This window comes from Martes martes (assembly GCF_963455335.1).
Source record: "Martes martes genome assembly, chromosome: 16".
NCBI classification, from domain to species: domain Eukaryota; kingdom Metazoa; phylum Chordata; class Mammalia; order Carnivora; family Mustelidae; genus Martes; species Martes martes.
Genome location: NC_137904.1, coordinates 20,525,237 through 20,665,518, shown reverse-complemented (window position 1 = coordinate 20,665,518; position 140,282 = coordinate 20,525,237). Strand labels below are relative to the sequence as shown.

Below are 140,282 nucleotides of genomic sequence, written 5' to 3'. Positions count from 1 at the left end.
GTATTTCTTTTCCTTTTTGTGATAAAAGAATAGGGCACAGGGTGCCTGGGTGGCTCAGTTGGTTAAGCTGCTGCTTTTGGCTCAGGTCATGATCCTGGGGTCCTGAAATCGAGTCCCACATTGGGCTCCCTGCTCCACAGGGAGTCTGCTTCTCCCTCTGACCTTCTTCCCTCTCATGCTCTCTCTTACTCGCTCTCTCTCTTGAAATAAATAAATAAAATCTTTTAAAAAAGAAAAAAGGAAAGAAAGAGGCGAGGCAATAAATGTGTCCATGATTGCCAACTGTTTAATTCATCAAACCAACTTGATACTTCAGATCTTCAAAGCTGTGGCCTGAAAGTTGTGTAGGTTAAGAGATGTACTTCTCAGTGGCAGTACTGAACTGTCTTTATCTGTAAATTTTAAAGTTTGATTGTATAAATTATCAGTCCCTTCTAAAAGGCATCTAATCCAGGATGTTGAATGGGATTATTGCCATTTTATTTCATTTTATTTATTTATTTATTTGACAAAGAGAGAGAGAGAAAGAGAGAGAGAGAGAAAGAAAGTGTGCACAAGCAGGGGAAGGGGCAGGCAGAGGGAGAGGGAGAAGCAGGCTCTCCGGAGAGTGGGGCTTGATCCCAGGACCCTGGGATCATGACCCAAGCTGAAGGCAGACGCTTAACCAACTGAGCCACCCAGATGCTCTGGATTATCGCCATTTTATATGATATTTTTGTAAAATGTAGCTTAGTCATAATCTCACACTGAAGATTTTGCATCACTTTTACTGTTTTTATTCTTTTAAGAATTAGAAGCCAAAAGAATTTATGCCTTAATGTGTCATTATATAACATTCCTTAAAAGAACTGTAAACACTGGTGTTCATTTGACATTTTTAAAAATATTTTTATTTATTTATTTATTTATTTGACAAACAGGGATCAAAAGTAGGCAGAGAGGCAGGCAGAGAGGGAGGGGGAAGCAGGCTCCTCGCTAAGCAGAGAGCCTGACGCGGGGCTCGATCCCCGGACCCCAGGACCACGACCCGAGCCGAAGGCAGAGGCTTCAACACACCGAGCCACCCAGGCACCCCTTCATTTGACATTTTAACTTGAAAGTCATATGCTGGGTTGCTTGAGTGGCTCAATTGGTTAAGCATCTGCCTTCAGCTCAGGTCATGATCTCAGGGTCCTGGGATCAAGTCTCACATTGGGCTCCTTGCCCAGCAGGGAGCCTGCTTTTCCCTCTGCCTGCTGCTCCCCCGATTGTGCACACTCTCTCTCTGACAAATAAATAAATGAAATCTTAAAAATAAATAAATAAATAGTCTTTGGAAGTGATATGCTGCAAGATAATGTATTTAACAATATCTGCTGGCAAACAGTCAATAAGTAGTTTACATCTGTTAAAAATATAGTGAAAGTTTTATTTTTTCCTGACCAATTGGGAGCCCTTTCATTTCTTTTTCTTTTTCTTGTTTGATTTCTATGGCTAGGACTTCCAGTACTATGTTGAATAAAAAAGCAGAAGCATTTTTGGTATAGCATCTGGAGCTATAAACAGATGTAAAAAATCATGGTGCAAAAAAAAAAAAAAAAAAAAAATCATGGTGCACAGGGCGCTGGCTGGCTCAGTCCATAGGACTTGTGACTTTTGATCTCAGGGTCATGAGTTCGAGCCCCATGTTGGGTGGAGAGATTACTTAAAAAAAAAATCATGGTGACGTATTGAGGTGCCCCTCATAGTTTGGTACTGCTCTTCTCACAGCTGCTGTGTTAATGAGTACTTCCTGCTCCATTGAAAATTCCTTAAAACAATCACCAGGTCATTAAATCACACCCTTACTTAGGACTCTCCCAACTTTATTGAAAATTTCCTTTAATGGAAACAAGACCTCACTTGACCTGTCTTGAGTACAGTATCCATACATGGTAGTGCACTAAAGACTACAAGAAGGAAATAGGGCATAAAAAAATACGATGAGTCATTGCCTCCAGGAGCTGGCAGTTTAGTGTTTTTGTGTGTTGTTAAGTTGTCATTGTGTTTTTATTTGTAAAAATAAGCTAATTATTTTATTTTAAATCTTATGAATTTGTTTAAATTTTTAAAATATATGTATTACCTTTACAATATAGATGTACATATGAAGATACACATGAAAAATTCTCACAATGTGTGATTAAGTATAAAAGCCAAGAAATAAAATCACATGTTCAGTATTACTGCATTGTTAAAAATACAATTATACTTAGAAAACAATAAAAAATTCATTAAAAGAAAGTTAAAATCAGGGACGCCTGGGTGGCTCAGTTGGTTAAGCGGCTGCCTTCGGCTCAGGTCATGATCCCAGCGTCCTGGGATCGAGTCCCACATCGGGCTCCTTGCTCAGCAGGGAGCCTGCTTCTCCCTCTGCCTCTGCCTGCCTCTCTGTCTGCCTGTGCTCACTCTCTCTGACAAATAAATAATAAAATAAAATCTTTAAAAAAAAAAAAAAAAGAAAGTTAAAATCAGGGTTTTAAAGATTTATTTATCTGTCAGAGACAGAGAGAGCATAAGCAGGGGAAGCAGCAGGCAGAGGGAGAAGCAGGCTGCCCACTGAGCAGGGAGCCCAAGGCTGGACTGGATCCCAGGAACCTGGGATCATGACCTGAGCTGAAGGTAGCTGCCCAACTGCCTGAGCCACCCAGGTGCCCCTCAAGATCCATTTTTATTTTGATCGAGTTGCCCTGAATTTATAGATTGATTAGGGGAAAATTGGGAGTCTTTTAAAAAATAAATCTTCCCATTTAGGAACACATTTCTCTAATTTTCTTCAAGTCTCTTTGGTATGATCTCAATTATTTTGTATAGTTACATTTCTAGAGATCTTTTTTTTTTTTTTAGATTTTTATTTATTTATTTTACAGGCAGAGATCACAAGTAGGCAGAGAGGCAGGCAGAGAGAGAGAGAGGAGGAAGCAGGCTCCCCGTGGAGCAGAGAGCCCGATGTGGGGCTCAATCCCAGGACCCCAGGATCATGACCCGAGCTGAAGACAGAGGCTTTAACCCACTGAGCCACCCAGGTGCCCCAGATTTCTAGAGATCTTATGTATTTCCAGTTAATTTTGTTTCCAAGTACTTAGGAGGCTATTGACATTATAAATGGGGTTTCCTTCTGCTTTTTGTTTCTGATCTTCATTGCTAATATATATGAGAATTAAGGATTTTTGAATAGTTACCTTACATCCATCTGCCTCGTTGGACTTTATTCTTACAGTTTTCTACTTATTTATTTATTTATTTGAGAGAAAGAAAGAGAGCACAGTGTGGGGTGGGGGGGCAGAGGGAGAGGGAGAGAGAATCTCCAGCAGACTCCCCACTGAGCGCGGTCCCAATGAGGGACTGTATCTCAAAACCCTGAGATCATGACCTGAGCCAAAATCGAGAGTCAGTCACTTAACCAACTGAGCAACCCAGGGGCTCCAATTCTAATAGTTTTTCAGTTAACTGGCTTGGCTTTCCAGAATGTACTGCTGAAGATTTTGTCTCTACCTTTATTATATATATATATATATATATATATATATATATATATATATATCTCCTATTTACTTCTCATTTCTCCATGTCTATGGAGCTTCAGAGAAATACTGAATAAGAGATCAAAATAGGCCTTTATTGTTAAATTCCACATTTTAATGGAAATGTCTAACATTTCCCCATTAAGAGTAATATTTTCTGAGAAATAGTTGTTGTTTTTGTTTTGTTTTTTCTTGAACTCACGACCCTGAGATCAAGACCTGAGTTGAGATCAAGAGTATGTAACTTAACCGACTGAGCCAGCCAGAAGACCTTGAAAGAGAAGGAGCAGCCTCTCCACCAGTGAGAAAGTTGAGTTGTACCACATCCAGTTCTGCTAGAGCTTTGCTGAAAGGAACAGGAGCATGAACCAAGGCAAGATGGTTGTGGGCACCGCCATGTTCATCATGGACTTCACCGCTTTCATTCTGATTTGGGGGAAGTACTAGGTGTGCCCGCACACCTTTGAAGAGGAGTGGGTGGCCAAGCACATCAAGAGGAAGCTCGTCCTGAAGGTCAGCCCGATGCGGGGCTTCTCAGCCGAGCAGGATGACAACAACAATGAGTGGAAGAAACAGGAGCCCACCACTCACCCATCTGAGCCTCACCTCATTCTGCCACCTCTACGCAGCTCAGCATCTTCATCGGAAACCATTATGTGGCAGCACCAGTGCTAATAAATGAGCTGTGTACGTGGAAAAGCAAAATGAGTTTAAAAAATTGAGTGTTGGGGCACCTGGCTGGCTTAGTCAGTAGAGTCTGTGGCTCTTGAGCTTGGGGTTGTGAGTTCGAGCCTCACGTTGGGTATAGAGATTAAGGAATACTTTTTTTAAGGGTGTTGACTTTTTACTGGATGCTTTTTGGGCTCTATTTTTATGAATTATTTTTCTTTAATGAGTAAATATGGTTAATTATATTAATAGAACTTCTAATATGGACTCATATTTATATGGTGGGGGATAACATCTCCTTAGTCATATATATATATATATATATATATATATATATATATATATCAGTCTGCCAGTAACTAGCTTGCTTGGGGACCCCTGTGTAAATTTGTTGGGAGGGTTCTGAAGGGCTTCCCCCCTTGGTAGGTTATAGGCAAGTGGGTTCAGCCCAGCAAGTTACTGTCTTGCCATTTGACCCACAGGAAAATACCCACATTTATATTGTGCCAAAAGATGGGAGTACAGATGGCTCCCCTGGCCCCTCTTCTCCATCCCACCATCTCTCTTCAGTCCTCCTGTCAAGCGCCAAGGAGAGGCTTGGGCACATGAGCAATCCACCACATCCACTTCCTTCTACTTCTGTGGCTGATTCCAAACAAGATTCTGCTATTCTGCAAATCACTAGTAAAACCCATCACTTCCAGGGGCACCTGGGTGGCTCAGTCCGTTAACTGTCTGCCTTCGACTCAGGTCATGATCCCAGGGTCCTGGGATAGAGCCCCGTATCAGGCTCCCTGCTCAGTAGGGAGTCTGCTTCTCCCTCTGCTCCTCTCCCTGCTCTTTCTCTTTCTCCCTAACTTTCCCTCTCAAATAAATAAAATCTTAAAACAAAAAACAAAAACCAACAAACCATCAAACCATCAATTACAAACCTCTCAAGTTTTGGTGACTTAGGAAGAAGGGAAGATTATCTAATAAGTAGCTTGAGGACAATACTAAATTAGAGAGATGTTAGGTCTACGCTTTATGCTACTTGCCAGTTAGTTTTCAAATTTAATGAAGTAAAGTGGGCACCTGGGTGGCTCAGTCCTTAAGCATCTGCCTTCAGCTCGCATCATGATCCCAGGGTCCTGGGATTGAGCCCCACATGGAGCCCCACATTGGGACTTCTCCCTCTCCCTTTGTGTACTTCTCCCTCCACTTGTGCTCTCTGTCAAATAATTAAATAAAATATATATAAAAAAAAGAATCTACTTACAGAAATATCAGTATAAAATAAGATCAAAGAACTTCCAATCTCTGGAAGAAGGTTTTTTAGCCTTGAAAGTAAGACTTGACTATTTGAATAAATAGTAAATCCTGGCACAGGTAGTTACGTATCCAACTCTAGGTTTTAGCTCAGACTGTGATTTCAGGGTTATGGGATCAAACCCTGCATGGGGCTCATTGCTCAACATGGAGCTGGCTTAGGAGACCATCTTTCCCTCTCCCTCTGGCCCTCCACCCAAAGCTTAAACTCTCTCTCTCCCTCTTAAATAAATAAATCTTTAAATAGTAAACCCAAAGTATAAATAAATAAATAATTTAAAAATTTAAAAAATAAGCAGTAAATCCAATAAGTAAAATAAGAAAAGGGTATAACCAAAAAAAAAAAAAAGGTATAACCTGCTAATTTATACATGAGAAAATTCAAAGGGTAAGTAAATGGAAATCTATTCGTTCTCACTGGTAGTAAAAATATACAAATAAAGTACCTGAGATATACTTTTTGAAAAATTAATTTTTAAATTAAAATTAAAAAAAATTTTTAACTATGGTAAGGGTGTCTGGTTGGCTCAGATGGTTGGGCATCTGCCTTCAGCTCAGGTCATGGTCCCAGGGTCCTGGGATAGAGCCCCTCATCGGGCTCTCTGCTCAGTGGGGAGCCTGCCTCTCCTTCTCCCTCTACTATTCTGCTTGTCCTCTCTCACTCTGTCAAATAGATAAATAAAATCTTAAAAAAAATTTTTAACTATGGTAAAATACACAACAAATTTATCATCTTTACCTTTTTTGTTTTTAGAACTTTAATTTTTTATTAAAAATTTTTATTGTAGTTGAGCCATCTTAACCATTTTTTAAGATTTGATTTTATTTGTTTTTAAATTTTTAATTAATTAATTTATTTGAGAGAGAAAGAGCATTTGTGAGAGTAGGTAGAAGGGCAGAGAGGGAGGGAGATGGACAAGCAGATTCTACACTGAGTGTGAAGCCCAATGAGGGGTTCGTCTTCATGACCCTGAGATATGACCTGAGATGAAGTCAAGAGTCAGACATCTACGGGGCGCCTGGGTGGCTCAGTGGGTTAAAGCCTCTGCCTTCGGCTCAGGTCATGATCCCAGGGTCCTGGGATTGAGCCCCGCATCGGGCTCTCTGCTCAGCAGGGAGCCTGCTTCCTCTTCTCTGTCTGCCTCTCTGCCTACTTGTGACCTCTGTCAAATAAATAAATAAAATCTTTAAAAAAAAATGGCTCTTTAAAAAAAAAAGATTCAGACATCTAACCAACTGAGCCACTCAGGCAACCCTAAGTTTGTTTTTTTTTGTTTGTTTTTTTGTTTTTTTTTTTAAGGAATCTCTACACCTAATGTGGGGCTCGAACTCACAACCCCAAGATCAAGAGTCACATGTTCTATGGACTGAGCCAGCTAGGTGTCCCAAGATGTACTTTGAAATTTACTAAATTATCATTTTTTTGTGTAATGATGAAAAGAAAAAACAGAATGGTGGTTTATGCTTTCCAGGTTACTCTGTTGGCAGTACAGACAATGGATAAACATCCTTTGGAAAGCAAAATATTCAAATGTGATAGCCATGACCCAGTAATCCTACTCCTGGAAATCGTTGCTAAAAATAATTCAGTTGAACCAAAGGCTGTATTCATGAAGATACTTGTAATGTTTTCCTATCACTACTGTAAGAAATTACAACAGATTTTGTGACTTAAAGCAACACAAACATATTATCTTATAGTTCTGGGGGATAAAGAAGTCCTAAATCCAGGTGTCATCAGGGCTGTGTTCCTTCTGGTGCCTCTACCAGTAAATCTATGTCCTTGACATTTTCAACTTCTAGAGTCATCTTTCCTTATTGGGCTTATTGCCCCTTCTTCCATCTTTAAGGCACCTCATTGGAACCTCTGGTTCCATTGTCATATTTCCTTTTCTTACTCTGACTTGTCCTTTATCCCTCTTACAAAGACACTTGTGACTGCATTGGAACTACCAGGTAATCCAGAATAATCTCCCTATGTCAAGATCCTTATTCACAACTGCAAAAATCCCTTGTGCCATGTAAAGTAACATATTCACAGGTTCTAGGGATTAAGATGTGGACATCGTTGGGGGACCATTACTTTGTATTGCACAGTATCACTAACAGACTTTGTTAATATAACCACAATATCATTATTACCCCCAAGATTAACATTTATTCATTCACTCATTTTTTTAAAGATTTTATTTACTTATTTGAGAGAGAGAAAGAGAGAACACAAGCAGGGGCAAGGGCCTGGAGGAGGGGGAAAGCAGGCTTCTTGCTGAGCCCAAAGCAAGGCTCAATCCCAGAACCCTGGGATCTTGACCTGAGCCAAACTAGAAGCTTAACCAACTGAGCCACCCAGGTGCCCCTCATTCATTCCTTTTTAAATATTTTTTAAAGTGATCTGTACACCCAATGTGGGGGTTGAACTCACCACCCTGAGGTCAAGAGTCAAACACCCTACTGACAGAGCCAGCCAGGTGCCCCACATTCATTCATTCGTTTATATAGATTTATTTATTTGAGAGAGAAAGAGAGAGCATGAGCAGGGGAAGGGGCAGAGGGAGAGAGAGAATCTCAAGCAGACTCCCTGCTGAGTGCAGAGCCCGACATGGGACTCAGTCCCACGACCCTGAGATCATGACCTGAGCCGAAAGCAAGAGATGGACACTCAACTGACTGAGCCACCTAAGTGCCCCTATTTTCTAATATCATCTAATATTCAGCCCATGTTCAATTTCCCATGGTTGTTTCAAATGGGTTTTTCTCCCCAGTTGGTTTACCTGAATCAGGATAGAAACTAAATTCACAAAATATATCACTTGATAGAGCTTTTAAGTCTCTTTTTATCCATAGCAGTTCTCCCTTCCTGTCCCTTTTCTTTTTCTTACCATTTATTTGAGAAGAAAGTGGGCCATTTGTCTTGTAGAATATCTCACATCCTGGATTTGTTTCTTCACTTCCTTATGGTGTTATTTGACTTGTTCCTGTATTCCTCACATTTCCTGTAAACTGATAGCTGAATCAGAGTCAGGTTCAACTTTTTTTTTTTTATTTGAATGCCTCAGAGGTGGTACTTGCTGTGAGCTTCCTATTGTATCCATCAGAGACACACAATGTCTTGTTCACTTTTAGTGTGGCTAACACTGACAAAAGACAAATAATAATTTTATTATACTCAGAACAATGTTTTTATTTTATTTTTATTTTTATAAGATTTTATTTATTTGACAGAGAGAGATCACAAGTAGACAGAGAGGCGGGCAGAGCCAGAGAGGGAAGCAGGCTCCCCGCTGAGCAGACAGCCCCATGTGGGACTCGATCCCAGGACCCTGAGATCACGACCCGAGCCAAAGGCAGCGGTTTAACCCACTGAGCCACCCAGGCGCCCCCAGAACAATGTTTTTTAAAATTTTTCTGTACATTGAAATACAATTATGCAATATACAATGTTATATTCGTTTCAGGTATACAACATAGTGATTTGGCAAGACATCGTTCATTGCTCACCACAGTAAGTGTGGTCACCATCTGTCATCATACAGTGTTATCACATTATTTACTATTTACTATATACCCTATGCTGTGCTTTTCATTATCATGACTTACTTCTTTTATTACTGGAAATTTGTATCTCTTAGTCCCCTTCACCTATTTTGTCCCTACCTATCTCCGTTGGCAACTACCAGTTTGTTTTCTGGATTTAAGAGTCTGGTTTTTGGGGCACCTGGGTGGCTCAGTCATTAAGCGTCTGCCTTCAGCTCAGGTCATGATCTCAGGGTCTTGGGATTGAGCCCAGCATCCCTGCTTAGCAGGAAGCCTGCTTCTCCCTCTCTTACTCTCCTGCTTGTATCCCCTCTCTCGCTTTGTCTCTGTCAAATAAATAATTAAAATCTTAAAAAGACAACAACCAATTCTTTTTTTAAAAAGTCTGGTTTCTTAATTTGTTTCTTAGATTTCATATATGAGTAAAGTCATATGCTATTTGTCTTTCTCTGTCTGACTTATTTCCCTTAGCATAATACTCTTTAGGTCCATCCATGTTACAAATGGGAAGATTTCATTCTTTTATGGCTGGGTAATATTCCACTATATATATATTTACATATACATCTTCTTTATCCATTCATCTATTTTTTTGAAAGACTATTTACATATTTGACAGAAAGAGCGCACAAGTAGGCAGAGAGGCAGGCAAAGAGAGAGGGGAAAGCAGGCTCCCCGCCGAGCAGAGAGCCTGACGCGGGGCTTGATCCCAGGACCCCAAGACCATGACCTGAGCTGAAGGTAGAGGCTTATCCCACTGAGCTACCCAGGCGCCTATTCATCTATTTTATTAGAAGATTTCTATTCATCTATCCATTCATCTATTTTAAAAGATTTTATTTCTTTGACAGAGAGAGAGAGAGCACAAGCAGGGGGAGCAAGCGAGGGAGAAGTAGGGTCCCCCCTGAGCAGGGAGCCCAACGTGGGGCTCGATCCCAGAACCATGACCTGAGCCACAGGCTGACGCTTAATCGACTGAGCCACCCAGGCGCCCCTACCCATTCATCTATTGATGAACACTTGGATTGTTTCCGTATCTTGGCTGTTGTAAACAATGCTGCAATAAACAGAGGCGTATATATCTTTTCAAATTAGTGTTTTCATTTTGGGGGTAATTAGTAATGGAATTTCTGGATCATATGGTAGTTCTATTTTTTATTTTTTTGAGGAAACTCCATACTGTATTCCACAGTGTATACTGTATATACACAGTATATACAGTATACTGTATTCCACATTCCCACCAAGAGTGCACGAGGGTTCCCTTCTTTCACATCTTCACCAACACTTATTTCTTTTTTTTCTTAATTTCTTATTTATTTTTTAAGTAATCTCTACACCCAACGTGGGGCTCGTTACCTCAACTCACAATCCCAAGATCAAGAATCTCGTGCTCTACCAACTGAGCCAGTCAGGCGCCCCGACGTTTGTTATTTCTTGCCGAGACAAATATTTTTATTATTTTTTAAAAATTTTTTTTAAAGATTGTATTTATTTATTTGACAGACAGAGATCACAAGTAGGCAGAGAGGCAGGCAGAGAGAGAGGGAGGAAGCAGGCTCCCTGCTGAGCAGAGAGCCTGATGCGGGGCTCGATCCCAAGACCCTGAGATCATGACCTGAGCTGAAGGCAGAGGCTTTAACCCACTGAGCCACCCAGGTGCCCCTATTATTTATTTTTTTTGAAGACAAATATTTTTAAATAACTTTATTGAGAGAGATATAATTTAAACACCATAAATCCACCTGTTTTAAGTCTAAAACTCAATGAATTTTAGTATATTTACAGTTATACACCCATTAGCACCATCTAATTTTAGAACATTCCCCTCACACTAAAATGAAACTTTGAGCCCATTTACAGTCAGTCCCCATTCCTACTCCCAGCCCAGGCAGCCATTAATCTATTTTCTGTCTCATAGATTTGCTTTTTACAGAAACAAATCATGTTTTGTGTGCTCCACTGTTTTGGTCTCTCTGTTAACTCTCAGCTGGTTTCTCCTCTGGATTCAGGCATATAACTGCACTATCTTTTCTCATTTTCCTTGCTCCCATTTCTCTCAATCCCTCACTCATTTATGTTGATCAGTTTTTAAGAACAGTGACTCTAGTTTTATGCTAAATTTTCTTGCTTTGTGCATCTTGGGCCATCTTGCATTCCCCAGCACGCAGTTCTCCGCTCCCATAGATTATCAGGGCCCTGCCAGCCCAAAGGGAACTGCCGTGAGCTTTATAAAATAGGTGCCCCTCCAACACAGTCTTAGAGGCTGGCGGTTTAGCAAGCAAAACGGGGCTCTGTTTGGATTTAAAACTATGCCCCCTGCAGGCAGGTAAAGCCAGGAACCAGGCCTGAGTCTTGGCTAGCAGAACACAGGCTGGATTTCAACTCCACTCCTCCATGTCCTAGGGGTCCTTGAGAAGGGCATAATAACCTGCATATCCACGTGCAGCAGCAGAGTAGTAAGACTAGACATTCGATTCTCCTTTATGGTAGTAAATAGAGGTTTACTCTTAGTCATTAACAAATATTTGCTGAGTGTTTTCCATGTGGTAATCATGGGAGGTGCTGCAGATAAAAGTGAATAAACGGGACACAACTCTCGAGCTGAAGAAGCTTGCTCTCAGTCTTTTCATTCTCAGTCATCTCTTCCCATGTGCCTTTCTTCTCAAACAGTCCCCAAGTCCCCACTCCAAACACCTACTTTGGCAGATGCTGAAAATCATGCTTGGGGCGCCAGGCTGGCTCGGTGGGTAGAGTATGCGACTCTTCGTCTCTGGGTCATGAGTTCAAGCCCCATGTTGGGTGCAGAAATTACTTTAAAAAATAAAATAAATTAAAAATCATGCTTGCACATGCAAAATATTCAAGTTATAAAATAAAGAAAAACTATAGGGTGTCTGGCTGGCTCAGTCTTGTAGAACGTGCGACTCTTGATCTCAGGGTCATGAGTTCGAACCCCATCTTGCACTTGGAACCTACTTAAAAAAAATAAAAAAGAAAAACTATAAATATTGGGGTATTGACTTGTTTAGTGATGATGCTTCCTACTAATTTGTGCTTCAACATTTTAGTCAAATAGTTTATTTTACGGGGTATCTTCTGTAGATTGCAAAAATTGCCAAAATCCTCACTCCTCCTATATCTGCTCCCCTTTGCAATATGACTTTATAGCTCATTCGATCAAGAGGTGGAGGCTGTTTCCTCAGTCCTTGAATCCTGGCTGGCCATGAGACTCACTTTGATCAATAGAATGCAGTGGAATTGACATTGTGTCAGCTCTCTCTCTTTTTTTTTAAGATTTATTTGACAGAGAGAGCGATCACAAGTAGGCAGAGGCAGGCAGAGAGAGAGGGGGGAAGCAGGCTCCCCACTGAGCAGAGAACCCGATGCGGGGCTCGATTCCAGGACACTGAGATCATGACCAGAGCCGTAGGCAGAGGCTTAACCCACTGAGCCACCCAGGTGCCCCAACATTGTGTCAACTCTAATGCCAGGCCTTAAGAGGCTCTGTGTGATTCTGCCTGTTTTGGAACTCTGTCAATAGCCATGAAAACCAGTCCAGGCTACCCTGCTGGAGGATGAGAGATCACATGAAGCAGAGATAAACTGTGTCAGCTGAAGGCCATCCAAGACCAGTCAGCCCACGATCAGAAGCTAGGTAGACCAGGGTGCCTGGGTGGCTCAGTTGGTTAAGCAACTGCCTTTGGTTTAGGTCATGATCCTAGAGTACCAGGATTGAGTCCCACATCAGCCTCCCAGCTCCACAGGGAGTCGGCTTCTCCCTCTGACCTTCTCCTCTCTCATGCTTTCTCTCTCTCTCAAATAAATGAATAAAATCTTTAAAAAAGCAGGTTTGGGGGCACCTGGGTGGCTTGGGGGGTTAAGCCTCTGCCTTCAGCTTGGGTCATGGTCTCAGGGTCCTGGGATCGAGCCCCGAATTGGGCTCTCTGCTCAGCAGGAAGCCTGCTTCTCCCTCTTTCTGTCTGCCTGCCTCTCTGCCTGCTTGTGATCTCTGTCTATCAAATAAATAAATAAATAGGGGCACCTGGGTGGCTCAGTGGGTTAAAGCCTCTGCCTTCAGTTCGGGTCATGATCCCAGGGTCCTGGGATCGAGCCCCACATCGGGCTCTCTGCTCAGCGGGGAGCCTGCTTCCTCCTCTCTCTCTCTGCCTGCCTCTCTGCCTACTTGTGATCTCTGTCTGTCAAATAAATAAATAAATAAATCTTTTTTTAAAAAAAAAATAAATAAATAAAAATCTAAAAAAAAAAAAAAAGTAATCTCTATACCCAACATGGGACTCAAACTCACGACCTGGCCATCAAGTCACATACTCTTCCAACTGAGCCAGCCAGGTGCCCCGACACAGTAACTTTCTTGTGTCCCTAGGGTTATTACTACCCACATCTCTCACTTGGCTTTTGATGATCTCTAGCCTATCTTCTGTTTTTCTTTTTTTCTTTTGTCAAAAATATATACCCTGGGTATCTCCTGTATGTTCAAGCAGAGCTGGGTATTGGTGAGCAATCTTGGTCTGGTGACAGGCATGCACAGGTAATTTCAGTTCAGTGTGATGTTACAACGGTAAGCACATACAGCGAACAGAGAACATGAGACAGACACCTCACCCAATTAGTGTCAGATTAAGACTGGTAATTGAAGGTGAGAGAGAAGGTGAGTCAGATAGAGGCACAAGTAGGTGGGTCAGGTAAAGAAAGGTCAAGAAATTCAGGGTGGCTAGAGCCCAGAGTCCAGGAGGGAGAGCAAAGGGAGCTGAGGCTGGAGAGAGAAGCAGGAAGTGGAACAGACAAGGGCTCTCTATCCCTTTGCAAAGAGTTTAGGTATCCTCTTGCCTATCCAATTCAATTCCTTTGTATTAGAGTAGGTTAACTGCTGCGACTATTTGACCTTAAAACATATAATGGGTTTTTAAAAAAAAGATTTTTAACATTTATTTAAAACATTTTTAAAGATTTTAAGTAATCACTACTCCCAACATGGGCAACATGGGGCTCAGACTTACGACCCTGAGATTAAGAGTCAAGTGCTCCACCCACTGAGCCATCCAGGTGCCCCAAATAACAGTTGAACAGAAGTTTACGTCTTGCTACCTAGCTGGTAACTAAGCTGGAGATGCGTCAGGTGGGTGAAGTCTCTGCCCCGGTGTCAGCTCCATTCCAGCCTGATGGAAACAGAGAACATGGAGGAGCCCCTATGGGAGGTTTCTATAAGTCAGGCCAGAAAGGGATGCAGGCACTTCTACACACAATCCCTTTGCTGAACTCAGTCACATGGTTGTATATAACAGCAAGGGAGCCTAGTTAATGCAGTCAGGCCGTGTGCACAGAAGAGAATATGGATTTGAATGAGTAATCTCTGCCATACCCCTTATGAGGTCTATCACTGGGTCCCCCAGGGGTCAAGATTCTGGATCAACAACCTTTGCTTTAGAAGAACAGGCCACTCTCCCCCCTCCCACAAGCATACAACATCCTGATTGCTACTGAAAATGTGACTAAAGATGATCACATTCTTTCCTTTTTTTCCAGGTATGACAGTACTCATGATAGCCAAAAGTGGTACCTACCAAATAGATCTCACCAAAAGGAACAGAAGTCTGCTCTGTTGTTTCAGTTCTAGCTGCTAGCCTGCCAAGTTGGTGCTTTATCTTTCCATTATGATGAAATTTACCACAAATCATCCCAAGCAACAATGTTCTCCCCCAGTTCTTGCTTATGAAAATGTCGGTTGTCATGACAACAAGACTGCCCTTGATCATATGGCAGAGCTTGCTAAGAAACAAGAAGCAACTCACTGGTTCAAACATAAACCTAATCCCACAGGCATGCCTAACATGGGAAATGAGAAACTGGGGCAATTTTTTATTCAAAAGAAAAAGTGAAAGCAGAGGAAGAACTTGATTCTACTGGGAGAAAAGATGTGGCCAAAGAATTTAAATAAACCACTTCCTCTTGTTACATTCTTTTTTGGGGATGGGCTGGCTTTCTCCTTCTTTCTTGTTACATTACAAGGCTCCTAAAAGGATTTAGGCCCCAAACTCAGGCCAATTTTCTCTTTACTTCCAACCCTTTACTGTAATTTACAGAAAGAATTCACAAAGACCTTGCCCCTGTTAGGGCATTCTTGACTTGCTGCCTCTGAGTTATTGAGACCCAAATGGCAAGATAAGAAGTAATTACTTTGATTAGTGTTCAGGATATATTAAGCTACTTACATTACAATTGGCATTTTAGGACAAAATAATTTGGACGTAATCCTGACATTGCTGGTAATGGAATTCGGTCTTTTTTAAAGTATTGCCAAAGAAGTCTGTGTGGCTCAGTAGGTTAAGCGTCTGCCTTCAGGTCAGGTCATGATCCCAGGACCCTGGGACCTAGCCCCACATCGGGGTCCCTGCTTGGCAGGGAGCCTGCTTCTCCCTCCCCTCTGCCTGCCACTTTGCCTGCTTCTGCACTCTCTCTCTAATAAATAACTAAAATCTTTGAAAAAAGAAAAAAAAAAACTATTCCCTAAACTAGAAATTGAAAATAAGATACAACTAGTGAAGAATCCTCATGCACTGTCGGTGGGAATGTAAATTGGTGCAGCCACTGTGGAAAACTTTATGGAAGATCCTCAGAGAGTTAAAGTGGCACTACCCTATGATCTAGTAATTACACTACTGGGTATTTACTCAAAGAATAAAAAAACACTAATTTGAAAAGATATATGCACCCCTAGGTTTACTGCAGCATTGCTTACAGTAGCCAAACTACGGAAGTAGCCCAAGCAAGTATCTATCGACTGATGAATGAATAAAGATGTGAGATACAGTGTGTGCACACACCCACACACTGGAATATTATTCAGTCATTAAAAAAAATGAAATCAGGGCGCCTGGGTGGCTCAGTGGGTTAAAGCCTCTGCCTTCGGCTCAGGTCATGATCCCAGGGACCTGGGATCGGGCCCCACATCGGGCTTTTCTGCTCAGCATGGAGCCTGCTTCCTCCTCTCTCTGCCTGCCTCTCTGCCTACTTGTGATCTCTGTCAAATAAATAAATAAAATATTTAAAAATAAATAAATAAAATAAAATAAAATCACTTGAAAAAAGAGGGGACGCCCGGTTGGCTCACTGGGTTAACCGTTCGACTCTTCTTTTTTCTTTTTTTTAAAGATTTTTCTTTATTTATTCAACAGACAGAGATTACAAGTAGACAGAGAGGCAGGCAGAGAGAGGGGGAAGCAGGCTCCCCGCTGAGCAGAGAGCCCGATGTAGAACTCGATCCCAGGACCCTGAGATCATGACCTGAGCCAAAAGCAGAGGCTTAACCCACTGAGCCACCCAGGCACCCCTCTTTCTTTTTTTGTTTTTTTCCGTTCAACTCTTGGTTTTGAATCAGGTCATGATCTCACAGTCGTGAGACTGAACCCGGCATCGGGTTTATGCACTCAGTGCGGAGTCTGCTTCAGATTCTCCCTTTCACTCTCCTCCTCTCCGATCCCATGCTCGCTCACTCTCTCTCCAAAAAAAAAAAAAAAAAAAAAAAGTCTGGATGCTTAAAAAAAAGAAAGAAATCTTGCCATTCCCAACAACATGGATGGAACTGGAGAGTATAATGCTAGGTAAAATAAGCCAGTTAGATAAAGACAAATATCGTATGATTTCAATCCTATGTGGAATTTCAGAAACAAAATAAATGAACAAGGGAAAAAAGAGGCAAACCAAAAAACAGACTCTTAACTAAAAGAACAAACTGAGAGTGGAGAGATGGGTAAAATGGGTAAGGGGGTGGGGTTAAGAATGTGCTTTTTTTTTTAAAAGTAATTTCTATACTCAATGTGGGGCTTGAACTTACAATCCTGAGATCCAGAATCACATGCTCTCCAGACTGAGACAGCCAGGCACCCCAAGAGTGCACTTGTCTTGATGAGCACTGAATAACATATAGAACTGTTGGACACTATATCATACACCTGAAACTCACACAGCACTGTTTACACTGCAGTTAAAATTAAAAAGATACAACCAGTGAAAAATCTTCATTTATGAATATAGGTCCCCTCTAAGTAAGTGATCCAGTCACCTCTCCTATGCAAAAGGAAAGGAACATGGCTATAGAGAAGGACCCAAACCCTTGAGACTAGGCTTTGACAAGCATTTCATGTTTCTGCAACAGAAGGACATTCCTAAACAGATTTTACTCTCATATTAAAATGAACCTACAGTCTTGGAGCATACACAAGACCAGGAAAACCAGAGACAGCAGCTGAGAGGTAATCATCTGGGTCCCTGTTCCCCAGGACTACAAAATCTGAAGGAAACATTCTTCATTCAATAAATGTGTACTGTCTGCTGTGAGCCAGGCTCTGTGCTGGGCTCTTAAGATAGAATGAACAAATCACATGTAGCTCCTGCCCTGCTGGAGCAGATTTACAGTCTAACAGAGATGGAATGAAATTACCACAGAAATATATAATCACAGTATGAGATGAGCACCATGAAGGTAAATGATGTGACTGATATGAGATTGAGGGATTCAGGAAGACATCTCTGAGGAAGTGACATTTAAGCTGGAACCAAGACGGTAAATCAAAGTTGGGGAGAGGGAGGTCCTAGAATGGGCAGGGGCTTTTTCATCTGAGCTTACTTGCTCCCCTCCTTTAGTAACCACTGTGCCCAACATGGGGCTTGAACTCACGACCCTAAGATCAAGAGTTGCATGCAGAACCAGCCAGGTGCCCCTCATCTGAAAAGCTACAAGGAAAGCCTGCCGGGAGCAGAGAAAAAGAAAGGCTGAGGAAAAGGTGAGCACTTCCATGTAGGCCATTCTATGGAATGCAGATTGTATTTTATGATTAAGAGGAACCACTTAAAGGATTTTTTAAGCAAGGGAATGCCATGATCAAGTCTGCCAAGGAAGACCATCCTGGTTGCTCTCTAATGTACAGATAAGGGAAAGTGAATGGCCAGGAAGGAAGTTGTCACAGTGGTCCACACAAAAGAGGGCTGCTTGGGTCACTGTAAAAGAGGCACAAAGGGAGTATTTTGAAGGCAGAGCTGACAGAATTTGGTAATGGTGGGGATGTAAGGGAGAGACCCATCTGTAAGTGGGCAAGCAACTGAAACACTGAACAGAATAATCAAAGCTATTTGCTGTCGTGTAGTAGGCAAGAGGGGTTGTAACCCGAATCACTTTCTCACTGGCACTTGCTAAGCCATGAGCCCATCCAGATAGAGGAAGGGGTGCCTTTTCCAAGTGGTTACTCACAAAAAGCTGCTGCCCACCAAGCTGTGTGTCTGGAGACCTGGACAGAACACTTACTATCAGAGTCACCAGGGGCCCCCATGGGGGTTACAAGATGTGGCTTTTGTCCTGGTACTCCTAGAATATAAGATTCACGAGGGCAAGGATCTATTCTGTAGAAGCTACCACTCTTAGAACTGCATAACCTGGTCAAACTAGTCACAGAAGCACCCAGCCAACCATAAATAGCCGCAATATATGGGGTCAATTTCTCCCTTTGGTGAGAACAGATGAATACTTATTAAAATACTTCATATTTAGAATAGCCCCTTTCTCTGGCAGTAGAGGTACCCTTGGGTTCATGTGATACTCTCTCAAAACAAAGAATTTCAAAATGATGAGTAAGGGCAAGATGGCTGTCACCTATGGTAGGTGATCTTTAGACCCTGTAGCAACACCAGCCAAGGCAGCCAAGACTTTGTTAGGGCTTCCAACTGTTAAGGACTCATAGGAACCCTGCAGTCAGGGCAAGAGAGAGGTAACACTGAGCATGAAAACCTGCACAAGTAGCACAGCAACTCCAGGAAGCTCGATCCTGCATCATGGAGAATACTAGGGCAGCCCAAAGGTATCCAACAAACAGTATTATACCCTTATATAGTACCAAATTCATTTTCACTCAGACTTTCCTGGCTTAAGAGAGGAGAAGCCCATCTTACATCTCAACTCAGGGTTCTACTTTCCTAGTTTCTTTGCAGGTACTCAGAACCTTGGAGAAGCCCACCTGGGTCACAAGCTTGAAATGAAGCTAGAAACTCCGTAAAAATTTCCCAAGTAAACAGAGGCTTTGAACAAATCAATCTCCACATGTCTGATACACAACTATTCTTCCTCCCATTCCCAGAAAGCTCAATGTCCAAAGTCTTCCCCATTTGAAGTGGGAAGACAGAAAAAATCTGTCCAAGTCAGTTTACCTTTGACCACTTAGTCAATATGCTAGAGCTCTTTTTTAGGATTAATGCAGATCTCAAATCTAAGAAAATCAGGACAACCACAGAAATACTGGGAGTGTCCCCTTGACTAAAAGCCAGTCTGAGTGCTCATTTTTGTTTGCTTACATCCTCTATTCCTAGAGGACCCTCAAGCATGGCTCTTTTTATGAATTTCATTTTTTATTTAAAGATTTTATTTATTTGAGAAAGAGAGAGAACAAGCAGTGGGAAGGAGCAGAGGGGGATAAAGAGGGAGAAAGAGAAACAGAAAGAAGCAGATCCCCTGCTGAGCAGGAAGCTCGATGTAGGGCTCTATCCCAGGACCCTGAGACCATGACCTAAGCCAAAGGCAGACACAAAGGACTGACCCTCCCAGGTGCCCCACTTTTTTTTTTTTTTCAAGATTTATTTATTTGAGGGGGTGACAGAGGGAGAGGGAAAGAATCTCAAGCAGACTCCTCACTGAGTGCTGAGCCTGATGTGGGGCTCAATCCCACAACTCCAAGATCATGACCCAAGCCAAAACTACGAGTCAGATGCTCAGCTGACTGAGCCACCCAGGTGCCCCTGAACCTCACTTTTTTTTTTTTTAAAGATTTTATTTATTTGACAGAGAAAGAGATCACAAGTAGACAGGCGGGGTGGGGGGCGGAGAAGCAGGCTCCCCACTGAGCAGAGAGCCTGATGCGGGGCTCAATCCCAGGACCCTGAGATTATGACCTGAGCCGAAGGCAGAGGTTTAACACACTGAGCCACTCAGGTGCCCCTGAACCTCACTTCTTGATGGTTAGTTCTCGTTTGCCCTCCACCCATTTCTTTTTATCTTCAGGGTATGCAAGGCAATAGAGGTCCAAATACTTAGCCTCCTCCTGCCAAACTTAAGAGGCCTATTTTCACGTTTTCTTCTATGGAGGGGGCTTCTCTCTTCATATCTGTAAGAGGAATAGAATTTAATCTGAAAATCAGAGTCATAAATACAAGAGTCAGTACGATTATTCAAAGTTATGTGAAGGAACCCCAACACTCAACATATTAAAACAAGATTTTAACACTTTATTTTCATCAATAAAAAGTTGAAACATACTTAAATCACCTTGCTGTTAAGCTTGTGTATGCCAAAGTTGGCTCTATTTGGAGGAGATTCCTTTAACTCTGGGTTGACAATCTGCTATGTCTACAGCAGTAATGAGATGTTTTATTTTGGGGCCAAAGCAGAATACTGTATAAGTAACTGACAAAGCTTATTCTTTTCATTTCATTTTTTAAAAGTAATTATCTATGCCCAAGGTGGGGTTTGAATTCAAGACCCCACGGTCAAGAATTGCATGGTTTGACTGAGCCAGCCAGGGTCCCCTATCCTTTTCATTTTAAAACTTCACCACCCGTAGGACACAAACTAGAATATAATGTCAACCTTTTAGGTACATATAGTGTCACAATGTGTGTGTCTCTACATGCTTTGAGAAACGATGGGAAGAACATAATGTTTAAACTTTTATTTACTAAATTATCTATTCTGAAAATGTGCTACTTATATAAAAAAAGGAGAAATTACACTGTATTATCAACAATGACATTCTGAAAACCTATTATATAACATCTAAATTTCTCACTTGCTTTATAAAGCCCCCTACCATATCCTTATTTTCTTTACACCCACATATAACTATTTCTGGACAAATCTGATGTTCTGAGTCCACATTATTCCAGCTTTTTGATCATTACAAAATCATTCTTACATTCATCTCAAATCAATTTACTTCACGATTTCTGGAGACCCTTCAAAATATCACCAAAGATTAACCTCATCTTTAAGGAGTACCTACAGATTATGTATAATTGCTTCTTTATCTGATTATATGATTGTTTGCAGGCTGTTGAATGCACACACCTCTTAATCCCTAAGCATAAAAGATTTAGCTCTTTTGTGAAAAATATTCAAAGATTACTTTCTTCAAAAGATCACCAAGCCAAACATTTGGCCATATTTTTATTTACTACATATACTATAAACATATACAATACATGCTACAAAAAAACTTTTTTTTTTAAATTTAACTGTCAAGAAAGTGTATAGTGTTATAATACAATGGCACATGTTCATATTTTATTTCAAATTGGTCTGCTTACCATCCATTTCATTCCATTAATAGTGAAATGTTACTTAAGGATAATTAAAAATTATCTATTTGCATTATTAACAATAAACAATTCCAACAAATTAATAAGAATTAACCATGGCAAATATTAGTATCCAAAAACTGGGGTTTTGCAGAAGTGATTATATAAAATATAGCAGCCAATTACAGTTTACTTTGCTCTGTGACAATGTACATATGCACTTGAATAGGATTCCAGCATTTGCTTTTGGAAGATAATTAGAAGTCCTTTGATCTTAAGGTCCAACAACGGCCACACCCAGCCAAATCCAACCCAACAGTTCATATAATGGCTTCGGACAACTGATCATTGAAAAATTCTTATGATTTGGGTAGAGTTGAAGTTCCACTAATATTACATATGATAAAAAGAGACATTACAAGCCAATATCAAAGTCAAAGGCAAAAGAAAATACAAACATTCAAATCAGTTTATGATGAAATTTTTCTACAAGTACTTTAGATGTCATACTTTCAGGAAAACGGGATTTTTAATGTGTATTTGGATTTGGATTTTACAGTATCTATGCCCTATCTGAAAATTTAAGAGTAGTCAGAGAGAATTAAGTCTAGTATTGCAAATCTTTTCATTTAATATTGAGCACCCACTATGTGCATTGCACTGTGCTAACTTTTAAAAGTTGAATATTAATGTCTTTATCAAGCATTACCTTAGTGTGAGGTAAAAATACATTAAATTAGCGTCAACTCATTAGTTTGCTTGTGGTATGTAATCCTGTGTCAGCTGGCTTCCCTGTGCCATATAAAGAGCTTTTGCATACCCCTCATTCACTCATACAAACACCTGCACACCGACTATGCCAAGCATTGTGCTGGTCACTGGGATACCATGATTTGGTATATGTTCAAAGAATGCATATTAATCATTAACCTATGTAAAAACAATTAGAAAGATACATTACTTTTCTAAAATGAGGCCCAAAGCAAAATATAAGGTGTTTCCATGGGTCATATCACACCAGAGACCAGTGAGTGCCTTCCTAGACTGGGAACGAACTCTGAAGGTTTCACACTGTAGTCTAAATAGCCTAGATCATTTCTGGTCTCAGAAGTCTGTTCTTGGGAGCACCTGACCCCACATACACCATTCCATACTTAAAAGGATTTGTAAACTGAACTGGAACACAATGAAAAAGAGCCAAAAATGAAGGCAGTTGATAATGAAATGCACTTCAAGCACTATTCTGGCCATGTAAAATGAATAATACGTAAGTAATTCATGATTGGTTCAAATGTTTTTCAAAGCACTAACCCTACCCCAAACTCATGTAAATTTAAATTGACTTTTATTTTATACAAGTTGTATATAAAGCAAAGGGCAGAATTTGGCCCTACAACCATCTATGGAATAGTCTAAGTGATTGGTCCTTCCACTCTAAGCAAGTAGAAGCTAAGAATTTCAGAGTCCTCTAACAGGATACTGGCACTTGGGAGAAATGGCCCTGCTGGATCCCATTAGCCAGGAGTCTGTTTAGTTGTGGTAGCAGTGTGAACCTACTATGACCCCTTGAGGGAAGGTGGAAAGCTGGGAGTTTGGGTGTCCACTCAGTGAATCCAATACTGGCTTAAAGCTATGCACTGAATAAAGTGCTCTGCACATCTGCTTGTCATCTGGAAGGGAAAGAAACACTTTTCTTGAGAATGAACCTATTGGTAGGTTTGGGGGAAAAGAATGACAAGGATTTAAAGAATCCCAAGAAAAAGTACGAAGCATTGACTAGAAAGGAAGACAAATGCCTCTAGTAGTGTCCTCAGAAATCTCAGGATTTGAACTGTCAGAATGAGTCATACAGTGGTCATGTTCTATAAATGAAAAAGCAATCCCACTGGGTACTTACTATTCACCTGATACAAGATTACTTCATGGGGGTGGAAGGGAACAGTCTATTGCCATTCGATAGCATCATTTCAAAATGAAAACAAAACCACTGAATAAGTCAGGGTAAGCAGCGTGCAATATTCCTCTCCTGTCCATCAGTTTTCCACAGGCTGATTTGCACTACCTGAGGGAAAGGAGGCAAAATATCCATCCCTTCTGATACACTCAGGCATGGCTGCTACCACCTAAAATTGCCAATTCAGAAGTTAACACACGAGCCCTCCAGTTTCGTACCCTGAAATGGTAAATGAGACTAGAGATGTAGTTCAGTCTAAAAAAGATCACAGGTAACAGAATGCTTATATAAACTAGACTGCTTTGACATCTGTAAGAAAATTATATAGATGACAATCGGAAAAAAAAAAAAAAAAAGATTGTTCCCATCTGTCAGCAAAACTGTTAGTTGAGCTATACTCAGCTGAAGTCCTCATCAGGATTCTGTTGATCCAGCAGACGGACATGTGTGAATGGGAAGTGACCTCGTTTGCCATTACACTCCCCTTCCCACTGACCACTCACATTAATCTTCGTAACCTTTACCAGCTCACCGACCTGCAGGAGGAGAATAAGGAAAGCACTTTATTTCCAGTTATGAATGCAAGCTGAAAAACTCCATTCTCTGGTTAGGCATACCCTGCCCACGTGATTGCTCTAGGGCTGACATTACAGAAATGGCTATTTGTTGCCTCCCAAGCCCCAGCCACCAGACTGATTACTTGTGGTTAGTGCAGGCATAAGGAAGAAGGGATTTCAACAGTGCAGAACGGAAAGTACAGAAAATAGAAATGATCCTAGAAAATGACACTTTTTTGGAAATGTTAATCATCTCTGGATGAGGAATCCCAACTAGAATGACCCAGTATTCCTTTTCTTGGTACCCACTACCCTTAGGTTCCTGCTTGCCCCACAGCCTGTGGCCCAGGAGAAGAGGTCCCCTACCCTCACTGACATAGGACAGCAGCACAATCCCCCAACCACCCGTGTACATGTATCACTGCCTGCTACTGCTTGCAGACAGAAGGTAATCATGGAATGCAACTTCACTTGGTTTCAGAAAATGAAGTGTTCTTTTCACCTTCCTACCAAGGCAAAGCTTTTCCCACCTGGGCAGGTACAGGCTAAAACTCCAAAACCCCCCACCTTCTTCATCAAACTCTACTTGGCAGGCCACTGTCTGCCAGCTACCCACCCCCACCCTTCCATGTACTAACAGACCTCGTTGCTTCCTCAATGCCACTTGGTACATATTCATTAACAGTAAGGAGACATCATGTTTTTGCTTATATATGAAAAGCTTTTCTTTACAACATCCAACTATAAAGTTTTGACAATCTAGGATATACCTCTATTTTATAAACTTAAGACAAAATCAGTCTGATGAATGTATACATCTTATGGCAAAATACTGAACAATGGTGAGATAAGTGGTGAGATACTGGACTAAAGAACTTTATCCTTTGATCATCAACATCTGAGTTCTGAGGCTACAAGAGCTTTTTTTTTTTTTTTTAAATATTTATTTATTTATTTGATAGAGACACTGCGAGAGAGGTAACACAAGCAAGGGGAGTGGGAGAGGGAGAAGCAGTGAGCCCAATGTGGGGCTCGATCCCAGGACCCTGGGATCATGACCTGAGCTGAAGACAGACACATAACGACTGAGCCACCCAGGCGCCCCTACAAGAGCTTTCTAAGCATAATTACTCATTTGGTTTCATTAAGTTAGTAACTACTACTTACTGAACTTGCACTAAGGACTGTAAAGGATTTTTTTTTTTTTTTAAAGTAGGCTCCATGCCCAACGTGTGGCTAGAACTCAAGAGACCAAGTATTGCATGCTCTACTGATTGAGCCGGTAAGGTACCCCTACTGTACAGAATATTTTATATAAATTATTTTGTAGTCATTATAATATCCTTGTAAGACACGAATTTTTTCATTTTATAGATGAAAAAACCGAGGTTCAGAGAAATTACAGACATACCTGAGGTCACACAGCCACTAGCAGGGCTGGAATTTGAGCTCAGAAGTATCAGCTCCAAAGCCAATTTATAATTTATGCTCTATCATAGCAAGAACTTTCAACTACTGGCCAAAGTTTACTCCAGTCTAGGACCAGAGCCTTCTGTAAAAACTAGCTTGATATAACTCAGAGGACAAACAGCTTGCCTACTGACCTGTCTGTAATTTCCTAAGGAACTATCTGAAAACCACAGAAGCCTAAGGTGGTTGTGGGTGTCACAGGAGAAAAGGAAGAGAGAAACTGGAGAATATCTGACATAAAAGGGATAAGAAGAGTGAGAAAAGGCAGCAGCTCAGTCTGCTGATGTTGTGAAGATTAAGGCTGACATGGTAAGGGGAGAAGAAAGGATGATACTGCATTCCCATCCAGTCCCTACAGGCTGCTAGCTCCAGGGTTCTTTATTATCAGCAATCCTCTAATTCAAAGTTCCTGAAACCTAAGCAAGTCAACCATGACAAGTCAAGATCTTCCCAGTCTTTTGGGGAGAGGAAGACCAGGACCTCAAAGCAAAAATATCCTAGCTAGTAAAAACAATCTGAAAGTTCGTCTTATACCCCCAATTCTCGTTCTCAGACTTATTTTTTTTTCTTTTTTTAAGTAAACTCTATGCCCAATGTGGGGCTCAAACTCACAACCCCCAGCACAAGTGTTATGCTCTACCAACGTACCGGGCCAGTCAGGCACCCCATGAGTTCTGACTTTATCTTACCAGCTCCTTTTTTTTTTTTTTTTTAAAGATTTTGTTTATTTATTTGACTAAGAGAGAGCGATCTCAAGTAACAGAGAGGCAGGCAGAGAGAGATGGGGAAGCACACTCCCTGCTGAGCAGAGAGCCCAATGTGGGGCTCGATCCCAGGACCCTGAGACCATGACCTGAGCTGAAGGCAGAGGCTTAACCCACTGAGCCACCCAGGCGCCCCCTTTTAAAAAAAACTCTTTCAGTGTTGTACCAGGAACAACATCGACCTGATAACATGACTACTCTGTAATGCATTTTCCTTGTTTCTAACCTGTCAACTATCCTTGACTGTCTCCCCACACCCACACCCCCCACACTCCCTACACCCCCTACACCCCACACACCCCAGCTGGAATTAATGTCACCACGCTGCTAGCCCCTTCCTATGTTAAGGTCAATTACATGAAGTGCAGTACTTCTTTTCCCCATTTTAGTATTTATTTGTATTTTGTTTTTTAAAAAATACTTATTTGTGCTAATATTTATATTTTTACATATTTATCTGAGAGAGAGAGTGAGAGCGAGCGAGCAAGAGAGTGCCCAAAGGGGAGAGGCAGAAGGGGAAGGAGAGGGAAAGAATCTCAAGCAGATTCCTTGCTGAGCACGGAGCACGAAGCAGAGCTTGATCTCAAAACCCTGAGACCATGACTTGAGCTGAAACCAAAAGTCAGACACTTAACCAACTGAGCCACGCAGGCGTCCCTGTACTTTCCATTAAAACACTTACATCACAGGGCGCCTGGGTGGCTCAGTGGGTTAAGCCTCTGCCTTTGGCTCAGGTCATGATCTCAGGGTCCTGGGATCGAGCCCTGCATTGGGCTGTCTGCTCAGCGGGGAGCCTGCTTCCCCCTCTCTCTCTGCCTGCCTCTCTGCCTACTTGTGATCTCTGTCTGTAAATAAATAAATAAAATCTTTAAAAAATAAAAAAACTGAAAAGAGGAAAAAAAATTTGTTGTATTTTACCTAGATTTTCTAGGTGATTTTTAGAAGCTGAGTATTCAGGGGGCACCTGGGTGGCTTAGTCAGTTAAGCGTCCAACTCTTGATTTCAGATCAGGTCATGATATCAGAGTCGTGGGACTGACCCCATGTGTGGCTCCAAGCTCAGCAGGGAGTCTACTGGAGATTCTCTCCTTCTCCCTCTACCCCTCCCCCTGCTCACATGTATGCACATGGGCTCTCTCTAAAATAAATAAATAAATCTTAAAAAAAAAAAAAAAAAAGAAAAGAGAAAGATGGTTCTTTAGGATATATCCTTAAGCCCACCATTCTACTTGATACCAAAATCGGGTAAAGGTTTAAACACTTCTTTTCTCTCAATGCTATATTGTCTTTATTCTTAAGCATTTAAAATGCTATCTCAAATTGCATCCTAGAGAGCTCTAAGAAGTGAGGAGTAGGCTGAAATGTGGACGAGATTAGCCTCTTGCTGTTACCAGCACCACAGAACCACACAAGGCTTCTCCACAAGCAGGATGGAACCTACTGATTTGCCTTCAGACTTTTGTTCTTTCCAAGTTCAAAGGGAGAAACAACAGGGGTTCCTACACTGCAAGATGTCACTGGCGGGGAGGGGGTGATTTTGTACAGATTAGACCTTTGGATAACATCAGAGCCATCTCTAATGTACATGGTCTCTTGGTTCTACTCTACAGAGGCTCAGGAAAACCACACCGTATTCTGAAATCCAAAATCTTTTCTTACAGTTGATTAGGTTCTTGGCAGAGAGGCCCAAACATCAGGGGGTGAAAACAAAGGCTATGCCATAACTCTGAAATGATTCTAACTTTTTAAAAATTCTGATTTTTAAATGGATAGAAGAGAAAAGTTGTAAGCTGTCAACTGGGCTAATTAACCTATCCAAAGTGGCCTTAAAGTACAAATACTTCGAGGAAGACCTTATTAAAATTAAAGAACCCTTTGTATCCTTTGGAGTCTTTCTCTTGAAATACTCAAAAGCACATGGGGACTCATGGAGTCAAGAAAAGACAAATCCCAGGGGCACCTGGGTGGCTCAGTGGGTTAAAGCCTCTGCCTTTGGCTCAGGTCATGATCCCAGGGTCCTGGGATCAAGCCCCATGTCGTGCTCTCTGCTCAGTGGGGAGCCTGCTTCCTCCTCTCTTTCTGCCTGCCTTTCTGCCTACTTGTGATCGCTATCTGTCAAATGAATAAATAAAATCTATTTAAAAAAAATAAAGGGGGGAGTACGCCTGGGTGGCTCAGTTGGTTAAGCCGCTGCCTTCGGCTCAGGTCATGATCCCAGGGTCCTGGGATCAAGTCCCACATCGGGCTCCTTGCTCAGCAGGGAGCCTGCTTCTCTCGCTGCCTCTGCCTGCCTCTCTGCCTGCTTGTGTGTACTCTCTCTCTGACAAATAAATAAAATCTTAAAAAAAAAAAAAGGAAAAGAAAAGACAAATCCCAAAGGCAACATGACTATCCTTGGATCACATGAGGCCTAAGTGCTTCCACGGTTTGGAAGAATAAATGGCCGTCAAGCCTGGCAGGTACTAGTTGGGGAAGTGCAGGAGGGGACAGGGCAGTCTGAAAACACGGTACTACACTCAGGGCAATTCTTTCTCCAAGTCAGAAACAAAGCGAGAATTCACACCCCTCCTCCAGGTAGGCAACAACCCAGTAACACAGAATTCCCAAGGCCAGACCAGGGTGGGTGAAGGGGGACATATATGGGTTTGAAGCTTGGCAAACTATTTCAAAGATGAAGAATGAAAAATGGAATATCTGCCCCAGAAATGCTATAACCTCAAGTTACAAACAAATGTACCGTAGTGAGTGTAATAGTAGTAACTGTAATTCTAACACTATGGATTTCAAAATTCAAGTTATAGATGGAAAAAAACCCTAATTTGTCTATCAATGAACAAGAAAGACCTTATTAAGGATTTGAAGCACAAGGCAGTTAAACTTTCTTTTTATGAGGCAGACCCTACTACCACCTTGTAAAGAAGAGACAGTGAGGACCCTTTCACTGAGGTACTATGATATTATCCTGTCATTTTCTCACTTCCTGATCCTGTATTACATCCTTAGGAGGAAGTCTGCAAGTCAATCATGGCATCATCTCTAAAGAGGACTGAATGTTGGTACTTCCATTTTTTCACTCCTAGGGAACTTGATGAAAACAGGTTTCTTCCCTAGCTCTGAGTAGTTCCCAGAATAAATCACAATCTTGGTACATAGGTAATCAAATCTACAATTGGTTCAGGAGCCAAAGATTACTCAATTGATATTCACCAGTAAGGTTCCATGATGGTGAGAATGAAATTGGAACCCAAACAGCATTCATTTTTGGCAGTCATTAAACAGGAGACATTAGGGATCTGTGTGACCTCCTTTGCTGGTGTAACCCCAGGTGACTACCCTCTAGTTTCTGTCCCTACCATCTAAGAGTTGCCAGTGTTCCTCTGATCCTGACTTGCTGCAGGATTCCAATGAGCTCAGGACAGGAAACATAAACAAATTCATAAAAAAAGAGCAAGGAAAAACACACAGAGAGAGATGGAATACAGAGACCTTACCCTGAAACATTTTCAAACACACCAAGAACACATTTAGTTAATATTTCAAGATTTGGCTGAAGGAGAATAAAAGTTAAGAAGATGACAGCAATCTAAAACAGAGGGTCAACAAACTATGGCCCATGAGCCAAATCCAGCTGGCTGTCTGTTTTTGTAAATAGTTTTATTAGAACACAACAAGCTCATTTGTTGTTTTGTCTATGTCTGTTTTGTTATAATGACAGTTGAGTGGTTGTGACAAAAACTGTATGGCCTGTAAAGTCCTTTACTGAAAAAGTTTGCAGATCCGTGATGTAAGGAATAGGTAATATTTAGGGTGCATCTATAGCCTTTCAAATGAATGGAAATAAATGAGAACAATTCAGCTTTAATGACTTACTTGCCTCAGAAATAGACTGAAACAAGCATGGGCTGTATTGGTAGAAAGTGGCAGGTCTTTGAGATTTACCTGGTAGGCTTCCAGGTGAAGAGAAAAAGCATCCCAGTAAATCTTGGAAAATAGGTCTCAACCTAGTTCTAGTCCAGGTAAGAAAAGATCTTCGCTAGCTCAATAGTTAATAATGCCTAAAACTAAGTTCCCTATCCACTTGGTGCAAGTTGGGGAGATAACTACATATACTAGGTACATTTCCAGCTAAACTAACACAATGAACCTGACTCAAAGTTCCCAAACTGCAGTGTCAGAGGCATTGCAGCAAATTCAGATGATGCCATGAAATCTTTAAAATTTTGAGGGAAACAGTAATACTTGACATATATCATGCCATGTGAACCATTAGCTCCAGGCAGCTGACAATTTCTACATGAGATTTCTACATGGCGTCCCAAGTTATTAGGATATAAATATTTAATTTGTTTATCTGTATACCTATCTACCTAATCAGTGCAAATGTTAACTATTTCTTTTGGCCTAGGACACTGTGAAATATTACTGAGACAATAAAGGTGTTATGAATCAAGAAAGTTTGGAACCTCTGGACTATACTCCTGTGTTGATAGCAAGTTCCCCAAAAGCAGAGAATTCCAAACAAATGCTTAAAAATCATCCGTGAAGGGGTGCCTGGGTGGCTCAGTTGGTTAAGTGGCTGCCTTCGGCTCAGGTCATGATTCCAGGATCCTGGGATTGAGCCCCACTTTGGGTTCCCTGTTCAGCAGAGAGCCTGCTTCTCTCTCTCCCTCTGCCTGCTGCTCTGTTTACTTGGGCTCTCTATCTCTGTCAAATAAATAAATAAAAATCTTTAAAAAAAATTATCTGTGAAAATATCAGAAGGCCGGGTGCCTGGGTGGCTCAGTGGGTTAAAGCCTCTGCCTTCAGCTCAGGTCATGATCCCAGGGTCCTGGGATCGAGCCCCGCATTGGGCTCTCTCTCTCTCGGCAGGGAGCCTGCTTCCTCCTCTCTCTCTGCCTGCCTCTCTGCCTATTTGTGATCTCTGTCAAATAAATGGATAAAATCTTAAAAAAAAAAAAAAAAAAAAAGATACCAGAAGGCCTGCCTTTAACTAGAGTCTAGGTCAGTTTACCTCCAAGGTACTTTCCAATTGAGATTCCATGAGCTGAAATAAAGGTAATGTCCAAGGATGGAAAAGCAGACATCTCTCTCAATGAATGATACAGAAATCTTTAGCTACAATTCCAGAAAAAGACAAATTGACACAGGAAGAACTTGCCACTTGTGTTCTTATACTTTCCAATCTCATTTTTTTTTTCCTAACAAAGGGAAAAGTGCGGTCTTTACTCCAAATTCCTATGCATAGGTCAAAAGGCCTAACCAACTTGGGATTTATAAAGTACCACATGAGAAGATACAGAGTTGATGTAGCCGCTAATGCATATAATCAGGGACCTAAAGCACTTTACAACCTTTCCCATCTGTGTTGAGGAACAGATTCAAGCCTAAGAACACCTGAGAAGCTCCATGATGACTCTAAAGTCTTATCGTCTCTCAAAGGCAAAATGCCAGGTTGAATCAAAGAATGTAAGTTATCTGATTAGTGCATTTAAAAGTAATGTAATTGTTCTGGACAGTCTACAGAGGCATTAAAAAAGTTTAACACCTGCAGTTCACAAGATTCGTACTATTCCAGCTCCTAAGGAGCCATTAAACAAAAAATGAAAGTTGCCTCTGCACTATTCTAGTGTTATTTCCAGTATCTCTTATTCAAAACATTCAGCATATCTGCATGTTTAAAATCTTGGGAACTCCAGAATGGAACAGATGGTATCTGATTTAGTTACACTCCCCCGGAAATGACTGACTGACCCATAGAACTATAGTGGGCAGAGGAATACCCCTCCTTTGGTTAGCTGGAATCAATCCCTACTTTTTACAGCCTTCATCTCTACTACAGAAATCTGATGGGTAGACAAAAAGGAAATATCTAATAACTTATTTTCTACTGGGGGACTGTGGTTACAGCAAATGTACCAATGCAGAAAAATTTCATCTTTAAGGTGAGGGCAGGTGGTTCTTGAACCCCGTTTTTTAAGATTTTTAAAGTACAGAAATCCTTTCTTCAAACAAAATCTTAGAGAGATCCAAATACGTAATACAGTTAAAAACAGAACTGCTTTGGTTGAAGCAAGAGAGGGAACACAGAGCCTTGCCCCTTTGGTGTCCCCCTTCTCCTGAGGGATACCGAGAAGCAGTCTGAAGACTGCTGGTCTAACACAGTATCTCTAGAGCCCTACCCAATTCTAAAATGCAATGATTCTAATTTATCAACTTCAAGTTAAGTGTAAAATTCCACTAAAATGTAGTGTAAAATGTAGACTAGTGGAACTAGGTCATTCATAACCATGAATGTTTTGTTTAACCAGAACGGTAAGACCAGACCACCATAGCCTCCTACTCTTATCTCCCAGTGTCACCTCAATAGGGCATCAGCTCTTATAAAAACCCAGAGATAGGGAAGAAGAGCTATAGACAACTGTGTACTGTACAGCTATACTGTACTGACTGCACAACTGTCCTCGCGCACAGTCCAACTGCAGATATGCTGCCAGTGAAGCCACACAAAACCTATACCGAGAAGGGCAGCAGCATGGTTATAAAACAGTAAGAGTCACAGATTGAACCGAGCATGGTAGAAAAGGCACCACAGTGGATTTGGGTTCATCCTATCTCTACCTCCAAATAGGCTGAACGATCCAATCTGTCTAACATCAGTTCTTTTTACATAATAAATAAAGATATCGAAGGTCCTTTCCTGCTCTAAAATTCTACGATGCTAAACTGACTCGTTTTTAAGTACGTAAGGTATTATAAAGCATATATACTTTGGGGTATATGTTTTAACCTGAAGGAGGCCATCTTTAGCAATCAACATATGTGGCTCAAAACCAGTATCTAAACAAAAAACAAAACTTATTGAAATCACCTATTTATTTCACAAGATTTACGTTTTACAGCAGAAGAGCAGCTCAACTATTTCTGAGCACTGCAGCCTCTAATCAAGGCAGGCATCATTAAAAAAAACAGTTCTCTCTGGGCGCCCAGGTGGCTCGGTTGGTTAAATGGCTGCCTTCAGCTGGGGTTGTGATCCCAGGGCTCTGGGATCGAGTCCCACATGGGGCTCCTTGCTCAGCGGGGAGCCAGCTTCTCCCTCTGTCCGTGCTCTCTCTCTCAAATAAATTAAAAAAAATTAAAAAAAACAAAACAAAACAGGGGCGCCTGGATGGCTCAGTGGGTTAAGCCTCTGCCTTTGGCTCGGGTCATGATCTCAGGGTCCTGGGACTGAGCCCCACGTCGGACTCTCTGCTCCGTGGGGATCCTGCTTCCCCTTCTCTCTCTGCCTGCCTCTCTGCCTACTTGTGATTTCTCTATAAAATAAATAAACTCTTAAAAACAAAACAAAACAAAACAAAACAGCTCTCTTTAAGAAAGAAATGCAGGGCAGCCAGGTGGCTCAGTTGGTTAAGTGTGGCCTTCGACTCAAACTGTGATCCCAAGTCCTGGGCTTGAGTCCTGCATGGGGCTCCCTGGTCCATAGGGAGCCTGTTTCTCCCTGTCTCTGTCTCTCATGAATAAATAAAATATTTTTTTCTTTTTTTAAAGATTTTATTTATTTATTTGACAGAGAGACAGATAGCGAGAGAGGGAACACAAGCAGGGGGAGTGAGAGAGGAAGAAGCAGGCTTCCCGCCAAGCAGGGAGCCTGATGTGGGTGGGGCTCGATCCCGACCCGAGCCGAAGGCAGATGATTAACGACTGAGCCACCCAGGAGCCCCTAACTAACTAAAATCTTAAAAAAAAAAAAAAAGAAAAAGAAAGAAAGAAAGAAAATGCAGGGGCACCCAGCTGTCTCAGTTGGTAGACCATGTAACTCTTGGTCTTGGGGTTGGGTTAATTTAACCCCACACTGGATATAGCGATTACTTAAAAATAAAATCTTAGGGACTCCTGGGTGGCTCAGTTGGTTAAGCATTGGACTTTGGCTCAGGTCATGATCTTGGGGTCCTGGGATGGAGCCCTGAGTTGCGACCCTCACTTAGCAGGGAGTCTGCTTGTCCCTCTCCCTCTGCCCCTCCCCGTGCTCATGCTCCCCCACCTCTCTCAAATAAAATCCTTAAAAAAAAAAAAAAAAAAAAAAAAAAAGAAGGGGCACCTGGGTGGCTCAACTGCTTGTGTCCAACTCTTGATCTAAGCTCAGGTTTCGATCTAGGGTCGTGAGTTCAAGCCCCACATTGAGCTTACTTAGGAAAAATAAAAAAATAAAAAGGGAGGGCACCTGGGTGGCTCCATCGGTTAGCATCCAACTTTTGATTTAGGCTCAGGTCATGATCTCAGGGTCCTGGGAATGAGCCCTTACTTAGCTTACTTAGGAAAAATAAAAAAATAAAAAGGGAGGGCACCTGGGTGGCTCCATCGGTTAGCATCCAACTTTTGATTTAGGCTCAGGTCATGATCTCAGGGTCCTGGGAATGAGCCCTTACTTAGCTTACTTAGGAAAAATAAAAAAATAAAAAGGGAGGGCACCTGCGTGGCTCCATCGGTTAGCATCCAACTTTTGATTTAGGCTCAGGTCATGATCTGAGGGTCCTGGGAATGAGCCCTACATTAGGCACGGGGTTTAGCAGAGTCTGCTTCTCTCTCTCTCCCCTCATGCTCATGTACATGAGCTCTCTAATAAACAGATGTATCTTTGGAGTGCCTGGGTGGTTCAGCCGGTTAAGGGTCTGCCCTCAGCTCAGGTCATGATCCCAGCATCCTGGGATCAACTCCTGCATCAGGCTCCCTGCTCAGTGGGAAGTCTGCTTCTTCTTTCCCTTGCTCAAGTGCTCTCTCTCTCTCTCTCCTTCTTTCTACAATAATAAATAAAATCTTTAATAAATAAATAAATAAATAAAGTGAATAATATAATAAATATATAACAATAAAATAATATATAATATATAAATATATAATTAAATATATAATATATAATATATAATAATAATAAAATAAATAAATAAATAAAATATTTTAATAAATAAAATCTTTAAAATCTTTAAAAAAAAAAGATGATCTTTTAATAAAGGAAGAAGGAAAGAAGGAAGGAGAGAGGGAAGGGAATGCAAATGGAAACAAAATTAATGTCATGACTATTCTTTCCTGGCTGTTAGCTGGCTTGTTTCATGACTGCTAGTTTTCATACTCCAGCCCAGTGCTAACAAGGTCTACAAAAAATGTCAGGAGTCCCATCTGCCATATGCACAGCACCATGTTGGATGTTGACATCATCTGAACGTAAATGAAAACACAAGGCAAGAAACTTGTTTTCATTATCCTGCAAACTCAAAGTGGTGGAAATAATGGTGTGACCCATAATTTCATTTCTTATCAAAGCAGAGACATGATACTTTTAAGTTACAATGCAATCTCAAAAAACAAGCACTATAAAAATACATTTTTCAGTCAAACCTCTAAGACTCAACTAGCCTTCTTTGCAGCCACTATCCAGAATGTAAAAGAAAATTTTCAAATCCAGTAATACCAGAGACTGGCTCAAATGAATCCCAGTTTATTCTGTAGGCTAACACTTCTACTTAGGCAGAAGGCAGCTTTACTCCCACTGTGTGAACCTGACCCAAAGGAAATAGCACTTAGAGATTTCAGTTTATAAAAATACACTTTTGCTCCTTCTCTGCTAGTCTGAGCTCACGTAACTTCAGCCTGTACTTATGAAAGTTAGCTACTTACTTACATTCAAGTTCTATCAGTAGGTTCTGAAAGATGGCATGCCACTTTTGTACAAGCTTTTACTCTGAACCACTAGCTCTGTGTATCTCAGGGAGGGAGGGAGGGAGGGAGGAGAGAAGAGACAAAGCTGTGAATGTTAAAGAGAGGAATAAAGGAATAGACCCAACGCCACAGCTGACCAGAGGAGACAGACTACCAAGCATAACTATTCGCCATAAAAGGCAGGAATTTACTCCTCAGGAGGAACCAGCTTCCTTGCTATAAAATGCACCAAACAACAAAAACCAAGTAAACCTGCTGTTCCTTGGAGTGCAGTTTTGGGTATGGATCTCTTCTCATCTGTTCTATGCTTTACTGTTCCTCCTGAATTCTTACTTTATAAACAAAAGCAATCAATGGTAAGAACTCTATGCCCCCTAAAGAAGAAACATGTTTTTTGTGGGAAAATTCCATTTAAGTGCTTTGACAGAGCCCACCTTATTTTAGACATTGATAAACAGAAAGAAAGAATCAGAGTAGAAGGTAGATGAGAAAAAAATATTTTAGGTTAATTCCTGTGAATTCAGGTAGTGTTATCAAAGAAATCAAAGTATGTTTAGTAGATCAATCAGAACATTCAGTTATACAATTTTAAGCTTACTTATTCCAAAATAGGTTTTCTACAAAAAAAGAGAAAACCTAACATTAATGCCAAAATCAGTACTTAATGGTTCAACATCTACAACATCACAATGCTGGTGTTTGTATTCAGCATTCCTACAAAGCTCTAAGAGGTGTGAAAGGGAGACCCTGTAGCAGATCTCTTCTTTCTACATTTTGCACATTATGTACCTCCAAAGCCAAGGCTGTCTTGTCGTAGGCATTAGGGACTCGCTTCTGGATTACCCTGGCATAAATGGGCCCATTCTGGAGGTTAGGGAGCGGAGTGTTGACGCTGGGTTGGGCATAGGGCCCAGGCTCCGGCCCACCCAGTGGCTGTGGGTGGGAACCCTCCTGGTTACCTCCAATCAGAGCCGATACTGAGGCGGAGGCAGGTCTATACTTCTCGACGTAAGGGACTGGAATCATCCCCCTCTTGCCTTCGCTGTCCTCTGCATTCCACCACTGCTCTTCAGGCTTATCCCGGATTCTCAGGATGTCTCCTTTCTTAAAGGGAAGATCTTCTTCATCATTCCCATTAAAGTCAAAGAGGGCTCGCACATACTCTGCCTCCTCCTGCCTGAGAATCACTCCACTACCCTGCCTGGATCTGGAAACTGGTTCTATCAATGTTGTAGTGTCCAAATAATGTATTTTGTAGAATTCCAGTAAAGCAGGCAATGAATCAAACTCTTGATCTCCTATTCGGAGTCTGGAGGGGCTCACCCCTGGAAAAAAACAGAGCAGGCTATTATTTAAAGATGTATTACAAAGGAGATGAAATGCAGATTTTAACCATTTCCTAAACACATTTAGTCAATACTTAATCAGAAAAAAAGTCTAGAAAAGATAACCCCTCTCCTTATGGTAAACTGAAAACCATACTCTATAGTTAAAACATACCCTAAAAAGATGCCCATCACCACCTGCAGCAGAGATGGAACAGAAGGCCTTAACAGACCAGGCCAGTCAGGGCATGCTTTCATACTGGATCAAAGACAAAGCAACATGGAGACTTTTTTGTTCATTCTCCCAAAATGTTCTGTGCTATCCCATTTACAGAGTAGCATAAGGTTCAAGGTTTTGTTGTAATCTTCTTTTCAACCTCAGGAAATATAGCAACTCTCCTTTTTCATAGGTCCCAGCAGCTTTTCCAAGAAGAGGTGGGGAGAACTTGCCATCTATCTACACCAGGCTCATATATTCCTTCTCTTCACATCTAGAATGTACAATTTCTAACAACAAAAAAAAAAGGTGTTTTTGTTGCTTTTTTTTCTTTTAAAGTGAGTTCTATGCCCAATGTGGGGCTTAAACTCACAACCCTGAGATCAAGGGTTCCATGCTCTAGTAACTAAGCCAGCCAGGCACCCTCAATTTCATTTCCAACAGCCACCAAAACAAACAAACAAACAAAAAACCTTAATTAGGAAAAAGAACCAAGGAGTCTAAAAAGAGAAACCAGGAAGCTAACTGCTTAACGATCAATTCCTAAGGTCTGCACTGAAATAAAACATGTAAACCACGTTGCTCCCTCAGGTCATGAAAAACAGTAAATAAGGATGCCTGAAAAAATAAAGTGTTAAAATTCTCAACCTCGGGGCGCCTGGGTGGCTCAGTGGGTTAAAGCCTCTGCCTTCGGCTCAGGTCATGATCCCAAGGTGCTGGGATCAAGCCCCACATCGGGCTCTCTGCTCAGCAGGGAGCCTGCTTCCCTTCCTCTCTCTCTGCCTACTTGTGATCTCTGTCAAATAAATAAAATCTTAAAAACAAAACAAAACAAAAAAAAACCCTCAACCTCTGGGGGCACCTGGCTGGCTCAGTCAGCAGAGCATGCAACTCTTGATCTTGGCATTGTAAGTTCCAGCCCTACGTTAGGTGTAGAGATTACTTAAAATCTTTAAAAAAATAAAAATAAAAATAAAATTCTCAACCTCTTATGACACGCTAGGGTCCAAAAGAAAAGACACTAGGAATCCTTAAAATTCACATAATGCAAAGGTGTGTACGGCCCTAGATACACAGGGCATGCTTCCGAATGTGTTCCCTCAGGGGGGTATAGCTCAGGCATTGAGCATCTGACTGCAGGATATATTTCCTCTCTATCCCAAGATTCTAGAACTGAAAGATAATAAATTAACATGTATCAGTTCAAATGAAAAAGTTTCTAGTGAAGAATACACCTTTTTGGTTTTTTTGAAGATTTTTATTTATTTATTTCACAGAGAGATCACAAGTAGGCAGAGAGGCAGGGCAGAGAGGTGGAGGGGGTGGGGGGGAGCAGGCTCCCTGCTGAGCAGAGGGCCCAATGTGGGGCTCGATCCCAGGACCCTGAGATCATGACCTGAGCTGAAGGCAGAGGCTTAACCCACTGAGCCACCTGGGCCCCCCAGGAATATACCCTTTAACTTACACTCTGCTAAGCACCAAAATATCAAATCATCTTTACTGGATTTTTTTACCTTGTGGTTTCCTGGTAAAGTAATAAAATAAAATAAATAGAAAACTGGTTTTTGCAGAGCTTGTTTTTTTGTTTTGTTTTTTTAATCAGCCTTAACCCACAATTCAGTATTAAGTTATTATCTCCCAAATTTGAATGTGTGTGTGTGTATACAAGTATGTCATAAATATATACAAGAGTTTTATATTTAGGTAATATAAATTTTTTATCTTGCCTTTTTTTCTTATAAAATAAAAAGATTTTATTTTTATATAACAAAAAATTTCTCATCTCTTCATGAACATGACTTTTTTTTTTTAAAGAGAGATTACAAGTAGGCAGAGAGAGGGGGAAGCAGGCTCTCTGCTGAGCAGAGAGCCTGATGCAGGGCTTGATCCCAGGACTCTGAGATCATGACCTGAGCCAAAGGCAGAGGCTTAACCCACTGAGCCACCCAGGTGCCCCATGAACATGACTTTTAATAGCTATAAAGTATTCCTAACTTTTCACTAGTGAAAATGATATTATGAGCATTTTTGTTCTTATCTATTAACAAGGTATTTTTTAATTTCATTAGAATAAATTCCTTGAAATGCACCTGCTGGATCAAAGGGTAAGAACATTAAGGTTTACGTTGCCAAACTGCCCTCCAAAAGGTCTGTATGATTTTCCACTGCCACCACTGATTTATGAGTTCCCACTTTCTCCATATCCTAGCCAGGACAGCATTTTAAAAAGCATTGCAAAGGACATCTGGGCAGCTAGTTGGTTAAGCATCTGCCTTTGGCTCAGGTCATAAACCCAGGGTCCTGGGATCGAGTCCCATATCGGGCTCCTTCTTTAGTGGGGAGCCTACTTCTCCCTCTGCCAGCCATCCCCACTGCTTGTTCTCTGACAAATTTTTTTTTTTAAGATTTTATTTATTCATTTGACAGAGAGAGATCACAAGCAGGCAGAGAGGCAGGCAGAGAGAGAAAGGGAAGAAGGCTGCCTGCTGAGCAGAGCCCGATGCGGGTCTCGATCCCAGGACCCTGAGACCACAACCTGAGCCGAAGGCAGCAGCTTAACCCACTGAGCCACCCAGGCACCCTGACAAATTCTTAAAAAAAAAAAAAGAAAGAAAAGAAAAATCACTGACAATTTGTGATGCCTGTGTGGCTCACTCCATTAAGTGTATGCCTTCAGCTCAGGTCATGATCTCAGGGTCCTAGGATCTGATCCAACATCCGGCTCCCTGCTCATCAGGGAGTCTGTTTCTCCCTCTCCCTCCGCCCTTCCCCCGGCTCATAGGCTCTTTCTCATTGACTATTTATTTTTAAGATTTTATGTATTTGAGAGTCAGAGATAGCGACAGAGAGCATAAGCAGGAAGGAGAGAGAGAAGCAGGCTCCCCGCTGAGCAGGGACCCTGATGCGGGACTTGATCCCAGAACCCTGGGATCATGACCTAAGCCAAAGGCAGACACATAACTGAGCCACCCAGGTGCCCCTCAATGATAATTTAACGAGAAATGCTATCTCTTTTTAAATATCTTTTGATTGTTTGGTGTATTTCAAGGTTACTATTTGTACTTCTTTTGAGAGGGTTACTTGTTCAAGTCCTCTGTTAAGGGAAAATGCCCAATTTATGTTCTTCACTCCAAGAACACTGGTCCACTATCTAAAAGCCATAGTAACAGGGCTCAGGTCATGATCTCAGGGTCATGGGATTGAGCCCCAAGTCGGGCTCCACGCTCAATGGAGAGTCAGCTTGAGATTCTCTCCCTTTTTCTTTCCCCACCCCCGCTTGCTGTCTCTCTCTCTCTCTCTCTCTCTCTCTCAAATAAACAAATAAATCTTTAAAAGCCACAGTGAGGGCCGTTTGGGTGGCTCAGTGGGTTAAACCTCTGCCTTCGGCTCAGGTCATGATCTCAGGGTCTTGGGATCAAGCCCCACACCGGGCTCTCTGCTCAGCAGGGAGCCTGCTTTGCACACCCCCCCCCCCCGCCTGCCTCTCTGCCTACTTGTGATCTCTGTCAAATAAATAAATAAAATCTTAAAAAAAAAAAAAACAAAATAAATGAAAGCCTGTGATTAATGTGGTGAAATAGAAATATTGTGATAGCCCAAGATGGATGTCTAAATCAATTTGCACTCTAAAAGAAGTGAGACCCAATTATTTTGCTCAGTATTAGAAATCACTTCTTCCAGAATGACCAGAAAAAGTACCTTTGAAATCCAGTGGTGGAAAGAAGTGAAAAGATAAACTACAGAAGTTAACCAGAAGTCCTCAATACAGAATGAGTACTGATAAGATGCCTTCGCAAATGAAAGCACGAGACACCAAGACACAATTTAAAGGACAGTTGCACATTTCTTGTATCACACAAGTCCATCTGTGGAATTCATGGCTGTAAGCTAACAAGTTAATAGCCCACACTCAGTGGGGCTGGCTCCCCACTCAAGATGCTGAAATAGAGGGGTGCCTGGGTGGCTCAGTCATTAGGCATCTGCCTTCGGCTCGGATCATGATCCCAGGGTGCTGCGATCAAGCCCTGGGCTCTCCGCTCAGCGGGAAGCCTGCTTCTGCCTCTCCCACTCCCTCTGCTTGTGTTCCCTCTCTCACTGTCAAATAAATAAATAAAATCTCTTTAAAAAAAATGCTTAAATAGATGCCCAGACCCAGGACTACATATCTACAGCAAACACTCATCAGGTACCTGCAGGACACAATCCCAGTAGTTCCAAGAGCTGAACTGGAGAACTTTGGTTAGGAATATACCAGAGCATGGTGGTGCTATACTCTGGAGTTTGCCTTCCCTCAAATGGACCACTGAAGGGGGATTGTTCCCATTCAAGTCTGGTAGGCAATGAGATACATGGTCATTCTACTTATTACCACTAGGTTAATTCAGTGATCCTTTAGGCCTGCTGAACTATGTGAAGGACTGGGTCAATGTGAGCTCCAAGGAGACCTACTGAACACTGTCTGGTCCAGAAAGCCTCCAGGGTAGAGTGTTAGGGAGAACCCTCACACCAGCAGAGTACCCATGGCTTAGAAAATGGTCCTAATGACACAAAGGGAGAAAAGCTCCCTTGCTAGAGTTTACCCAACTACATGCCAAGGTGCAAAAGCCAAAATGGTTTTCACTAGTTGCCTTTTTGGGACAGTGGTTGGAAGACAGTACTCAGTAAATGTTAGATATTATTCTTAATGAACAAAATTCTGAAGTGAGGGAAGGAAAGTAAATATAAGTCTGTTCCCAGTTTTAAGAAGCTCACAGCACAGCTGTGGATATAAAGGTACACACAGTGTGGTTGGTAAGCAAGGAATGAAGCAGGAGGTCTTAGGAAGACATTATTTCCCCCTTGACTTTCACTTTCAACTGGAGATGTAGTCTTACAAAAAACCAGTAGCAACAACAAACTGTGTTCTTAGATACAACGAAATCACCATGAAAGAACAGCCCTGACCATACCTGAACATTTCCAAGGCATTCTTTTCACTCTAAAAAGGAAGGTAACCACTCCCTGTCATCCATTGTTACGGTTCCTCCATTACTGTACTAGCTGAAGTAAAATGTGTTTTGTGTTTGATTTTTTGGGGGGAGGGGGGTGATAGTTTAGAAGAACAAGTAAGAGCACAAAGCCAAGACCCTTGTAAAGATCAATATGAAAATTACGAAAAGAAAAAATGGCAGCTCCTCTGCCATAAATATAAAGGTAGGATGTTGGTTCAATTCATTTCTTGCTCAAATGCTGCATGGTGTGAACTGGACCCACAATGACTTCTCTTCTTTGGCTTAGCCTGGCAATCCCAGCAGTTAGAGAAATACAAGCAAAACACCAAGGAAAATCTTTGATACTCTTAAAAAAAAAAAAGATTTATTTTTAAGTAATCTCTACACCCAATGCAGAACTTGAACTCACAACCCCAAGATCAAGAGTTGTATGCTCTATCCACTGAGTCAGCCAGGCACTCCTTTGATATTCTTTACCCACAAATTTTTTTCTATTTTACTGACACTATAATAATTCCACCAGAGGAGTGCCTGTTTCTCTGTACTGCTGAAGCAGTCAAATACATGGACCATCAACCAAACTCCAGAAGGAAAGCGGGGAGAAAAGAATGTAAGTCTCAGATAAGCCCAAACCTCATCACAGCTATGTGTTCCAGCTCCTTTTCCCTACTTCATCGCCTTCCAACCACAAACAGCCAAGGGCAGGAAATAGAAGGACAGGAAAGGAAGGAGATATAGTCAGTCAGTCTAGAGAAATGAACCAAAGACCAGGTTCTCATTGCTGGGACTTGGAAAACCTCACTGACTTGTTTTACATAAACCTGTGCTGGTATTCTGAACATAAGTTATGAACAAACACATTAAGAAATCAACATCAGTGCAAGCACTTCCTATCTTTTGGTTTCTGTACATGCTCAACTCATTACTTCTAAGCATTTTAGCCCTCAGGTTACATCAATTTTTACAACACCATTCCCTGAAGGTTTTATGAAGAACACCCAAGAGCTCCATGGGCTTCAACAGGCCAGGTCACTTCTGGCATGGGTACCACCACAGCAGCTCCATCATCGGCCTCTCCCTGAATTCGAAGCACTTCCGTTTTCCCTTCCTCTTTCCTAAATTCCACTCCTTTCCTCCTCTTCTGCCTATGGTATTTATAGAAAATGCTTTAACACACCCCACCACCTGTCCAATACAAAGGGCTAAAAAGGCTGCTGACTTTCATCTGAGAAGGTCTCCTTAAGAGGTATCAAATATCTGGCCTCCTAAGCAAACAGAACTTTCTAAAAATGGTGGGTATCAGCATGGTATTTCACAGATTCAAACTGACTGGGTTTAATGAATTCTGGTTCTGCCATTACTAGCTATATGATCTCTTATTTAAAACTTCTCCTGGTGTCAAACACCTATGTAGTAAAAGCTCCTAAAAGCAGTTGGTACACTGTATCCTGCCCAAACCTCTTAATTCCTTTAGAAATTTTCGAATAATCCCCAAATCCAAAGTCCACTGCATTGTTTCCCAGAGAAGATTCTACAGAATCTGAGGAGACATCTCAAAATGTCTTGTGGTCAAATACCTGCCTCTCTTGGGAGGGTCATAATTTCACATGAGCACAGTAAATGGCTGAGAAGTCCTGCAATAAATAAACCTACTTCCTTTTACCGCGGCATCCTTTTTTGGATGTAAACCTAAAAGTAATTCACTGAAGAACTTCTCCAGAACCACTGGATGGAGGGATACTCTGTAACTGATGAGTAAAACATGCGGACCAGGTTTGAGAACCGCAAAAATGAGGTAAACAAATGAAACGCAGATGGTGGAGGTACAAAAGCAGTAGGTAATGAACAGTCCCACAAGATCTCTAGAGAATGGCTTGGTCCAGCACCACCTTGAAGAGGCAGCGTAAACAATAACCACCCCAACTTTTGCTCCTCCCTGCCCCCAAATGAGGCAAGCTCTTATGCTTCCCTCACCCCCTAGAACAATAGGTAGAAGGCTCCGGGTTAAGCAGGTAACACCAGGTGCCATCATATTTCCATGTCACGGATCCAAGGTCCTTTCACACTTCTTGATGCACTCCATCACGCTCCACCCCAGCACTCACTCCCTTACACATGCTGTCATATTACCAGTGCTCACCAACCCACATCATGCCTGCCTGTGAGCCTCTCAATGCTGAGAAGTCTTCCACTTTACTTCAACTCCTGTTCTCCCAACCTCATACTTATGTTCATAAGACTAATACAGCTAATGCTTATCAAGTACTTACTATATGTTAGCCCCATTCCTAAGCATTTAATACACTAACTCATTTAATCCTCAAAAGAAGCCTATGTGGTCAATATCACTATTTCCTTTCTTTTACAGATGGGGAAATTGAGGCAGAGGCAAGTTAAAGAATGTGCCCAAAGTTACATAAGTAGTAAGTGGCCAGGAAGAATGTCTCAAACCCAAGCTCCAGAGCTCAGACTTAAAACTACTCTCCCAGCTCACTCTTATTCAATTTTGTCAACTGTCTACTGGCTAAGGTCTAGTAATACCTCATTGCTCCAAGAAACATGTGAATCAATGATTGCAAAGCCTTCCCCAGAGGCCCACCTTGAAGTCCAACCTGACAGGGTATGTCCAGTAGACTTGACCAAACCCTGCCTTATGGCCCTGAGGCACACCAGGGTGCTCCCAGATTATGGCAGCCTGTGGAAGCTGAACAACTAAGTTAAAAATATACTCACCAGAAAAGCTTAAAAATACCTAATCCATCCTACTCATATTCCTCTAAAGGAATAAGCCATTCCATACAAAAATATTATGTCTACAAAATACGCTATATAGTCCTAAGTAAAAAGCTCGTTTTTTTCATGTTCAATCTGGCAAATGAGAACTGTAAAAGCCTCATCATTAGACTTTTAGATAACAGACAAGTATTGTCCAAATATTAAAGTTAGTTTCTTCTTGTCATTCTTTCATCTTTAAACAGAACCTAGGACCCCATGACAAAAACAAAAGTGTTGAATCTTCTATGTGCATTGTTCAGATCTCAAAAGGAAAGAAAAAGAAGTACAGCGTAAGTGTCAGCTCTCTAGTCAGAATTCTGAGGTTCAAAATCTGGCTCAGTCATTTACCAGCTGTGTGACCTTGGGCAAGTTACTGAATCTCTGACTCTCAGTTTCCTCACCTATAAAATGAAAATATTTTAATTAATAGAGATCACAGTACTTCTCACCAGATTGTTATGGGCAGAAAATGAGATAAAGCACAGAAAGTACTCAGCAAAGTACTTGGCATAGAATAACCAGTCGATAAATGTTAGCTATTAATATTCTACATGCTTTTCTAAAATTTAAGAAATTTCTCTGTGTGGTTTCAAAAGAAAAAGAGCTTGATGGGAGAGGATGGGGAACAAAGATTAAGTAATCTTTATTATAAGGACAGCAACTCAATCAATTGCTGTGTGTGGAAAACTGGGCACATTACCAGAAATAAGAATTACCACAATGCCCACGAACTTTCTACACCCCATCCACAAACTCTGGCAATCTTCACCTTCTCTTTTGGGCCAAGGATCTGAACTCATATCTGTTATGAAAAGGTGGAGCTCGGTATCAAGGTAAGCGCAGAGATATAAAGTTCTAACACCAAGGTGTGGAGAAAGCTCAAACTAGCAAACCCGCCTGCTGCCATCTCCAAATTTTACAAAATGTATACACAAAAGGTTGAAAATTGGGGGAAAGGTCAAAAATTGAGTTTCAGTGACCGTTTGCCATCATATTACTGCATTGTAATGTAAAACCCCAGACACCAAGAAGGTGGTAAAAAGTCGAATTTAGGGGTGTTTGGGTGGCTCAGTCCTTAAGCGTTTGCCTTTGGCTCAGGTCATGATCCCAGGTCCTGCGATCCTGCTGGACATTAGGCTCCCTGCTCAGCGGGAAGTCTGCTCCTCCCTCTCCTTCTATCTGCTGCTCTGCCTACTTGTGCTCTCTCTCTCTCCCATCAAATAAACAAATAATTCTTAAGGAAAAAAAATACATTAAAAAAAGGTAGAATTTACCTGGTTTAGGGCAAAGTTATGTTACATCAATATTCTTGTCTCACGTTATGCTATTAAACTAACCAGACTGAGAAGACCTAGGATAATTTGTGGACTTAAAGACTCCATACTCTTTTTTTTAATAACTGGTATTTGTTAGCAACAAAGAGACTGACTATCCCACCTCCCCATTTCTGGCCAGAGTGAATAAATCTAAATTGGGACTATCCCAAAAGGGAAAGAGACTGGCCTGGAGCTAGGCTCAGCTAGTCAGAAGAAAACTGCTTCAACTTGGGAACAATGAGAAAGACTAAGACTCTTGATGCTGTTACACAGGTGATGGTAAGATGACAACCTCAGAATTACTCTGTACTTCACAAACCTCAGGCACTAAGTGCATAAATCTCCTTAACATTCTCCAAACAACTCTCAAGACAGTCACATCTCAGTGATCCTTGGTAAGAAAGACCTAGCTCACAGCCCCAACTTACTGAGCAAGAAGAGGCCCTGACATAGCACTGACAATGTTCAAGTCCAATGAAACTGAAGTTCCATTCACTTTCAAGGAAGGGACTGTTTCCACTAGCTTATTTCCTGGGGGAAAAAAAATCTGCCCTCCACAAAATACCCTGAAAACTAGAACCCCCTCATTGTAGAAACTGTCTCTGGACTTTAAGATCTCTTGGACACCATCAGCTGGACATCAACTTGTTCTGGGCTGATCACAGAGGGCTTACTCCTATCCCCAAGACACTTAGCTCACCACCTTCGTCCTCTGCGGGGGAAGAGGACAGTAAAAGTATTTTGGAAAAATGCCCAAGAAAGGAAAAAGCTGACCGGTTTCCTGAGGGTGTCTCCATCCCTCCGGGCTAGTATGTGGTGACTTCCTACCAAAGGCCAGCAGGGGAGAATAGCTCTCCAAACCAAGCCCGGCTCTCTAGCACTACAGGAAATGTTTCAAGTCTAAAAAGCCACTTGTAGGATTATCGAATTCATTCTGGGAACCGCTGCCAAGTGATGCCCCCGCAGTGCCAACATCCCCCTCAGCTCTTTGTCCCCACGTTGCCCGGCCCTGCCCTTGTGCCTGGCCCGGGCGCTAGCCCCACCCTGGGGCCGAAGCAGTTCCCCTTCCCCTGGGCTGTCCTCCCAAGTCACACCCAGAGGCCTGGGTCAGCGGCGACTCCTTCCCCCCCCCCCCACCCGCTCGTGGTGTGAACGACCCCAAGCACCAGGCTCCCCCCTGCCATGGTCACTCCAGCCCTCTGCCCACGTCCCTCGTGGAGGTCAGCTCTCGAAGAGGAGCCGGCTAGGCTGGGGAGTTCCGTGGCCCTCACCCCGCCCGGGGCCTCCCGTCCCGTCCGTCCTCACCGGGCGGAGGCTGGGCGGGCGACGGTGGCACAGACGGGCGCGGGCCGCTGCTGTTGATGATGTAGTGGGAGACGCGCGAGTTCTCGGAGACGCTGAGCACATAGTCCCCGGGGCTGGTGCTCGAGTCCCGCACCAGAAACACCCCGTGCCGCTGGCCCTGCAACAGCGCCACCGCCTCCTGCCGGCTCAACCGCCCCCAGTACCAGCTACTCCTCTCCTCCGAGTCAAAGTTGCCCGCCATGGCCGACTCCGTGCCTACACGCTGGGCCGCCGCCGCCACGCGCGCCCCTCCTGCCCCGGCGCCCGCCGCCCAGCGGACCGGCTCCGGTCTCAGCCTCACAGCAGTGTCCGAAATGGCGGCGGCGGCCGCGGGCCTTCCCCACCGGAAATGACGCTCACCTTGCCCCCGCGAGGATGCCGGGAAGGGGACCGCAACCCGCCATTAGGAGAAGGGCAAAGGACGCCTCGAGCGCTCACTGCGCACGCGTTCTCACGTGCGTCGCCGCCTGGTAGGGATCGGAACTGCACCGGATGGAGAGGCGAAGTCTGGGGCAAGGGGATGGGGGCTTAGGCAGCAGTCGGTCGGTGGTTTGTATTTGCGCTTTTAGCCACGCGGCCCGTCGCTGCACCAGGTTTCAAGTTCCCGGAAGGCCCAAGATTTCTAGGCAGCGACTCCGAGTACAGAAGATGGATGTGGCCCCAGGGCCTGGGCTTCTGGGGACATCGGTCTTTTTCTGGTGGTTCCTCCAGCTTCTCTGTAGACTGGCAAAAGTTTTTTGTTTGCACTGATTCATTCAGCAAACAGTTGACACCACATTTGCCGAGTGGGTGCAAAGGTGATCAAGGCTGGGCTCTGACATCACAGAATTTACAGACCAGTGGGAGGAACCAGGAAGCAATGACAAAGGAATGCTGACTGCTATGATAGGGACCCAATAAGGGGCTCTAGGAACACAGAGCAGGGCCCCCAATCCAGTCAGTAAAGGGATTCGATATGGATGTGGCTTGAACTGAATGTTGAAATGGCAAGTGGGGAAAGAGCATTCAAGACAAAAGGAGCCTAATGTGCTAAGCCAGGTAGAAGTATAGAGTTCTCTCCATTGAGTCTCTCAGGTCATTTGTCCAGATTCTTCTAAACCTTAGCTGTGGCTACACGTATCCTCTGCTCTCCCTGCTATCATGATCTCCATCTCTATTCTATATCTACAGCTGTATTCCTGTGAACAGCTTGCTCACTGGTTCTCTGTAGTGCATTGCACACATCTGCCAGTGTGGGCTTTCTAAATTACAACTCTAAGTCTGTTTCTACCCTGTGCACAACTTTTAACCGTCTCCAGATGTTAAAATTCCCAGTTTAGTTCACAGCATAAAATGGGGCCACAGTCTCCTCTTAGCTGCTCCCACATGAACCGTGTGTTTCTTCTTTATGGAAAACTTTTCCGGATCTCAGACTCAAATGTCTCCCCTTTTTGACCAACCATCACTTCCTCTCTGCATCCACAGGACTGTGTCCATATTATTTCCATCACAGTTCCTACCCATTGTCCTATAATCTTTCATTTTACAGGTCTGTGTTCCACGATAGAGCTTCTCAAAGGCCAAGGATCTAGGGTAGGAGGCACTACATAAATCTTTTATGAGGATGGCTAACATTTATTCAGGGAATACTACCTGCCAGGCATAGCACTAGCTGCCTTTATATGGATCATCTCATTGAATCCTCTTAACAACCTTATAGGTTGTATTTTACAGCTATCCCCGTTTTACAGGTGAAGCTCAGAGAGGTTAAGTTATTGATCCAGAGACACACAGCTGCTGAGTGGGGGGGCTGGCATTCAAATCCTGGAAGGAACAGAATGCTGTGGTCACTGCATTATATCCTCAGACTTCTGGAATAGGCATGGAGGGGGACAGGAGGTTGGGGGAGGATGGTAGAAATAGACATCAAGAAAAAATATATATCAGTCAGCCCTGGGTTTTGATCTTACATGAATAATATGCCTCTTTCGGATCTACTTCACACATCCCTGGGCCTGCTCTGGGAAGGGAAGGGGAGCAAAGGCACCTTCCCCGCTGTGACTCAATTGTGACCCTGGCTTAGTCACAGCCTGTTACCACAAGCCAGGAGCAGAAGCCACCCCAGTGTGAATTCTGGCCTTTTGGCTAAGAGAAGTGCCTGTTCTTCCCTTCTCCAGGTTGGAGGAGCTTTGAGGTAGGGCCTCACTCAGAGACTGCTTATGGGTTCTGATTTAAAACGTACTTTAAAAGAAGAAAAGGGAGGGGCGCCTGGGTGGCTCAGTGGGTTAAAGCCTCTGCCTTTGGTTCAGGTCATGATCCCAGGGTCCTGGGATCGAGCCCCACATCAGGCTCTCTGCTCAGCAGGGAGCCTGCTTCCCCCTCTCTCTGTCTCGGCCTGCCTCTCTGCCTCTATGTCTGTCAAATAAATAAATAAAATCTTTAAAAAAAAAAAAAAAGAAGAAGAAAAGGGAAAGAAAAAGAGGAAAGAAGGAAAAGAAGGGAGGGAGGAAACATCATAAATAAGCTGGATAATAAGAAGGAGATTGGCAAGGAGGGGAGACCTAGACCCAAGGGATATTCATGGGTGTTGTTTCTTGGAGCATAGAGAGAACAACATGGTAAGAACAGGAGTGGTCTAGGGGCAAAGAGAAGACAAACCCGTCCTGCCCCTCCCTCCTTTGTCTTCTCTTCTCCCCTTCATACCTTCAGGATTTGCAGCTATAATGGTGGCTTTTGCCCCCTGATAAACTTGTGATCAACCCTACAAAGAATGTGACCTTCCTGGGGTGCCTGGATGGTTCAGCTAGTTCAGAGTTTTTTTCTTTTTTTAATTTTATTTATTTATTTATTTATTTATTTATTTATTTATTTGACAGAGAGAGAGAGAGAGCCAGAGAGCACAAGCAGGGGACTGACAGAGGGAGAAGAAGCAGGCTCCCTGCTGAGTGGGGGGCCAAACGTGGGACTTGATTCCAGCGCCCTGAGATCATGACCCTACCTGAAGGCAGATGCTTAACTGACTGAGCCACCTGGGTGCCCCAAGTGTCTAACTCTTGATCTCAGCTCAGGTCTTGATGATCTCAGGGTCGTTAATTCAAGTCCTGAATTGGGCTCCACACTGGGCGTGGAGCCTACTTTTTTTTTCTTTTTTTCTTTTTTAAACATTTTATTTATTTATTTGTCACAGAGAGATATCACAAGTAGGCAGAGAAGCAGGCAGAGAGAGAGGGGGAAGCAGGCTCCCTGCTGAGCAGAGAGCCCGATGTGGGGCTTAATCCCAGGACCCTGAGATCATGACCTGAGCCAAAGGCTGAGGCTTAACCCACTGAGTCATTCAGGCGCCCCCTACTTTCCTCTTTCTTTTTCTTTTTCTTTCTTTCTTTCTTTCTTTTTTTTTTTTTTTTAAGATTTTACTTATGTATTTGACAGCGAGAAGGGGAACACAAGCAGGGGGAGCAGGAGAGCCCGATGCAGGACTCAATTATAGGACCCTGGGATCAAGACCTGAGCCGAAGGCAGACACTTAACGACTGAGCCACCCAGGCACCTGACAGAGAGCCTACTTTAAAACAAAACAAAACAAAAACTGTGCAGAGGCAGACACTAGGGGAAAGCTCTGGAGAAATGACTCCAAGAAGGGTCTTGGGGAGGAGAGCATGCTGGGAACCAAGGCAGGAGGCTGGACCTTCCCAGAAAAGTCAGCAAGATGTTCCCCAGGGGTGACATGCTATAGGACTGCTGAGAATGGGTTGTCTGCTTTGCTGTGAGGTATATGCCGTTCACTGCCTCATCCTTTAGGAACACTGCCCACACAGACACCCTTGTGGGAAGGCACCCAAGAGAAAGTGTCAGCTTCCTCACCTCTGTCCTCTCGGAGCTGAGAAAGTCAAGAGCATGTGAAGAAGGTTAAGATGCATGTGAGCCCCCACCTCCCCCAGCTCACCCCTCTCTGGCTCCGCTGATTCTTCTTCCTCGTCTTCTGACAAGCCTCCATAGTTTGCGCTTGCCCTTCCCCCTGCGGGCTCCCCATGGTCACTCCCCCACACCTACTTTATATCTCTGTCCCTGTGGCCCCCTCAGGGAAACCTTCCCTTGCCCGTGCCTTTGGAACTGTAAACTGCACACCCACCTCTCCGCCTCCCCCTTCTCTGCTTTATTTTCCTCCCATCACCTCTAGAACATAAGCTCCATTTTCCTTCCATCACCTCTAGAACATAAGCTCCATAAAAGCAGGGATTTGATGGGTTTTGTTCTTGCAATATCCCAAGTGCCTGGCAGAGAGCCTGGCACACGATAGACAGTAAGGAAATCCCAGTGGAACAAAGGAATGGAGAGTCTGGGGAGGGGTGGGGCCAGGAGGCTCTCCTCCAGAGCCTGAATTAGCCTCCTATGATTGGCAGGTATCTCCCCAGGGGGCCCTGGACTTCCTGCAAGATGTGAGCTGGGGGTGCAAACCATTCTCCATTACCTCTCGAAGGACAGGAGTCCACAGGTCCATGTGGGGTATGTCTGTGACGTCACTGGCAACACATTCTAATTGGCCAGAGAAAGGAGTGTTGGCCAGTCGTAGAGCTGGTAATTGCACTCAGCACAATGCTTATCTTATCTGTCGGCTTCTCCTAGCCACTGTTGCTACTGATAGAGAAGACAAATTATCGTGGTGCTTTTATTTTTCTGTAATTGGTTGCCTGGGGTTGGGGGGGTCGGGGGGAGTGTCAAATCTAGTTGTGTGCACAGGACTGCGTCAAGACCAAGAGAGTCACACATTCATCAGAAACTTCTGCCCCAGATGCTGAATCTAAACGCCTCCGCAGGTATCTTGACCCCAAATTAAATTTCTTCTGTACTTTAACGCCCTCACAGAGGGGCACCTGGGTGGCTCCATTGGTTGAGCGGCTCCCTTCAGCTCAGGTCATGATTTCAGGGTCCTGGGATCGAGTCCCCACATCAGGTTCCCTCCTTAACGGGGAGCCTGCTTCTTCCTCACCCTCTGCCTGCCCCTCTGCCTGCTTGTGCTCTCTTTGTCAAATAAATAAATAAAAATCTTTAGGGGTGCCTAGGTGGCTCAGTGGGTTAAAGCCTCTGCCTTCGCCTCAGGTCATGATCTCAGGGTCCTGGGATCGAGCCCCACATCGGGCTTTCTCTGCTCAGCGGGGAGCCTGCTTCCTCCCCTCTCTCTGCCTGCCTCTCTGCCTACCTGTTGATCTTTGTTGTCTGTCAAATAAATAAATAAAATCTTTAAAAAAAATAAAAATCTTTAAAAACTAAACTAAACTAAAAATAAAGCCTTCACTTGCCATTCCTTCTGCTCACAACGCCTCTCCCACTTGGGAAATCTCTTAGCCATCTGCCGAGGGGTTCCGTGGAGGTAGTCTGCAACACTCATTCCCTTTCTTCCGGAGGCAACACTGCTGATCTTTCAGGAAACCCTCGGCTCCCCACTCTTGGGCCACGAGGCAGGTGTGGTTCGTGCTGTTTCTGCCCTGGGGGTGGGCTCAGGCACAGGACCTGGGCCTGGCAGGCACGTATCAGAAGATGCTCTTCTCCCTAACTACAATGACTGAGTCAGGGGAGAGCACTTCCTTCAAGCTGATCCACTGTGAGTCGGTGCTGAGACTTTCGGCTGACTGGGAAAGATGCTTTTTCTCTGCCTCCTACACCAACGCAGCAGAATGAACGGCCACAGCTGCTGGTGGCTGTGGCTGCCTTGCCATGAGCAGAGAGCTTGCCTGACAGTGGAGCCCTCCGAGCGAGGCTGAGCCAAGAGATGGTTCCGGACACGTTTCCTGACAGTGTCATTCGGGTGCCTAGAAGCAGCCCTACCCTGGGACTGTTGGGTCGCTGATGCTAATGAAGGCTTTTCTGCCCAAGCCAATTTAGGAGATAGTTGCCACTTGCAATAGCATTTGGAGCCCGTCCTTTGGGACCCGTGCCCCAAGTCATCTTCTCTGTGAAGGGTTTGCGACCCTTCTCCCTGACTTGAGCCAGTCACTAGTTGGCATGCCCCGTGGGGATGGTACTTCCCACACCGGACTGTGTCTGTCCGCCGGGCTGGGCTGAGGACCACCAGGCAGCAGCTGGATGTCTTCCCCTGGGCCAGGCTGAGCAGGCCTGCTGGAGATCGTCAATGGGGGAGCAAGTCCAGGGGAGGCTCAGTCGTTAAGCATCTGCCTTCAGCTCAGGTCATGATCCCAGGATCCTGGGATTGAGTCCCACATGGGGCTCCCTGCTCAGTGGGGAGTCTGCTTCTCCCTCTCCCTCTGCCCCTCCCCCATTTTATGCTCTCCCCCCCACACACACTCATGCTTGTTCTCCTCCAATAAATAAATAAAATCTTTTTTTAAAAAAGTAAGTAAGAAAGTCCACCTTGCAGCTACTGGATACTTCTGCTTTCCCTCAGGGAAGGAGCCCTGCCTTCTTCCTTCTGTGGACAAGGCAAACATTCTAATCCCAACCTAATTCTAATACAGGACCACTGGCTACCTTTCAGGGGTTCTCTCCCTCTCCTAACATTCATGAGCAGACCAGCGCTGGCAAACACATATTGCTTTATTTAGTGTTTCTCTGGATTGCAGAAGTGTCAGCAGTGGGCTGAGACCTGCCCCCAGGAGGGCAGAGGCAGTTGGGCAGCTCTCAGGCCCTCTGGGGAGGTGGGGGGAAGCAGCAGAAAGAGGTGATGCCTCCACAGCTCCTCCCAAAGCCAGCCTCCTCCCCGGGCTCCCAGGATGGGGAGGGGGTCGGGGCCAGGAAAGGCCCGATATCCTTGAACTGGGGCCAAAGTATATAGACAAGGTGTTTGTCATCCTAAGGCATAGACTGAGGCAGGAGTGCTTCTCCCACCTGTTGGCCCCCAAGGGTGATTGCTGGTTAGGGAGCCCCATGCACCCTTAAGATACGAGCCTGTCCCTGGGAGAGGCAGTGAGGTGTGCTGAAGACAGGGCTGCAGTCCCATTTTGCCCCAACCTACTAGATGAGGGGCAAGTCACTTCTTCTTGTGGGCCTCTGTCTCCTGCTCTGTCCCACCAGGAAGCTAGACTGCATGATCTCTGTGTCTGGCAAATTCTGTGGTCTAAAACTCCTTCCCCCCACTCCAGGACATCCTCAGGCTGGAGTGAGGATTCTGAAAGGGTATTTTAAGGCAGGAAGGGGGGGGCAGGCAAAAGTGGTCTCAGCCCCCAGCGGGATGTCGGAGTGGGCGGCAAAGGGTACAGGTGGGCAGACAGGTGGACTGACAGAAAGGTGCCAAGGGAATGAGGAGAAGAGGGTGGCCTGGGCAGGAAAGAGGGCACCGGGGTCCAGACCACCCAACCTCTTGGCTACATTCCCTGCCCTGCTAGAGTCAGGGAAAACACATCCAGTGTGTCTTGGGGATGGGCAAATGGCTTTTTTAAAAAATAGTTTCTTATAAAGCATCAAAAAATCTCAGAGAAAACCTCAGCAAAAGTTCCCTTCTCTCAAATATTTGGCATCGGCCTTGGGGCTGGCATGGCTGCCTCTGGCCCCGGCTTTCCTATTGCTGTGGCCCGGCCTGGCCCACATCTGGGGCAGCTCCCTGGCCCCCGCTGCTCCCTCAAGAGAGGGCTGAGCAAAAGGCAGGAATTTGTAGGTGGGTTTTGAGGTGTCCCTGGGTCCCTGTCTAGAAGCTCGAGTCTTTGGTAAGTGGGAAGGGGAGGGGAGAGAAGCAAAGCATTGGGAAGTGGAAAGGGGTCCAGTGGCGCCTTCATCACCGAGAGTTCAGCCGTGGGGCCACCTATGGGCGCAGAGAGGGATGCTCAAGTAGTGAGTAGGAAGCAGACAGAGGAGCTCTGGGTACATACGTACAGTGGTGGTCTGAGGGGTAGATGCCTGGTGACCTCAGTCCTGGAGACTGATCCTACTTGCATAGGACTCCCCATCTTGCCTAAGTGGGCCTTGACTCCAGCAACCCCTGAACACCCCTAGGCCTTCCCCACATCCCCACGCTGCCATCTTTGTAACCATCGGCACTGTAGGGGCTCAAAGGGTCCTGTTCTCTGGGCCTCAATGTGCAATAGGATGAGAGAGGTAGTTTGGTGCCCCCCACCCCAGGGACAGAGACCTGTGGATGGGGTGCCCAGGCTCTGCCAAGCTGCCAAGAAAGCGTGGCCACTCGAAGCTCACCCTAGCCCTGGGGCTACTGGTAGGGAGGCAGGCTGTCACCTGCTGGTGCCACTCACCACAGCCAGGTGCCCGTTCTTGGCCTTGGTGATGAGAAGTTCCGAGCCAGGCGTGAAGTCAATGGTGCCATCCCTGCCGGGGCCCCCGGCGAAGGTGATGCTGGAAGGAAGGGGATGTGTGAGGGCCGCCTGCAGGCGCACCCGTGGCCCCTTCCCCACCCCCAACCGCCTCACCTGCCCTGGTTGATGTTGATGTTGTTCACACGGTCGGCGCTGATTGCAGTCTTGGTCAGTGTCTCAATCACGTGGTCACTCTGCAGCACCACATCCCCCTGGGAGGCCGGGCGGGGTCAGAAGAGGGGTCGGGCTGCCCAGAGTTAAGGCACACATTGCTGCCCTGCCTCCTGGGCCCCAAAGACGTACCTTTTGCTTGTTGTCCTCCCGCTGCACGTGCAGCACGAAGAGACTGTCACTCAGGCTGCTGACGGAGATCCCTGAGGGGGAGGGCAGAGGTTAGGGGTTAAAGGTCAAGGGTCAGAGCTCCGGCCCTCCCTGAGCCACCCCGGGCTCCAACTCACCGGTCAGGTTGGCATAGTCAATCCTCTGCTTGACTTTGGCATCCTCAACAATGACCACGGCACTGGGTGTCAGCAGCAGCTGCCGGGAGCGGGCTTTGTAGCCCTTGCGGTCATACTTCACTACTGGGACGGCATACTGTGGGCGGTGGGCAGGGGGGAGTCAGGGGAGGGGCTGAGGGGGGGCTCCAGGGCCACTTGCTATTCTCTGTCCAGGGCCTAAGCATCCCCACCTCCCCACCACAGGCCTCAGGCTGCAGAACCGGAGTCTCACCTGGATGGGCTCAGAGCCGAGGGCCTGCAGCACTTTGGGGCTGATCTCGTCCGCACCTGCAACCCGGATAGGGGGGCAGGAAGTAAGAGGAGGGGAGAGGGGACCAAGCCGGATGGTGCTGGAGGGTCAGAGCACTGGAAGTCAGGGGCTCACCAAGCCGCGTGCTGATGAAGAGCCTGGGGACACTCTGGGGGTAATTGTCCTTCTTGCCCCTGAAGATCTCACTAGCCACGGCTTTCTGCTGCAGCTGAGAAGGGGAGAGGCAGGGGGAGGTATTAGAAGGGATGGGAAGCCTCATGGGGGCCGGAAGGGGCAGGCCAGCCTCAGGAACTGAGCAAGCCTCTTGCCCTCTCTCGGGCCCCAGCACCAGAGGCCAAGCCCTGCCGCCCACACTCCTGTTGACCCCTCGTGTGCTTTGCCCCCATCCCCAATGACAAGGCAGAGGGCTTCCCAGAAGGGCATGACAGCACTGTCAGGGGCCAGGCTCGACTTTGGGGCTAAGTGTCCATCACACCAGGCTCCTGGGCCCCCAACATTCAGCCCTAGCTTAGCATCTTGAAGCTGGCCGATTGCAAAACTAGCACAGGTCATCTAGGCGACAGGGTCCTTTAACATGACCCCACACTGAATTGCCAAATACAGGGCACAGCGGTCACCGATGTCCATCTCTGGTACCACAGCAGGCATTACCACTGATCAGACTGAACCCGCAGTCTTTTCAACCCAGGGCTCTGGGGAGCCCCTACCAGTCCAGTGGCGTTGGCCGAGAAAACCAATCTTATCTGCCACCCGAAATCCATTCCAACCTTGGTTTCATACACAAGGCCAAACAGGGCCCAGGACCCATCTGAGGCCATGCTGCCCCCCCGGGGCTAAAGTGCTCCTTCCCAGCCAGCACTCTCCGAGGGGTGCCCACAGCCTCCCTGACCCCCTGGCCGGTCCACGCCCCACTCCCTGCCCTGCGCACCTGGTGCTTCCACTCGGGGCTGATACTCCGGCAGTACTTCCACACCATGTTCTTCATGCACAGCTCCCGTAGGAGCTCCGAGGCCTGAGGGGCACAAATGAGGTCAGGGCAACTGGACGCTCTGGCTTCCTTCCCTCTGAAGACACCTGGTGGACGCCTGCTATGGGGGCCATTGCCGAAGCGACACCCCCACTACCTGGACAACCCTTGCATTCCTGAGTCCTTTCTCTGGAAAGAGCTCGTTCTCCATGGCCCAGCTCCAGTTCCCCTCCCCTGGGGAGTCCTCCAGATCCTTCTCTGGCCACAAGATTATTGGGGTGCCCCCACCCCCCGCTGAGCACCTTCGTGGTCCCAAGGTCAGTGGGGAAGGCCACCGACCTCACGCAGGGCAGACGGTGGCGTGGGCCAGGAAGTGTCCAAGACATTCCGGGGCAGATGCCGCCGCAGGTTGAGCAAAAAAGAGGTGCGCACGTGGTCCAAGAAGAAGGCATTCTCTGGGCAACGGGGTGCATGGCGCAGGATGAACCCGTGGATAAGCCTGGGGGTGGGGGCCCCAAAGGGACAGTGGTGAGAAGCCTGGAGACCTCTGCCCCCTCCCTGCTCTGCATCACCCCCTGGGCCTGCCCCCAAGCTCACCGCCTGATCGTCTGTGCGGCCCACTTTCTCTTGGCTGCCTTCCTCCGGCCCAGCGTTCCCCGCCACCAGGACTGAATGCAGATGGCTGTGGAGACCACAGGACGGCTGACCCTGACCTCCTTGGCTCAGTGGCCCACCCTAGCCCCAGACCCTGCCCCTCCTGCAGACCCTTGGGTCCCCCCGAACCTGATCGCTTCACCCGCAGGAATTTCTGTCGCCAGTGAAAGCCCCTCCAGGTGGCCTGGATCTTCGTGGCTGTGGTTGGGAAAGAAAGTCCATTGGCCAGAGCCCTAGGGCACCAGCTGGGGTCTTGGGTTGCCTGAGCTCACCGAGGGGCATGAATGAGGGAGTGGGCCAAAGAGCGACAGATCAAAAGGAGAGATACGCAAGGAGAGAATGTGAAGGAGAGAAGGAGGGGGCAAAGGAATGAGTACTGCTGAGTCTGCATCCTGGGGCAGGGCTGGAGCTGGTGAGGAGGAGGGGAGCTGAATGTGGATGAGGCAGGGCCCCAATGCAGCAAATACTCTCCTGTTCCCTAGAACAGACCCCACTGGGACAGGAATGGTGGGGCCTCTCTCTCACCCAGGCTCTGCCGCCGGACTTCCAGGGCGTCCTCTGTGGCAAACAGGGTCTTGGGGAAGCGGATGAAGATCTTGGTCCTGAGAGGCAGCAGAGATCAGCCCCTGCCTGCCACCCCCGGGTCCCCCAAACACTGGGGACAGGCAGGCACCACTCACCTGCCCATCTTGTACTCCTCTGGCTTGTAGCCCAGGTGCCTGACCAGCACAGCCACCCCGTCCTGGGGCCGTCCTGCCCATGTGGGCCATGTCTCTGGGCACAGTGACTTGTATCTGGGGACAGGAGGGGCAGAGAGATGCACCCAGTGCAACCGCCCTCCAATCAGTGCCCTCCTCTGGGGGCCCAAGCCAGCTTTCCCCAGCACCTGCTGGATACTCCCACCACAGCCATGGAAAGCCGGGGAGTTCGCTCTGTCACCACGCCCATTTAAAAGAGGAAGGAACTGAGGCCACAGGACTAGAAAGTGTCAGCAATGGAATTCACACCTGACTGACTCCCCGGTCCCTAGCTCAGATGAACCACAATGCTCCTGTATCCTTTCTGAGCTGATTAGAAACCCCGTCCTCTTCATAGGTTTCCCCATCTCCTCTGGTAAGAAGCATGTGGATGCCTGCCTGTGGATCCCCAACCAGGTGCTCTGTGAGAGCAAGGCTGGAAGGAGTCGGGGTGGGAGGAAGGGAGCTGATGTTCTGTCCACCTAGTTTGATAGCAGGCCTGCAGAAGGGAGGGGCCCCTGACATGCGTCCCACAGCGGCTCAGAAGCTCAGTGTCCTAGTCTCCAAAATGGGGCTGACGATCCCTGTCCCACTCTCAGGATCTAGAAAGCTCCTAGCCTCCTATCCCCTTTCCCACACGCTGAGCCAGGCCATGCCCCTACCTCTGCAGAAAAGCTTCGTATTTGCGGCGATAGGCAAAGCCGGCTCTGCGCACGCGCAGGTTCTCCATCAACCCTAGGTACTTCACCTGGTGCCGGATCAGCACTTCGTCAAAGCGGCCTGGGGGAGGGGTGACAGGGTGGTCAGCGGACCCTCACAGATGGATGGCCCATCGCCTCTGCAGGGGAGACCCAGCCCTTGGTCTCAGGGGTGGGCGGGCATACCGGGCTGTTTGGCGTCATTAGGCTTGATGCAGCGGACGTAGGCAGGCTCCTTGGACTTGAGGATCTCCACCAGCTGCAGGAGGCTCATCTTGAACTGGGTGGCAACCTGGCCCGCCAAGGTGAAGGGGAGGTTGGCCAAGGCCGTGGACCCCTGCAGCTGCCCCTCACTGGGCAAACCGCTGAACCGTGCAGAGGCCCCTTCCTGGAGCACAGCAGTGCCAATTCCCACAACCACCCTGTGCCCTGCTTCTTTCTTCCTTCTCCCTCCCCTCCATCCCAGTAGAGAAAGGGGCCAGACTGGGCTAGAGACTTCAACCTGGGAACCTCACTCCCATCTAAAAACCCTGCTCATGGGGCGCCTGGGTGGCTCAGTGGGTTAAAGCCTCTGCCTTTGGCTCTGGTCATGATCCCAGGGTCCTGGAATCAAGCCCCGCATCAGGCTCTCTGCTCGGCAGGGAGCCTGCTTCCTCCTCTCTCTCTGCCTGCCTCTCTGCCTACTTGTGATCTCTGTCTGTCAAATAAATAAATAAAATCTTTTTAAAAAAATAAAAATAAAACCCCTGCTCAGTGGGCACCTGGCTGGCTCAGTTGGTGGAGCACAGGACTCTTGATCTCAGGGTTGTGGGTTCGAGCCCCAAGTTGGGTATAGAGATTACTTAAAATTTAAAAAAAATCTTTAAAAAAATCATTAAAAACCCTGCTCAGGTCTCCCCACAACCCCAATTCTACATTTCCCTTTGATGCCTGCTCTTGCTCTTTCTAGAATTTCACACATTCCTTAACAAAGCACCCTGCTCCTAGGCAGCCAACCTTTATCTCTACACACTGCTCAGCAGGACCTCCCAGGGTCTCAGGACTGTGAGAGCAGCAGACCTCTCAAGAGATCTGCAATCCCACTAATGACAGAGGTGTATGCCTCGGGGTTCCAGAAGCATCGAGAAGGGGCAACTAATCCAGTCTGCGGAACAGGGGACATCAGAAAGGCCTGTCTAGACATGACCCTTGGGCTGAGATTTAAAGGATAAATAGGAAATAGCCAGAAGGAAGAGAGGACAAAAAGGTATTCGGGCAGAGGGACAACCTGCGCAAATGTTCGATGAACCCAGGGAGCTAAAAGCAGTGCAAGGACCCAGGTGGGGAGTCAACCAGATAGGATTAGAGAGGCAGGCAGAGGCAGTATCATGACAGGGATGGAGAGTCACATTAGGGAGACTGACTTATCCTGAAGGAAAAACAGGGAGCCAGTGAGGAATCTGGAGTGAGGGAAGAGTAGGCACAGATCTGCATTCTGGACTATCTCTAAGGGCATATGTGGAATGTGGGTGGCAAGGGCAGCTAGGAAGCCAGGAGGGCAGGGAGTATGGTAGCTGGCTCAGGGGTTAAGGGGAGGGGCCGAGAAGGAGTTGAGGAGTACTCAGGCAGCAGAAACTGCCAAGAGCCAGCAGCGATCTAGATGAGGGAGATGGAGGTGACTAAAGAGTCACAGAGGTTGCCCAGGTATCTGGCATGTGGCACTGGGTGGAGGGTGATCCTTGTCTTGAGTTAGGGACACAGAAGGAACAGGCCCATGGCACTGTGCTATCAAGGGCCCATTTTAGACCAGTGGAGTCCAGCTTGCCAGGGAGCCACTGGAGATCAGGACATAACATGAACCCGCAGCCACTGGAGAGGCCCGAACAGTGGTGCCTGTGTCCTCCCACCGCGGGAGGATGTGGGGTACACAGCAGAGAGCAGAAGCCTAGGGGTCAGACGCCGGCCACCCACGGTCTCCACACCTTCCCTGCTGGCATGTCTCGGCCTGCAAGCTTCCACGGCTTCCACCTCCGACACAGCATCTGGGCCCTCCTCCTGCCATACCCCACAGCCACACCTCTGCCCCAGGCTCACTGCAGCTCTCCCAGCATCTCGCACCATGGGCCACACCTGCCCTTCCCAGCCACTTTCCTTGATGATGTCACTCTCCTGTCTCCTAGTTTTCTGGGACTCTGTTAGTCTGTGCTGGGCCCCTTGCTGCCTACAGTGCCCACCCACAGGTCCCTCTGACAAGCACCTACTCTGTCCCAAGTTATCTCAGATGCGTCCTCTTCTAGGAAGCCTTCCCTGACCGCCAATCCACACCGCCCCCACTGCCCCTCCACCAGGCAATTTGTTGTTCCCTATTCTAAGTTTCCAAAGCGCCCTGTGTATATTGCTATGAAAGCACCTATTCATCTTGGCATCCTAAGTGCCTCGTAACATCTGATCCAAACGTCTGCTGAGTGGGTGGATGGACACCAGTGCCCATGCACAGACAAATTCCCGCAAGGACTCAGGTGTGCCCATGTGGGTCGATGCTTAGGGCCAGGCACGCTCAAAGCAGCACACATAGACGCGCCCCCGGGCAGCCGCCGAGACACAGACAGAGGTGTACCGGTGAACACGCAGTGCCCGTGCACACCGCCAGCACATCCACACATCCACAAACACATGTGTATACACACACACGTGCCCCTCAGGTCCCACAGCCTCCACACCGTCTCTGGCCGCTTCTTGTCGCTGAGCTCACTCCGGTCGAAGCATTGGCTCATGATGGGATTTTCAGAGCTGCACATGGTCTGTGAGGGCAGAGCGTGGTGGGGGGGGGGGTGGGCGGTGGTCACTGTCAGGCCGTGGGGCAGGCAGGACAGATTCCTGGGGTGGGGTCAGTCGTGCCCGGACCCCAATCCCTCTCCCCGGTCTTCCTCACCTCCTTCAGGTTCCGGAAGAGAAGGTCATTGTTTTTATCCAGAAACCCTGGGAGAGGGGAGCAGACACAAAATGAGGGAGAGCTTCTCTCCCTGCCCAATGGAGGGACCCAGCTCCAGAATCCTCACCGGTCACACTGTAGGTCACCTCTCCAGCATAGTGCAGAAGGCGGAACTCCCCACGTTCCAGAGATTTCCGGGTCCGCTGGTCAGCCAGCTTGTGCCTGGGGAAGGAGAGGAAGCTACAGATTGCTGGCCTGAGCCATGCCCCCATCTGCTGAAGAGGCTGGAGAGGAACGAGGCATCTGGGAAGGAGCAGGTATGCCCAGGGCCAAGCCATAGCCCTCACCACCAGGTGGGAGACAGGGTGAGCCATTAGCCTCCCGGCACAGAGGCTGTCCCGGAGGCTTGGGGAGGCCTATACCCTTACCCAGGGTCCCACAGTGCCAGGACCAGGCCCTAAGCCTCCGCACTCCTGGCGCTCGCTGGCCAAAGGGTTCCTTTCATTGCCTGGGGCTGTTGCGTGACTCTGCTCAGAGGGCTGAGCGCTGCCCACTACATTTTAAGAATGAAATCCACCCCTAAAGATCACTTAAACCTTAAGCGTGTTTCTATCCTTTAACCCACTACTTTTTTTTTTTTTTTAATTTGACAGACAGAGATCACAAGTAGGCAGAGAGGCAGGCAGAGAGAGAGGAGGAAGCAGGCTCCCTGCTGAGCAGAAAGCCTGATGCGATGTGGGGCTCAATCCCAGGACCCTGGGATCATGACCTGAGCCAAAGGCAGAGGCTTTAACCCACTGAGCCACCCAGGCGCCCTCCATTGTCTACTTTTAAGGACTATTCCAAGCAACTAACCAGAGAGATACAGGCAGAGATTTAAGGCACCAAGATGTCTGTGGCAGCCTTGTTACCCAGCAGAAACCTGGCGGCTGGCCAGGGGCCCCCAGAGGCTGGGGGATCCGTGAGTTAAAGCCACTGGAGGAAGTGTTTTGAGGAAATTTTTCGGTTCGATGATACGGGAAGATACTCAGGATATAACATGATCCTGAACCTAAGACACAATAAGTTCTCAGCTATAAAGAAAAAAAAAATGCCATATAGAAAAAGGCAGGAAGGAAATGCCTCAAATTGTTAAGAGCGATGACCTCTGGGTGACAGGATAACTAGTGGCTTTCACACACGTTCCAACTTTTCTTTAAAGAGCAACATTATGTTTACAATCCGAAAAAGGTTTTTCAGATACGATGAAGCAAAAAATGCTCTGGGCTTTGGCAGTCCACTGCTCCAGGCCTGAGTCCGAGCTTTGCGGCTTACTGAGCACAGGATAACCTTGGGCAAACGGCTTCACCTCTTGGAGCCTCAGGAAAGTGGAGAGAGCACCCCAAGTCAGCCCTTCCAGGGTTGCGTGGGGTTAGAGGAGGTGAGTGGAAGAGAAGCAGCGGGACAGAGCTGGGGCACAGGTGTGCTTGCTTCTCTTCTTCCCCTTTCCACTTGAGGGGATTCCTTAAAGAAAAAACCAACTTCCAAATAAAGAAACTAAAAAATCTGTAGCAAGTTTCCCTCTTAAACAGGAATCAAGAGGGAGCCACGCTCCTCTTAGCTTCTTACTTTGTGGATGCCCCGGCTGTGGCTTTGCATGTCCGTCCTCAACTTACACCTCCCCTAGTCATCTCCTTGTGGCCAGTGGTTTAGGACCCTGGGTGGGGGTCTCACGCTTCACAGGCTCTGCCCCCAGGGGGCCCTTGTCCCTAAGCGGCTTTACCACCCCACTCATGCTTACGTCAGGAAGTGCGGATGGTGCTTGATTGTGTCCTCCAGCTTCTCCAGGAAGGTCAGATCTGTGGCCTCCCCTGGGCGCAGACATTCCTCATCCTGGGGGTGTGGCAGAGGGTGAGGGATGTATCAGGGAAGGAGCTGGAGAGCACAGGAGACTCAGGAGCATCGAGCCAGGAAGCATGGACGCAGGGGACCGGGCAGCTTGTGTGGAGGCTTACAGACCAGGCTGGCCCCTCACTTCACCCTCCACACACAGCCCTGCCCTGTCTGGGCTCAACACTGAGCTTGGGCCCGCTGTGGACATGCCTAAGAGAAAGGGGCAGGGAGCAGCAGCCTCCCACCCAGCCTTCGACATGAGGCCTTGGAGGAGCAGAGGACTCACCAAAATGGAGATGATGCCCTTGAACTTCTCCTCCACCAGGTCACAGATGATCTTATTGTTGAAATATTGGACAGGCTCCCACTGAGGGGCAAAAGGGAAGGAAGGCATCATCCTGGGGTCCTAGGACCTCTTCCAGGAGACCCCAGTGCCTGGCTTCCTACGGGGTGTCCCCAGGGACAACTGCAGGCTCGCACCCACCGCGATGCCCTCTGCCTCATATTCCTCCTGCTCCGACTTGAGGGTGAGCTCGATGAACAGCTGCTGCAGCTTCTCGTTGCAGTAATTGATGCAGAACTGCTCAAAGCTGCGAGGGAAACAAAAGAGCTCACGGTAGGTCGAAGGGGACACAGGACCAGGAGAAGCAGGCAGAGTGGACGAGGCCTCTGAGCAGCTAAGGGAGAACACGGAGCAGGACCCGAGGTGGCTGGGGAACATGAGGCAGGGGAAGAGGGGAGGAACCAGGACAGGGAGGAGAGAGAGGCAGGGGAAAGGGGGTACTGACCTGTTGTGTTGAAACACTTCAAAGCCATAAATGTCCAGGAGCCCAAGGACTGTGGTGCTCCGCCAGCTGGGGCTCTCAGCATCCTAGGGCCAAGAGCGTGGGTCCCCGTATTTGACAGCTCCCAGCCCCAGGCCTCCCTGCTGTTTCGGAAGCCGCCCCGGGCCAAGCCCTCACCTTGGAGGCCAGCGACCTGTTGATCTTCCTGACCAGCCAGGTGAAAGTGCGACTGTACACAGCCTTGGCAAGGGCATCTCGCGCGTACGCAGCCTGCTCCAGGTTCAGTGGGCTCAGGAGCTGCCGGCCAAGGGGAGACGGGAGAGGAATGCCGTGGACCCCTTTCCATCCCCCTCTTCTACGCACTCAGCCTCAACACGAGAAACCCGCGACCACTCTGTCCTCCCCGCCCCTGCTGAGCCTTGCAGGTGGGGGACACCAGGGGAGGCCATGGTGGCCCCATCAGAGGCAAGATGTTTTAGGGACCAGAGGCCTCATTCCCGGAGACGGGAGTCTCGGAGAGACCTGGGAGCACCCACCACCCTGCAGCCCTGAGACAAAGGCCCGGCCTCACCTCCTCTCCCTTGGCAATAATCTTCCTGTGCGTCAGGGCTTCCCGCAATGTGGAGCCATCCACGCCGAGCAGCTGCGGGGAAAGGGTGGGCACAGTGAGTGTACACGCCTCCTGGCCCCCCCTGCCCTGCCCTCCCCCTTTCCTCAGCCGGCTTGCTCACCCGGGTCAGGTACTTGAGCTGGTTCTCAGTGGTGACCTGGGCATTGCTCTCCTCGTCCGCGGCAAAGTGGATGTTGCCCAAATGCAGGACACTGGCCACAATACTGAGCAGGTCCTGGGTGAAGAGGACGGGGGGTATGTGCCGGGGGAGTCACGGGGGGGCAGAGAGCCTATGAGGGCCACAGATGGAGTGGGGGCAGGGGGGCCACTGTCTGAGAGAAGCAGTGGGCTATAGAAGGAGATTTTCAGGGTGTAGAGGAAGGAAAGGGAAGGTCCCCAGCACCAGTCTCACCTCAACTTCCTCCTCAGTGAAGTCGATGACTGTCAGAGCCTTCCTGACCACCTTCCAGTCACTCTTGTCATTAATGGAGGAGACTTTGGCGCACTGGCCCTGGGGGGGCAGGGAGGGCGGAGCAGAGTTACCAGCTGTGGAGCCACGCGCCTAGGGGGCCGTCCGCCCTGCCCCCTGCTCCGCACCTTCACCAGGTACAGGTAGCTCTGGGGGTTCCGGTCCAAGCCCAGCCTGCGCAGCATGTCCTCCTCGCCGCCTTCCAGCAGCTGGTAGAAGACGTGGAAGTTCCTCTCGCCGTGGTTCTGGTGCACCACCCGGGACTTCTCCAGGAGGTAACTAAGGATATGGCCACCCACAGGCGCACCCTGTGGGCAGGCAGGATGTGGCGACTGTTCAGGGCACCTGGGGGTGGGCCCTGGCTTCCCGTCCTGCCTCAGCACTCCTGGCCTCTGATTCCAGTGCGGCCCCTAGCTGCATGGACTCAGGCGAGTCACCCCTCTCTGGCCTCAGTGTTCTCATCTAAGAAACGGGGGCAGGCAGCCCCACTGACCAGGCCTCTCCCCTTGGCTGTCCGACGGGCAGCTCACACCGACGGGCCTGGAACTGAACTCCTGGTGTCCCCCTCCTCAGACAAGCTCTTCGCTTCCCCTCTTGCCTGCTGGCCACTCTGCCCCTCTAGGTCTGTGGGCCAAGAAGTTTCCTGTCCTCTGGGAAGCCTCAGTTCTCCCTAACCTCACGTCTAGTCACACAGCTCATTCTGTTGCCATCACCCTCAAAACATCCAGAGCCTACGATGCCGCCACACTCAGTCTCAGTCCCGTCACCTTGATGTAATAATCGTCAGCTTCCTAACTGGTTTCCCTGCTCGGCCTGCTTCTCCTATACCATCTACTCTCAATAAAGCACCACAGGGATCTGTCTGAGAGAAAAGCCACATCATAACACCTTCTGTTCCAAACCCTCCAGTAGTTCCCCTCCTACTCAGAGTTTTTTGTTTCTTAATTTCAAGTTTTTATTTAAATTCAAGTTCATTAACATCTACTCAGAGTTTTGTTTTTGTGGGGGTGGTTGTTGTTGTTTGGCTGGTTGGCTTTTTTGAGAGAGAGGGAGAGGGAAAGAGAGAATCTCAAGCAGACTCCCCGCTGAACCTGGAGCCCATTGCAGGCTCACTCTCATTACCCTGAGATCATGACCTGAGCTGAAATCAAGAGTCGGGCGCTTAAACGAGCCAGCCAAGTGCCCCTCTACTCAGAGCTTCTAAAACAAGTTCTTATAAAGACCCAGAAGTGCCTGTACCATCCGGCCTTCTCTCCTATTCCTTAGTGCCTTGCTCACTGACCTCCTTGCTGTCCTTTAACACACTGAACACCCCCAACCCCAGGGCCTTTGTGCTGACTAGTCCCTCTGACTGGACTCTCTCTCCCAGGTTATCTGCCAGCTTGCTCCCCTACCTCCATCAGGCTTTTTTTTTCCCCCATCAGGCTTTTACCAAACTACCACCTTCTCAGTGAGTTCTCCCCTACCTGCCTTATTTAAAAATAGCAACTGCCCCCACCCCTAACCTCATTTTATTTTTTGCCATGGCACTTGTCACCTAAATTACATTTTTCTGTTTAATGCCTATGTCTCTGGAGGCAGGATTTTTGTCTGTTTTGTTTCATTGCTGTACCAGCACTTGGAACAGCACCTAGCACACAGTAGGCACTCAATAAAGATTTGCTGGTACCAAAGGCCTGGCAAGTGGGCGGCTACCAAATGGGACTCCCACTCCCCACGCCCCCTGCCCTGACACATCCACGGGTACCTTGAAGTCAAACTGCACGTCCATGTACTTCCCAAACCTGCTGGAGTTATCGTTCCGGAGGGTCTTGGCATTTCCAAAGGCCTAGGAGCGGAGGAGCGGGTATGAGGGATGTCTGGCATTCTCTCCTTGCCCCTCCCGCCCCGCAGACCCTGCTGTCCCCTCACCTCCAGCACAGGGTTGCTCTGCAGCAGCCGGTCACGCACAGCACCACCCCTCTCCGGGGCTGGGCAGGTCTCAGCGTAGAACTGTAGCAGCCGCTTGGTGGCCTCTGTCTTGCCTGCCCCGCTCTCCCCGGAGATCATCACTGCCTGGTCCCGGCGCTCTGTGCGCAGTGCCCGGTACACAGTGTCAGCCACCGCGAACCTGGGGCAGAGGTTTGTTAGAGGAGCTCCGGTGGGGAGGCAAGATAGGAAGGGGAGGTGGATTTCCGTATCTGGTTGGAGTCACCTTATGGGTGGGGTTTGGGGGTCCCTCAAGGGCACGGGTAAAGGGAGGTCCTTCCCAGTTGAAGATGGGGATCACTAGCACTCTCAGATGGAGGACGGAGGAGATCGCTTAGGGGTGGAGGTCCTAAAGGTCATTTAGGTAGAGGTTGGGGTTGGGAAGTTCCTCAGAGGTGGGGGTCAGAGAGTCACTAAGGTTGGGGGGCCATGCCCAGGTAGAGCTGGGTGGGGAAGGAGCTAGGAGTGGGAGTTGGGGTGGGGGCTGGAGAGGTCCCACCCCAATGGGGCTGAGAAACTGATCTTAAGTAGGGATCAGGGTCACTCTAGGGTGAGGGATTGTGGGACCCGTCACGCATGTATATGTGCTGCCGAAGCGAGCACTCCGTTACGCATGTAAATAATGGTTCATCCCACATGGGAGGTTAGAGATATTCTAGAGCGAGGGACATGTGGGAGGTCAGGGGTATTCTAGAGCGAGGGCTGTGTGGGGTCATCTTAGGTGGAGATGGGCGGTCACTCCTGGAGAGGTTGGGGGTCACTCACAGGTGGGGCGGCACCTCATAGAAGCTGACACCCCGGTAACGCTCCATGTGCTGTCGGCTATAGATCTGTAGGTCCCGATAGGGGTTGACGGAGACCAGGACGGGGCCAATATAGGTCTGGGGGTTGGAGGAGGAGGGTCAGAAGTCTCTTCAAGAGGCTCCTGAGACCTCTTTCCCCCTCCGCCCTGTGTCTGTGCCCACCCCCCAGCACCACTACCCCCCCTCTCCCGCCTCTTCCCATGTGGGACTCACATAAATGAGATTCTCCCGGAAACGTCGCCGCAGGTTCTCGATGAAGGCGGCCTCACTGGTGAAGTTCTCCAGAAGCACGAAATCCTGTACCCCTACCCGGTCACGGGCGGTCAGGGCACTCTCCATGGTTACCCGCACCCCGTCACTGCCCAGGGCCTACGGGGAACATACCACGGGAGAGGGTCAGAGCCAGCAGGGTAAGGCAAGGCTGCTTCTCCTCCACCTCAGCCTGTGGGATGCAGAGAACACCCAAGAGACAGACCGTGCTGGGTACAGTGGGGCTGGGTCACAGCAAGCTGTGGAACGCTGTGGAAGGCACATGGAACGCTGAGGACATGGGTCACACAGAGTAGAGACCAGGTGGGACACAGGGAACCCGGACAAAGGACCCTGGGGCACAGAAGATCCAGAGGACATGTGAAGCAAGGCCACTGAATCCAGGCAGGCTCTGCTTTTTCTGCAGAGGAAAAGGGGTCATGAGGAGGTATCCCTGGAATAATCAGAAGAATGCTCTGTTGACCTTGGACAAATCCCCTTCTCACTCTGGCTTGCTTCCTCCTCAAGGAGGAGGAGTTGAGTTAGACCAGGTGACCTCAGGTCCCTTAGCTCTGGACCACGTGTGACAGGTGCTCTGGAGGACAAATGGCTCAGAGTGAATTCTGCAGGCAGGGTGGGGCCACCTCTGCCACCCTCGCCCAGCAAAATCTCCAGGGGGAGAGAGTTTAGGAACCAAGCAAGAGGCCACCCCAGACCACATGAGGGGGATTCCCCCCCAGGGGGCCTCCCATCTCAGCTGGGATGTGCACTCACCCCAGAAGCTGGGGGGGGGCTCCTTCTCATAGCTGGGCCACACCCTCTCCTCCAGCTGCCAGACTCCCCAGACACTTTCCTCCTGAGAGCCCCAGAAGCCTCAAGGGGGTGGGGGTTTTACCACGGAAAGCCCAGCTGCCTCCAGAGCATACAGGCTCAAGGAGGCCCTTGCACCACGCCACACTCTTCAAACGGGGGGAGGGAGGGGGCAGGGGGAACTCTAGGAAATCGACACGAAGAGTGTCAAGGGTTGGAGAAAAACAAGGTGGCAGTGGTGGGAAGGGGCGAAGATCCCACAGAGGCCACCAATTCTCCTCCAACGACAGAGCACCCAGATCTCCGGTTTGGGGCACCCCTCTGGGTCTGGCCTGCCTCTCCCAGGCGTATCCCTCCCAGCCCCCCCCCCCATCCTGTTCCGAAGCTGCTGCCAAATCTGGCCGAAGCTCCCGCCCCCTTGCCCTCTGGGTGACGGGTCTCTGTGCTCTCAGGCCTCCCCGAGGGCTCCTGGCCCGGCCCTGGGTCCGAGCGCCCCGCGGCCCTCCCTGCTTCCGCCTCTTTCCCCTGCAACTTTCCGGGACGTTTTTTCACCCGAAATTCCTGGGCCGCGCCCGCTTCCTGGCGGGGCCCAGGCGGCGCCGCGAGGCACAGAGGGACGCCCGGGACCCCCCGCCCTGCCCGCCACCTCCGCTCACCGACGCCCGGTAGCGCATCCTGCCACGCCGGCCTGGCGCCCTGCTCCGCTGCTCGTGCTCCTCGTCCGGAGCTCGGCCGCGGCGGCGGCGGCGGCGGCGGCGCCGTCAGCGAGGGAGGGGCCGGCCCGCCCGCCGCGCCACCCCCTCGGCGAGCCTCAGGAGCGCGGGACTCCCCAGCCGGCCCCGCCTCCCTCGGGGTTCGGACTCGTACTCGGGGGTCCCAGTCCAGCTGGTGCGGGTTGGGCAGGAACTAGGGGTGATCTCGGAGCGGGGGCGGAGGGGGGCGGGGCTCCCCGCCAGGCAGGGGCTCCGCCTGAGTCAGGTTTTCCAGGAGGGACGTCGTTGGTTCCAGGGTGGGGCCCGGAACCCGCGCGGCGGCCGCGTCTATACCGACCCGGAACTCACTTCCGGGCCGTGTCTACACTACGCACCAGGCCAGGCGCGCGACGAGGGTTGAGGCCCGTGGATCCTGGAGGAAGCAGGATTTCCCTCCCCCCTCACCCCAATCTCGAGTCCCGGGAAAGTTAAAAATAGATCGAAATGTCCAAATACGGCCGGCGCGCCCAGGCGGGCGGAGCCTCAGTGCAGGACACTGCCCACCCCTATATACTCTCTGGGGGGTGGCCCTGTGTCTTTAAGCCCCAAGAAAATCTCTCTAGGTTTCCGAATCAGTACGGAGCCAACACCCAAGGGACAGGGACGGCCACAGGGAATCTTTGCCGAGCGCGGTCTGTGTCCTGCCCCTATGGAAGTCTCATTCCCATCTGGAAAATGTACGTCCGACTTCCAGCATTTGGGGCCTATACCCTTCTCCCCATCCCAGACACCCCAACTAAGGCCTCTGTGCCTCAGGGGCTCCTCAACTCTCTTTCTCCTCTGGAGGGAGCCTCCCTCTCTGGTCCCTCTGGATCCCCCAGGACACCCTCCTTCTCCCATACCAGCCCCGAGCAGCCGCACCCTCACTGGGATCTTGCAGGCACTTAAGGAGCGAACTCCAGCTTAGATCCTACCTCTAGTGGAGGTGGTAATGGCTAAAAGCCTTTGATGCTTGCAAAAGACTGGGCTATTTCTTACAAGCAGTATGACTGGGAGCAAGTCATTCGACTTCTTAGAACCGCCTCTTCATCCTTAAAATGTGGCTAATATCTACCTAAAAGGATGGTTGAGAAGGCTGAGATAAAAGCGCTAAGGCACTTCCCCGTCTCTCAGTAAGCACTTTCCTTTCTTGGCCTGATACTCATCCCACACGCGTTTGGGACAGACCTACTAAGAGCCAGGCCCCGGGCCAGACCAGACACACTTATCTAGCGGGGAAAGCCCCTGAGGCGTGTCTGCCAGTTACAAAGAGCTCTCGAGAACTTCACCTGTTCCCGCACCCGACAGAAAAGGAACCTGAGGCGCAGTACGGCGGACACTGACTTGTCCTAGCGCGGGGTGGAGTGGGGGGCAGGGTCGGGACCCAAAGCTCCAGCGCGCCCCTCCCTCCGACCCAGGCCTCCCCGGAGAGGGGGGTGAGACTGCGGCAGGTGCGGGCTGCAGCCTCGTGGGGAGGCTCATTACCTCGAGAACAACAGCCCTGCTGGAGCCAGGGCTCGGGGGACTCCGCGGGGGGGTGGGGGTGGGTGGCTGGGTGGGAGGGCACCAGCTGGGAGATGGGGCCTTCTGCAGGGGCGAGGGGACTGGGTGCGCAGCTGGGAGATGGGTGGGAGCGGAAGGCGGTGGTATTAAACGCCACCCGCGGAGGCGGGCTCAGGGAGGAAGGGGACGCCCTCCGCGGTGCCCCCAGTTTTAAAATATAAAAGGGAGCGGAGAGGGGGACTCTGCCTGCAGCCCACCCAGGGCGGGGAGTGCCTTAGGGGGCTGTGGGGAACGAGGTCGAGCGAGCCCCCACCACGGCACAGCTCCCTGCAGTGAGGGGGGGCACCGGGCTGGCACTGCGGCCGCTAGCGGGCGGGAGGGGAGGAGCTGAGAGCGGGCGGGGCTTCGCGACCGCAGAGACCGCCCCGCCCGCTGCCTCGTCAAGCGGCTGGAATGAGGGGAATCCGCTTGCGGAGGGGTCCTGCCGGCCACCCCCCCACACACCCCGAGCCGCGCCGCCGCATTCCCGGGATGCCCGCTGGCTCCCCCACAGCCACCGCCCAGCGGCGGAAGGAGGGGGCGTCTCTGCAGCCGGGCTGGCCGGAGGGGCGGCCCTAGCCCCGGCTCCGGTCCCCGCCCGCTCCGCCTCACTGGACGGGAGCGCCAGCCCCGGGGAGGGGGGCCGGGGGCGGGGAGCCGCGGGTGTGAGACACCGCGACCCAGGCAGCAGCGCCAGGCGCTTCCTACATTCTCTGCGCTGTTTTACGGTATTCCCTTCAATGCCCTGAAGCCAAACCATGAGCTCTGTGCTATTACCCTCCTCCTACAGATGGGGAAACTGAGGCTGGGCAAGGACATGACTTGCTCACGATCCCAGGACTAGTAGAAGGAGGGGTGGGATTGGAACCGGGAACGCCAGCACTCACTGCTTCCGTAGAGCTGCCCCACGGGAGAAAGAGGCCGGTGGATTTCTAGGCTTCCTCTTCTCGGTAAAGGTTAAGTCGCTACCCTGCCAGGCTGGGACCTTCCTCAGTAACCCCGTGACTGCAGTGCCCAGAATTAAACCCTGTCGGTGTTGTGTGACTATTGACATGTAGGCCTTAGGAGTAGCAGCTAGGAAGTGGGCACTGTTTTGGGGCTCCCAGCATGGCTCTGCACCTACGGGCTGGCAGCAGGCTGGGGAGAAGCCATGGACACGTGAGTGAACCAGGACTTATTTCCCAAGAGTACCTCTGGGTCTCCTCCCACCCTTGTTGTTTCCTGTAAAAGCAGGGATGGGGCAGACCCAGCTGACCTGGTCATCCAGTGCCCTTTACCTAGTGTGAGCCAGGTGCCCTCTGGCCTGACATCTGGAGGAGTGGGGAAGGCAATGGGCAGCCTCAAATGTTCAAAGGGCCTCAAAGCACCATGCAGGTCTGAAGCATTCTGAGGACCACTAGATTTTTCTAAAAGCTGATCTCCACTGAGGCAGCTTCATGGCCTATTGGAGAAGCAGAAAGAACCATAGCCTATCTCCCCTGCAGCGTAGTACTGGGCACAGAACAGGTGCTCAAATTATATTTACCAAAAATATCTTATCTTAGGTCTGGGCCCAGGCTGCCCCAACAGGGACTGCTCCAGACTCTAGGGAACTGTTGCGAGGGGCTGTGGAGGTGAAAGGTGGGGACTAAAGGTGGGGACCTTCCCTGATCTCTACCTGATTGTTCACAGGGCCCCAGTCAAGGGCTATCCACTCTAGCTCCAGAACCATGAGCCTTTGGACTGCCAGACACCTCGGCCTGGGGGTCCAGCAGAAGTAAACAGAGCACCTTGCCCCCTGACCTCTCCTCTTCGTTCAATATCCTATATGTAGAAAGGAGGGGGGCACCTCCAGATAGTCATCACCATCTGGCATCAAAAAGCCTCTTCCCCTCTCGCCATTGCTCACACCAAGGAGTCACCACCTGCTAGAACCTTCCCTCTGCTCCCCTCCTTCACTCTTCTGCTCCTGGATCAGGCAGCAACCTCCAAACTGCCCTCCCTGCTTTCTTTCCTCCAATCCGTTTTCCCACGACAGCCTGTAGTATTTACAAATGCATATCTGATCAATTAACATCTTATGTTAATAGAGTGTAAGTTTATAGGGCACCCTTCCGTGTGCCAAGCCCGTTCTTCACACCCAGTGCTTCTTGCCAGGTGCCTGCGTAAAGACTCCAGCAGTCCCCTCTGTCCTCAGTTTACCCCAGTGCGCCTGTGTTCTTGTGTGACCCCAGCGGTGGCCCTCTCCAGTCCTTTCTCTCCCCAAGCCTCCCTCAGCACCACACACAGCAAGAAGGGACTGCTCCCGCCCCTGTCACACGTGGCTCTCTCCCTAAGCTTCTTGCCTTTGCACCTGCACCTTTCGTGGTCCTGCGCACCCTTCTTCTCCCCACTTGACTGATTCTTAGTCATCCTTGAACGCTCAGCTCAGGTTTCACCTCCTCCAGAACCCCTTCCTGCCTCCCCCAATGCTTAGCCCCCTCCTTATCGCATCACGTTCTAATCGCCTGTCTTCTCATCAGTTTCTCCTAGGAGACAGCTCCCGCCAGGGCGTAAACCCAGCGCGGCACACAGTAGGGGCTCAGGAATCCCTCGTGGATGCCTGTACGAATGAATGAATCACAGGGCCCAGAGCGTGCCAGGAGTTGAACAAGGCCGTGGGCCAACCATTCATTCTCTCATTCATCTCGGAGACCCTGGCCGCGGCACTCACAGGCTCCCAGACGCGCGGGGAAACTGGCGCTGCAGGGCCGGGGATGAGGAGTGGGAGGACGGAGTACGGGAAGGGGCGGGGCGCAGGCGGCCTCTCCGGAACCCAGAGGCAGAGCCTGGCTCTTGGAGGGGCCCAAAGGGCACACAGTGCCTGGGTCCTGCGACCACAGCCGCCCCCTCCCCCCTCACGTTACCCGCAAGTAATCTAAGTCTTCGCTAGGCCGAATTCTGGGACCCCGCATAGGCTGGGCCGGGGCCGAGGCTCGGCCCCAGCGATCTCCGGACCGGCGACCCCCGCCTCCCGCACCGCAGCTCCAGGCCTGGCTTGGAGCCCGGCCGCCTGCCCTTTTCCCCTTCCCACCAGCCAGCGGAGCCCTCCCGGGACCACGCGGCTTCTGCCCGCCCAGCGCCGGCGCCCCGCGTACCCACCGGCTCGGCTCTTCGGGTGCTCAGGCGGGGGCCAGGTTGGGCGGCGTGGCCGGCGCCGGAGTCCGCGGCCCCGGCACGCTCTCCCCGCCCAGGGCCCGCCTGGGGCCGGGCCGCTGCCTGTCGTCATCCCCAGCAGGGCCCAGACCCGGGCGCGCGCGCGCGCGAACCCCCCGGCCCCGCCCCGGCCAACCCTGGTCGCGGCCCTCCGCCCGAGTCCGCGGAGACTTGGTGCCGCTCGCTGTGCAACCAGCTCCCCGGACGGGGCGCGTCACGGTCACACACACGCAGACACTCACGCAGACACTCACACACACGCAGACACGCAGACACACACTCCCTCCTTCCTACACGCACAGAAACACACACACACACACACACACACACACACACACACACACACACACACTCCCTCCACCACACCGGCCCCGTCGCAGCAGCGCTCGGTGGAAGGGTGCGTCTCCTCATCTTAGGGCCCCTTTGCAGCCTCAGAGCAAACCGAACGCTCTCTCCCCACCCCCTAACTCGCCCCACCTTTGCCAGGCCAGGTCAGTTCTTCCCCATTTGTGACTGTCTCCCTCGCCCCTCCTTCCCTGCTCAAGCTACCGCTCTGAGCTGGCCAGTCCTAGCTCTTCGGGCCAGAAGAGATCGGAGGCATGCACTGAGCGTGTACTATGCGGCTGAAGCATTACATACACAACCAGTCCTTTGGCCTCAGAGCAGTCCTGTCACCTAGGTGTTATGCACAGTTCATAGCCCAGCGTTCGGAGGACCAGGTAGCTGGAGGAGGAGGGATTCAAACCCAGATCCCTCCTTTGAAAAATCCTGCTCTTCGAGGCACTTAAACTCTTACCCCTTCCTTCCATTTATCCCTTCTTCTCCAGTCTATTCCATCCCAAGGATCAGAACCCCTCCCCACTGCTCACCTCTTTCCTGAGGGGTCTGCTTGAGGGAGCTGCTGGGCCCTGGGAAGATATTGCCACCCTTTCTCCCCTCCCAGAGCATCCCAGCTTACAAGCTTGCAGGGCCTGTGGGGGTGAACCACGCGGATGATCTCCCCAGTGGGGATCAGCTCCACTTGCAGTGCCATCCTGCCGATGGAAAGCCACGGTGCGCGCTGAGCGATGGGGCCGCCCACTGGCTCAGGCTGCTCCCTGAGCCAGGAATCTGGTCTCACACTGGGATGGCCACTTGGTTCAGCTTCAACTCCAGCCCCAGGGGAGGTGTCTGGTGCAGCTCCTCAGGACACAGCTGGAGCAGCCCAGGTCTGATTGGGAGGCCTCTTGGCCCAGCGGATTGGGGCAGGAAGAGGAGGGGCTGAGGGACTGAGGAAATGCCTGTTGTCCCAGGTAACCAGAGAGGCTGATACAGCCGCTCGTGAGGGACCCTGGCCTCCAGGTCAAGGGGTAGGAGGTCTTTCTGCCCAACAGCTCCGTGGCCAGGCCTCTCCTGCTGCCCACTCTCTGGTGTCAGGTGGAGCCCAGTGGTCCCCCAACCAAAAGGCACATCCTACCCGAAAGCCAAGATCTATCAGTAGCCACTGCCCTTCAGGCCTATCTCCCCAGCTGGCCTCCTTCCCCCCACAGCAGCAGGTGAGCCCCACAGAGCTGCTGGGTTGGCTATGTTGGGCAGAGTTTAGCCGGAGAGGCAGGAAGGCACTGTGAGGAGGCCCCTGTCCCAGCCTCCCCCGGAGCCTTTAACGCTCAGGAGGACTGGACTCCCCGGCTCTAGGCGGCCTTAAGTCCTGTTGGCTTCTTACTTTTCCACAGTACCTTCAGGGGTCCCTCATCCCGAATGTTCCTGTTTCCTATTCTTACTGTTGCTAAATCATGGCTGACACTTTCCTGGCCTGTGACTGAGGCCTCAGGTCTTCAGCCATTCCTTTTTTTTTTTTTTTAAGATTTTATTTTATTTATTTGACAGACAGAGATCGCAAGTAGGCAGACAGAGAGAAGAGGAAGCAGACTCCCTGTGGAGCAGAGAGCCCGATGCGGGACTCAATCCCAGGACCCTGGGATCATGACCTAAGCTGAAGGCAGAGGCTTTAACCCACTGAGCCACCCAGGCGCCCTAGCCATTCCTTATAAGAAGTAAGAAGGCGGGACGCCTGGGTGGCTCAGTTGGTTAAGCGGCTGCCTTCAGCTCAGGTCATGATCCCAGCGTCCTGGGATCGAGTCCCACATCGGGCTCCTTGCTCAGTGGGGAGCCTGCTTCTCCCTCTGCCCCTCTGTCTGCCTGTGCACTCGCTCTCTCTCTCTCTGATAAATAAACAAAATCTTAAAAAAAAAAAAAAAGAAGTAAGAAGGGGAAGAGGATAAGGAAAAGTGACCTCTCTAGAGGGAGACATTGGCCTGCGGGGGGTGGGGGGTTGCAGTGGGCCAGTGCCAGCCCTGACAGCCCCCTGGTCAAGCACCTTCCCCTGGGGCACCCTTTCCTTCCCTCCCCACAGCGTCCCCCCGCCCAGGAAAGGCCAGCAAAGCTTCCTTCCTTCCTCTAAGAAGCACATCTATCTAGGGCAGGCTCATCCCCGGTGGCCACACAATGGCCCTTATCAGCTGTGGAGTCAGGCACAGAGACCCAGTGCACACCAAGTCTCACACATTTCCTGTTTCCACCCAGCGGGTCAGGGCTGGGCCCAGAGCGGCCATATCCTGACTGGGGCCAAGAGGAGGCAGAACACTCCCCCTTCCCCTTCCCGGCCTCTCAATCACTGCTGGACTCGCCCCTCCCAGGCCCAGAGGGGCCCCCCAACAGGAGGCAGGGGTAAGGGTGTGTGAAGACTTAAGGGGGAAGGGCAGAGATAGGCACACGGACAAGCATGTTCCACGAGCAGCAGGTGGGGGCAGTGGTCCCTGAGATCCAGCGCCGGGGCTACATGGATTAGAATAAGGAGATAGGTATGTTGTTGCTTCAGTTGTTCTTCCAACTGTTCTCTCACAATGATCTTGGAAATGCATACACTATTTGTATTTTACAGACAACCAGGATTCCTACGTGCAGAGAAGTGTAGCTCGGATTCAAGTCCAGGTCTTGATCTCATCCCTGTGTTTCTGGTCCTGCATGACACCACAGCTGCCTGTGTAACTTGGGATGGACCAGGCCGCCACTCTGAGCTGTGGCTGCCGCCTGCCAAATGACAGGTGCCGTGTGGCAGCGCCCATGAGGCTTGTGCAGGTGAGAAGGTGAGAGGCAGGCAAGTGTGAGCAGTCACGGGTCCTCTGGTGTGTGTGTGTGTGTGTTGGGGTGCGGACAGAGATTGCTATTGGAGACCTTGGGGCAGGAAGCTCAAGGGAAACAAAAGATGGTGACATTTTTGAATAGCTCGAGCTGGGACCAAGGCTCAAGGCTAAGGTGAAGGAATGTCGGTGAGGAAGGATGAACCAGTGAACACAGAGCGCCTTTTCTGAAAGTCAGCAGTTTCCAGAAACCCATTCTAGTTCACGGCAAGGTAAATGAAGTGCCTGATAGCATAGGAGGCTCGCCCCAACTGTGCCACGGACCCAGAGGGCTGCCATCCTGGGACCCCATCCCATTCCCATCCAGGCAACATCTGTCACTCTCAGACACAGAACTCTAGTCTAGATCTACAGGGCCCTTGTCCTAGAGCTTAGCAAGGGCATGGAGTCAAACCATCACCACCCCACCAATCACGGAGCCACACACAGTGTAAAAGCCATGTTTCTAATTATCCCCCAATACAACAGACATAGAACATAGCCATGGGCCACTAGAAGCCAGAGGGACAGTTCTTGATGGTACACACGGCTCCCAGGGTGGAGTATGGATCACAGAGTGACTGGAGTGTCCCTCAGTCTCAGGTCAGAGGATGGATGTGACCGTCACAGAGCAGGTTCCCTGAGGTGTCTTCTCCTGGGAGAAGGGCCGTTGAATCACCAGTGGCTGGAGGCAAGTGGCGGGAGTGGGACTGAGTGCCCACATAGCACCCAGAGAATGCTCTCAGAAGACCCTCAAGGCCGGATTCTCCAAAATGACTGGATCCTGGCTCCCTTCTCTGCCTGCTTCCTCTTCAGGTGCTAGGGCAGTCTAGAGAGAGGGCGGGTTCCTGGCCAGTGACTGCAGGTGAGGGTGGGAAGGAGCAGATGAGCTCAACTGGGTAAGAAAGCCCCTGGAAAAGTCTGTGGCCACAGCTCCTCTACCACCTGCCAACCCTTCACAGGAGGGCAGGTTAGGGCATGGAGCCTGACCCACCAGCACAAGCCAATCTGGGGCCAATCCTTTGCTCAGGCTGTGAACTTCTGCATCAGACTCCATGGGTCAGGCTCCTGCCCACAACTAAGAGCCTGGGTGGAGGGGCCCTTCATCCTGCCCACTTAGTCTAATTGCTTTTGCCAAAAACAGGGATCCCACACCCTCTGCCCATCCCCCAGGGGGATGGGCAACGAGATGCCAAGACTCCCGGAACCCAGGCTGCTTGTGCCAAGCAGTCTATGGGGCCTGTGCAAATGTGAGCATCTCCCCCTCCCAGGCAGCCTGAGGCCCAGGATGGCGTGACAAGAATGCAGGCCTGTGCCAGATGGGGCATGTGCCTGGCAGGCCTGCTTGGGCAGGACTGGGAGTGTGTGTGGGGAAAATCGAGAAACAAGATATAGGCTGGAGGGTCCTTCCCACATCCAGGGGTCTGTCCCAGGTCGTCCGTGTTGACAAACTAGTTGGTTTCACTCATATCTCAGCAACAAAAACCTGTATTTAAGGGGCCAATTCTAGAGATCTGGACCGGAGAGAGCCAAGGAGTGTGGCTAGAGCTCCCCCTGGGAGGTGGAGGATACCTGCTACCTCCTCTGGGGGCTGGGCCTGGCCCCTGGTGCTCCTGGCAGTGGTGGGCAGAGCTGGCTGCCAGCTCTGGCCTCCGCCCTGGATCCACTCTCATCCAGGCTCAGATGTGTGGTTGGGATTCACCCAGTGGGTCCTCCGCCAAGAAGGAGCCAGGCTGGATCTGCAGGGAGAAACAGCAGTGAGCAGAATGGGGGGGAAGGGAAGAACAGATTTTGCTCTGTGTCTTTCCATCACTCCCCTTCTCCAGCGCAGGCAGCTCCACGGCCCAAGTGGATTCCCAGGCCCATGGCAATGAAGAACCGAGCAGGGGCTCAAGTCCCCTCCCCACACCAGCATACCTTGAAGGGTTTGCTTATCCCCACCACAGAATGCAGATTGTTGCTATAGTAACAGAGGAGAAACTGTTCCTCGGTCTCAGGGATGTCGCTCGTATTGAAGTAAACCTGGTGGGGAGGACGGAGAGGGATGGGGTCAGCTCCCTGGCCCGGGGCCCCACCCAGCTCTCAGTAACAAGTTATCCCACCCTCTGTTCCTTCCAAAAGACAGAGAAGCGCCCAGGCAAGCCCTTGCGTTGGGAGACATGGTATACCTATCTCAGGGAAGCAGGCAGGTACCTGGCTCAGCCCATCGCTGAAGGAGACCTGGTTGTCCCTGACCCAGACATAGGCCACGTAGTCATTAATGTGGCGCAGCCCCACCTGTGGGAGAGGGGATTGGGCAGTCAGTGGTCTGGGAGGACACGGCACGTGACAAGTGCCAAGGAGAAGATGCTTTGGCCTGGCCATGGTACTGTACACACCCCCCCCCTTCACTGCCAGCCTCTAGGTGGGCAAGGACCCCTGTGGGAGATGGGCATGAGCTCTTCAGTTTCTGTGAGACTGAGCTCCTCAGCTCCCATGAGCCCCCAGGAGGGATAAACCAGGGGGGAATGGCTGATAGCACATCTTGCCCACCACATCACCTTGTATAGTCCAATCCAGTCCCAGGGGCTGCTGGGAAAGTCTGGGGTCAAGGAGTAGCTGATCAACATGTCGTTCTCCATGGTCCACAGCCCCTCAGGCATCAGGGTGATCGGTGGGGTAGTCACCAAAGGCTTCAACTACATAGAGGTGGGAAAGGGGTTGAAATCCCACAGCGCCATTCTTTCCTCTGAGGCTAATGTTCTTGCTGTGAACTGTGAACTTGCAGTGAGGGGGAAGAGGGGCACACACGGGGATGGGCACAGAACTCCACTAGGCATCCCCAAGAGAGTATTAGACTTTGACTGGCCCACTAGAAGAAGAAAGGGCCAAAGGCTTGTCGGGGGAGGCTGGCCCTGCCAGGGAGGATGGGGCTAGGGGCCCAGTGGGTAACCAAGCAGAGAGCCAAGTGCTGAGGGGAGAGGGTAGGGGAGAAGGGGTGAGTTGCTGACAGGTTTAAAAAGGAAGTCAGGTAGCTACTCTCAGGCCTCCAGGGTTCCTGACCCAAAGTAGGGAGGTAGTTCTGGGGAGCGCAGCTGTAGGCATGTGGAGGGCCACAGTGGTATACAGACAGACAAACCAGCCATGAGAAAGTGAAGGCTGTGGTGTTGGGAGGACAACACCCAACACCCTGCAGGTCTCAGAGGAGGTCAACAGTGCCCTGGTCATTTGATGGCAAGATCCAAGTATGGAGGTAGCTCCCTTTGCAACCTGATCCAGGTAGATTTAGGACAAATAGAAGGAAGTCCTACTTCACATGGGAGGTAATAAGCATAATGGAGCCCACCAGCCCCAAGGGACAGTACCAAGAGGAAATGGAAACCCATTCACAAAGGGTCTGAGCCTGTTTTTGACAGAGCCCTCAACAGCTTCTAAGAGCTGGGATACCTGACCTGGGAAGAATGGCAGTGGTGTCCTCCTACCTAGAGGCCTCCCCTGGGAGACGTGCTGACATTAGAATCCAGGGCTGGGGGGTTTGGGAGGCGGCCCAGCGGGTGCTCTGTCAAGGGCCGGGCAGCCTAGAAATTCACCTCCAAGTCAAAGGTGCTGGTCACAGGCTTATGGTCACTGACACAGTACATCATGTGGCTGACATAGCTCCTCAGAGACAGGAAGAAGTGGAAGGCTGGTGGCCTCTGGGTTTGGGGGTTGGCCTGGGGCTGCCGCTTCAACCTCCACAGGATACGGTCGGTCCAAGCAGGCTTGCGTTTTTTCTCACTGGGGGTAGAGGGGAGAAAGAATACGGAGAGAAGGGTTGGCAGGAGAGCAAGAAGGTACCCCCAGCAGGCCTGCTGGAGCCCCCAACACCAGGGCCTCTCAGTGGCCATGAGACCTCTGGGCCACAGTGGGAGTGTGGCATGGCAGCCAGCAGGAGGGGGCCCGAGAGAACCAGAAGCTGACTGGTCTTTGTCAGACTCTGCCAAGGACCTTCAGTCTAGTCTACATTTTTATGAATCCAACTGTGATTCAGAAACATTCCACTCCAAAGCTTTTCTGACTTCTAGAACAAAAGCAGCAGACCAGAGAGAAGCTGAGGTTTGGATTTTGGAGTTAGAGGTAAGCTGGAATTTGGCCTCCCTCTCACTACCGGTGGAACCTCAGAAAAGGAAAGGGAAGTACTTGGGGATGCCCCTGTGTGCCCGCCGTCAGTACTGCCTGTCCCCCTTTCTCAGGTGGAGAAATCGAGACTCAGCGGGGAAGGAACTTTCCTGAAGTAACACAGCGACTGAGTGGTGGAGTCAGGATTCAAGGCCAGGCTGTGTGACCAGATGGCACAAGCTCTTCATGACCAGGCAACCCCCTCTCGACCTCCACTTCCTCATCCGTAAAATGAAGGTAATAATAGTTACCTCACAGGTCTGCTGACACGATTAAATGAGACAAAGCACACAAAATCTTTAGCACCGTGCCTGGTACAAAATAAGCTCTCTATAATCCCTGGCTATTGTGACTCTTTGTTCTCAAGAGTCAACTGAGACCCCTCTGGCCTGTTCTTTGCTTACTGGCTTCTCAGTGGAGCCCTGAGGCTGTACAGCCCTTGGAGACAGGAGGAGTGCTTTCCTCCCCTAGGTAACTGTGGTTGCCCAAGACAGGTGAGCTGTGCCCAGGGAGCTACGGGGCTGTTCTCGAAGATCGACAGTTCTCTAAGACCAGGCCTTGCCCTCCAAGGATAGGGTGGGGCCCAAGTCCTGGAATGGGGGTGTGGGCAGTTGCTGTTCTGGGTTCCTCCCCCTTGATTTTAAAAGAACCCAGAGGGACGCCTGGGTGGCTCAGTTGGTTAAGCAGCTGCCTTCGGCTCAGGTCATGATCCCAGCGTCCTGGGATCGAGTCCCACATCGGGCTCCTTGCTCCGCAGGGAGCCTGCTTCTCCCTCTGCCTCTGCCTACCACTCTGTCTGCCTGTGCTCGCTCGCTCTCTCTCTAACAAATAAATAAATTAAAAAAAAAAATTTAAAAGAACCCAGAGTAGTAAAGCCTAGTCAGATGGTTCCTGCTCTAAAACCCTTCAGGAGTCTTCACTGCCTCCAGAATAAAGCTCAAGTCCCCAAGCACGGTTTTCCAGGAGCCTGACACCCCTGTCCTACACTGTCTCCCACCACTGTCCCAGACCCGCCTACCAGGGACTCTCTGGCCTCCGGACCTTTACTCTTGCAGTTTGTGCTGCCTGGAACACCCGTCTTCACAGGGAGAGGCCCAAGTTGCAATGCTGCCGTTGTCAGAAAGCCGTCTTTGAGCTCTACTTTCTGCTTCCAAAGCATTTTGCACCAGTGTTTTCCCTATTATGTTATGCAGTGCTGTCGTTTTCAGTTGGCAAACTGGTCTGTGTGTGAGCTTGGAAGGCCAGCACTGGCTCTCGAGATGTCCTGCGCAGCCTCAGCCTTAGTACAGAGCCGGCACTTAGCCGGCCTGACTGCTCATGGAACCTAAACACACGAAAACCCCAAGCTCGACCTCCCTCCTCAGAAATGCCCATCTAATCCTAACATACACACTTTAAGATGCTGATAACCAGGTTGCAAGTCTATTTTTTGTCTTCTGTTTGATTCACTTACTATTTTATTTTATTTAAAGATTTTATTTATTTATTTGACAGCGCATGCAAGCAGGGGGAGCAGCAGAGGGAGAGGGAGAAGCAGGCTCCCTGCTGAGCAGGGAGTTTGATGCAGGGCTGGATCTGAGGACCCTGGGATCACGATCTGAGCCATCCAGGTGCCTCCACTTACTATTTTATTTTAATTTTTTTTTAAAGATTTTATTTATTTGACAGAGATCACAAGTAGGCAGACAGGCAGGCAGAGAGAGGGGGAAGCAGGCTCCCCGCCGAGCAGAGAGCCTGACTCGGGGCTTGATCCCAGGCTCCCGGGATCGTGACCCAAGCTGGAGGCAGAGGCTTTAACCCACTGAGCCACCCAGGCGCTGCTACTATTTTATTTTTTAAAAATATTTTATTTATTTATTTGACAGAAAGGAGAGAGATCACAAGTGGGCAGAGCAGCAGGCAGAGGGAGAGGGGGAAGCAGGCTCCCTGCTGAGCAGAGCGCCCAATGTGGGGCTCAATCCCAGGATCCTGAGATCATGACCTGAGCCAAAGGCCTCAGAGGCTTAACCCACTGAGCCACCCAGGCGCCCCTCCACTTACTATTTTAAATAAACATTTCTGACATACTGTTGTCAATTCAACAGCAATACAGTCTTCTAGCAACAGAGAGGCAGAATGCTGTCTCGCTGGTGAAGTCTGATTCCACGATCAGACACCAGGATTTGGGGGGAGGTCCTGCCCTGTTAACGAAGAGCTCTGTGTTTCTGGCTGGTGAACATGTGACTTGGAGAGAAGCGGGCTCAGAGGGCACAGAGGCTCCTCGCCCTCTCTCCACACCTGGCCCTAGGCCTTTCTTCCCTCTGCCTGTTCCTGAATTATATCATTTTTATAATTAACTGGTAATCTAGTTTGAAAAAGAGAGAGAGAGAGAAAGTTATGTGCCCCTGGGCAAGTGACTTCACTTCTCCCACCCTCAGCTTCAGCTCTCAGATGGGGGTGACAGCAGTACTTTGCTTCAAAGAGTCGTAGTGAGGATTAAACAAGTTAAGGTGTGTTAAGGGAGTGGTTAAGAGGTGCTAACCGGCTCGGCCACATCTGTTTGGGGCTCCTGGGGTTGTCTCAACCTTCTACTCTTCTGAGGAGTGCTCAGAGCACATCAAAATATGCTATTTCCACTCCAGAGATGACAGACACGGAATCTCCGAACCCACTTGGACATTCAGTACCTAGCCATGCTTAAACTTGGGAATGATCCAGACAAATGGACCACTTTACCTTTCAAAGCATTCTCCCTCCCCAACTTCCCTCTTATGGTGACTAGGTGGCACTTCAGGATCCTCCACAAGTCCTGACCACAGCCTGTCTCTCCTTTCTCCTCAGTACCTCTCAGCCTGTCTTCCTTTCCTCCTTTTCCAGGGCCTTCCCAGGCTTATCACTGGGCACCTGTACACTTCAGCCTTTCAATGAAGATTTACCGAGCCCTTATTATATGCTGGGCAACTGGGGATCTGAAAAACGGGACTGACAAGGTCCTCGAGGAGATTGTCTGGCAAAAAAAAAAAAAAAAGTCAAGAAACAAGTTAAATGTGTACAAATTGAGCTGCCTGGCTGGCTCAGTTGGTAGAGCGTGTGCCTTTCAATCTCAGGGTCATGAGTTCAGGCCTCATGTTGGGCGTGGAACCTACTTAAAAATAAATAAATGTGTGTGTACAAATTAAATATTACATATATTCCCCCAGTTCTTCACTTCTTTCTTAAAAGAAAGAGGTGGTTTAGTCAGTTATGGGTCTGCCTTCAGCTTGGGTCATGATCCCAGGGTCCTAGGATTGAGCCCCGAATTGGGCTCCAGCCCCGCATTGGGCTCCCTGCTCAGTGGAGGGCCTGCTTCTCCCTCTCTCTCTGCCTGCTGCTCTATTTGTGCTCTCTCTGTATCTCTCTGTCAAATAAATAAATAAAAATCTTTTAAAAAATTTATTTATTTATTTTAGAGAGAGGGGGAGAGTGCAGTGGGGAGGGGCAGAGGGAGAAAGAAACTCAAGCACACTCAAGCCCCGACTTAGGGCTTGATCCCAGAACCCTGAGATCATGGCCTGAACCAAAACCAAGAGTTGGATGCTTAACCAACTACGTCCTCCCCATGGGCCCTCCCCCACCCGGTTCTCCATTTCTAATAATAGTTGTGAAACATGGGATCCTTCTGTTCATTTGACCCTGTGATAGACAGCATGGACTGTCCTGATCCTCTCTGCCCTGGAAGACTGTTACAGGTCACATTATCCCTCCACTACAAGACACTGAAGTTCAGAGGTCACACTGTCCAGGCAGAAGTCGGATGCTTGCCTACATCTATAAAGTCCACGCTCCTTCCACTGCACTCCAACGTGGCCAATTCCCAGCAGTGAACTGTCTCCTCGAATGCCTTACCAGAACCAGACCTCACTTAGGCTTTCTGGCTGAATGGTTGTGACTGAGTACAAGAATTGTTTCTGGAGATTAGTATGTCCTTACTTTAGACAAATTATAACCAACTAGCTCTGCAAATATTTCTTTAAGAGCCTAGAACATTGAGCTGATTTACTGACCCCTAGTGATGTGTTCCATTTCTGGGTCTGAAATAGTCTGAAATTAACTTTTCCCTTCAGAAAAGTCTTACTGAACTCTGGACAGGAGTCCTAACTAGATTGATCGTAAGATCCTCTGCTCATTGCCTGGTGGAGAGGCTGACCAGGCTCATGTCAACCGTAACAAAACCCTACGGCAATCCCTGACTTTAACAGGATTTCCCGCTCTGAGCCTGTTCAGCCTTCCCTGTAATGGAGCTGACCTCGTTTCTCATGACATCTTGGCTCAGGGATGTTGCTATGGCTGGGCAAAGCTGATGTGTACCGTGCTGTGCACACAAGTCACGCATGGTCACTTTGTACAGCCGGTCAGGCTCTTCTCAAGGTGCCTCTCATCAGTGCTGCTGACTGACCGGAATGCCTGCCCTTCTCTCTGCCGGACTCCGCTCTTTTCTTGACAGCAGCTCTGACTGACTCCTCCTGGCTTCAGCTGCCCGCCTCTTTACCATTCACTCAACCTCCTTTGACACTTCCAGAGTTCTAGAACCTTCTACTGACCAACTCCTGGACTTGATAGTGCTTACTTGGATTTCTTGCTATGGGTGGATCCCTCTAATAGACGGGTTGCCCCTTTAAGGGGGCAACCTCCTCCTGTCCTCCTGGGCTCCTGATTCAAACAAATGCCGGGCGCTATGCTACATACCAGAGTTGGTCACAAATCAGATCCAGTCTCTCCGGGAATTCGTGGTACAACAGGAAAAGCCCACTGTGTCTTGAAAGCAGCAGTGGAAGCATGGTGTGTGCAATGCTTTCGGGCAGCGTATGGGCAGGAGAAAACTCTCAGTGAGATGGGGAAGGGTAAGGGAAGGCTTTCTAACAGTGATGATGTCTGAGCTGAGTTTTCAAGGATGAAGAACAGTCTGGTTACACAGGCACATGGTAAGTGCTCCAGCGATGTCAATCACAATGTGGACTGTATCTACTGTCTGGAAATAAGTACCTGCCTCCTTCTTTGCGAGCCTTTGCTGTCCCCATCATGCCCGCCCTTTTGCCGCTGTTGGCAAGACTGGCTGCGAATCTGGAGGTGCTGTGGGCTAGACGGAAGCGCTGGGGGCCACAGAGTAGAGTCGGATCTCAGCTCCAGCTCCGCCATTACTAGTTGAGTCTCCTGGGGAAGTCCTTTAACATCTCGGAGCCTCTGTACCCAATTTCAGTACCTGCTGATCCCAGCCTAGCCAACACTCAGCTGTCTGTGAGGACCTCCACTCTCCTGGTGGTTTCCCTACCATACCTGGGGGTGGGAGCAAAGGGACCCCCGGCCACATGGCCTGCCAGCAGCTCTCTCCCTGCTAGCAAGAGGGGATTGAAAGTCCGTCAGTAGAAGGTCCCAGCTGCCAAGGTCCAGGCCCATGCCACCGAGGTCTCACAATGTCCATGATAGGTCTCATCTCCAATGGATGGCTGGGGAGACTGGCAGTCTCCCTGCAGCTGTGGCCCCAGGCCAGCTGGCCAGCTGGAACCTGCCCTCTTCCCTCCTTTCTGGCCTGCTCTGTGACCCAGGCTAGGCTCTGTTTCCAGGGTTCATGGCTTCTTCTTGTGTGTGCTGCCCAGGCCATGACCCCAGCACATCTTGCTCCATGCTCCCAAAACGCCTCCCCCCCACCCCACCCCTTCCTTGGAGGGGACGCCGTGGCTCGGCCGTACCACTGCCAGCACAGGGCCGTCCTACTTCTCAGCCCGGCCCAGCTGGGGAGACACCTGTTCACTCCCCACATTCTAGAGGCTCTGCCCTGGAGGCACTTCCCGCCTCCCTCATAAGACAGTCTTGCTAAGAGGAGTAGAGGAAGGTGAGACAAAAACCCTGTGACATGGATGGGGCTCTTCTCTGTCTTCAAAGAGATGGAAATCTTTGCCAAATTGGGCTGGGAACTTCAGGCCGGAGCTGCTCTTGACCCTCTGCCTAAGCTGCAAGTCTGGGTGGTTACCTGGCCCCTTCTCAGCTTCTTGAAGAGGTATTTAGTACAACTACTACCCAAAGACGTGAATCTGACCATGGCAGTTGTCACGGTGCTTACCAGGTGCCAGGCACTGGGGCTGAGCACATGTGAGGTCTCATTCAATCCTCAACCCCATGAACTGGATACTAATATCATCCCCATTTTATAGATGATCAAATTGAGGTTTAAATATCTTATCCGAGGACGTGTAGCTGATCAGTGGCAGAGCTGTATTTTTAACTACTAGATGCACTGTTCCTACATTGTTCCCCATAAACTCCTCCACTGACGACAACTACTTCACCTTCCTATGTAGTACCTGATCCACTCCCAGCTGGGGCAGGGATACCTGAGCCGTAACTGGCTGAGCCAAGATTTCTGTTCCCCTGTCTGGGAAGGACCAGAAAGCCTGGGGGAGTGGAAGCAAGGGTTCCCAGAATGCTGAAATGCAGTCTCTCCCAAGTGAGGAATCAGCCACTTCGCCCCCTCTGCTCCCACCCCCATCCTTGCCAGCACCTTCCTGCTCTCTGAGGACACTCTGGGAAGCTCACACAGTCGGTACCTCGTGAGGCGGCTGGGAGGTGCCACTCCTGAGGTGATGGCTGGATCTATTCCTGCTTCCCTAACACTTCTATTTTGAGGCAGCTCCCTCTGCCAACAGAGTCCAACACAACCTGACTTCCCAGGCCTCCTGGCCCCTCATTTCCTCCTCACAGGCTAATTCCGAATCAGTGGCAGGCTGATCCTCTCCTGGGGGAGCCCCCTCACCTGGTGTCATAGTTGTTGGAGTTCTTATCAAACTTGTAGGTGGGTGGGAAGAGCAGGGGGCCCTCCTGGAACTCCCGGAGCAGTGGATCGTGTCTCTTGGCGATGCTGAGCTGGAGAAAAAGGCACAGTCCCATCTCCTAGTAGTCCCGACCCAGCGGCCCGGCACACACTCCATTTGAGGGATCGCACATGCCACCGAGGTAGGCCAGGAGTCAAGCAACACCACTTCCCTTCATCACTGCCTCAGTGATAGCCTCAGCGGCCCATCCCCACTCCACCCCTATCCCCAGGAAAGCAGAATCCTTTAGCAAACATTATACCAGAGTCCTAGGGGAGGCCGCTGCCTGCCATTTTCCAGTCCTGGGACTATAGGAACCTGGCTTTGAATTCCATCTCTCTGGGAGTCACTAGCAAACTTGTATCAGAGGGGAGGTTGGGGTCCCCCCAAAGCGCTGGTATCTCATCCTCCAGGAGGCAAGCAAGCCTGGGGATGGAAAAGACAACAGGGATCCAAGAGAGCTGGTGCCCAGTGCAGGACCATGGTAAGCTGAAGGCCTTGCTCCCTATCTTAATGCACACCCAGCAGCTCCTCCAGGGGAAGACCAGGCCCCGGGTGCAAAGCCCTGTTAAACTCCTCCCCACTTGGGAACAAGGACTTCAGAGGCCTGGAAATGGAGAACAAGCGGCTGAGGGACCTGAGCTGTGCCCCCCACGTTTGATGCTGGACTTCCACAATAGGCTCAGATCACCCCTCTGGACCTTTCCCTCACTTGATACCTGATCCTTCTCCCACAGGTCACTGTAACGCCTATTTTTTATGGATTCCCGGACAAAATGCAGCCCAAAGTCATCAATCCGGAAGTTCATGTCTCCGAACCACAGAATGAGGCTGCAGAGAGAAAAGAAGGCAGCTGAGGGTTGTGACAAGGTAAGCCCTGATTAACTGTTCTCGTGGCCGCTTCCCTGCTGTTTTAGCCAAAGACACCAGCCCCCAGGGGTAAGTAGCAAATAGAGCAGGCTCTTGCCCTCCCTCCCCCTCCCTCAATGGGCCACCAGGCAAGGCTGAGAACCAATTCCCCGTGGGTGACCTCAGGAACCCTGGGGTAATCGATCTGGGATCTTCAGAAGTGTCCAGAGTTCTAAAGCAGGACATGGAGGGGAGGGCGGCAGGGAAAGAGAAGGGGTCCTAGGCCCCAACAGGTAAAATTGGACAGGAGAGCCAGGGCATCAGGGAGGAGGCTGGGAAAGGGCCGGAGTGGAACACAGGCGGCCTGAGGGGAATGCTAGCCTGGGCTGGTGTGGGGGCAAGGACAGGGGGCAGCAGTCCACGAGTGCAAACTCACTCATGGTCCAGGATGTTGGGGATATCCTGTCCCTCAAAATTTTGCATCTCCAGGATCCGATCAAAGTGCTCCAGCCGCTGGTCATTGTTGGCCATGTGAGGGGGCAGGTGGCAGTTGACGATGCTGATGTAGTAGCCATAGAGCTTCAGGCAGATGTTGACGCCCCCTTTGTTCCCCTGACAGGATAAGTGGGCACAAGGGTGGGAAGTGGCTCTGGGTAAGACCCACCTCCCCTCTCCCATCTCCAGCCTGAGGGGAGATCGTCTCGCCTGCTGCCAGATCTCCCAAGGGCCAGACGCTCAGCTCCCTGGAGTGACCTCCCCATCCAAGAGCCCAGCTCACCCAGGCTGAGGTCTCAAGGGTGCTGAGCTCCCAGAGGTAGGAGAGCAGATATGCATCACCCCCTTTTCCATCTGCTCTCCCCTAAGGCGTCCAGCCCTCCCCAGCCAAGCGGCAGAAGGCCTCCCAGTTCGAGACTCAGACAACAACTTCATCCTTACCCAGTACCCGAAGAGGCCCGTGGGGGTGGATTTAGTAGAGAGGATCTGGACAAAGGGCAAATGCTGATGCTTGGCAAAGAACAGTAAGAGGAGGCCCTGCATGCGGACACTGGAGACCTACAGCAGAGGGGGGACAATGGTCATTCATTCCCCTGCACAGGCTGAGGAAGTCCCTGCCTAGCCCTGAGGTCAACGGTGTCTCAGCTCCAGGCTCAGCGTTTACTCCACTGAGCTGCCGAGTGATGCATTCTGCCAAGTGCACTGACTCTTCCTGGGCTCAGGGTGCGGAGGGGAGGCCAAGAAGACAAGGCTGCCAGGGCATCCTGCCATCAGGAGGGCATCAACCTTCCAGTCCCAGCACCATGTAGCCTAAGGACTCCTCTCACCATGCTCTATGGGTCCTTAGGGCACTCCAGGCTGCCATCCCCATGCACCAGGGGCTCAGAGAGGGATGGCACGATGTAGGATAGTGGCTAAGGGCACTGGCTTTGTTGGAAGTTAGCCAGATCTGGGTTCAGATCCCACTTGGGCTCTTAGTATTTGCTGTTGGGCCCAATCTCAGTCTATTTGCTCATTGAAAAACCAGGACTCTACCTCATCTATTTCGTAGATGCCAGAAGGATTAACTGGCAGCTATTCTTTGCTGGTTTAAGGATTAAAATTTTTTTTTTTTTTTAGTAATCTCTATTACCAATGTGAGGTTGAAACTTATGACTCCAAGATCAAGAGTCTAATGCTCTTCTGAGCCAGCTAGGTACCCCTGGTTTAAAGATTTTTAAAAAGTAAATGCAGGGAGGGGCACCTGGCTGGCTTGCAATTCTTGATCTCAGGGTCAAGAGTTCAAGCCCCACGTTGGACGTGGAGACTACTTAAAAAAAAAAAAAAGTAAATTCAGGAAGAGAACATGAGAGGCTTCTAGGGTGCTAGAAATAGTCTGGGGGATCCTGGGTGGCTCAGTGGGTTAAAGCCTCTGCCTTCAGCTCGGGTCATGGGGTCATGATCTCGGAATCTTGGGATCGAGCCCCGCATCGTGCTCTCTGCTCAGCGGGGAGCCTGCCTCCCCCACTCTCTCTGCCTGCCTCTCTGCCTGCTTGTGATCTCTGTCTGTCAGATAAATAAATAAAATCTTAAAAAAAAAAAGAAAGAAACAAAGAAAGAAAGAAATATTCTGTACCTTGACTTGACTGGTGGTAACAATGAAGCATATACACATAAAAATCTCCAAAAATACACTTAATTTCTGTATACATTATAATGCTCAGTGGAAAAAAAGATTAAGAAAATGCTCCCTCAAATAATTATATGTGGGTAGCTGGATCTCCACGAAGGCGATGTGGAGGCAATGAGAGCAAGCATGGTGGACGTGCGTTTACAGGCTGGGAAGAACAGCCACCGTCTCCAGAGATCCTTCATACTGCATTTAATCTTCACCCCAACCTTGGAAGGAACCGCTGTCCCTGTTCTCCAGATGGAAGGCTGAGGCTCAAGGAGATTAAGGAACCAGGAAGACTACTCGGATAACAATGTTAGAGGTCCGGGATCCCTATAATCCCTGCTCTCTGTGAGACAGGGTGGGACAGGGCCGTAGCCAGTGACCCTCTCTCTCAGCCTCAGCCTGTCTACACTTACTACCCGAGTAGCTGTTTCCGGAGCTTGAGGTTGCAGAGGCCAAGGAGGAAATCCCCGGGTGGGGAGCATGTACTGGGGCCTTCCAGGAATTATGAAACTTGATCCCACAGGCCAGGAGCTCTGCTACAGCAGAGGAGTCAAAGCAGGGGGAACCCCAAACCCAAGACTGAGTGAAGGAGGCGTGAAAACCTAGCGTTGGATAGAGGTTACTACAAATGTGTCCCTAACCTCTAGACCGGGTCTTGGCTTCCCATTCACGAGCATGTACGCCAATGGAACCGACTCCCAAGGAACTGATAAAGATCCAGGAAGAACTTTCAGGCTTAATCCTGACCCACATAGCAGGTCTGGACCAATGGGACCCCAAACGAAAGCACCAGTCTGCTTTGTGAAGGAGCAAGGAGGGAGAGGAGGGTGGGAGGCAGGAAAGGCTGGGACTGGGAGAAAGGGTAGGGCTGTGGGGAAAGGCGGGAGGCTTGTAGGGGAAGTTCTGTTGGAGGAAGTGAAGTAGGAGGAGCTAAGGAAGGGGCTAAAGGGAGGGAGCTAGGGGCCCTAGAGCCAACAAAAGGGGTCAGGTCCAGGCTTCTCAACCTCTAAATGCCAAACTCCCATCAGAGGAAGAGGCTGCAAAAGCAGGGCTCACCCCTTTACCTGTTCACCTAGTTCTTGGCTAGGGGAAGGAGAGTCACCCATCTGCTTTGGGTGCCAGGCCTTCAGGCAGGCCTCCCAAACACGGGAGGCCAAATGGGTAGAGTGGCTTGTGTCCCTGCTACAAGCTGAGCTAATTTCCTTGGCTTGATTCCATTCTACCAATCCCTTGCCAGTTAGCCAGGTTGCAGGAAAGCCTCCGGTCTTGGGAAGAGAGTGTGTGGGGAGAGAGGTGGTTCTGCCTTCTTGGAGGCTCTAACTGTATGTCTATAGTAAGAGGCCTGAGCTTCAACTGGAGGGAGCCAAGCGCTTAGGAACTGGCCTTTTCCAGCCTCAGCAGCAGGACAAAGATTGTATTCCCTCCTCCTGGCTCAAGCCCTTAAGAGGACTCACAGCTCTTGCCTCAGCACCATTAAGCAAACTGGGGTAAGAGAATTAATTCTGAATAAATGAGTCACCCAGGACGGGGCTAGAGGAATTCTGGTATTTCCAAGAAGCACTGCATAGGGTGCTTTGAATGGTACTATGCTTCATGCCTCAGCTGTGCAGGACATAAAGGTGAAGACCCAGCAGTCTAGAGCCTTCCTGTGGATTCTCCTATGGTCTGCTTTCCACAAAGAATACTGGCCCTTCAGACTGAGAACTATTTTTCCTCCATTTTTCTCCCCTCTCCAAACCTCTGGGCCCCCGAGAATTTGAGGTACATGTCTCCCATGATCAGAGGACACCCTCTGATACCAGTTAGCTATGGGATACCTGTCAGCCTCAGATCACCACCACGGCAATAAAATGTCATAGTTAAGAACATGGGTTATTATCGCTTCTTGGCCTTTTGGCTAAGATCAAGTGAAAAACATGGGTTATGGGGCGCCTAGGTGGCTCAGTCAGTTAAGCATCTGCCTTTGGCTCAGGTCATGGTCCCGGGGTCCTGGAATTGAGCTCCGCACAGGTGCCCTGTTCAGTAAGGAGTCTGCTTCTCTCTCTCCCTCTGTCCCTCCCCCCTGCTCTATCACTCTCAAATGAATAAACGGAAAATCTCTATAAATAAATAAATAAAATAAAAATAAATTCCATGCTAAGTACAATAAAGAAAAAAAAAAGAACATGGATTATGAAATTTGAAAGATCTAGATTCAAATCCCAGACAGCCTGTGTGACCTTTGAGTCTTGGTTTTACCTGTAAAATACCCGCATTTCAAGGGAGTTAAGAGCTCTCAATAACATATATAAAGAGTTTACTTATAATGCTTACTACCAAGTAAGTATTCGGTAAATGTTAGCAGTTACTATTATACTCAGGGACTTCAGGCCTGGCATGTGAGTGGGGACTGAAGGCTGACGGTGGAAAGGCACTGAAGTGTTAGTAAGCCCTGCTGAGCTTCCCCCAGGATTCTCCCGACCTGAAAAATGTCCAGGTGTTAAACCAACCCCTGGGGTCCCAGCTCAGTTCCAGCTACATTGGAAAGACAAAGCAGGCAGGAGTCCCAGGAAGCCAGGTGCAGCTGAAGTTTAGGCCTTTAAATAAGTGGAAACAGCATGAAAGCCTATGTGGGAGACCATAGGACTGGGGGTTAGTGAGGGGAGGTGAGACACACTTCCCAACTGCCCATGAACTTGTGAGTTACCTTGACGAAGCTCAGAGGGGAAAGCACATCCATGAAGAAACTGCTCCATGGGTCTTCAAAGGCAGTGTCAGAAAGGAGGCTCATGATCCCACAGTTCATTTCCTGCAAACTGCCCATCCCAGGTCAGAGGCTGTCCCCTTGGCCTGGAGGGTAGTACTTCTGCCACAGACATTCAGTACTGCCCTTGGCACTTTCAAATCTTGGGTACTCATGACCATGATCTTGCCCTCCCATGGCCATTGACTGCCAACCCCTTGCCATTACTGATGCAGGACAAGAAACACTGACTGGTCCTGATGCAGGCTGAAAGCTCCTAGCCTTCAGACTCCACAGCGAGGGAGGACAGGTTATAGTAGTACCCCGTGGGGACCACTTGGGGCTGGTCGGACTTATTTATCTCAGCAATGGAATGGGGGAAGGGGCACTGCAGACACCTACCCAATGACATACATGTCCAGATTCAGGTTGTCTTTGTTCAGCTGCAGAAGATCACTGAGGTCCAGAGGAGGTGCTGCAGAGGCCACGTTCCATGTCACAACATGTATGCTGTGGAAGGGATGCAAAGGGAAGTCGTGGAGGGAGGAGGATAAGACCCGTTTCCAGGTGATGAACAGGGGTCTGGGCCTGCTAATGGCTGCACCACAATCTGCTGCAACCAGAATGGGAAACGGGAGTTTCTGTACCTGGTGGTGGGAACAGGGGCATTGAACTACAAAAGCCCTTCATCTTCACTTTGTTCCTGAAGCAGGAAATTTCCACCCTGTTTTGGCTCCTCCATGCAGGCCCACAGCTGCCCACAGCTGGCAGCACTGGTGCTGCTGACATTAACAAAGGCTGCCAAAGTGGGCGCAAAGGTTTTAGCGTCAGACGAGGGTAGGGATGGGGGTGGGGTGGGTAGTTAGGAATTTAATCATTTCACCAGCCATTCACACCTCAGGGCTCCTAAGACCACCAGAAAGAGCCTGGAGATTCAGTTTTTACCTTGTAAGAGGACTCAGCCTACAAGACAGGAGCATTTCAAAAATAACAAAGATAACACCACCACATTCCCTTCCTTCCTTCTTCCTAGCAGGTCCCTGGAGCATAACCAATTCTACCAAGCATTTCAGGGAGCCTTAAGCAGAAGATAACAGGGTTCTCAACATCTCTCTCAAGAGTCTAACCTCTTGGGAGCCTCGGTGGCTCAGTTATTAGGCGACTATTTTCAGCTCGGCTCAAGTCAGAATCCTGGGGTCCTGGGATTGAGTCCCGCATCAGGCTCCCTGCTCAGTAGGAAGTATGCTCCGCCCCCTCCCACTCCTCCTCGTGTTTCCTCTCTTGCTGTCAAATAAATAAAATCTTAAAGAGTCTACCCTCTTTTGGGAAAGCTCATCAGTTGGATAACATCCTCAACCTTGGCTTCATATTCGCCCTAGGGAAGCAAGAGAACTAGATCAGCAGCTCTCAATAACAATGGATCCCATCAGAGGTTCAGGGGAAGGAGACACTTCAATTGAATAGTTACAGCACCACTCCCGAGAAAGCCCCAGACTCAGCTGAGTACAGAGCAGTCAGGGGCTACAACACCTGCAGAGACCAAGGTCCAGCCACCAGGCCTTAGGTGAGTCCTAGGTACACCATGCGGAGGAGGACCTGCAGCAGAGGAAAACCTAGGATGAGCGTGGAAACCGGGTTGAGAGAGGTGGGAGAAAAGGGCAGGATGTCCAAAAACATCTCTTCTCCACCAGATCCTGTTCTTAGAGGTCCATGTTCGAAAAACCACACCTTGAAATTCTTGGCCGACTTAAAACAACTTCCTGCCCCTCCCTACGAACATCAACAAAACAATACACAAACCACCTTCCCTGGCATTAGGCCAGAGATTCTGCACTTCGTTTGTTTATGATCTCCCCCTGCCGTCCAACAGAGGATTAAGGAAAGCAGCCCTTTTAGTTCAAGGCTCTTTGTTTTCCCAGGGACCTGCTCTAAGTGGATGGAGCGCAAAAGTCGGGATTTCTCGCCCTCACTCTCAGATTCGACGATTAGCAGCAAATCCTTGCATCGTGACCTGCACTAAGTTGGTGATTAGCTTTGTTCTTCGTTAAAGAGCAAACATGGGACCGGGCTCTATCACTGCGCTAACGGATCTTACCTAAACCTGATTTCGGATTTCGGGAGGTCACAAAGGGATCAGCAGACCCCGTGATGTATGTGTTGATTAAAAGAACAAGATTTCTATTCTAGAGCTGAGAGGAGAATGCCTTGTTATGTCTTTACTTCAAACAGCCCGATACTGCCTCCGCCAGGTGCCAACAGAGACACCTGCGAGGGGAGCCTAAATAGGAACGAGCTCGGCAGCCTGAGTTTGGAGGGAGCGCAGGGATTGGGCCCAAAGCAACCCCCTCAATATTGCCTTGGGAGAACCGGGGAGGGTCTCTGAACTAGAATCAGCCCTGCAGGCCTGGTCCCTTCTCTCCCAGTCTGGCTGTACCCCAGACCCGCAGCCCCGAAAGGGCAGGAGAGGGTGATCCCGCCCAGATCAGGCCGGCTTGCCCGCAGCCGCCTTCCTCACCTGAGCGTCTTGCTTCTCGGTTCAGTCGCCTTCCGTGGACTCACGGCGGCCATCGTCCCCACGCCGCACCCCGGCCGCTCCTGGCCCGATCCACCTCCCTCCGGCAGCAGGTCCCGGCTACCTTACTCTCCCCCGATTGTTTTCCTTCCGGATTCTGACCCTCCGCCTCGGCTTCCGTACGAGGCGGGGCTTGAGGGCACGGAGGGCTCTGGATGGTGCGGCCTGGGGGAACAGGCGGGACTCGCCAAAGAGCGCGAAACGGTGAAAGGCTGGGAGGAAAGAGGCTCAGGGTATCCGGGACGTCAGAGGTGCGTCTCCGTGCCAGCAGAAGCCGACGCAACACTGCCCCGCCCCGCCGCGCGCGACTGTCAGCCTCGCGGCTCCCAGGGTGCCCCGCGCGAGGCCGGCCGGGAGGGGTGGTGTTCCGGCTGAAGCCGCCGCCCGGCCCGCACCGGCGTCCGCGGCCCGCTGGGTTTCGCCAGTGGTTGGAGAGGAGGTCTCCAACTGTGCGCTGTGCCATTCCACCTCCCCAACGTCCACAAAGGGCGAGGGTGAGGGTGGGGTGGCAGCCCAGCCACTGTCCTGCCTGTGAACCAGTGTCTTTGCCCCTCATCTACAGGTGATCGCTTTCGTGTTGGTCATGGAGCTCCTCCATCCTTAGTTCTCCACTGCCACTTTCAAGTGTTTTCTCGCTTTTCACACTCATTAGGTTACCTGTTACACATTAGACGTTGGGGGGTGCCTGGACTCTTAGAAAATTAGCCGCCAAAGAATGAAAAATAAATCACTACCTCTGTGTGATAAATAAAAATGAAAAATTTTGCCCAAGATTAAGATGTTCTTCAAATAACTGGTTCTTCATCTTTTGGGGGGGTAGGTGGGAGGGGCAGTGCATGGGATTCCTTTGGGGATCTGATGAGAGCCATGACTCTCCCCAGAAAAATGGACACGCAATTTTACAAACTAGTTTTATGAAGTCCACAGATCAGGGAAGCCAGGTTAAGAACTCCTACTTTAAATAAATGTTATGCTTCCTAGGATAGTAAAAAAGAGGGAGATATGAAGAGGAGGGGACATAAAGGTAAAAAGGAAATCCTGCCAGTAGAAAATGGCTGAATTACTTTCAGATATGTGGTGTCTGTGTAGGTAAAATGACAAGGACATGTTCTAATTTACAGAAATCGACCTGCAAAAAGAATCTGGAGCTATCTTGTACTTTTTCCTAGTCCTGGTAAAAGGAAAGACAACAGCAAGAGTTTGAGGATATCTACATTGTAAAATGGACATAAGGACATCACCAATAAGCTGGACTCCAGAAAGCTCTGTCTAGGATTTTATTAGACTGCTTCCCCCCGCCAATATACCTGTTTTGGAAGATTGAGACAAAAAGGCACAAACTCACATTAAATAAACAAGGTAATCTAATCAGTTCTACAAAGTGTATTTTGTAAAAGAAGTAGCACTAGGAACCAAACAAAATAAGTCAGGGAGTCCCAGCAGGGACTGTAAGAGAACTTGAGGAGATATACACATGCCCACAATACTGACCCTGTCCCTGACCTCTCTCTTTGAGAAGGCCAGAGTCCAGCACCGCCCCCTTATGGAGGCCCTGCTGCTTTAAACCTGGACTCCGAGCCTGGAGATCCGATGGAAGCAGCTGGTCTGAAGGGGCACCGCACACCCTCAGGTACTACCCCTGAAGCTGACTGAGCCTTTTGTCATAAACCCCTCTGAGTGCTAGTCAGTGCTAGTCAGGAGGTGGGTGAGAAGGTAAGGGGGATACTTAAAAGCCAACACTGTTGCCCAGCAGCAACACTATCCGTGGGGATAGAATAGACCAGGGACACCCCTCCTTATATTTCTGTGGGCTGGAGCCCCAGATCCAGCTGACCTCGGGAAATTCTAGCTCAGTTCATGTGGATGCTTTCAAACTGGGGCAACAGGTAGAGATGGGAAGAGCCAGAGAAAAGCCAGATACAGAGCAAGGCCCACCAGAGTTGGAGTAGTATGTGTGGATCTCAGAGGAGAGCTGAGGCAAGGAGACTAACAGCTGATGACCCTCAAACCATGGAACTGTCTGCTTAGAACATCATGGTTCATTTCTCCTAGGATAACCCACATCTGGATTTAGCTGATGAATGAAGGGAAAACTTTAAGCGCAAATATCATTATAGCTAATACAGAGCTTATAGGAAAACATTTACATTTTTCTCCAGTAGGAATGCTTCACTTTCCCAAAGAGATGCTACCAGCAGTTGGGAATCCTAATAACCAACTCAACTCCCCCAGATCCATTACTACAGATCCCGCAAGGTGAGGAGCCTGAAAGGAAGGTGTAACAGGACATTTTCTGGTCCCAAAGAGGCCTCAATGAAGGTGGGAGATAACCACACTGAGGGGTCTGAGTCTGTCCGCTGTTGCCCCAAGAGGGTCACAGGGAAGCAGCCATCAGGATATCACAGGTGCAGTCCTGTGAAACACTCCCTTATTGCACTTAGAAATCAGTAAGGCAAAACAAACTGACAACAACATAAGGATGAATGATTCCATCCTACTTCTCACTCCCCCAACACAGATTTGGTCTCTTAATCAGCCACTGCACCCAGACTACCATGGGCTTGGATCACAGCCCACCTGGCCAACATATGTCACGAGGCTTGGGAAATGTCGGGTGATACCACGGCTATCTCAGACTCTCCCGCTGGGAAGGCATACTTGGGTTCCGCCAAGCTGTACACAACCATGGAGCACTTGGCAGTTTCTACCTCCCCTGGAGTCTGGACTTGTTCACCAGCCTCCTTCGGTAGAGTTCTATACTATGATCACTACTTGCTTTTTGTTTTTGATTGTCCAGGACAGAACTCAGCATTGGGGCGGGATAAGCTGAGTTCCTGATCCCCAAATTCCTTTCCAGCAACTGGAGACAAGAGGGAACATGTTCTGCTGGGGAAAAGCTTTTTGCATGCTCGTTTTGTGCAGCATGAAAAGGTCAGGACCCTTGTGCCCTGACCAGCCTCAGAGGCAGAGGACAGGAATCTAAGAAAGCACAGAGAAAAGAAGATTATTGCTGAGTGGCAGCACCAGCCCAAAAGGGAAGAGGAGCACGGACGTACAGAGCTCCTCAGGGGTGGGGATGGGGGGGGGGACAGACTAATTAGTACATATGGGGCCGAATCAATTCTAAGGGCCACACTGGACAGGTCCCTCCAGGTGGAGAACCGGCCTGGGCACGTTGTGGGCTCTGCAAGGTTCAGACAGAGTGAGCAACAGGAGGGCCGAGAAGCCGCAGGCATCTCTAAGACTAGTGACCAGAGATGCGATCCTGGGGTCGGGGTTATCTGTATTTGTTACGTTTTTAAAACAGAGACTGGCTGGGCCCTGGGTACTTCCCTGGTGCCTACAGCACATTAACAATGGGTTACTGAGAGCAGAGATCAGAGTTATGAAGCCACACTGCTGTTCTGTGGAACTGGAGGGAAAAAACTGTATTTCTAACTCATCTCTCCCCAGGTGAGCACTCACAATTGCCAAGATCTGCCCAGGAAGCAAAACATCTCAGTTTATCCCAAGATTGGAAACAAGCGAACTTAAATCATTTAAATCACCACATCACAAAAGGCAGCTATTTTGAAAGACTAAAAATGTCACTTGGAAATTAAGGGCGGAGGGGTGGCAGGGAACACACAGAAATGGGTTGAGAACAAAATGGCTGGACAGGGAGGAGCTGTAAATTCAGCAACCTACACGCCATGTATTTCAGAGGAGCAGGCTCCCGCACACATGGGCTTCATAATACCAGACGGTCTATTTGTTCACAATATTAAAGGGCATCTAGAATTAGCTACAGTAAGGGATCGTAAGTTGCCTGAAGAATGGGCACAGAAAGGCTGCGTCCGAAGATGGCCTGTCACTCGGGAGGGTGGAGCTGCTGGGCCTTCCTGTTGACCACTGTCTTGCAAAACTAGAAGAGAAATACAATTGTTAAGGAAGCAACAGAGCAAAATAGAAATACACTGTAAATCATGGATGGCGGAATTTCAAAAGGAGCAAAGACGCCAGTTGGGGGTCCAAGCAGCTGGCCTGGCAACGATCCACTTAGTCCCACTGTTTTATCTGCCAGAAGTTCTCCAGCACGATGGGCAAGGAGAGGGAGCCAAGGTTCGCATTACTGCTGGTGAGCCCCTAGGCCTCCTCAGCTCCTTAGCCTTAGAGGACAACCAGATTTTACTTGATAAAGTACCTTTCTCTCAGAGCCCAATGGGAAGCAGGGCCAGGCTTTCAATTTCATGACCAAGCCCACTGAGACGTGCTGGAACATCAACACGTCTGGAGGTGTGCAGGGTACTGGGAGCTAAGAGAAGGATGGGGTTTGGGAAAGAGGGGCAGCGTGAAACAGGGACATCTCACCCTGCTCCTTGGACTCTCCAAGCGTCTGAAAGAGGCTGCCTCTGATGAGAACAGCTACTGAGTATGTGATCAGAGGCTTTAAAGAGGAAGGAAATGAAGTACCAGACAAACGATGAGCCCTAGGAAAAGCTGTCTGGCCAGCAGATTTTCCAAGGGTGGGGCAGGGAAGGCTGGCAGTGGGGAGCCAGGAACTGCTCTGACATAGGGGTACCAGGGGCACCGTGCATGCTGGCTTCAACTTGAAATGGCTCTCGCTACAAGAGGGAGAGGAATTAGCTACAGATAAGCTTTGTTCTGTGTCTACCGCCCCAACCCAGCCCCACTTGTCACTACCGGGTGGGTCCATGTGTCTGTCTGGGCAGTTTGTATAAGATCACGTGTCCCTGAAAGGGTCTAATAGCTACAACATCTGTCAGTGGAAGCCTGAGAGCTGTTGAGCATGGCAGTCGTCATTACTAATGAAGGACAGGATGAGGAATGAACAAGTCTCCTGACTCCATAGTGAGCTGCTGAGGAGGCCCCGAGGACCCAAACTGACTTTCCCGTGGATGAGATGCAAAGGGAGAGATTCAGTACATACAGTGCAGAAGGGGGAGGGGTGCCTTTAGTCATCCGCGGTCATTCCTTTCACTGGGTCCTTTTGTCTCATCTGGAACAGAAAAAAAAAAAACAAAAAACAAAAACACAGGAAAAACTGAAGGCTCTTGTAGCTGATGGAACTCCAATACAAATATGTTCCGCCTTCTCTTCAGTCCTGCCAGTGAAAAGGGTGGAGCATTTTTTTGCACACAAAGCAGATCAGCAGAGTAGAATTCTGCATACGTACAGCTGAAGCTGCACCATTTATAGCTCCATGTCACTGGTCCCATCATCCATGATTCCTGTTCCTCTCCCTGCATCCTAGTGCTGGAGCTCTTAAGCTCCTCTCTTTTCTTCATTCATTCATTCAACAATATCTATGAAGCAACTCTTTTGTGCTAGGAACTGCACAAAACTGCCCCAGGCCTACAGATTTGGCAGGGAACCAAAACAGACCAAGTCTCTCCTCCCAGTGCTTGCATTCTGGGGCAAAGTAGGAGAGAACGAACAAACTAATATATGTTGGGGCGCGGGGGAGCTGCTGGGATGGAGAAGGCCTGTAGGGAAATGGGCCGTGGAACGCCTGTTAAGTGACATTGAGTAGAGACCTGGAGGAAGTGAGGGGGAAAGTCCTGTGTCCACTTAGGGGAAAGTCCTATGGCTCCCTGGAGGGGGCATGTTGGGGGAGTGGTCCAGGCAGAGGGAACAGCCCAGAAGTGGACACAACTTCTCCTGGGGACAGTGTGGAGGTGATCTCTCTCAAATCCTTTCCAACTTGAAAGTTCCATGCTATTTGCAGAATGCCTATAGCACGTGCGTATTTTAACTTCCCATTTGGTATTTCTCCACTGTCCTTGAGTTTTCTGCTCGACTTTCATTCTTTCTTCGTTCAACAAATTCTGAGCACCTCAGAGAATGACTTCTGGAATCAAACTCCCTGAATTGTATTCTGCGCCATGACCTACTGTGTGACCCTGAGCAAGTGACTTCACTGCACTCTAAGCCTCAGTCTCTCTAATAATAAAATAGAGATGATAAAAGCACCCACATAAGGTGGTTGTTGAGAATTAAATGGAGATATTCGTGGAGAATACCTAGCAGGGGTATGCACTCGGGCCTCATTAGCCATGTTATTTCTGCAAGGATGCTGCAGTAAAGCAGATGTATGTGTCCACATGCTCTGAAGAATTTGGACTTCTACACTACCTTCCCCCTCAGAGGTCTGTTTTATTCGCTAGAACTTTAATACAGCTGCATTTTGGAGATATTCCGTCTCAGAAGCAGTAGTTCTCCACTAGGACATGTCTTCAAAATATTCTTCCCACCACATTTCAGACTCCTGTTCATTGTTCACACTCCCTGCTCCCCCCCCCCCAATCAACTATTATCATCCGTGAGTCCATGGGGACACTCAATCCCAGGACCTGGGATCATGACCTGAGCCAAAGGCAGAGGCTTTAACCCACTGAGCCACCCAGACGCCCCTGTGCTGTAATTTTCATCCCATGCCTCACTCGTTTTATAACTGGAAGGCTGTACATTGTAATCCCCTTCACCTAGTTTCCCCCCTCCCCTCTGGGAGCTACCAGTTTCTTCTCCGTATTTATGAGTCTTCTGTTTCTTGTTTGTTTGTTCATTTGCTTTGTTTTTAGATTCCACATCTAAGTGAGATTATACAGTATTTGTCTTTTTCTGTCTGACTCTTTTCACTTACTATTTTACTCTTTAGGGTCTATCCATACTGTCACAACGTAAGATTTCATTCCTTTTTTTTTTTTTTTAAGATTTTATTTATTTATTTGGCAGATCACAGTAGGCAGAGAGGCAGGCAGAAAGAGAGAAGGGAGGAAGTAGGCTCCCCGCTGAACAGAGAGCCCGATGTGGGGCTCGATCCCAGGACCCTGAGACCATGACCAAAGCCCCCGAGCCGAAGGCAGAGGCTTTAACCCACTGAGCCATCCAGGCGCCCCGATTTCATTCCTTTTCATGGCTGATATTCCATCCATTCTATTTATAAACACCCCCCACACACATCTTCTTTATCCATTCATCTATCCATGCACACTTGGGTTATTTTCATACCTCAGCTCAAAATAATTTTAAAAAAAAACACACACACACAAAAATGTGCTCATTAAATGCTTACTAATGACCACAGAAATTTTCAATTTCAGAGAAGCTGAAATTTAATATAGGGGAGCAAAGCTCCTTGGGCCTCAACCAGATCCATGTATATCCTAAGAGTTTACTGCCTTGCTTTAATTTACTAATGCAAAGCCAGGTCCGATTTTCTTACTGCTTAAGATGTAACTTCCTATCAGGGAACAACATGATAGCTTTCCCAACTCTCAGAGACAAGGTCACCTCACAGGGTGCCACTGAAATAAAAACACATTATTTCATTCTTATAATAAAATGCTCTAAGAACGCTTTTTTCCTGTTTCCTGGGGCCTATAAGACACCGTGAGATTTTATCTGATGTTTGTTCCTCAGACCAAGCTGTTGCAGGCTATGTATACACATACAGTCAGGGAATATGAAAATAGAAACTCCAATCTTGGTTTGTTTTTAACTGATCTTCTCTAGGGAATAAGGCCAGGGGTTGGAACAAAGGAACTTTTATTCACCTTTTTATTTTATTCATTTACAGGGACTTCATTTTTTATTCTTCTAGATTTTGGGGAAGGATTTTACTTTTTGAAGATCTTACTACTTTTTTAAAGGAAATCACTAAAATCAAGTAAATAAATAAATAGAGAGATAGATAGATAAATCTCTGTACCCAACATGGAACTCAAACTCAGAACCCCGAGCTCAAAGAGTTGCATGCTCTTCTAAATAAGCCAGCCGGACGCTTCTATTTTTCTACAGCTTTTGAAAATTGTTTTTACTATGAAGTATGAAATACTCCTTTGATTACAAAAAAAAAAAAAAAGGGGCGCCTGAGTGGCTCAGTGGGTTGAGCCTCTGCCTTCAGCTCCGGTCATGATCTCAGGGTCCTGGGATCGAGCCCCGCATCCGGCTCTCTGCTCAGCAGGGCGTCTGCTTCTCCCTCTCTCTGCCTGCCTCTCTGCCTACTTGTGATCTCTGTCAAATAAATAAAATAAAAATCTTTAAAAAAAAAAAACCCACAAAAAACTAGTAAAAGTATCAATGTCAATATCCTGGTTGTGATACCCGTGGTATAGTTTTGCAACATGTTGCCATTGGGAGAAAGAGATCTCTGTGTATTAGTTCTTATAACTGCATATGAATCTTATAATCATTTCAAAATAAAAAGTTTAGTAAAAAAATAAAACTAGCAAACAAAAAAAATCCATTTAAGACACTGAAAAACAACCACAGACCAAGCATTCCTGAAGGAACAGATACGAGGCACATGCAGAATTGTTTTTAGAAACTCTTGAGAAAGCCCTTTGGAAAAGAAATTTGGTAATAAATAGTAAGAGCCTTAAATTCTCTAATTCCATTTGTAGGAATTTATTCTAAGGAAATAATCCAGATCCAAACAGTAATCCAAAAAACCGAGTGCACAAAAATTTTCATCACGGCATTATTTGTAGCAGTGAGAACCTGGAAACAAATGAAAATCCAACAGAGGTCAGTCAGAAACATGTATGTGAAGAGACTCTCTTCGTGGGAAACTTTGTATTCACTATAATGCTATATACTTGTTACAATGTTCCCAGAAAAAAGAGGATACTCATTTGGCCCATGCAATATGAATCATAGCTAAATAAGTGTGTAGAAAGACTTAAAATGTTTTGTGCCTGTCTTTTAAGATTTTATTTATTTATTTTGAGAGAAAGAGCACACACGTGTGCCAGCGAGTGGGGAGGGGGCAGCAGAGGGAAGGAGAGAGAATCTCAAGCAGACTCTGTGCTGAGCGAGGAGCCGGGATCAATCCCATGACTCTCGATCCCATGACCCTGACATCATGACCTGAGCCAAAACCAAGAGTCGGATGCTCAACCGACTGAGCCACCCAGGTGCCCCTAGAGGTTGTCTTTAAATAGAGTACATGTGATTTCTTTCTGCTTTTCACTATTTCCAAAAAAAGTTCAATGTTTATGTATTACCTTAATATTGAAAAATGAGACTGTACCTAAAAAGAAAAGAAAGCTATTTCCATATTTCAAGATGCTGGCCGGTGTTCCAGGTGGCCTGCCCTAGGTTCAATCATTGTTGGGCAGGTGAGAGAGAATTAAGAAGCCACAGAACAGTAACATCCTCCACATACAGGGATCGTTCAGCCTCAAGACACTGAGCTAGCTCTGCCCTGTGCACATGCTACTGGAATCTCAATCCCCACTCAGCCGAGGCCTAGCACTGAGTGATTTCTCTCCATCAGCTTTACTCTCCAAGCTTCTATCTACCCCAATCACAAACTGGAAACTCTGGGGGTATTGTGTCCTGCCACGCATTTCACTGCACAGGGACACTTACACAGTCCCTGGGTAACCAGTTCAGAGATTAAGACTTAAAATCTAAAAATGATGGTGATCCATCATCCATGTCAGAAAACCACAGGGTGGAGCGAGGGATCTCTACATCAAGACACAGGGGATTAGAAAGGACAGGCACACTGACACGCAAGCGTGTGGACAGGGAGACTGACTACAAGGAGGCTCCGAGATTCATAAACAGATGTGCTTTGGAGGGACCAGAGGAATCATGGAGCCCACAGGGACTTGGAAGGAAGCCCCACCCGGAAGGCTGGGAAAGAAAATGCTGCAGACTCTTAATCATGCACTCTAACTGGCACACTGTATCTCTGCCAGCTTTAAGCAAATGTTCTAGAGGTCAATCAGGAAACAAGTTTTCTTTTCTTTTTTTTTTTTTTAAAGGTTTTATTTATTTATTTGACAGAGAGAGAGAAATCACAAGCAGGCAGAGAGGCAGGCGGGGGAGGGGGGGGGAAGCAGGCTCCCTGCTGAGCAGAGAGCCCGATGTGGGGCTCGATCCCAGGACCCTGAGATCATGACCCGAGCTGAAGGCAGAGGCTCAACCCACTGAGCCACCCAGGCGCCCCAGGAAACAAGTTTTCTTAAAAATTTTAAAAGTTCTCTTCTCCCAGGTTCATTATCTACAGAGTTAGTGGCCAAAGCCCCATGTGGCACTTGTTCACTGAACTAGAAGGTATCCTCAACTTCTCTGAGCCTCAGTTTCTCTTATCTATAAAAGGAAAATAATACTTTGGCACAGGCTGACATGACGACTTGATGACATCGTTCACGGAGAATGCTAACCACACACGACAAGCATATAGTAAGACCCCAATAAAACATTAGCTTCTATTAGTAATAAAAATATTTTTATTACCGCCATGTTCAAGAGATAGTTAGTTCCCCAATATAGGAGGTGATCAACTTCAGGCCAGTGGGGAAGCTGCAGAGAGGACTCAAGCACTGGACAGGTAACTGGACTAAGTGACCTTTAAGGTGACTTCTTCCAATTTTGAGATTATGAGTCTCTCTCTTTTTTTTTTTAAGATTTTATTTAATTTGACAGACAGAGATCACAGGTAGGCAGAGAGAGAGAGGAAGGGAAGCAGGCTCGCTGCCAAGCAGAGAGCCCGATGTGGGGCTTGATCCCAGGACCCTGGGATCATGACCTGAGCTGAAGGCAGAGGCTTTAACCCACTGAGTCACCCAGGTGCCCCAAGATTATGAGTCTCTTAAGAGAGCAAGAGCAAGGGAGAGGGAGAAAAAGAGAGGGAAGAAGGGAGGGAAAGAGAAAAGGAGGGAGAGAGACAGATGCTCAGACACAGCTCTCCTACAGGCACATGTTTCCTGACATTTTCCTTTTTAGGGCAAAGGACTAATCTCTTCATCCCTTGTTTCTCAAATCCTTGAGTTTCATCCAAGAATGGTGAGTCCACCCTCCCATAGGGACTAGAGTCACAGCAGTGGTGACTGTGACCTTATAGTGACCTCTCATAATTCACACAAAAAAATCCACCCATCCTAGGCTGCTGAGCATTAATCAAAGAATAAGGGTCATAAATCCTATTGCAAATTTATAGTTAATCATGGCAGATTGTAAACATGCATTTATTGCTATTCCTTCCCCAAACCCTACTACAATGAGAATAAAGGAGTAAACAAGAGATTTATTTATTTATTTATTTATTTAAGATTTTATTTATTTGACAGAGATCACAAGTAGGCAGAGAGGCAGGCAGAGACAGAGAGAGGGGGAAGCAGGCTCCCTGCTGAGGCCAGAGCCCAATGAGGGGCTTGATCCAAGGACCCTGGGATCATGACCTGAGCTGAAGGCAGAGGCTTTAACCCACTGAGACACCCAGGCGCCCCACAAGAGATTTAAAACCATGAAGGCAACAAGAACAGCAGATAAGAGATGGCAGCAACATTCTGGAAGATGAAATATGGATGGATGAGTAGCAACTAATTCGCAGAGCAGCACGACTAACACCCAAGTGCCTGTGAGGAGGGGAGCTAAGAAGGACAGACCTATTTGTGCTGCAGGTTCTCCAAAGGCTCAGGAACTGGAAGCACAAGTACCTTCCAGGGTGGGAGTGCAGGTAGGGCTGAAAACAGGTGACTTATTTCTAAGTGAGAAAAAAAACCAGTTTGGCTCTGGTGTGCCCTGCTGTTCCCTCCCTGAATTCTCAGCGGAAACAAAGAACATATAGGGGGCAGAGAAACCTCGAAAACCAAACACAAAAACAAAAAGCCATTGCTTTAGAAAAGGAAGATAATGCACAAAGAAAAACAGAAAAAGTACTTAAGAAAAAGAACACATGGGGCACCTGGGTGGCTCAGTGGGTTAAAGCCTCTGCCTTTGGCTCAGGTCATGATCTCAGAGTCCTGGGATCGAGCCCCACATCGGGCTCTGGGCTCAGCAGGGAGCCTGCTTCCCCCTCTCTCTGTCTCTGCCTGCCTCTCTGCCTACTTGTGATCTCTCTCCCTGTCAAATAAATAAATAAAATCTTTTAAAAAAAAATAAAACTTGTAAAAAAGAAAGAAAGAAAGAAAAAGAACACAGCACAAGAAGTGCTTTATAATGTTTTAAGTGGTGCCTGGGTGGCTCAGTTGGTTAAAGCATCTGCCTTTGGCTCAGGTCATGATCCTGGGGTCCCTAGATGGAGCCCTAGGTCGGGCTCCACACTTAGCAGGGAGCCTGCTTCTCCCTCCCCCTCTGCCCTTCCCCCCACTCATGGTCTTTCTCTCAAATAAATAAAATCTTTAAACAAACACACTCAAAAACAAAATTATTAAAAAAATAAAATGTTTTTAAATTCAACAGGTGAGAAGTTAACATTGGAAAATATCTTCCAGAAAGCAAACAAAAAGGGAGAGAAAAATGTAAGAAAATTAGGTCAATTTATGAGGTCTGACTTCTAACTTCTAATGAAAATTCCAGGAAAAAAACAAAGAAAACAGAGGGGAGAAAACTGTGATACAAAGAGAGAGAAATTACAATATAAAAACATCTAGGGCACCTGAGTGGCTCAGTCAGTTTAGCAGCTGCCTTCGGCTCAGGTCATGATCCCAGAGTCCTGGGATCAAGTCTCACATCGGGCTCCCTGCTCAGCAAAGAGCCTGCTTCTCCCTCTCCCTCTGCCTGCTGCTCTGCCTACTTGTGTTCTCTCTCCATCTCTCTAATAAATAAATAAAGTCTTTAAAAAACAACAACAACATCTAGAACTGAGAAGAGACCTTGGAGCACCTGGGTTGCTCGGTCAGTTGAGTGGCTGGCTTTGGATTTTGGCTCAGGTCGTGATCTCAGGGATTCCGAATTAGACTCTGTGCTCAGTGCACACAGTCTGCTCATCCCTCCCTCTCTGTTCCTCCCCTCCTCGCTCGCGTATTCACTCTGTCTCTCATAAATAAAATGTTAAAAAAAAAAGAAACCCCGAAAACTGAGGGGGAGCAAAATCAATAAGGATGGACTGCTATCACCCAAATTATTACGCAGTGTGCGTCACATACCAATCAGACCAGACCAACCCTGTAAGGACTCAAAAACAAAACTTAATGACAGAGATACATAAAACTAAGCTAGCAAAAGGGAGGGAAGCAATTACTAACTTCTTATCTTATATTTTCAGGCTTTTATTTAAATTCCAGTTAACATACATTGTAATATTAGTTTCAGGCTAACTTCTTAAAAACAAAAAAACAAAAAAGAGTTTTCCAAGAAAGGAACAAATATCAGGAGCAGACTAAAGTGCTCAGTTGGGGAGAAGAATGACAAGGTTGTCACAGTACAAACCCTGAAAAATGAATTCACTCCAAATTGTGACACTGGAGAAAGGAAAAGAGGGTGTGAGTGGTGGGTGGGGTAGAGGAATTAAATCTTCCATAGGAAAAGTCGACCACTAATATCTAAAGTTGAGAAACGAAGAATTAACCGCCTAAGTATATTCTTTGGAAATACATGGGTAATTAACAGGAGAAACAACCAAAAGAACAGCAAGGGCCCCGCTTCTTGGGCAGGGGTGGGTGGGGGCGGTGGCAGGATTCGAGGTGCAGGGCAGAGGAGGACAGCTTCTCCCTTCTAAACCTGGGATACTGTCTGAGTTTGAAAATTATGAAAATACTTCTGGAGGTGATGTTTTTGTTTATGGCAATGGTTGTCGTGGTGGTTTCCCAGGTGTATACTTATCTGAAACTCATCAAGATGGATAGATTAAATATGTGCACAGAGCGTCTGGGTGGTTCCATCAGTTAAGCATCCAACTCTTGGTTTCGGCTCAGATCATGATCTCAGGGTAGTTAGATCCAACCCTGCATCGGGTTCCTCACTGAGCATGAGCCTGCTTAAGATCCTCCCCCTCCCGCTCCTGCCTACCCCCTGAACTGCTCATGCACATGCTCTCTCTTAAATAAATAAGTGTAACTCTTTTTTTTTTTTTTTAAGATTTTATTTACTTACGAGAGCAAGAGAGCACAAGCAGGGTGGGGGGGGGGCAAAGGCAGAGGGGAAGCCAACTGTCTGCTGAATTCCCCGCAGAGCTCCATCTCCCAAGAGAGAGATCATGACCTGAGCTGAAACCAAGAGTCGGAGGCTTAACTGACTGAGCCACCCAGGCACCCCTGTCCGGCTTTCTGTGTATCAGTTATATCCCAATAAAGTGGGATTTTTTTTTAAATTAAGGAATGAAACTAAAAATAAAGCTGATAAGAATATTTTTAGGAGGAAAGGGGGGGAAAAAAGAGCAAAAAAACCAAGTCTGAGGTATAGTTAGCACACAAAAGTCCAGTACAGTTGCTAATGGGGTCAAAGGATGTCCCCCAGTGACACATACTTGGTTTTGCTTTCCGTTCCCCTACAAACTATTTAAAATTCCAATTCTAGGGGCACCTGGGTGGCTCCATAGGTTAAGTGTCTGCCTTTGGCTCGGGTCATGATCCCAGGGTTCTGGGATCAGGTCCTGTATTGGGCTCCCTGCTCAGCAGGGAGTCTGCTTCTCCCTCTGCCCCTCTCCCCAGTTTGTGCTCTCTCTCTCAAAATAATAAAATCTTTAAATAAATAAAATAAAATAAAATTCCAATTCTAAAACAGGTTCCTGCATTCGCAGTTATCCTGGAGGATAGTGGTCTTCTAGGTTTTTTGCAAAATTCTCCACAGAATGGAGGAACACACAGAGAGAAGGGAGGAACACACAAAAAGACTTCCCTAATGGTGAAGGCTTTCAAACTTTGGATCTGAGGGAGGCAGATCCAGTAGCTCCTCTGGAGAGTTCTTCCAGCTCCAGGAATTCAAATTCTACCCAAAGAGTGAAAGGCTATCCATAAATGCTTCCCTGAACCCCTGCATACTTTCGGCTGGCCTTTGTCAGGTGTGGGTGCCTAAGGCTCCAGGCTAAACCCCAAAGTCTCCACACAGCTCTGTTTGGTAACTTTTCCCCTTTTTTTGGTCAGGACTCAGGTAACCAAAAGCACTCAGGCCTCTTTTACATAGCCAGAATCCCCAGCATCCTGGACATTAACACCTACCACTTCCTGAAGATCCTTAGCCGAAGAATCAGGACTCGTGTCCAAAATCCTGCCACTTCCCTGCCAAATGTAGCTGGATGAATAACCAGAACATCTGCCTTCAACAGGAGCTAAGAAAGGAAGAACTCCTGGGCCAAGTCTGCACCCAAGACCAGCCCCATGAAACGGGGGCGCCGCGGGCAGTCAGGCCTGGGTCTTGTCCGAGGCACTGCTGGGGAGCTGGGCAAGGCTGGGCACAGTGATGCCTGCCGACTTCTGGCTCCAGGCCAACCCACCCAGGGCAAGGAGGGAGAAATGGATGGCAGTTATGAAACAGACCTTCCTGTCTTATTTTTAGCCCCAAGAGGGCAGGAGGGCCCCAGATGGCATTTAAGGGAGGAAGAGAAGCCAAGTGACTGAGAGCTATGGCTCTTAACCTGACTGTGTCACCTGCAGGCTGTATGACCTTGGGCACAGAGCTGGACTCTCAGCCTCTACCTACCTCATCGGAGGGTGGCAAGAACAGTGGCGTCTCCTCACAGGTATGGCGAGGATCATAGGAGATGGTGTGGGTAAAAGCCCTAGAATGGTGCCCTCAAACACAGGCAGGACATGAACCTTCCTTACTGACGATCTCAGAGTGAGTCTCGCAAAGAAGCATCCCCAAATGAGGCAGGAGCGTTAGGCCTTCAGCTCTCATGGAGCAGACAGCCCTCCTCCTTGGCTCCATGCCAAGCCCTCCCTTCTCCCCACCACAAAGAGCCAAGGGTCCAAACTCTAAAAAGAGCTCAAAACAACCTTACAGAGTAGTTATTTGTGGCTGAGCTGTTGCTGTCCTCCGTGGGGGGCATGGATGGTCCTCACGCCTCGGGCCAGCCTGCCTCCTCCCACAGTCACCTCCAATACTGGAGCCCAGCGGGACTTCCCCAACCCCCCCCAGTTCTGAAGAACCACTGCAGTTACTCACTTGGCATGCGGCACACACTGCCATATTTGTCTCCCTCAATATGCCAAGACCTCGGCTAGACTGCCAGTTCAAGAGCACTAGCTGTTCTCGTCCTCGAGGTTCTCAACTACCTGGCACCAGACTTTACTCCCGCGGACACAAATATGTTCCTCGAGCCACAGGTGGTGCCCTCAGGAACAGCCCCACGGGGCAGTCTCCTTCATGGATTTACAAAGCCGGGAGCCCAGTCTCCTCCAGGAGCCCACTTACCTCATCTAACTGTCTCTTCGTCTCTTCTTCCATCCTTCGGATGTCGTCCATAGTCAGGTCAACCCACTTATCGAGCCAACAGAACAGCTGCCTGTGGAAGTTTGTAAACAGACGCCTTTCTTGCTACAAAAAGGAGGGGACCTAGTTAGAACTCAGAAGGTAGAGGCCACTGCTGCAGCTCCCCTCCCACAATCTCCGTATTACTAAGCCCACTTTCTTGAAGAGGTCAGGAGAAGAGGTGCCTGGCTGGCTTACACAAATGAGCCCACAGGTCCCAAAGGTCAGTGACTTTTGTCCTCACATGACAATAGGTATTGCTTCAAGGAGGAGGAAGCCCCCTGGAGAGTACAGGTACCTACCCCAGAGCTAGGCCCTGTGCCCAAAATGCTACCAAGACAGGCAGCTACGAGCTCATGGGTCAGCCAAGGCCCAGAAACAACTGTGTAAACGGTCCCTCTTGTCTCTAGAGCCCAAGGCCAGGTTAAAACTGGCCAGCAGCTACACAAGGGGGCCCAAGAATGAGGCTCTAACACATCAGAGAAAAAGCTATAAAAATGCCTTAGGTCTGTCTGGTTCAAGAATTCAGGGCACCGGAGAATTTGACTCCTAGAGCCTCTTGCCTTTTGGCTTCATGAGAAGAGAAAGACTTGAGTTTTATCTGCAGTTCGGTCATAGCAAGCCCCTTCCTGTTTCTTTCTTTCTTTTTTTTTTTCACTTCAGTTTCCTTCCCTGTCACATGTGGTGCCCCTGGATAGATGGCATTAAGCTGTAGAACAGTTAAGTGAAAGGGGAAATGGAGGTCAGGGAAATCAAACTGAAATATTCTGATGTCAGTCACCGTTGGACACAAGTCACTTGGGTTGTATGATCTTCTCTTGGGCAAAATACACTCCCACCAACATACACACACACACACAAACACACACACAGAGACATGGAAGGCCTCACCCTGGTCATTTACCTTATGTATAAAGTTTTCCACTTTGTTCTGCAGGCCCCACCACTTGAACTTGACAGTAACCAATTTGTATGCACACATGTACGGGCAGTCTTTCTGATTTACAAGTTCTTGCTGTATTAGAGACACACATATAGGCAGGCAGGTAACTAAGAGGGCGGACTTCCGATTCTTCCTTAGCCCACCCTCCCTGGGGAGAGGTCTGCCCATGCAATGCCCTGCCCCCTGGTGGTGAGGGTGTGAACTGCACCTTCCAATTTGGGCCCAAGGGTCCTCGGCCTGTTTTGATAGATTTAAATTTTGCTGGGTCTTCCTCTGCCTTGTAATCCTGAGAGAAGTTGTAGAATTGGAGTTGGGGAGGAAGGGAAAGAGGGAGGGAGAAGAAGGGAGTAAGGAGGAGAGGGAGGGAGAAGGAGGGGGAGGGAGGGAGAGGGAGGGAGACAGAGATTAGATCTTTCCATGAGAGTATACTTCATACCAGTCTCCAAGCTGCTGGTGTAGAGAAAATATGGGAAAATGTTATAAACACGATACATAACGGTTTACATTTGCCTCAGAGAAGCGCTGTGATCTTCTCTGCCATGGTTTGTTTTCAATGTTACCCATATTAACGTGTCACAGGACTGTCTGAGTAGGCACATATTTCCACTGTTTAAGACAGAGATTTTCAACCGGGATAAGCATCCAAATTACTACGGAAAAGTTTTTCAAAATTCAGATTTCTGGGCCACTCCACCTAAAATCCAGCAAGTAAGAATATCTACAGGTAGCAATGTCCACAATAGCCAAACTATGGAAAGAACCTAGATGAATGGATAAAGAAGATGTGGTATATATATATATATACAATGGAATACCACGCAGCCATCAAAAGAAATGAAATCTTGCCATTTGCAATGACATGGATGGAGCTAGAGGGTATTATGCTTAGCGAAATAAGTCAATCGGAGAAAGACAACTATCATATGATCTCCCTGATATGAGGAAGTGGAGATGCAACATGGAGGGTTTGAGGGGTAGGAAAAGAATAAATGAAACAAGATGGGATCGGGAGGGAGATAAACCATAAGAAACTCTTAATCTCACAAAACAAACTGAGGGTTGCTGGGTGGAGTGGGGGAGGGAGAGGGTGGTGGGGTTATGGACATTGGGGAGGGTATGTGCTATGGTGAGTGCTGTGAAGTGTGTAAACCCGGCGATTCACAGACCTGTACCCCTGGGGCTAAAAATACATTATATGTTTATTAAAAAAATTAAAAAATTAAAAAAAAAATAAAAGCAATACAAAGACTGCTGTTAAGAGAACCAGAAACAGGGGCGCCTGGGTGGCTCAGTGGGTTAAAGCCTCTGCCTTCAGCTCAGGTCATGATCCCAGGGTCCTGGGATAGAGCCCCACATCAGGCTCCCTGCTCAGCAGGGAGCCTGCTTCCCCCCCCACCTCTCTCTCTGCCTGCCTGTCTACTTGTGAGCTCTGTCAAATAAATAAATAAAATCTTAAAAAAAAAAAAAAAAGAGAACCAGAAACAACAGATCCTTTTGAAAAGCACTGAATCATCTCATAATTGTTAAGTACTCAAAAGTGTTAGATATTATTTTATTAAATTTCAACGTTCATAAAAAAAAAAAAAGAATATCTGTAGGTAAGGGCAGCATAGTCTGTTTTTTAAACCTCTGCGGGTGACCATAAAACGCGGCCAGAGTGTTTTATATAACTCTGACTATAAAACAAGTCAGAGTTAACTGACTTGTTTAATAAAATCATTACTGGGAATATCCCATGTATAGAACCTATCCTCTTGTGTACTACTGTCAGCCTCACTTCGCCTAGTTACAATGTAGCCAAAGCTGTATGTGAATCAGCCTCAAGGAAAGTTTAATCTTTGGTTTTTCTTCTGCCCTGGCTAATACAGGCTCAGGGAAGGCAAACTTACTATGATAACTACTTAAAAAAATAGTCAAGAAAACAAATCACACACATAGACACACAAGTCATCAAATATTTCCCAAAGCTAAGAAGATGATTTATGTGTACTTAAAAAAAAAAAAGCCTTTTGTGTCGACTATTCTTAAACAAATGAAACACAAATAAATTAGATCTTCCCCACCTCTGCTGCTCTCTACTCACACAAAACAACCAGAGTTGACAAAATACACAGAGAGTCATACTCTCCATTAGCATTTCTGTTTGAGAAATATGTGGATATGTTCAATTTGAGAAAATCCATCCAGCTACACAATTGGGATATATTCACTTTGCTATACTTCAAATAAAAAGTGTTTTGAAAAACCCACTCACTTTTGAGGGTGGAAGTGAGGATATAGGCAAGGAAAACACAAGATAGTTTTCACATCTTCTTGGAAATGCACAAATCAAGATATTTTAAGCACAGAGAGAGTGACTCCAGGAAAGAGGTATCGTACCCCTGGGACATGGAGAGCAAACACTACTCCCCACCAACAGGCGGAGAGCCAAATTCCTCTGCTCTGATCCCAACAGGCCTCTGTCAAATAGGAAGAGTACTAAATGAGCAGGAACCTAACCTTTCCTTCCCTAAAGAAATACTCCTAGGAACTCAGCACCGAGCAGGACAGACCTGGTCCCTGCTCTCTCCAAGTTCATGGTCTAGCAGAGACTGTCCTTTTCTAGGCGTGTGCTGCCATTTGTGTTACTCGAGAAGCCACCACCAACTTTTTGAGGGGAGGGCATCTGACTTTTCATATATTCTTCCAAACATAACAGGCAGGCAATGAACGTTTTTTAATGACTGGGTTGGAGAAAATGAATTTGAGAACTAGTTTCAGGTTAAGTGTCATTTCGGCTGAGCAAATTATCCTCAGTACCTACATTGTCTGGTGATATTTCCAGAGGCCAAACAGGCCAGTATCTTCTTGGTGGAATCCCCAAATCAAGATAAGAGAATTCTTAATTCTAATTTAAAAGATAAAAAAACAAAAAACAAAAAACAAAACAGCCAAGAGAGAACTTCCCTTTGAGCCAAGCTGGGTATGGTTCCCTGGTTTCCCTGACACTTAGAAGTCATTTTGCATCTCAATGGCCGCCAACCTCGTTAAACAGCTCCTACCTTGCTAAGCACTTGGCTTCGATCTGCAATGTCTATGTATATGGCTTCCACGTGTTTCCATGCCTCAGGCTCCAGTTTATGCACCTGCAGGAAGAAGCAGGACCATAGTGTAGTTTTTGTCAGCTAAAAAGCACCCTTTATCCAGAATGAAGACCCAGGAACAGCTATTCCCGTAGCCATAGACGTGAGATTCCCACCAGTAAAGAATTACATGCAAAGTTATCCAAAGGAATGGGAGGAGGGTTTTAAGTAGATACATGTGTGAGAACTACTGCTCTGGTTTCAGCAGGCCACAACATGCAGGGCTGCCTACAGCACTTATATGTGATTTCCGTGTGTTCCCCTTTGTAAAGACTAACCACAAGCACTCATGGACATACTGCCTGTTTAGCCACAGACTGCTTACTTTGATTTTTTTTTAAAGATTTTATTTATTTATTATTTATTTAGAGAGACAGAAAGAGGATGTGCGCACAGGCATGCATGTGAGCAGGGGGGAGAGGGAGAGGGAAAGAGAATCTCAAGCAGACTCTGTGCTCAGCCTGAAGCCCAATGCAGTGCTTGATCCCACGGCCCTGAGATCATGACCTGAGCCGAAATCAAGAGTTGGACGCTTAACTGAGCCACCCAGGCACCCCCTACATTAATGCTTTTAAAAACTTTTTCTTGGGGCACCTGGGTGGCTCAGTCGTTAAGTGTCTGCCTTCGGCTCAGGTCATGGTCCTGGGGTCCTGGGATCGAGCCCCCATCAGGCACCCTGCTCTGCAGGAAGCCTGCTTCTCCGTCTCCCACTCCCCCTGCTTGTGTTCCCTCTCTTGCTGTGCCTCTCTCTGTCAAATAAATAAATAAAATCTTTCAAAGAAAAAAAAAAAACTTTTCGACCCCTCCCAAGGAATGTCACTGCTACTGGATTCCATGCACAGACAAACATCCATGTACAGATTTTTCTCTTCGAACAAACGGTAGCACACACATGGTTCTGCATCACTTTATCTTAAAGGCTGTTTTCTACTGGTTCTTTTTAATGGCTACATACTATACCACCGTATGGCTGTGCCACAGTTTAACTGTGTTCTACTGATGGACTCTTACACTGTTTTTCACCTTTGGCTACATGGAAAACGCTGCAATGAATCTCTTTGTGGCTAAGTTATTTCATACCTGTGGAAGGATAGCTACATGACAAATTCCTAGGTGTGGAATTGCTGAGGTCAAAAGGACAGGTGCATGTTAGAATTGAGGAGTTCTCGTTGTGCTCTATAGAGGCTGTAATCTTCATGTTTTAAAAATATAGTTCCTCTATATCAAGATTTGCATTTTAGACCAATCTTAGCTCTATGAGAAGGCCTTAGAAGGAATCTTTGGAGATCATGTTTTGCAAACTGGAGACAGAGCAATCCCATAATGGTAGGAAGCGTCTAAGCACAGGCTATTAAAACGGGACCACAGAGATGGCCCCGAGACAGGGACAAAGAAGCCTGTGGGCAGAGCCTCAAGACCCCACCCCGCAGCCTGGAAGTCCCTGGGCTCTTGGAAGCACTACTTACATTCTCCTGGGTGCCAAGATCTGGTTTGTGCCAGGTTTCAATTTTAATCAGAAAGTCTTCTTTCATGTATTCATTCTGCAAGGGGGGAAAACATGGTCACCAGCCTCAAAGTTGGAGAGTAACCATCTCCCATCACTGAGGGCAGGTGGTTGAGAGACTCCGGGCTCTCCCTTACAGGACTAGCTAACTTGACTAGGAGCCCACAATATGCTAGGGGCACATTCTCTTGTTCAATTCTCATCCCAGCCTGTGACGGCTCTAGTAATATTATCCTCATTTTACAGATGAGGAAAGTGAAGTTCAAAGGTGGGAGGTGACTTCTTCAAGGCCGCAGAGACAATGACAGAGCTGGGCCTCAAAACCAGATTCATCTGACTTTGAAATCCACGGGTTTAACCACTCGACCATCCTGCCTTTCGCCCAGAGAGCTAATGATTAACCTGAGAAGGAATGGTTCACGAGCACCCCATCCACCAGCCAGCATTTGGCTGAGGCCTGAAGTTCTCTTCTCGTTACTGAATCCCCAGTGCTTCTTCCCTTAGTTCTTTTTAAAATGTAGTGCTCCTCGAAGGGGGCACACATGAACCTCCGAACTCCACAGCCGGAATCAGGCTGGCAGAAGCCACCTCTGTTTAGCAGCAGGGACAGGCACCTGGATGAGGGTGCCAAGGAGGGTGGAGAGAAGGGGCAATGACACAGGGGGTGGACGTAGAAAAGACACCTCGGTGACTTCTCTATTTTGCCAGTGGACAGTGCTCCCTGGGGTCCACTGCTGCACCCGTGGGGAAGCCACAACTGGGTCAGCTGAACTGGTTTCAGAAACCCCGAGAAGGTATGGCACGGGAAGGGCAGGGGAGGGTCTCGGGTCATCCTGCACATGTGAGCCCCACGGTCCTGAGCGCTGGACCTGCAAAGCCACATGCCAATGGAGCTTAAGGCAAGAGGCCATTTTGCAAATTATCAGATTCCTCAGTAGGAGTGAGAGGATGAAGCTTCAACAGCGCCAGTCTGTTGACAGACACAAATACCCAGGAATCGCCAGTGTGGTGACTTTTTTTTTTTTTTTGTGGTGACATTTTTATTTCTTCTCTTCTTATAGATCATTTACAATGCCCGCCCCAACACACAGATACCCACCTGCCAGCTCCCCCGAATTCTTACCGTAATAACTGCTCCAAGGCAAGGATATGGAAAAAAGAAAGGAAAAGATTAATGAGGCTGAATGAGTATCTGCCCCTTGAGCCCAGGCACCATGGCAGTAAGGAGTTCTCCACACCCCGGGGCTTGTCCACAACCGCCCTTCAAGCCCCGTGGGGGCATTTGGTCCCTCAAATGCACCAACCCTCAAGTTTCCCTCCTACAGAAGCCAAGAGACCCAATCCGGAATTTCATTAAAATGATGCCACTATCAGTCTCCAAGATTCTCTGCAGCTGGGTGAGGAAAGGGGACCGGCTCTGGCGCACTGAAGCATTGGGACCCGCCACTCTGCCTTCAGAGGATCACCTGCTGTCCTGCCGCCTCCCGGGGCCCAGAGAGGGCACTTCCGGCCAGGCACTATCCGTCTGCCTGCTGCACGCTTCCTCTCATTGTAACCAAACCTCGCGCCCTCTGTGCTCCTGCTCATTGTAATGAGACCCCTCGGAAACCGCAGTTCAATTATTTATCAGAGAAAATGACTACAGCTCTAATGTCACTGGGGAACAACCCAGCTCTCCTCCTGACAACAGCCTAGATCACTCTGTACCCTCTGAATTTAGGAGTTATCTCAGTCTCTGACAGATGTCACACAGCCATATGGGACAGTTTATGGGGCTAACGGTCAAACTCCGTAACTCCAAAGCTGAAACTACGGTTACCTCTGAGATGAAGAGAAGGGAAGGGTGAAATATAAGGGATAAGGTCCACCTTGTGGAGAAACAATCCAAGAAACTACTAGTCATTTCCCTGTATCCAGTGAAAGGTACTTGCAAGAAAGCATCGGGTTAGGATTATAACCACATGACCTACTCAACTAATCTCTCCGTTATCAGCTTGGAGAAAATCAGTTAACAAAAAAAGGAAACGGTGGGCATGATATTCATTGAGTAGAAGTGTGCAGAGGCCAGGTCGGCAGCAATTCTCCTGTGCTGCGCTGACGGCCAGAGCCTCGGGCTGCCTATGTGGCTCGTCTAGCTCCATCTCTAGAACGAAGACCGCGGGGTCAGCCAGATGCGGTTTGATGACACGAGCCATTAAGGTTCCCCCAACTAACCACCAGACTCTGAACCCATGTTTCCAAGCAATCTTCTAGTCTGGCCTCTGTAGGGATGGAATATGCTCATCAACAGACACAAGAGTCTGATCATTTAAGCCAACAGGCATGTCCACTGCATGTTGGCATTCTGACTCTACTCCAGTTTCCCAAGGGGAAGAGCTCACAAGGGAAGAACACCTTAATCCTTAATCGGCAAAAAGGATTACCCAGTGTCATTGGTAATTCTGTATTTCAATATAACTTAACATATTGGCATTTGGGGTTTTCGTACATCAGTCTTTCCTGGACCCTGAGGAAAGGATCCACTAAGTTCTGATGAACTAGGTTTCTGAACCTATAAGGGTGCTGACCCTCCCTGGCCTTTAATGCCAACCTGGGTGACCAATCTCCCCCAGTCTTCTCTAGTCCTGCCTGCTGTCCCTCCCAACCCCTCTGCATTCAGACCATTTCCTTTTCTTTAAACTGCAACCCTAGGTACACTGGGGCAGGGTGGGGGGTGTCTCAGGAAATCCTTTGCAGTTGGGAAATAGGGCTCTCCAAATAAGACTAATAAGGTACTTTAAAACCATGGTTTAGTGAGACTGTACTCAGGTCAGGGTTAAGGTTAGAGGGAGAGGCAGGAGGAGAAACATTTATTTCCCTCTCACTTTCTTTCACAGGCCCTGCCCCCTCTTAACCACCCCCGTCCTGTCCTAACCTATCAGCATCAGGAGGAAAGAAACAGAAAGAAATAAGAGGACAGAAAAAGCAGATAGTGCACAAAGTATCACAAATCTGTTTTTGTCCCACTCAGAGTGAGGGCAGAGCCTTCTAAAAGGCACGTGGACTTTTACCCTATGCTCCTTAACCCATTCCCACCTCAAACTTTAATCTAATCCTGCCTTGCAAAGGGGTCTGAATTACTGATCTTTCTCCCACCAATCCCCAGAGGGAACTGGAAAGTAGCCTTCTTATTCCTATCTCCGACTTTAAAAGAGCGATGTCCAACTAAGCAGATCTAAGAGTTAACATATACCCGTTCTGTATGATGGAGGGTTCTCGCTGTGAGGTCAGCACCCACTTGAGGAAACCAACCTTTCCTCCCCTACTCCCTGCTTCTCCTCTTCAGTGAATATTTAGAAATTATATTTTTCTTTTTTTTTTTTTTCTTTCGGCCAAGGATCAAGACAATATGTGAAGGAACACTGGGTGTCTAGAAAAATGCCCATGTCGGCTGTAGCATGCTCTCCCCAGAATTACACAGAGGACAGAGGCGTAGCAGCATCTCTCCGTTGGCAAAAGCTCTGTATGCAGAACACTGACCCAGGCATGGAGGAGTCCAGCTGTCGGGTTGCCTGCCTTATGCCAAGTTGCTTAAGGTTCTTATGTCGCATGTTCAATGGCAACTCTCCTGAACATAAAGAAAATTCACCTTTGGCCCTAGACAAGACACACCCAGCCACAGTGCACACTGTCTTAAGAAAGCATGTGCCTGCCTCTTTTCCAAGAATTTAACAACTTCCTGCTCAATGTCCAGGGAGTAGTGACATTTGCGTTTTCAGCTATGTCAGTGAAACTCTAAGTGTTACACATCCCAGGTTCCATCCATGATTGTATATCTCCTGACACCAGGTGCTTCAACCTCTGCAGGGTCACTGAGGACTAGAGAGAGAGATTATTGCTCTAGACTTTAGTCGTTCCCAAAGTCCACGGGATAAGGACTACATGGGTGGAGCACCCTCATCAGGTACAATCTGGGGAGTCTGACAAGTAAGGCAAGTGTAACAGTACACGGAGGTAGAGGCTGCCAGGAGGGCCTCAGAGCCAGACTGTTTATGCCGACAAATGTGGGCTGTCTAGGGGAAAGGTCACTCAACTCACACTCAAGTTCTAGGGGACCTCTGAGGTTATGGATCGGTATTAGCCCTCAAGACCTAGGAATCCTAAAAAGCTAAGAGTCTGAACTACTCAAAGGGAACTCCAGAAGGTCTAGAATAGAAAGTTCTCTGCCTTCAAGTCTTTCCTTTCCAGAAATTCTAGTTAGGAGGCTAACCAAGATTAAGACAATAATTCCACCTCTACTCCCACCTTAAATTATAGAATATGCTGGTTTTTATAAGCCATCATTTCAGGGCTCTGAGCAGTGAACTCCCTCCTCTACCCCACAAATCTGGCATGTATATTCTGTGTGTTATATATTTAGGGGATAGCTGTTTCTAAATCCTTTGTCATTAAAAAAATTGGGCTTATTCCAACTTTTTCCCAACAAAATCAGATTTTGGGGACGCCTGGGTGGCTCAGTGGGTTAAAGCCTCTGCCTTCTGCTCAGGTCATGATCAGGTCCTGGAATCGAGCCCTGCATCAGGCTCTCTGCTCAGCAGGGAGCCTGCTTCCTGCGCACCCTGCCCGCCCCCGCCTCCACCCCGCCCCGGCCCCTGGCTGCCTCTCTGCCTACTTGTGATCTCTGTCTGTCAAATAAATAAATAACATCATCTTAAAAAAAAAATCAGGATTTCATTGCTACGTTTTCTTGGTGTCAGGCCTGGCCCTCTCCCAGGGCAAGAAAATCACCCTATAGGTCCTTTCCTATGACTGCCTCTTTCAAGAGTTCCTTGGTCTCAAAGCTGGTTTCTAAGCCAAACCCAGATACAGTACATTAAACTGGAAATTTCAATATTTAACAATAAGTAAGTGGTTTAGAAAGATCACAGTGCTCTCACAGGATGGAACACTACGCAGACATTACAAACTTAAAAAATAGCAGACTCTATGGTGACAGGGAAAAGATTCTAAATAAAAAATGAGCAATTTAAGAATTAGTATGATTTGATCTAAAATTTGTCTTCAAAATGCGCCTGGAGATAAACGCGTAAGCATTAAAAAAAGGACTAGATAAAAAGACACCAAAATGTCAACACTGACTATCTAGAAATGGAAGCAGCCTGGGTGATTATTTTCTTCTGTTTGTATGTATTTTCCACAATTTAAACAGAGAACACTGCTTCTGTAAACAGTGAAAACAGTCATCATTATTATACCAACCCAACCAAGAGGGGCTGGTTCTGTGCCATCTCAGGCTGTGACTACTTGGTGGTTCCCCCCCAGATGGCTGCCACACTCAACTAGACGACAGTGACACTCACCACCAGCCTGAGGTGGGGGGGAGTCCCCAAGCTCATCCTTTCACTGACTTACTCTGGAAAATGGAGGTGAAACACAAAACCCTAATTCACGGCCACCCCTACTTGACCTACTTGACCATACCCTCCACCTAGCTTGGGGCCCCTACTCCAGCTTCCAGCCCGGTCTGCACTTACCAGTTCTGCAGTAAGGATAGGCATTCCATGCCTTTTCATGTATATTCAGGGCTCCCTCTGGGGCTAGCATTCGAACGAACGTGGGCACTTTGCTGTGGTAAGAAAAGGCAGTTACAAAGAAAAATGGAGAACAGAGAAGACGATGGGCTGGTACATCACAGTCTTCAGGCCATAGCTCCCGCTTCTTCAGCGGGGTTGGCAAGCAAGTCTCCACGAGATAAGCAGGTTACTCCTCTGTGTGAGAAGCTACCTGTTGGAGCCTGATACCCCAGCTCAGCTGCCTACTAACATCCACCCACAACTTGCCCCAGCATCTTACCACCCATTGGGAACAGGACAGCAGCTGGAACCCTTGGCTTACCTGCCGTGGTTTATCAGTCCTTACATTATCATGACCCATTTTTCCCGAGCTCACCGGGCCCAGGGCCTTCTACTACACGCTGCCAAGGATGGGATACCTTTGAGTGGACCTGGCTAGGTTTATGGGCCACAGTGACTGGCTATTGGACTGAGAATATGGGACCAAGATGATCTGATCTGCTGTCATCAGTTCTGGGAGGCCAGGAGGGTCTCAGGGCTATCTGCCTCCCAGGACAAAATATTTCTTCCATTCAGTTCTTTTTGTCTCAGGTTACAGAACAGCACATACAGTATGAGCCTTTTTTTTTTTTTTTTTAAAGATGCATTTATTCCTCTTCCTTAGTTCTTAACTGGTAATCTATACAGTCTTTAGTAGGCTCCAACAATCTCATCAGCTTAAGCGCCTGAGGCCTAAGACGAAAGAGCTAAGCCCGGCAGAGAGCCAATCCAGACACTCAGGGCAACCCTCTGAGATTCATTCACTCATTGCCGCACTCATTCAAAATAAGTCTTCCTGTGTGCCAGGCATGAGGAGATCTACAGAAATCACACAGACATAGCTCCTGACTTCCTCGAGCTTACATTCTAGCAGGGAGTCTACCCAGCCAGGCAGAGGACAGCACCATTTTAAGTGTGTACCACAGTGGGTGAGCACTGGGCTCTGGGGGGCAGAGCACAGGGAGAATGTGGAGTGGGCGGTATGGTACGTGGGGAGGCTCCTTAGGGAGAGTAAGAATTAAATGAACACACAGAGTAGAGAATGAGTAGGACTGAGCTAAATAAAAGGATGGCAGTGGGGTGGGAAAAGCTGGGAGAAATGGAGATAAATTTGGAATAGTTGGTGTAAGCTATGAGGCAGGGAATATAAGAGAACACAAAGAGGCTAGGTCATAAACGATCTTGTAAGTTACGTGAAGGAGTCTGGACTTGATCCCAAGGATCCCAAGGAAAACCATCCACATTTATCTTTAGACAGAACACTCAAAGTTGTGCAGAGAAGTGAAAAGCAGGGAGAGCAGTCAGGAGGCTGCTGAAGTAATCCATGCAAGAGATGATGGAAGGAAACGGAAGCGCTGGAGGTACCGAAAGAGTTGGAGTCAAAAGGACTTGATATGAGGGTTGAGGAAGCGGGGGTGGGGAACCCATGTTTCTGACTGCAGCAGCTAGATGGCTGACAGGAAGGCTTTGATCCTAATGAGGAGAGGTGCTCAAGGCATTCGGCTCTGCTGGTTTTGATTTGTTTTTTGCAGTTGAAGGTTTTGGGTTTAAGTAAAGAGTGGTGGTGGCAGCTCAGAGTTTTACCTCTTCTCTTTAAAGGAAGAGGGTAGGGGTGCCTGGGTGGCTCAGTGGGTTAGGCCTCTGCCTTCGGCTCGGGTCATGATCTCCGGTCCTGAAATCAAGCCCCGCATCCGGCTCTCTGCTCAGCGAAGAGCCTGTTCCCCCCCGCCCCCTGCCTGCCTCTCTGCCTGCTTGTGCTCTCTGTCAAATAAATAAAAACTTTAAAGAAATAAAATAAAATAAAGGAAGAGGGTAAGACAAGTTCCACCCCCACATGTACAGACCTCCTCTCGGACACTTTGGTTGGACCACCTGACTGGTAAGGAACCAACTGGCCCCTTCTACCAACCTCATCATCTGCTTGCAGAGTGCTCTTTAACAAAACCCCAAATGTACTATGGGATAGGCATGTCCTGAGCCTTATTCGAATCAGCTGCTAATGGCTCAGTAGGGACTGGCTGGCTGGCAGTCAACGCAGAGGAGGGACGGAGGAGGACGCAGAGGAGACACGGAGGGCAGACAGCACAATGGCAAGGAAATGGGATCATGGCGAGACAACCCCCACTTCACGGTGCTGCCCTCTCCCTGGTTCCAGCTCTCACAAAATCCGTGACCTCTACACCGAGCACTTCTACAGCTCCAGGGCACTAGATGACGCTAAATCAGGGATTTTCCCAAATGAAAATGAAATTGGTTTCATTTCTAGTCAGTTCAGTGACTAGAAATTAAGATCCTGGTTTACGTTTCACAGCAATGTGAATGTACTTACAGTCACTGAACTTAAAAATGGTGTTGAAAAAAAAAAGTGGGGGGTGCTGCCTGGGTGGCGCAGTCAGCCAACTATTGGTTTTGACTCAGGTCGTGATCTCGAGGTCTTGGGATCAAGCCCCTTAGCGGGCTTGGCGCTCAGCACAGAGTCTGCTTAGGATTCTCTCTCTCTCTGCCCACCCTCAACTCTGCTCTCACACTCTCTCTCTCTCAAATAAATAAATCTTTAAGAAAATGGTAAAAATGGTGAATTTTGTGGTATGTATGTTTTACCACAGATAAAAAAGATTTATCAAGTTTATTTTTTCCCGTACTGGATAGTTTCTAAAACTAGCTTGGTTCAACTTCCATTCAAGCTGGTGTATGGTTTTTGTTGTTGTCGTTTTTGTCTTTTAGATTTTATTTATTTGTCAGAGAGAGAGAATGCGTACAAGCAGAGGGAGCTGCAGGCAGAGGGAGAAGCAGGCTCCCCTCTGAGCAAGGAGCCCAATGTAGGACTCAGTCGGAGGACGCTGGGATGATGATCTGAGCTGAAGGCAGATGCTTAACCGACTGAGCTACCCAGGCGCCCTGAAGCTGGTGTTATGTTTATTATGGCTTTCAATGCTGCTTATAGTCTACTGAAATATTACTGTTTCAATTAGATATTCAGTAAATTTGCGTGGTTTGCTATGGATTTGGGGATACAAATCAGACTTTTAAATATTCATGCCCTTGATCCACAGAGAAGTACCAAAATTTCTCTGGTAACTGATTTTACAATATCAGAATTTAAAATACTACCTGTCCCACAATTTCACGTTTAGGAGCATCTACTACAAATTTACACACATAAGTACAGCACAAGATTTGTGTGCAAGGCATTGTACGGAATGCTGTATGTCAACATCTGGAAATGACTATAAACATCCGTCAGGGGAGGACGGGGGAAACGAGCCACAGCACACCTGTACAGCACAATGCCAGGCGTCCTCTCAAAGAATAGGGCAGAATACACTGACAGTGGAAGGCAGCTATGATGGCAGGTAACATAGGAGCAAAGTCAAGAACAGTATGCATAGTCTGATCTCATGTACATCAGAGAATAAAGAAAATGGAACACCCACTTACATACACACACACACACACCCCCCTAAACTCACAAACAACTAGAAACTAAACACCACCATCTCTGGGGACTAGGAGCCTGGTTGGGACAAGTGTTTAAAAAAATAGTAATAAAGTAAGAAATAAAAACCCTTTAAGTGAGCAAAGAAGTGCCACACACACCCACTCTCACAGGTGAAGCAACCTGAGCAATCAGCTAATAACCCGGAAACACCCCCCATTATCCATGATCTCCACTTCAATACCTGGCTGCCTTCTGGCTTGGCTGCTCGGCCACATACCTCTGTAAGTGGTAGATCTTGTGTGTGTACTGGCCTTTCTCACCGTCCTTCTCATAGGGCTCGTTCACCAGGACCTCCACGCCTTCTCCACCCCCTGTTTCATTTTTGCTGGCCTCGGCCACAGAATACAGCTGCCCTACTTGATACTAAAGGACACAGAGACACAGGAGTTACTGTCAGGGCAGAATTCTCACCAGGCACACACAATCCAGTTGCCAGCAACTGTTCAATGGGACCACTCTGGGATCCACCTTCCCACCACCATGCGCCCCCCCCTCCCCCCCGTTCTGCAGTTCCAACGTGGGACCTTGCCCAAATCTATCCACAGCAACTACAAACACAGCTCTGTGGCCTCTCCTTAGCTATCAGACGCATTTAATTTCCTCCCTCCCATGTTTACATCCTCCATCAAGGCTTAAGGAGGCAGGTGAATATACTTAACCTCACACCACTATCTAGAGAATACAGAATATAGGGTCCAAAGTAGCCTTTCCTCTGAATCTGCCTCTGGTATTAAGACCCTAAAACCAGATCCGGGTTGGCTGCTAGAATTCTCTTTATCCCATTCATTTAAACAGATCCTAACACATGACTTCTTGTTAAAGAAAGTTGCTCTGTGAAATCCACAATCTCTGCTGTAAACTGGCTCATCGACTTATTTTTTTCTCCAGTGTTGTGCAGCTCGTCCCCCTGCCAGCAGCTCCAAGAACATTCTTGCAGGCAACCAAACCTCCAGATGCTTTCCACAATCCTGGCAGGGCTGAAGCAAGTGCTCTATTTCCCATTATGGATAACACAGATTCCTACCCCACAGTATGTACCTTTAATCCCAATTTGACAAGTGCACCCTCTGCGTTGGCACTTACTAGATGGCAAGGACCTAGTTTTCTTTTATTTGGGTCATAGGCCATCCTGGCAAGTCACCGGTCAAGATTACTTGCCTTCTCTAACCCCCTCAGGACAACTCAGTGTTAGGACCGATGACCTGAGCTCTGCCCAGGTCCTTCTACTCCCTGCTCTTGGAGGGAAGCTGTTCGGTGGAGAAAACAAGACAAAAAGAATGAACAGCAACAGTTAATGCAGGAAGTTACATCTACACCAAAGGATGCATTTTCCCTGTCACCAGCAGTGCCACCAAGAACAAGTTTAGAGAGTATGAGAAAAAAAGGGACTGGATGACACTGGGGGTGTAAAGGTTTTTCCTCACCCTCCACGTTCCCCTCCCCAAACTCCTGGGACTCCTGGGAGGGACAGACAAGGGTTTTTCTCCTTTTGAGATGGAACCAGAGAGGCTGTACCTCTGGGCAGCACCGCTGACACCACAGTCTGCAAGAGCAAAGGGAACGGCAGCTTCCGGGGCTGCTGCACCTCAAACTCAGATGCCTGCTTTCCTGGGCAGCTTCACAAGCGCTGCAGGGAAATTTCTGGGCAAAGTCCAAAAGGGGACGCAGCACTCGCCGGGACAATTCACTCTTCACCATAAAACTGAAGGAGCCCTAACTTCCAAAGTAAACACCCGGCACAAAATGTCAAGGAAAGGCCCAGGCTCAGTTAATCCCATAGAGAGGAACATCTGGGCGGGAGCCTGTCACCTTGACCTTGCTAATCCTAAGCAACATCAGTGCTGCCTCGATGTCCCCAGGGAACACCAAGCTGTCTCTATGCCTTTCCAAGTCCAGCCCTTGGCGCTGAGGAGAGACAAAAACCCTAACAAGTGGGTCAGGGTCTGGCTAAGCAAGGGGATCCTAAGAAGGAATGTTAGTTGTGTTTTAGAGAAGAGTCATAAGAACACCTAACCACTGACTCAGCAATCCTAGAGGGCAGGCTGAAGAAAGGGCCCAGTGGAGGGGACTGGGTTGTCGGCTGGTGCTGCTGTTTGATTGGTTGGGGGGTGTGTGTGTGTGTGTGTGTGTGTGTGCGCGCACCCAGGCAGAGACTAATCCCCTTCATTTGGTTCCTCATCAGATGCAGGAATCAGAGGGCAAGCTCTAAGAGGATCAGTCTGCTGGGCTGGCATCTTCCTCCGTTAATCTCTCTTGATATTCTGATCCTTTAATCCCAATGAGACAAGTGAAGGCAGTTTTGTTAATCCAAAGGGGTTAAGTAAGGCTGGCCTCCCTAAGCTCCAAGTGAGGGACACTTTTGGCACAGGGGCTCCATACCCTGGGAAAGCAGAAAGCAGCCACACTGAGATGGGGCTGGGGGTCAGATCATTATATCAGATAAAGAGCCCTAAGGAGACAAGATGGGGATTGCAGCCTCCTCAGGCCTAGGACAATGATGCCTGCCCTTGTCCCAAAGAACTAAAACACTCAGCTAAGAGAAAAAGAGACCCTATCACTAGGAGTGGGAGCCCAGGAACATCATCACGAAAAACAGCACAGCTCTTGGTCCCACCCACGTGACCCTGTCGGGCCAGGGTACACAGGGGGATGGTACCACACGTCTCTGGAAATGGGAAGTAAACCAGCTCTGGGCACATGGAAGAGGGTGGGCCTACATAAGCCAGGAAGCACTGGTGGACACACCCTTGTCAAACAGCCCGGACTTTCTCGCTCTGCAGCCAAATGCCTAGAAGCCCTATGCCCTATTAGGCCAAAGGCTTCTGCCAGACAGAAGCTAATTCCACCCCAAAATATTGACTCAGACCATCAGGATGGTTATAAAGCCATGGCCTTCTCTTTTCTCTTTCTTCTCCTTCCCAGCCTACATCAGAAAGCCCTGAGGAGGGGAACTGGGCCGGCTCAGTGGGAAAAGCATGCAACTCTTGATCTCAAGGTCACGATTTCGAACCCCACAATTAGGTGTTGAGATTAAATAAATAAATAAATAGATAGATGTTAAAAGGAAGGAAGGAAGGAAGGAAAGAAAGCAAGAAAGCCAGCCCTGAGGGCCTCAAATCAAGGCCTTCGATTACGAAGTGAATCCCACAGTCACTGATGCTGGGCTGTTCCCATGGGAACCACTAGTCAGGAAGGGGCTATCGATAAAGACTGAAAAGGCTGATCATTACTTGTTTCTTCTTTGGCTTCCCCATTCAAGATTTTCTGATCTTCTGGAACTAAGGTTCAAGCCATCAGAAAAGCAGCTCCGGGGTGCAAACTGGCTCAATCAGTGGAGCGTGCAACTCTTGATCTCAGGGTTTTAAGTTCAAGCCCCAAGGTGGGTGTAGAGATTACTTAAAAATAAAAAGTCTTGGAAAAGCAGCACCTACTTCCCCCTACCCGGGACATGCACTTGCTTTCTCATCAGTGACTTCTAGCTGAGAACAGGTAGACCATTCCCAGGCAGAAAAATGAATCCTAACCAGTGCCTTCTTCCCAAGCTTCTGCTTACCCTCTAGGCTCTGTTCACCCCTCCCCGTCACTTCCTCAATACTGTAAACAAACTGCCAACTGCAGATGCTCTCAAGGTGAGTTCCTCTTTTCCTCCATGCCTGGCCCCATCATAAGTAATCTCCAGGCTTCCTGCAGAGCAGCCAATACTGCTCCTGAACACTGCTGGCTCTCCTGGATTGGCCCCACATCACAGAAGCATTTCCATCCTTGTTCACTCAAGATACTCCCTGTGAAATGTCCATTTCACCCCGAAATGCACACTGAGGTACTCCTGAGTTTTGGGAGACATCTTCCTGACCTGGGGGGTGGGATTACCATGTACAGCAGAGAGAGAGCTACTGGACCCCCAAGAGGGGAGTTGTAGGGCAAGGGACATGCTGGGCCTTCCTGCTTGACCTCCTGGTTTGGAAAATCACCACTTCTTATTTTTCCCAAAGACAGCAAGGCCCCCTCCAAAGGAGGTGGGTTAACAGGAACCCCCCCTCCCACCAAGACAACACCTGTCAGCCTAAGCACAGGGTTCCCAGGGCCCAGGTCCATGTCAGGTGTCTCCAGGGACGGCAACGCCTCTCCTTTCCAGGCCCTTTCCCAAGATTCCCAGTCTCATTTGCCTTATGCCCCTCACCCAAAACTCTCAGAGCATGTTCAAGGCCTGCCTCAGGCTCCTTCCCCCAGATCTTCACAGCTCTTACCAGATGTGTAACCCATCACAGGAGGCAATCCTCCAGGTATCCAGTGCCTGCCCACCCCTTTTGGGGTTAGAAAGCTCAGATATTTGTCTCATCTAAGGTGTGCTGCAGGCTCTGTTGGCCTGATTTCATTTTTCAAAGGTCCATTTCATATTTGGAACAGAGTGTAAGTTATCACAGGAGCTTCATGCTGACACCACAGGAAAGACGATGACTGAGGTCACCACACTGGCTGAAAAACTTCACCCAAACTGGAGCCTGGCTGGAAGCTAGGTGTGTGTGTGTGTGTGAGTGTGTGTGAGTGTGTGTGTGTGTGTGTGTGCAAAGAACAGGCTGCACCAGGAGAGGAGAGTGGAGGAAGTTCAAAGAAAGGGTGGGATGAGGGAGGCTCTATGACAGTTTTCTGCTGTCCAAGGGACTATTCTGAGTCAGCGTGGCCTATGCACCTTCTGGTGGCAAATGCTGCCAGGTCCCCATATACAGGAACATGGGGCCTAACACTATAAAAGGACAGAGGGCAAGCCAAGCCCATTTGCTATTCCCTGCCCTCTGTAAAAGGATTCTGGCCTTGGTCTTCCCAGTAATCACCTAGAATGTGGCTAGGGAGGGCCTCGGAGATTTCCTGCCCTACTAGTTTGTTGCACAACAGAGAGAGCCATGCACACTTCCCAGCTGTGTCATGGAGGTCCCAGAAATCCCCTCACACACTCAATCCCCTCAATAAAATGTCCCCAAATGGGTACAGTCCTAGCAGGTAAAAGGGGCTCCTTTGGTCTCTGGTCAAAGTCCCCAAAGGCCAACAGCTTAAGGTAGGCTGCAGATATAAAAAAATAAATAAATAAGTGCCTTCCTTCGACAGAAAGTGGCACCAGGAAAATTCTCATCAAGTACTGATTATCTCTAAGTTAGAACAACCATGAAAAACCACACAAAGAGTGTGCGCCACTTGGAGCCCAACTTAGCCAAAAGTCACAAGCAATTACACACAACTATGAATAAAAAGGAAGAAAAAGAACTTACCTCATCTACAGACACAGGCAGGATGACTCGACTACAAGAGAGGGAAAACAGTATCAACTTCAGGCTCTGAATGCAGCCCAAGGTTCTTACAGCATCATCTTAGAACACTATTAAATGTTTCGTTACACGTGACATATACTCACTGTCAAAAACCCAGCAGAGAATGGCCCCCTGAGTGCTCTGAGGCAGGATCATCTATGCCCTTCAGGTCCCTATGATTCAGTGCAAACCTGTCCCTCTACCAGCTACTTCCCGGGCCTCTGACTCACATTCGGAACTGTCCTTTTCTCCCTCTCCCCCACTAACATCCTTCCCAGCAAAACAAGGGCCTGTCCCTGCAAACTCTGAAGCCACAATGAGGAGTCAGAGAGACCTGAAGAATCAGGCCCTGGGGATTTCATCTCTATGGGCCCCATCTCCTAACAATAGCCCTCGAGGTGGAAGGCTAGGATGGGGTCATGCTCCTTCGAAGCTTAATCACGCTAAGAGCATGCACCAACTATCTCTGCTCTGGGCCAGTGCATTGCAATACAAGCTACTGTCACAAAGCCACCAAGAGCAGACACTCTACTTGTGCCCTGACCTCCAGAGGCTGTCCAAAGGCTCCCCAATTGACTGCTTTCTTTTTCTTCTCCATTTCAACGAACACCCATTGGTGGAGGTACCACCAGGAACCCAACAGAAAAGCCATGGCCAGCAAGGTCCCACACCAGTTGGAATTCCACAGACATATGAGAGCTGGTGGCAGAGCAAGAGTCAAGCCCCAGTTCAAAGCCATGAAGTCTGAGTTGAGTCAAAACCACTTGGTCGTATTCATACACATCATGCCAGCTCCCGAGCTTAGCTTCTCAGTTCCCAAACCTTAGCTGGGCCCCACTGAAGCCTTCTGCACCTTGCACGCTTGGTGAAGCACGAGCTGCTATGTTGTCCTTCCTATGCAGTGGTTCCGACAACTCAGATCCATGTTCCAGGCTGGTAAACACTCCACTCAGTATTTTCTAAATCCACGAAGCTCCCCCAGGTAGCAAGAAGCACACAGGGGTCTGAGAAAAACACCACACTAAATGCAAGGCACAGAGCAGAAAAGTAGCAGGGAAACCAAGATGGGCTTCGAGTCCTTACTGCCTGCTAACCACCCCCCACCAGAATGATTCCAATAACACAAATCCTGCAGGTTATTGGATGCTGCCACGAAGGCCCTCCTCCCATTAGAAAAAGTCAACAGTGTAGAAAAACACTTTCAACTGGGAGGCCACTATTTCTGCACCCTCAGAAGAAACTTCCTAGAAAACAATATGCCTTTTATCTTCAAGAACAGCAGTAAAGATCACATCCAAGAGTTTGCAGAAATCAAATCAAGGAGAATCCTGTTAGAGGAAGTGTCAGAAAAACCAACAGGGAAAACTTTAGGCCCTTGGTGGGCACCAAGTCTCCCCCACAGCGAAGAGACAAGCATCAGCCAATTCCTGAGAGGACGCTCTGAGGTTGCTTACATGACAGCCGCACACCCAGACATTTGTCCCTGGCTCCTTAGGAGCAAAACCACTTCAGCAGCAATAGAGTGCAATTCCAAAGGATAGGGCCACAGGGGCAGTGCTGGGCTGAGACTGGAGCTGTGCTCACTGCACTGTGACCTTCACTTCCACCCTTCCCAGAGCTGCAGCGCTTCAGCCACGGCTAAGTGGCTCGGATGCCCCCCTCCCTGTCCCCTGCCCCAGGATGCACACACGGAGCACAAGTCAGGCAGGAAGGAAACGCAGATGCCGAGCAGGCTCTGCATCCCCAGCACCTTGGACCCTTCCCTGGCAGGCTTCAAGGGTAGAAGAACAAAGAATGGGAAGGAAGGACCTTTCTTCAAGACTCACTCAGATCTCTTCTGAAGGTCCCTTTCCTGACTGACCTTCATAGAACTACAAGTTTCTATAGACTCTAGGATCCATTTGGGAACAGGAAAAAAAAGATCAGGAGAATGGGAAAAGCCTGTCATCTGGACGGTCAAGACTAAAATCCAAAGTGCTGGGGCACCTGGGTAGCTCAGTCAGTTGAGCATCCAACTCTTGATACCGGCTCAGGTCATGATCTTGGAGTCCTGTGATCGAGTCCCGCATCAGGCTCTGTGCTCAGCACAGAGTCTGATTGAGATTCTCTCTCTCCCTCTCACCCCCCACCCCTGCCTCTCTCTCTCTCTCTCAAATAAATAAATAAAATCTTTTTTAAAAATACCTTAAAAATAAATAATAAAATCCAAAGTGTACCACTCCTTCCTCCTGTTGGGATCCCAAGGTTCCTCCTCCTCACCATATAAAGCTCCAAGCTCTGCATCAACATCATCCTGGATATCAAGAACCAGAAGTGGAGGGGCTTCAAAATAATGCTGTTCAGATGAAGTTTCAAGCTGGGATGACACCTGGGTCTCTGCTCCCTTTGTTATCCAAAGTTCACACTGTGTCCTAAATGTCCTAAACACCTCCAAGGAGCAAGCCAGATGGAATGGGGCAAAGTGCCTTCAGCGACGAAATGGACACCAATGTGCCCTCCACACACCCGCCTGGGTACCAACTGAGTTCTACCAGTTGCTCTCTACTGTGACATCTCCTACTTCTGGACTTCTGGGCTTCTGAGCCAATGCTGCCCACTTGCCCTCCCCTCTAGCAAAGCAGCTTCACTGTAAATTCTGCACATACACACTCAATCTCTCCTCTTTGGGGGAAAAAAAAGTCTTGAAATGTTTACTTGAAGTCATGAGCTTCAGTGATCAGTCAGCTAGTGTTTGAAAGATTTAGCAATTTAAACATCCCACTCTATCATCTAATCCCCTAGATTTCAGGACCAAGCCTATCTCCCTGCAACACCTACCAGAAGTCACTAGTTTCCCAGCCCAGTCACTACTCAAAAACTCCCTCACCCTTCACTGTCTTTCATCAATTAATGGTTTTATGGGAACCTTCTCAATTCTCAAAGCAATTTCTCTCTCTCTTTGCACCAAGACTAAGAATGCTCTAGAGGCAGGATGCCCCTGTCCCCCACACCCCATTCCAATATATATATTTATTATATATATTCACAAACATATTCCCTCTACCCTGTTAACAACCCAGCCCTCTCCATCACTCTAATTCCCACAAATCAGTTCCTCCCCGATATTTTCTGGATTCCTCACCCAAGTGTCCCCAAGTCCCAAGCAAACATCCTAAGCTTCTTTCCAAGTACCTCCTCCTCTGCACCTACCACCTGGGCACCACGTCATGCCACCAAGTCCCCTCTGCTATCTTTCTAGACCCTTCCTCTGTCACCCAAGCCTGGCCCTAACTCCCTGCTCCTTTTCCTAGGTGCACTAAATCCAATCCGTCCCCCGATGCCTAAGGCAGCCACTCCTCATACTCCAGGTTCCCCTCACACTCCTCCCCATCATCTCAGACCCATTCCTGAAGCTGTCTAACTGCTCCTTGGTCCCTGAAGCCTACTCCTCCTTCTCCCGCCAGTCCCCTCAGCCACTCCAGCAGTTCTGGCGGGCCCCTCCGTCCCTCAGCCCCACCGTAGGGCCGCCCCACATCTCCATCCCCTCAGCCCCTCTTCATGCCCTGTTGGCTCTCACTGTCCCCTTGACCCCATCTCAGGCCCTGTGCAGCCCTCATTGTCCCCTTAGCCTCTCCTCACAGGCCTATTCGGCCCTCACGGTTCCTCAGGCCCCACCGCAGGAGCTGTCCGTATCTCTCTATCCCCGTTGGCTCCACCTCAGGCCCTGTCCGGCCCTCACAGTCCCCTCAGCCCCTGCTGGGCCGCCCAACAGCCCATCCATTGCTCTCCATCCCCTCGGGTCCCGTCCGGCCACTGCATCCCCTCCGTCAGGCCATCAAGCTCCCTGGTCGTCATCGCCGACTCTCCCTTCCTCCTCGCTTCCGCACGGCCCGCCGGACACTCACTACTCCTTGAGCAGCACCATGTCGCTCCGCAGCTCGGCAGCTGCCCGCTGCCCGCCCGGCCTCCAGCCCGCTTCCCGACGGCCGCTCTCCCCGTGGCCCGGCCCGGCCCGGCTGCCTGTGCGCCTTCGTCGTGGTCTGCTCCGTCCCCGCCGCTCTCGCTGCGGTCGCCGCGCCGGCTCCTGCTGCCCCGGCCTTGCCGCCTCCCGCGCCGCTGCCGACGCCGCCCGGAGCTCCGGTTCCGCAGCGCCGCGCGGGGGCGGGGCGTCTCTGCGGCAACCAGAGCGTCACACGCAGCGCTGCGCGCTGACCTCAGCGCGAAGGAGGAGCCTTCTTGGGCCCGCCCCTTCCTCGTCCTTAAATGGGCCGTGGCTTCGGTGTCCGGGTCCGAGGTGGACTCCCGGCAGGCTCAAAACACGGGCAGTTCGCGGGGCAGACAGCAAGGTGTCGGGTGGGGACCTAGGTGTGAGTGTTCTGTACCTGTACACACGGTCCCTTCGGTGTGGTGGGTTGAGATCCAGGAAAGGGCTGTGCCAAGAAAACATTAACGATAACTATATTTACGTGCAAATGCTCTTCTAAGTGCTTGACTCCTCAAGACATCTCTACCAGAAAAAGTTACCATTGCTGTGCACCTTTACGGGTGAGGAGGAGGCAGAGGTTAAAAGACTTGCTCAAGTCCTTAATGAGCATGTGATGGAGATTTTCACCCAGCAGTCTTAGTGTGATGTCATTCATCCAATATGTATTTGCAAAGTATGCGCTGTGTCCCCAAAACCCGTGCTTTCGTTGACAGAGTAAACAAGACAGGTTGAGAAAAGGCCCGTGAGTGGTGGAACACAGGCTTGGTGGAATTATACTGGAGGAATTATACTTGGTGGAATTATACTGGTCAGCAAAAGCTTCCTGGAAGAAGAGGGGTAGGTTTTGGGGTGGGATGTTTTTATTTTGTTTTTGTGGGTTTGGGGGGGGGGCTTTTTTGTTCTTAAGTTTGTTTGTCTGTTTGTTTGTTTTAAGTAATCTACACACGCAACATGGGGCTTAAATTCCCGTCGCAGAGATGGGGCTTGAACTCATCATCAGAGATGGCAAATGCATGATACTCTACCCACTGAACCAGCCAGGTGCCACTCCTCCACCCCGCCCAAGAAGAGGTTCTAAATTGAGATCTGCAGGGGGCTAGGAGGGCAGAGTTAACCAGAGTGGGGAGAGGGCTGGAGGCAGATAATATAGTTCCTGGCAATGATAAGGTGTTTGGAGTTCATCCTGAGGGCTGGGGCCCTTTAAAGGTTTTAAGCACATCAGGTGCTTAAAACCTAGTCCATTTCGGCCCAGGTCTTGATCTCGTGAGTCTTGAGATCAAGCCCCTAGCATGGGCTCCACACTCAGCAGGGAATTTGCTTAAGATTCTCTCCCTTCCCCCCTAACCCCCCCCCACCCCACCCATGGGCATGCACTCTCTCACTCTCTCAAATAAATAAATCTTTTTAAAAAGAAGGTTAAGCAAGTTTGGTGTTTGAAGGCTCACTCTAAGGGGTGGGTGGAGAGGGCATGGAGGGGCCAGACCAGAAGCAGGGAGCCAATTAGGAGGCTTCTGAAGAAGTATGGAGAAGAGGGACTGGGACAATGATAGGAAAGGACAGGGGAGGGAAGCAACTCAAGAGGTTAATATCCATAAGGTTTGTTGACTAATTGGCTGAGAGGGAGAAAGAGAGAACACCACCCAGGTTTCTGACCTGGGAGCCTGAGTGGGCAGTACTGCCTTCAGGAGAATACTGGAAAGATAGATGTACACAGAGGAAAATAATGGCTCCAGTGTTGGATCTGAGGGACATCCAGGTGAGGACCAGTGGGCTGCCCAAGATGGGGACTTGGGAAGGGAGGATGGAGCAGGTGACATATTGCTGGCAAGCCATGACGGGTACCTCAGCGGAACCCTGAGTATTGCACATGTTGGCCTCTCATTCATCAAATCCTAAAGTACGCGCATGGATTGCCTCAGAAATCCAAGTCCAAGCCCCTTGAAGGAAGGCCAAGAGAAGAGATATATTTTTTTAAGATTTT

The 140,282-nt window shown here is 48.5% G+C and overlaps 4 protein-coding genes across 25 annotated transcripts; all 4 read right to left on the bottom strand.

Annotated features, from left to right (window-relative positions):
- Positions 1-11,894: 11,894 nt before the first annotated feature.
- On the bottom strand, positions 11,895-48,158 carry CRK (CRK proto-oncogene, adaptor protein). 7 transcript variants are annotated; one of them, XM_080827553.1, is made up of 4 exons: positions 47,795-48,158; positions 36,825-37,190; positions 23,868-23,900; positions 19,881-20,221 (listed from the first exon to the last, which is right to left on the bottom strand). In XM_080827553.1, the coding sequence occupies exons 1-3, from the start codon at positions 48,033-48,035 to the stop codon at positions 23,893-23,895; spliced, it is 615 nt and encodes a 204-aa protein (XP_080683679.1). In that variant the 5' UTR covers positions 48,036-48,158; the 3' UTR covers positions 19,881-20,221; positions 23,868-23,892. The 7 variants fall into 7 exon arrangements, with proteins under 7 accessions (XP_080683676.1, XP_080683677.1, XP_080683679.1 ...); XM_080827548.1 differs by having other exon boundaries at positions 36,655-37,190; positions 47,795-48,152; XM_080827550.1 differs by lacking the exons at positions 19,881-20,221; positions 23,868-23,900 and adding an exon at positions 11,895-12,031 and having other exon boundaries at positions 36,655-37,190; positions 47,795-48,143.
- A 6,185-nt stretch (positions 48,159-54,343) lies between these two features.
- On the bottom strand, positions 54,344-76,962 carry MYO1C (myosin IC). Of its 3 annotated transcripts, none has more exons than XM_080826202.1 (32): positions 76,774-76,962; positions 69,523-69,678; positions 69,272-69,387; positions 68,450-68,648; positions 68,286-68,366; positions 66,667-66,846; positions 66,482-66,580; positions 66,191-66,304; positions 66,031-66,102; positions 65,637-65,756; positions 65,463-65,545; positions 65,159-65,264; positions 64,961-65,041; positions 64,583-64,674; positions 62,930-63,024; positions 62,803-62,849; positions 62,591-62,671; positions 60,078-60,183; positions 59,856-59,973; positions 59,137-59,250; positions 58,982-59,058; positions 58,586-58,654; positions 58,400-58,484; positions 58,142-58,301; positions 57,764-57,847; positions 56,950-57,043; positions 56,797-56,852; positions 56,526-56,661; positions 56,371-56,441; positions 56,182-56,279; positions 56,008-56,107; positions 54,344-55,562 (listed from the first exon to the last, which is right to left on the bottom strand). In XM_080826202.1, the coding sequence occupies exons 1-32, from the start codon at positions 76,846-76,848 to the stop codon at positions 55,536-55,538; spliced, it is 3,192 nt and encodes a 1,063-aa protein (XP_080682328.1). In that variant the 5' UTR covers positions 76,849-76,962; the 3' UTR covers positions 54,344-55,535. The 3 variants fall into 3 exon arrangements, with proteins under 3 accessions (XP_080682328.1, XP_080682330.1, XP_080682329.1); XM_080826204.1 differs by lacking the exon at positions 76,774-76,962 and adding an exon at positions 75,762-75,908; XM_080826203.1 differs by lacking the exon at positions 76,774-76,962 and adding an exon at positions 71,025-71,129.
- A 2,458-nt stretch (positions 76,963-79,420) lies between these two features.
- On the bottom strand, positions 79,421-98,341 carry INPP5K (inositol polyphosphate-5-phosphatase K). 14 transcript variants are annotated; one of them, XM_080826145.1, is made up of 15 exons: positions 98,173-98,309; positions 97,188-97,253; positions 96,974-97,032; positions 96,305-96,455; positions 96,060-96,167; positions 95,622-95,730; positions 91,720-91,836; positions 91,220-91,395; positions 90,654-90,765; positions 89,877-89,986; positions 82,543-82,729; positions 81,514-81,651; positions 81,167-81,250; positions 80,891-80,995; positions 79,421-80,712 (listed from the first exon to the last, which is right to left on the bottom strand). In XM_080826145.1, the coding sequence occupies exons 5-15, from the start codon at positions 96,071-96,073 to the stop codon at positions 80,653-80,655; spliced, it is 1,212 nt and encodes a 403-aa protein (XP_080682271.1). In that variant the 5' UTR covers positions 96,074-96,167; positions 96,305-96,455; positions 96,974-97,032; positions 97,188-97,253; positions 98,173-98,309; the 3' UTR covers positions 79,421-80,652. The 14 variants fall into 14 exon arrangements, 8 of the variants coding, with proteins under 8 accessions (XP_080682271.1, XP_080682276.1, XP_080682270.1 ...); XM_080826150.1 differs by lacking the exon at positions 96,305-96,455; XR_013968138.1 differs by lacking the exons at positions 96,305-96,455; positions 96,974-97,032; positions 97,188-97,253 and having other exon boundaries at positions 79,421-79,832; positions 80,546-80,712; positions 98,173-98,336.
- A 1,145-nt stretch (positions 98,342-99,486) lies between these two features.
- Positions 99,487-138,363, bottom strand: PITPNA (phosphatidylinositol transfer protein alpha). The gene is made up of 12 exons (XM_080825814.1): positions 138,222-138,363; positions 134,299-134,329; positions 129,252-129,397; positions 125,458-125,549; positions 121,068-121,075; positions 119,907-119,981; positions 118,360-118,443; positions 115,527-115,604; positions 115,280-115,390; positions 114,319-114,441; positions 103,160-103,228; positions 99,487-102,133 (listed from the first exon to the last, which is right to left on the bottom strand). The coding sequence occupies exons 1-11, from the start codon at positions 138,239-138,241 to the stop codon at positions 103,184-103,186; spliced, it is 813 nt and encodes a 270-aa protein (XP_080681940.1). The 5' UTR covers positions 138,242-138,363; the 3' UTR covers positions 99,487-102,133; positions 103,160-103,183.
- Between the last annotated feature and the right edge of the window lie 1,919 nt (positions 138,364-140,282).

What these genes read in the sequence shown, in the direction of transcription:
- INPP5K (XM_080826143.1), bottom strand. Translation starts at nt 98,225, where the DNA reads ATGGCCGCCGTGAGTCCACGGAAGGCGACTGAACCGAGAAGCAAGACG. An exon ending in CGGGCCTCTTCGGGTACTGG is followed by an intron (nt 91,396 to 91,719) that starts GTAAGGATGAAG and finishes TTATCCTGTCAG; the next exon opens with GGGAACAAAGGGGGCGTCAA. An exon ending in CCCAACATCCTGGACCATGA is followed by an intron (nt 90,766 to 91,219) that starts GTGAGTTTGCAC and finishes TTCTCTCTGCAG; the next exon opens with CCTCATTCTGTGGTTCGGAG.
- MYO1C (XM_080826202.1), bottom strand. Translation starts at nt 76,848, where the DNA reads ATGGCACTGCAAGTGGAGCTGATCCCCACTGGGGAGATCATCCGCGTG. An exon ending in AGCTCAAGTACCTGACCCGG is followed by an intron (nt 66,103 to 66,190) that starts GTGAGCAAGCCG and finishes CTTTCCCCGCAG; the next exon opens with CTGCTCGGCGTGGATGGCTC. An exon ending in GGTGACCTACAGTGTGACCG is followed by an intron (nt 62,850 to 62,929) that starts GTGAGGATTCTG and finishes CCCCTCTCCCAG; the next exon opens with GGTTTCTGGATAAAAACAAT.
- PITPNA (XM_080825814.1), bottom strand. Translation starts at nt 138,241, where the DNA reads ATGGTGCTGCTCAAGGAGTA. An exon ending in ATGGTGCTGCTCAAGGAGTA is followed by an intron (nt 134,330 to 138,221) that starts GTGAGTGTCCGG and finishes CCTCTCTTGTAG; the next exon opens with TCGAGTCATCCTGCCTGTGT. An exon ending in TGCCTGTGTCTGTAGATGAG is followed by an intron (nt 129,398 to 134,298) that starts GTAAGTTCTTTT and finishes TGTGTCCTTTAG; the next exon opens with TATCAAGTAGGGCAGCTGTA.
- CRK (XM_080827547.1), bottom strand. Translation starts at nt 48,035, where the DNA reads ATGGCGGGCAACTTTGACTCGGAGGAGAGGAGTAGCTGGTACTGGGGG. An exon ending in GCCCGCCCAGCCTCCGCCCG is followed by an intron (nt 37,191 to 47,794) that starts GTGAGGACGGAC and finishes GTTTTTTTCCAG; the next exon opens with GGGTGAGCCCCTCCAGACTC. An exon ending in AGACAGCCTTGGCTTTGGAG is followed by an intron (nt 23,901 to 36,654) that starts GTACATAATGTG and finishes CTCCTCCTGCAG; the next exon opens with GTCGGTGAGCTGGTAAAGGT.